Source organism: Megascapheus bottae, chromosome 28 (genome assembly GCF_031878675.1).
Source record: "Megascapheus bottae isolate mThoBot1 chromosome 28, mThoBot2.hap1, whole genome shotgun sequence".
Taxonomy (NCBI): domain Eukaryota; kingdom Metazoa; phylum Chordata; class Mammalia; order Rodentia; family Geomyidae; genus Megascapheus; species Megascapheus bottae.
In genome coordinates this window covers 8604721-8719725 of record NC_143536.1, presented here as the reverse complement: position 1 = coordinate 8719725, position 115005 = coordinate 8604721, and the positions used below count along the sequence as shown (strand labels likewise).

The following is a 115005-nucleotide window of genomic DNA, read 5'->3' as shown; positions in this document are numbered from 1 at the left end:
GAGACTGGGCGTGTGTGTCATGCCATCCCCTTCATAAACCGCAGAGGGCGCTAGACTTCCATGCTGGAAAGCATCCTACCCTGTAGCCCAACCAGAGAGGAAAATTCAGAGACCAAGCTTTTGAGCCTGTTTTCCCTGGATCATACTCACCAGCCAAATGCCATAAAAATCTCTCACTGGAACACATACCTCAAGACATTTTCCCAGGACCAAGAAAATTGCCCAAACTCGGCTCTGGTGCACTCCTGCCTCCTAAGATGTTTGTAAGTGAAGACAACCAGGTTTCAACAAAGCAAAACCCAGAGGTGAGACAAAGAGGCAAATTAAGAGCAAGAAAATAAATAAATGCATAGTCTCCTGTGGCGAGTTGAGGGCACTACCCACAGGACAAACAATTGCAAACTCTGCCTTGGACTTGCTAGGTGATCCCAAATCTGTCTGAATCTGTTTCTTCATCTCCAATGAAGAGATAAGGTAGGTTTCATTCACAGGTGGTTGTTGGGTTTGTACCACTTAAAGCTCAGTCTTACCTGATAGGTAAGGAATGCATTAAAGCAAAAAACTGGCTAGGATGTAAAATTCCTGCCTTGACCTACAGGAGGTTGGACACAACCATGCCTGTCACAATCCCATACTCCCACTCTCCTCCGGAGCACTGCAGTGTACAAAGCTACTCTGTGGTCTCAGGGCCTTTGCACATTCTGTCCTTTCTTGGAGCCTTCTGCTCTCCTATACTCCTTTCTTTGGGCAACTTGTTTTTCATCCTTTCTCTATGCTATTGTTGAGTGTGTGTGTGTGTGTGTCTGTCTGTCTGTCTGTCTGTCTGTCTGTCTGTCTTCGTGTCTCCCCAAGAATCCATATGTTGAAACCTAATTCCCATGAAGAGACGAAAGAGATGTAGGTACGGGAGGCTGAGGCAGGAGAATTGACAATTTGAAGCCAGAAAGTTCTAGGCTATCTTAGGCTATATGGAGAGACACTCCCCCTTTAAAAAAAAAAGAGAGAGAGAGAGAGAGAAAGAAAGAAAGGCCTCAGGGAGAATTTTCACACCTTTTAGCTAACCCAGGCAGTTAATGAGATTTTGCCCTGTCAACTCAGAAAACACAAAAGGAATGGGGACATCACTCAAAAGGTAGAATGCTTGCTTTCTGCAGTCTCCTACAGTACCTTTCATTCATGGGTCATGGAATGAAATGTAGTCATATGTACATACACACGCACACATGATTCAACATCTTGTTACTAAGGAAAAGGTGCAACTAGCTGCGACTGGCAGGAATATTTGAATAACACTTACAAAGTACCTACTGTGTGCCAGAAAGTACAAACATATGAATCACTACCTTCACCGGGAAGGGTTAATGTTCTTGCTGTATGGTCGGGTCAGGATTCATGAAATTAAATCGAAAGGCAGTGACTAGAGGAAATATGAAAATTCCCACACAGATGAGATAAAGGATCCGCTTTCAGAAGGAAATTGATCTTTGGGGTTTGAGACACACTTTGATTCTGAATATATTGAGAGATACTCTGCCAGTCTCACGGTCCACAGCCACAGGCTCAGGGAACCGAGACCACGCCCCTTCCAGTCTCCCTGAGGAATCCAGGAACATGTGGTCAGGCCCAAGTCTCTAGCCCCTCTCTTCCGCCAGTGGAACAGGGTAAGAAAGGCAGAAGGTCTCCAGTGGACTCTGGAAATGGCACCCGTTGCCTTTTACAATGGTGGCTCCTGGCTTTTGCTCTCCTTCTTTTGCCCCTCTCCCTCCTCCCTTTTTCCTCCGCTTCCCCTCTCTTCTCTGCAGACAAGACCTCACTACTTGGAAGTCCAGGCTGACTTCCAACCCTCAATCCTCCTGCCTCAGCCCCCTGAGTACTGAAGATTAAAGCTGTTGCCATACCACCCCTGGCTCGAAATGTTGTCCTTTTTTTTTTTAAACGCAAGATGGATGGCATCTCAGGAAAATAGGTCTCACTGCAAGACTACAGATGGGGTTAGGTGGCCCTGGAGATTCATGTCCTAGGCAAGACCCGAGGAGACTGGATTCTGATATGTCAAAGTCAAGGTTAAGGGGACAATCTTCTCACCAGACTGCAATGCCAGCTACACATTGTTTGGCAGAGGTCTCAGGCCATCTTTACTGCTGCTTCTAAATTTGGGGGTTCAACACTCCGATGAGCCCCAGGGCTGAGTCAATTACCCTACTAGGTTATCACAGCAAACCTACCCAAATCAGAACTCGCGTTGGCAATGGGAAGGCATAAGGTGAAAGCTGGCAGAGCTGCCTGATATTGGACACTGTTCCATCCTCATCACCCAGAGGGCTGGGCCAAGTCAAGAAGGCTCCAGGGACAATGTGTAGGCCCAGGGGTAGGATGGTAGCCTTGAGATGAAGAGCTCAAGGACAGTACCCAGATCCAGAGTTCAAGCCCCATGAACCACCAAAAAAAAAAAAAAAAAAAAAGGCCAGATTTCTTTTTTGGGTAAAGACAATTCTTCAGTAGTTGTCTTTTTTTTTTTTTTTTTATATTTCTCTCACATCTTCAGTCTTAAATATTATGGCTTCAATCTGAAGCTGTGTGTTCTTTTTTTTTTTTTTTAAGTTAGTCATGGAGCTTGAACTCAGGACCTGGGCACTGTCCCTGCGCTCTTTTGTTCTCAGCTAGCTCTCTACCCCTTTGAGCCACAGCACCACTGCAGGTTGTTTTTTTTTTTTTTTTTTTCTATTTATGTGGTACTGGTGAATTGAACCCAGAGGTTCATGCATGCTAGGCAAGTACTCTATCACTAAGCCACATTCCCAGTCCCCACAGTTGGTTATTATTCACAGTACTAGAGATTGATCTCAGAGTCTCTCCCTTGCTAGACTGTCACTCTACCACTTGAGCCATGCCTCTTGTTATTTTGGTTGTTTTGAGACAGAGCCTCAAACTCATAATCCTCTTGCTCAGACTTGTGCTGGGATTAGAGGCACGCACCATGACACCTAGCTTGGTTAGAATGTTTTCCAATGAAAGTTGTTTTTTTTTTGAGGGGGGGAAGAGGATCATGGGGATTGAACTCTGGACCTGGGCGCTGTCCCTAAACTCTTCAGTCCAAGGTTACTGCCCTACCCATGGGCCTTAGCCCCACTTCCCATTTTCTAGTGATTAATTGGAAATATGAGCCTCATAGCTTTGTATTGCCTTGGCTAGCTTTTGCTGGTTAATTGGAGATAAGAATCTCACAGATGTGTCTGGCCAGGTAGATCAAGATCCTTGAGTAGCTAGAATTACAGCTGTAATCCTTTTTTTTTTTTTTTTTTTTTTTTTCCCCCCGGCCAGTCCTGAGCACTGTCCTTGGGTTTTCTCAAGGTGAGCGCTTTACCCTTGAGCCATAGCACCACTTCCAGCTTTTTCTGTGTATGTAGTGCTGAGGAATCGAACCTGGGTCTTCATACATGCTGGGTAAGCACTCTACCACTAGACTAAACTCCCAGCCCCCTGTAATCCATTTGAAAATGATAATGATGTGCTCTCAGTGAAATGTGATACCAGAAACATCTGAAGACTATTTTCTCCTAGTTGACATCCTCTTCCTTTTGTCTCGGTGTTCTGATTCCCCGCCCCACCCCCATCGTCTTCAGAGCCCGGTAGGGGCCTTCAAAGAGGGTGACAAGGAGAAGTCTGAATTCTGCAGGTAGAGCGCAAGACTGACAGCCTGTTCAACCCGCACTCAAATCCACATGGCCAGGGCTTAGGGCAAGTTGTTCTCTGCCTAAACTTGTTTCCTCATTACTCCAATTTTGTTAAGGTTCTTCAGAGTGTCTTGGAGCTAATGTGAGGATTAGATGAGCTAATTTATCATCATCTCAGGGTGCTGATCCATAGTCTTTCCTTCCCCATGTTGGAAGGGAGCAGAAGTCTGGCTGGCCAATCTCCCATACCACTTCTTCCCCTCCCAGCAAAATGTGCTGAGTGGGGAAAACCCTGGGTAGCCTAGCTTCTCTGGAGAGACATGGTAAGGAAAGGAGTGTTTGTTTTTTAATCAAGAGCTTTCTGTGTAGTCCAAGTTGACCTCAAGCCCTCAATCCTCCTGAGTGCTGAGATTACAGGCATGTCACACCATGTCTAGCCAGACTGTTTTGAAGGTCTTACCGTCGTGGGTAAGGTCTCATGGGATGGGTCTGATGGCCCATATCTGTTATCCCAGCACATAGGATGCTATGGGAAGATCAAGAGTTTAAGCCGGGCACGGTGGCTCATGCCTGTAATCCTAGGTACTCAGGAGGCTGAGATCTGAGGAACCCAGTTCAAAGCCAGCCCAGGCACTAAACTCCGTGAGACTCCTATCTCCAGCTAAACCACTAGAAAACGGGAAGTAGTGCTGTGTCTCAAGGGGTAGCCTTGAGCTGAAGTGCTCAGGGACAATGGCCAGGCTCAGAGTTCAAGCCCCACAACAACAAAAAGTGTTTGATGGGAGGCACTTGAAATTCTAGCTACTCTGGAAGCTGAGATCTGAGTATAATGATACAAAGTTAGCCTGGGCAGGAAAGTCTATGAGACTCTTTTGTCCAATTAACCACCAAAATCAAGGACTGTCACTGTCACTCAAATGATAGAGTTCCAGCTTTTTTTTTTTTGCCAGTCCTGGGCATGAGCTCAGGGCCTGAACACTGTCCTTGGATTTTCTCAAGGCTAGGGCTCTACCACTTGAGCCACAGCACCACTTCTGGCTTTTTTTCCTATGTGTATGGTACTGAGGAATTGAATCCAGGTCTTCATGCATGCTAGGCAAGCACTCTACCACTAGACCAAACTCTCGACCCCAGAGTTCCAGCTTTGAACAAAAAGCTGGTTTGTAGGCATGGCTCAGTTGGTAGAGCGCTAACCAATGAGCTAAAGTGTTAGGTATTGAGTTTAAGTCCTGATCTCAGACTAAAAAAAGGTTAAAAAGCCAAGTAAGAGGCCCTGACTTCCTGCACAGTATGGTGGTATACACACACACACACACACACACACACACACACACACACACACACAATCAGGGAGCCAAATCAGGTGTCACTGGCAGCCTATGAAATATTAGGGTTCAGAAAATCTCCAATTTCGAGTTCTCTCCTCACCAGTTGATTTGCTGCCTGTTCTTGGATGATCATGTCTCCTCTCTGGACTCTGAATGCAATGGAGTTCTGGCAAGGTTGTAAGGCCTTCGCAGTATTGGCTTCACACATTGTAATCAGAATACAATCTGATACTCCCAATGCTGGCAGCTACCTGAGTCTTCATGCCTTCTCCATGTGGCCTTAGAGCTCTGCCTGGCTGTGTAACCTTGACTCTTGTACAAATGCAACATACTTCAGTAGAAGGACTAGTTCCTAGCCAGGTGGGGTAGTGCACACCTAGAATCCTAGGACTCAGTAGGCTGCAAATAATTTATTTCTTTTGTTGTTGGTAGTAGTCCTGGGGCATGAACTCAGAGCCTAGGTGCTGTCCCTGGGCTCTTTAGCTCAAGGCTAGCGCTAAATATACCACTTGGAGCCATAGTCCCAGTTGGTTTTCTGGTGGTCAATTGGAGATAAGAGTCTCCTGTCCTAGCTGGCTTTGAACTGCAATCCTCAGGTCTCAGCCTTCAGAGTAGCTAGGGTTACAGGTGTGAGCCACCATCTGCCAGCTTTTACTTTTTTAAATGCTAAATAATATTCCATTGTATACAGATAGCATTTTTTTCTCCCTCCTCTTCCTATTCGCCTTCTCCTCCCTCCCCCTCCCCCTCCCCCTCCTCCTCTTGCTCCTCCTCCTCCTCCTTCTTCTTCTGTACTGGACCCGGGGCTTGAACTCAGGGCCTGGGCTGGTGGGCCATCACTTGAGGCACAATTCTACTTCCAGGGTGGTTAACTAGAAATAAGGTGTGTGTGTCTGTCTGTGTGTGTCAGTACCAGGATTCAAACTCAGGGTCTGGAGCACCCCCTTGTCTTTTTTCTACTTCAGCTGATGTTCAAATAGCTTTGAGTCACAGCTCCACTTGTGATTTTTTTTTTTTTTACTGGTCAATTCAAGAATCTCTTGGATTTGTCTGCCTATGCTGGCTTTAAACCACAATCCTCAGATCTCAGCCACCACAGGAGCTAAGATTACAGGCTTGAGACACCCACTGTGGAACATGAATACGACTGGGTGGGACACCCAGTCACACCCCCTTATTTGAATAAGACCAAAGGGAACAGGAATGATAGATACTCTGTGCAGGTGTGAACATGGGATTCAGACAGGTCCAAACCCAGCCTGCAACTAGCCCAACAGGCTCTGCCAAAGATGGAAGAAGGTTGCCAGAAGCTTCAGAGAAGGATGAAGCCATCCAGTAGAGACAAGCTGAGAAAGGGGTGGAGAAGAGAGAAAACAGGGATTCAAGAAGTTATCAAAGCTAGGTGCTAGTGACTCATGCCTGTAATCCTAGCTACTCAGGAGGCCAAGATTTGAGAATCCAAGTTCAAAACCAGTCTGATAGGAAGGTCTGGGAGATTCTTATATCAAATTAACCACCAGAAAACCAGACTGGAGCTGTGGCTCAACTGGCAAAATGCTAGTCATGAGCAAAGATGCGTAGGGATAGCACCCAGGCCCTGAGTTCAGGCTCCAAGAATGGTACACGTTCACACAAAAAGCCAACAGGAGGGTGAGAGTGAAAGTATTTTTTTTTTGCCAGTTCTGGGACTTGAACTCAGGGCCTGAGCACTGTCCTTGGACCTTCTCAAGGCTAGAGTTCTACCACATGAGCCATAGCACCATTTACCATTTCCAGCTTTTTCTATGTATGTGGTACCAAGGAATCGAACTCAGGTTTTTGTGCATGCTAGGCAAGCACTCTACCACTAGGCCAAAACTCCCAACCTGAGCGTGGCAGTATTTAAGAACTTCAGAAGTGGCAGAGCCCTTCAACCTGCAAACAGCAACTGAAGCACTTGTTCCAGGCCTAGAAAGAGTTCTGCACAGAGCCCACATCCCCACAGAGTCCTCGCAAATTCCCTGCTTGGTGAAGGGCACTCATGGCTGTGCCCATGGTCCCTTTTGTGCTCATGGCTCTTCTGTCCCTACTTAGCACCCGCTCTGTGGCCTGCTATGTTCCAGGTTGACAGTGAGGAAGAAGAAACAAGAGCTAGAGGGGCACAGGGGTGCGAATAAAAATAATTAGTGGACTCAAGGCCAAAGGCCCTCAGTCCTGATTGGCTGAGACAGGAACAAAGGGGTCAGCTGTGATTCCTGGAGCCACAGTTCCATCAGTCCACCTGATCAGGTCAACTCTGTGGCCGGGGCTGGGGGGTGGGGCAGAAGGGGGACCTCATCTTTCGAATGAGCAGAGTGGGGAGGGCACATTGTCCTTTGATGTACTGGTGAGGACCAAAGGTATCTGGGATGTGCTCCTACGTGCCCAGGAATGCCCGGGAACATCCAGGCTCCAGGACGGGGCGTCACCTGTGGCTGACTCATCCCAGTGCCTCCTGCCACCTTGCCACAGCCACACCCCAAAGTCCTTTGGACAAGTTCTGATCACAAGAGCTTGTGTCTGTGGCCACTGGAACATGCCCCAGCCACCCCCCCCTCCTCCTCATGGCATGCCTGCAATGACCAAGGTGATATTTGATGTTCATTTCTGTATCTGCTGATGGGAAAAGGGGCGTGGTCCTTGGGAATGGGCTGGCAGCATTTCTTGGGGGGAGTAGCCTGTGGCCATCCAGAGCATCTGGGACACTGGCTATAGGTGGTGGTCACCTGGCAGTGGCCCCCACAAAACACTCGTGGGCCTTTGTTCTTCCCCTCCCAGAAGTACCTTCTTCGCTGCCTGCTCAGTTTCTCCTTTTGTGCCCCAACCTCATTTACTCCAACCAGACCCATTCCCCTTCCGTGGGGAGCCCCGTTCCCTCCATGCAAAGCCTGGACTCACTGCGCATTTAGCATTTATTTCCTGCTTTTCATCGCATCTTTTAGTCTTTCCTGTCCCAGCTGGCTTTGAACAACAACCTTCAGATCTCAGCCTTCTGAGTAGCTAGGATTACAGGTATGAAGCCACTGGCACCCAGTTCATCCACCTTTTATTATTGCTGGTTTTCAATTTTCTCCTAAAAGGACATGGGTAGAGCTGGGCGCCAGTGGCTCACACCTGTAATCCTCGCTACTCAGGAGGCGGAGATCTGAGGATCACAGTTCAAAGCCAGCCTGGGCTCAAAAGTCCATGAGCCTTTTTTTTTTTTGCCAGTCTTAGTGCTTGAACTCAGGGCCTGAGCTGTTCTTGGAGTTTCTCAAGGCTAGAGCTCTACCACGTGAGCCACAGGACCACTTTGGGCTTTTTTCTATGTATGTGGTACTGAGGAATCAAACCTGAGCTTTATGTATGTGAGGCAAGCACTCTACCACTACCTCAAGCTCCCAGCCCCCATGAGACTCTTGTCTCTATTTAACTGCCAGAAAACTGGAAGTGGTGCTGTGGTTCAAGTGGTAGAGTGCTAGCCTTGAGTTGAAGAGCTCAGAGACCAGAGTTCAAGCCCCACAACTGACAAAGAAAAAACAACCTCTCACAGACTTCCCGGCCCAGGCTGGCTTAGAACCACAATCTTCAGATCTCAGCCTCCTGAGTAGCTAGGATTATGGATATGAACCACCAGTGCCCCGCTCTCCGGCAAGTCATGCAGGGGTTAAGAGATAGGAGGATCTTCTTCAAAGGTATACAAGTGCTCAGTAAGTAGTGATTTTCCTACTACTGGGATTAAATGTTTATTGAGTATCCATTCTGCAAGGCCCTAAGGAGTCAGCAATGAAAAGACAGACACTGTACTAACAGCTGAGGCAAAATGAAGGCACCTGGCCCAGACAGAGCCTGCCAGAAACGTGAGGCGCCCTTCCTTTCTCTCCATGAACACACTAGGACTCCATGACCCCCCAAGGAAACCTGTAGAAAACCTGATGAAGGCTGGCAAGGAGTCCCAGGGAGAACATTTTCAGCTAGGGACAATCTCTGAGCATGATCACTGCATCTTCTCTCCTATATCTTCCACCTACCTGCTCTGACAGGGTCTAAAATTGGGGTGTTGAGACTTTACTTTCCTGGGGCCCAGCCTGTGGCTCACACCTACAGTCATAGTTAGTCTGGCTTTTCTGAGATCAGAAGATCATGGTTCCTAGTCAACCCAGGTAGAAAAAGTCATAAGAGGGCAGGTGTCGGTGGTGCATGTCTGTAACCCCACCTATTCAAGAGGCTGAGATCAGGGGTCGGAGTCTGACTTAGTGGTAGAGTGCTTGCCTAGCATGCACGAAGACCCAGGTTCGATTCCTCCGTACCACATACATAAAAAAAAGCTGGAAATGGTACTGTGGCTCAAGTGGTAGAGCTCTAGCCTTGAGAAGGTCCAAGGACAGTGCTCAGACCCTGAGTTCTCAAGACCTGAGACTGGCAAAAAAGGCATTGGTGGGGGGGCAGGAAGTGGGAGTAAAACATAAGAAGGGGTATCAATGTTCAAGAAGTAATGGACCCACTACCCAATGAATGTAACTGTAACCCCTCTATACATTACCCAGACAAATAAAATACAATTAAAAAAAAGAGTCTGAGATCTGAGGATTGTGATTTGAGTCCATGAGACTTAAGCGGTAATATTTTTTTTTCTGAGATTAATTGGAGATAAGAGTCTCACAGATTTCCTGCCTGGGCTGGCTTTGAACCATAATCCTCAGATCTCAGTCTCCCAAGTAGCTAGGATTATCAGCGTGAACCACCTCGACTGGCCCTCCATTTTTTTTCTCTTTTTTTTCCCCCCCTTTTTTGCCAGTCCTGGGCTTGAGCTCAGGGCCTGAGCACTGTCCTTGGACTTTCTCAAGGCTAGAACTCTACCACTTGAGCCTCAGCACCACTTCCAGCTTTTTTTCTTCTACGTGTGTGGTACCGAGAAATCGAACCCGGGTCTTCGTACATGCTAGGCAAGCACTCTACCACTAAGCCAAACTCCCAGCCCCGCAATATTTTTTTTAAGCCAGAAGTAGAGCTGTGTCTCAAGAGGTAGAGTGCTCCAACCTCGAGCATAGAAAGCTCAGGTCCAGGCCCCTTAGGGACTGTCACAAAAAAAGAAAAAAGAAAAAATGTTAAGAGTTAAAGGGAAGAATGAATGAGAAAAGGACATATCTGAATATCACTTTTATGTTGTTGTAACAAGTATGCCACGTAGAAACAATATAAGGAATGGTGTTGGAAGAGAGGGACTAGATGAGAACTCTCTGTATTTTCCCATCAAATTTTCTGTAAGCTAAAAACTGCTTAAATATTTTAAATACATTTTTTTTTGCCAGTCCTGATGCTGGAACTCTGGGCCCAGGTACTGCCCTGGCTTCTTTTTACTCTACCACTTAAGCCTGGCTTCTTCTGTCTTTTCAATGCTACTAACATACAGGTTTCTCCATCCTGAAGTTTCTCTCTCTCAGAAAAGGAGTTGTGTTGTGTGAGAAAAGTGACCTTTTTTTGTCAAAATGGAAGATTCTTAATGACTTTCCTGCCTTGGCTAGCTTTGAATGGTGATCCTCAGAGCTTAGCCTCCTGAGTACCTAAGGTGACAGGGATAAGCCACGCATTCCATAAACTTTGACCTCTGTCCGAAGCCCTGTGCTGAGGATGTCACCTGTCACAAGCCACAATTCCTCCACACAGGTATTCACACTCTGAGGGAGCAAATGACAAAAAAAAACAGATGCTAGTTCAGGGTACGTAGTGTCCAGAAAAAGAGCCTGGATTACATTCTATACTGTGAAGGTAATGGAGCCAGGTGCCATGGCTCACAGCTATACTCTTAGCTACTCAGGAGGCTGAGATCTGAGGATCCTGGTTCACAATGGAGAGAGGCTTATCTCCAGTGAGCCAGCGAAAAAAGTTAGAAGGGAAGATGTGGCTTAAGTGGTAGATTGCCAGCTGTGAGGGGAAAAAGCTAAGTAAGAGCATGAGTTCAAGCCCTAGTACTAGCAAGCACACACACACACACACACACACACACACACACACACACACACACACACACACACACACACACCCTGTCAACCAAAATGCCTCCTGGGCTTGATCAGAGTTTAGTAGCAAGAGACACCATGGGCCGGCCACTGGGAAGTTGTTAGCAGGTTTCTGAAGACTATGACTGCATAAGCATGTATGTGCAGTGTAGGTGGGGAAAGACAGGAGTGAGCAGTGTGCTGGTGCCAGGTGCGGTGGTGACACACCCCTGTAATTCCAGCAATAAGTTAAAAAGTGGGTGGGAGGGGGAACTGATAGCCACAGAACACTCCTGCAGGAGCCCTGATCTTTGTGTCCCAGTTGTGGGGTGGGGGGGGGATTGGAGGTGGTCAGACCTGAGCCTTTGATCCTCTCATCAAGCAGCCTGGCCTGACCTCGCCACGCTTGGGAGTCTACGCCTGAGGCAGCCAACGCTCCCACTCCTCTTCAGGTTCCCAGGTCTCTTTTGAACAGGCTAGGTGGAAGGAGCCAACCTGTAATTATCCTGGTGATAATTAGAGGCACTTCCATGGCTTTTTTTCAACAAACATTACACAAGCTGTGGCTCTCTCACTTGGAGGAGGGGGGGCCAGGAGGAGAGCCAAGCACCCCTCATGGGGGAAGGGGAGCCGTGTTCCTGCCAAACACACCTGATTCCCAGGCTGAGGCCCAGGTACCATAGATACACCTGGGGCTGTGCCAGCTTGGAGCTGAGCGTTGCTGGCACAGGGACCGAATGTCACTCCCTGAGTGCTACAGGCTAGGCAGCCTGCAGATAAACTGATGGCTTCAGCTTCACTCCATCCTTGCCTTCCCAGGGGCCTGTAACCTGCACAGCTTTCTTTGCTGAGGTGCCTTCTAAGTCTCTTTTTCCATCTCTCTCTGCCATGGGGCTTAAACTCCAGACCTGGGCACTGTCCCTGAGCTCTTTGTGCTCAAGACTAGCATTCTACCACAATGAGCCATGGCACCACAGAAGTCTTTGATCTGGCTTCAAACTTTGATCCTCAGATCTCAGCCTCCTGAGCAGCATGAGCCACGAGAGCCTGGCCTGCCTTCTGAGTCTTGACGACGTTCATGGAACTTACTCAAACTGCTAGTCTCTGGCCCCAGCACTGTCTCCTGGGACCAACCTCCCCACCCCAATGTCTTGCATTCACTGTGGGGTCACAATTCATGATTTCCTGAGAGATAATTTGGGAAGATATGGTGTAGACCAAGGAAAGAAAAGCTTTCTCCTTTTATATTCCAAACATCTTCCTTCCTTCCTTCCTTCCTTCCTTCCTTCCATCCATCCATCCTTTTCTCTCCTACTCCTTCCCCCCTCCTCTCTCTCTCCTCCTAGTCTTGGGGCTTGAACTCAGGGACTGGGCATTGTCCTTGAGCTTTCTCAGGGCTAACGCTTTACCAGTTGAGCCACAGTTCAATTTGCTATGTATGTGATACAAAGGAATCAAACCCAGGGCTTCATACATGCTAGGTAAGTACTCTACTACTAGGCCACACTCCTGGCCCTTTCCTTCCTTCTCTTTCTTCCTTTCTTACTGTCTTTTAGATTTTTCCCTCAAAGCTGGCGCTCTACCACTTGAACTACACCTGTAACTTCCAGCTCTTTCATAGGTAATTGGAGATAAGAGTCTTTACTGATTTCTCTGCCTGGGCTGGCTTTGAATTATGATTGTCAGAGCTCAGTCTCCTCAGGAGTTAGGGATGAACTATAGATGTTGTCTTCCTTCTTATCTTCCAGCACCATTTTTGCGCTGGACAGATTGACCTTCCCATCCGACAAAGGCCTTGATTTTCATTTCTTTGCCATTCAAGTTCCATTCACCCAACACTAAACTTCAACTTGGCTTAATCTTTGGTGACTCACTAGGAACCCAAGCCCAAGTGATTCGCCCAGAGGCACTGCATGTCATTTTTGTTTCATTAGCTACCTGTCCGATCTGTTTTGTTCTTAGCTCCCCAGAGAGGGAGCTTCTGCACTCTCCCAAAGCCACTCCTGTCCATGCCTTTCCCATGGGACCTAAAGGCTCAGTCGTCCTCCTTTGAGATGCAGCATGGCTGCATGTCTTATTCAAGGACACAGTTAACTTTCTGTAATCACATCTGGCAAAATTGTATAAGTTCCAACAAAATGTCAAGAGTTTAGGATGGGCTTGGTGGTCACACCTGGAATTCCAGATACCCTGGATGCAGAGGGAGGAGAATCCTTCAAGGGTTCAAGGTCGGCCCTGGAAATATTAACACCCTTATCTTTCAAATGAAATACAAACAAAAGGGCTAGGAGTAGAGAATTTGCCTAAGAAGGGTGAGGCCTTGAGTTCAATCCCCAGTCCCCCATGCATGCAGGAGCATGCACATGTACACACATTGTTTAGGCCTTCTCATCTGTCCATAATGTCTGGCAGGATTTATGGCTGGATAGATAGTTGAAAGGTGGTATCTGTGAGTGGGATATATTTTGTGGGTGGCTGCTTGATCATATCAGTTGGTCCTTTCCGCAGGTTCTCTGGTGGCTCTGCACAGGAGATACATGGGCCCTGGATGGTCCTGGCACCCAGCAGTGACGGAAGGAGGAAGAGAGCTTGCTTCTAGAGGAAAAATGTACTTGGCTTTCTCATGAAAGCGTTCCTCAAGGGAAACAGGCAAGCAGTAGTTGTATGGGCAATGGCCAACTGATCCATTTGCAGATAGATTCAGGGTGTGGTGTTCTCTGTAAGGCTGGGAAGGCCCTGGGAAACTGGATCAGAGCTAGAGTTTGGCTTCATGTTGGGACAGCTGTAAAGGAAGCAGGGTATGTCAGTTTCAGGTGTGAGCGCTTTGCTCTCTGTGAAGAAGGGGTGGGAACTTCAGGGGATTATACTTACAGTGTCTGTTGCCTGAGAACGTTCCAAAAACAATTCACAAACATAATACTTTGCAGTGAAGCGAGGTCCTTCAAGGTTTGGCCTCAATACACGTGTGTGTATGTCACTGGTCCTGGGCCTTGAACTTAGGGTCTGGGTATTGTCTTTTGCTCAGGGCTAGTGCTCCACCACTTGAGCCACAGCTCCACTTTTGGCTTTTTTTTTTGCCAGTCCTGGACTTTAGTTAAGGGCCTGAGCACTGTCCTTGGACTTTCTCAAGGCTAGAGCTCTACCACTTGAGCCTCAGCACCACTTCCGGCTTTTTGCTATGTATGTGGGATACTGAGGAATTGAACCCAGGTCTTCGTGCATGCTAGGCAAACACTCTACCACTAGGCCAAACTCCCGGCCCTACTTTTTTTTTTTCTTGTAGTATTAGTGGAGGAAAGAGTCTCACAGCCCATCCTGCTCAGACTAGCTTTTTTTTTTTTTTTTTTTTTTTTGCCAGTCCTGGGCTTGAGCTCAGGGCCTGAGCACTGTCCTTGGATTTTCTCAAGTCTTAGCACTCTACCACTTGAGCCTCAGCACCACTTCTGGCTTTTATCTATGTATGTGGTACTGAGGAATCGAACCCGGGTCTTCATGCATGCTAGGCAAGCACTTTAACCACTAGGCCAAACTCCCGGCCCCTCAGACTAGCTTTTAAGCACAATCCTCAGATCTCAGCCTCCTAAGGAGCCATGAATGCTCAGCCAACAATCCACACACAACAATCCACAGCACAAGGTCATTCACCGCAGGCCTGTCCAATCTCTTCTTGAACCTATGTATAGGCCTTAACTTATTAACTTATTCCAGTCTTTTTTTTTTTTTCCTCCTAGTCCTGGTGCTAAAACTCAGGGTCTGGGTGCTGTCTCTGAGCTTTTTTGTGCTGAACGCTAGTGTTGTATCACTTGAGCAACAGTGCCACTGCCAGCTGTTTTGAATGGTTCATGGGAGATGAGAGTCTCACGGAGATTTTTTTTCTGCCCAGACTGGCTTCCAACAGCAGTCCTCAAATCGCAACCTCCTAAATAGCTAGATTACAGGTGTGAGCCACTGGCATCTGGTTCTTATGCCAGTCTTTAACCAGAATACCTTCTGTCTGTCTAGACAGTCTGTCTCTCTCACCAGTGCTGGGGTTTGAACTCAGGGTCTGTGCACTGTCCCTTAGCTTTTTGCTCAAGGCTCTATAGAGTTTGGTTCTGCACAGGTTTCCACTCCCCAGATGCGCAGTTCTTGATCTTGCTGTTCTGTCAGGAGCTCTCTTCTCTACTCTGTGTCTTTGTAGGGCTGTAATATCCCAGCCATTTTTGGGGGGCCCTGAAGCCCCCAACAACAGAATCACCAGCACTCAGTGAACTGATCTAGTAGTCAGTTTAACAGCAGCGCACCTTAGGGCTGATAGGGAGCAGCTCGGATGTGCCGTGGGACTGAGCTTTTAAAGGTAAATACCACACGCAGGTAGTATGACTTCATCTTATGATGCCCACAGTCAATAACCACAAGGATGAAAGCACACACAGGTGGTCATAATCACTTGCAGGTGGTCGAGCTGGTTAAGCATTTTTACGAAACCAAAAACAATCTGGCAGCTAAGCCTGCCAGGTTATGACAGAGCCAGGTCTTTGTCACCTTTTCACGTGTCTGCTCATGTCCCCTCCTCAAGGCCTCCTTGCCATAGTCACTCTGTCTTCATTCCTTTGTGTTATCTTCATAAAACTTAGCAGCCTCTGAAATGATCTCCATGTCTTGGGCTATTGGCTTGGGCGTCAATGTCTCTTCCTTCAAATGTGAGCACCTGGAGGGGGACCCTGAGCTGAATTAGTTGACATGATTGTTGGTTGGTTCTAGGAAGGCAAACCTAGGCTATTTGATTTGGCACTGACCCTGGGCGCAATCAAGTTTAGCTGCTGCACAGAATATTTGCTCAGAGAAGGAAGGAATCGACTTAGGAATGAAGGAATGCAGCGCTCGGGCCGCTGACAGACGGGGTGTGTGATGGTCGAGGACCCGGGGCCAGCTGCAGATGCTTGACTGAAGGCTGACGGCTGGATGGCAGAGGCAGAGAGAGAGGGGGGAGACCGGGGGGGGGGGGAGGGGGAGGGGAGGGGAGGGGCGAGAGCAGGGAGAGAGGGGGACAGAAGAGAGGAGAGAGGGGAAAAAAAAAAACCCCGTGCACTGGGGCTTCTGATTGGCTGCTGCGGGAGGGGGGGCGGCGGCGGCGGGAGGCGGCTCCACAGCCGGCGGCTGTGCCAGCCACAGTTGCCTCGAACCCTGGAGCCGACGTCTCCGGGCAGGGGCCGCGCGCGAGGGGCGGGGCGAGCGTCACGTGACCGTGTTTTGGGCACGTGACCCGCGCGGGGCCTCGCTCGTCCCCCCCCCTCCCGCTGGCCTCCTCCCTCGGCGGGTGTGATCCGAGCGGCCTCGCCTCACCGCCTAGCGCCCCCCTCCGCTCCCGCCGCCGCCGCCGCCGCCGCCGCCGCCGCCCCCGCCCGCGCCCGCCGGCCATGTCCCCCGGCCGCCGCCGCCGCCGCCCGAGCTCGGCGTTCCCGCGGCCCGGCGCGCCCTGAGCGCGGGCCCGTCTTGCCGTTCGCCCGCCCCGGGGCCCCCTTGTTCTCCGCGCCGCCGCCGCCGCCGCCATGTTGGGTTTAGAGCCGCAGCGGAGCCGCCGCCGCCGCCGCGGGTGAGGGAGGCCCGAGAGCGGAGCCCGCCCCGCCCCGGGGCCCAGGGAGCGGGGCCGCCTCGGAGCCCGGCCTCGCCTCGGAGCCCGGCCTCGCCTCGTTCCGCCCGCAGTGCCAGCCAGCGAGCCAGCGAGCCAGCGAGCGCCGGGCCCCGGCCGCGCCTTCCGCTCCTCGGCCTGAGCGAGCCCGCCGCCGCCGCCGCCGCCGCGGGGCCCGGCCCCAGCCTGCCGCGGGGCCCCCGGGAGGCAGCGCCATGGCGGAGCAGACCTACTCGTGGTGAGTGCGGAGCCCCGGGAGGCCGCGGCGGGCGGGGGCGGCCGAGGGACCCCCAGCGGAGGGACCCGCGTCCGGAGAGGGAAGGGGGATGGAGGTGGCGGATGTCATCCAGCCACGGGCGGAGCGGGTGATGGAGGAGGAAGGGGAGCTTGACCCCCCCCCCCCCCGAGAGTGGGATTCCCTGTGGATGGAAAGTTGACTCTGACGAGCACCCCGGAACTGACTTGTGGGGGTGACTCCTGGGGCTGGAGGAATCGGAAGGGTGGAGAGAGGAGGACCAGGGCAAAGGTGGGTCACCGCCGGGCTGGAAGGGCTGGTGAGAACAGGTGATCCGAGGCAGAACTCGTAAGTGGAGGGAGAGGGAGGGAGAGAGTGAGTGGAGGCACTGTTTCCCCCCTTCCCCCTTGGGGGGTGCTGCTCAGCTCCAGGATGGGGAGCTAAAGCAGAGCTGGCAAGGTGGGCAGAGGCCCAGGAGCCAGGCAGGGGAGCCTCCCTGGATCTCCTCGTTCTGGAGGAGGAAGGCATGGCAGAGGTGTGTCTACTCTGTTGCGAAGAATCGAAGTGGCTGGGTGCCCCTGGGCCAGTTACCGAGGTGGAGGATCTGCCAGTTGGGTCTTCTGTGGGACTTGTGAAGTTATTGAGTAGGACCGGAGTGCATACTTGCCGTTCGTGTGATGACAACGTATGTCTCTGAAGGAAGAGTCCGGTGGTGAGGAAAGAGGGATGCAAAGATGCCCGCTTGCTGCGGGGCCAGAAGGACAAAGGTAGTAGAAGAACGTGGACAGAAGAAGTAATAGGAGATGGCAGTGTGGGGGAAATCTGGTTGCAAGCTGGAGTGGTGATTTGAAAATGGTTCATTCTTTGAAGCACATGTGGTTTAGAACACAACTGTAGACTTTCCCTTCTTCGAAAACAGCATCACTGAATGGAAGAGTCATGGCGTTTGAATTTGGAAGAGCTGGTTTGGAAATCCAGCCCCTTCACTGGACCCTGACTGGACTGACTTTGCTTTATAACTGGACAGGATAGTGAGTTCTTCATTCTTTCCCCCTTATCTGTAAAATAAGAGGATTACCTTTATCACAGGTTGAAAGGTGAAACGACTACCTTTCTTTACCAGTACTTGGCAAACCGGAGTGTTGTATTTTACTGTGAAGTGGCAAAATTAAACTCATGTTTATCATAGGGAAACATAAAGGAAATTGGTGATATCTGAAAATGAAGAATGGTTATAAGACAAGAATTCATTGTGTCTTGGCTAGGAAAAAGAGGGATGTTGATGGAAGATTAAGTCACAAGGGAACTTCAGTGATGTCTACACAGTCTCAAATAAAAAATAGCAGTTGTGACTGCAACATGTGTTTTAAAAGGATAAACTAAGGTAAACGTGATGGTTTTGAATAGCTTCTCAATGGCGAACCTGTTCCCCTTGGGTAATTCCCATAGAGCCCTCTGTGAGGACACCCAGCTGAATCCTCACTTTGCTGTTGCTACCATCCTCTATCGAGGGCCTTGAAAAAGTAGGTCAAGAATGGGGGGAAGCCAGTTGCTGGTGGCTCACACCTGTAATCCTAGCTACTCAGGAGGTTGAGCTTTGAGGATCATGGTTCAAAGTCAGCCCAGGCACAAAAGTCGATGAGACTCATTTCCAGTTAATTACTAGAAAATCAGAAGTGGCACTGTGGCTCAAATGGTAGAGCATTGGCCTTGAGCTAAAGAGCCCAGGAGTATCGCCCAGGCCCAGAGTTCCAAGTCCCATGACCCAGTGGTTGAGTGGGACAGCACATCTGTATAATTCCAGATTTACTGGAGGTAGACGCAGAAGGATCTTGGTTCTGAGCCGGCTTGGGGGAAAAGTTAGCAAGAAACAAGTATGCAAGCTACCCAAGAGGCAAGGCCTAGGTTTTGTCAGTATTATGACCCAATCTACCCTCAGGGAAAAATTTTAAAAAGGTAACTAAAAAAGCAAAAGGGGGGGCTGGGAGCATGGCCTAGTGGTAGAGTGCTTGCCTAGCATGCACGAAGACCCGGGTTCGATTCCTCAATACCACATTCACAGAAAAAGCTATAAGTGGTGCTGTGGCTCAAGTGGTAGAGCACTAGCCTTGAGGAATGCCCAAGAACAGTGCTCAGACCCTGACTTCAAGCCCCAGGACTGCCCTCCCCCCCAAAAAAGAGAAAAGGATTGGGGGCATGATTCTAGTTGTAGAGTCCTGCCTAGCAAGCCTGGCTCGCCTGCTCGCGTGCTACCGCGCGCGCTCTGTCTCTCTCTGTGTCTCTCTCTCTCTCTCTCTCTCTCTCTCTCTCTCTCTCTCTCTCTCTCTCTCTCTCTCTCTCTCTCTCTCTCTTTAAAATTTTTAAAGTGTAAATAAAAGTTTCATCAAACTCCTTGATGTAACAACTTTGTGTAACACCTTTGTCCTCCTGGGCACAGCGCTTTTTCTTGCACATAGACTTTGAGTGCATGCTAGTAAATTTTCAGAATGATTCACGTTTTGTTGAGATGCTAAGTATAAGGACCAGTTACAGAAACAAAGACTTTCTGTCTAGCCCATGTACCTATTAAAAGAACATTTTTGATAATTTGGTTTTCTGGTGTTGACTATGAGTAATGCTATTCCTTAGTACAATTTCAGATAAAAACTACTGATAAAATAGTTGGTAGTCCTTAATAAAATTTCAAATAAAAACTACTGATAGTAGTAACACCAGAATCTTCCCCCCCCCCTCCCCAGCGCTGTTTTCCATAGGTTATTTATTTATTTATTTATTTATTTATTTTTGGCCAATCTTGGGCTTGGGTTCAGGGCCTGAGCACTGTCCTTGGACTTTCTCAAGGCTAAAGCTCTACCACTTGAGCCTCAGCACCATTTCCATCTTTTTTCTATGTATGTGGTACCGAGGAATTGAACCCAGGTAGGTATTCGTGCATGCTAGGCAAGCACTCTACCACTAGGCCAAACTCCCCGCCCTCCATAGGTTATTTTTAGGATAGATTCTTGATTCTAGTCAGGGCTTGTATATGAGCTGAGATTTGCCTACTGTGGGACTTCCATGTTGCTGGCATTACAGCATTCACCACTGCATTCAGCCTCCTTTATTAGAGACAGAGTCTTCTCTGACTGACCTGGAGCCCTTCTCCTCCTAGACTCAGCCTCCACATATGCTTGGGATGACAGGCATGCACCATCGCATCTGGCTGTGGACGGAAAGAGATCTTAGGAACTTCTCTGCCTGGGCTGGCCTTGAATTGTATCCTCCTTTTGTCTCACACCTTCTGTTTTAAAGATTATGTCTTTCATCTGAGGCTGTGCGTTCCTTTTTAAACACAGAGTTGGTGATAACATTTGTACACTGGTAGTACTGCAGTTTGAACTCAGGTTTTATGCTTGCTAAGTAGGCACTCTACCACTTAAACTGTGTGGGTTTCCAGACCTTGCCGTTTTCATCATTTTTCAAAGAATCTCTTTTTGCCTGGACTATCTTGGATCTGGATCCTTTTTATTTTTTTTTGTCAGTTGTGGGCCTTGAACTCTGGGCCTGGGCGTTGTCCCAGAGCTCTTCAGCTCAAGGCTAGTGCTCTACCATTTGAGCCACAGCACCACTTTTGGTTTTCTGGTGGTTAATTGGAGTCTCATGGACTTTTGTACCCGGGCTGGCTTTGAACCCTGATCTCAGATCTCAGCCTCCTAAGTAGCTAGGATTACAGGCGTGAGCCACCAGCACTTGGTGACAGTGGTCATTTTCTAAGTCAAACTCTGATAGTATGATGGTAATGGCTTTTTGCTACAGCTGGACTAAAATCCAAATTTCTTAGTGCCATTTTTTAAGGCCTGGGCTTGTGTATGTCTTTGACAGATGACAGATAATAAAATTGGGCAAGACCCAATGAGTTACACAGGGGCAAGACTCTTTCTGTTCTCCAGTGTCTGGCATTATAATAGATGGTTGGTAAAAGTTGGCTGAACAAATGAATGATGATGCCTTTGTTACCTCTCTTAAGATCTGATTTTAGGGTTGTATTCTATTGTGGTAGTGGACTTTATTACAACAGGTATTTGCAAGTAGTGCTGAATTTGAGAATACAGAACTGCTAAACTAATGGAAATCAGTTCTAATTTAGGATTATTGCTCTGTATCATTGTACCTGACATGATCATTCACAATTGTAGCTGCTGGAAGTTTTTCAGAAACTAGTTGAAAACATATGTTTAGGATTATAGACTTGAGAAGATTTGCTTATTATCTTAAAAACATGTTATGCCTATAGTTAAAGTGCTATGATAATGTTGTTTGGGTGATGCGTGATTTAAACCAAAATTAGTCAAAGCTAACACCATGAATTTGTATTTAAATCATTTTTCTTAGTGTTTATTATGAATACTTTAGGGGGGAAGAAAGGGAGTTTGTAAACTTACCATTCCATAATTACCAAGTAGTACTATGAATTTAAATTTATGATGTTGATGTATATCAAATTTCTGTATGATCATTTGCTTTAGTGATGACAAGTGCTACTGAGTTACAAGAACATGTATAGACTATATAATTGTATTTTACTATTATTATTATTGCCAGTCCTGGGCTTGAGCTCAGGGCCTGAACACTTTCCTTGGACTTTCTCAAGGCTAGAGCTATACCACTTGAGCCTCAGCACCATTTCTGGCTTTTTTCTATGTATGTGGTACCAAAGAATCCAACCCACGTCTTTGTGCATGCAAGCACTTTACCACTAGGCCAAATTCCAGTCCTGCATTTTTTAAATTTAATTTTATTGTCAAGATGATATACAGAGGGTTTACAGTTACATACGTAAGGTAGTGAGTATATTTCTTTTCAAGCATTATTGCCCCCTGCATTTTATTTTAATATAATAAACGAAATGAGTTACACAGGGGCAAGACTCTTTCTGTTCTGGTATTTTTCTCCCATGTGGAGCATTATAATAGGTGGTTGGTATAGTTTGACAGAACAAATGAATGATTATGCCTGATAAATAATATTAATTTAATTAATATTAACACTAGTTTTCAGCATTGTGAGTATGTCTGTATATGTACGTGTGTGTGTGTGTGTGTGTGTGTGTGTATGTGTGTATGCCCTGTGCCCTATTCCTAGGGCTTGAAGTCAAGGCCTAAGCATTGGGCTTTCATATTTATGGCTAGCTATCTAGCGCTCTACCAGTTCAGCCAACTTTTTGGTGGTTAATTGTCTTTTGGACTTTTCTTACCTAGCTGCTTCCAACAGTGATCCTCAAATCTCAGCCTCCTAAGTAGTTAGTATTACAGCTGTGAGCCACTAGCACTGGGCGAGTTTTTAGTATTTTTAGCCTTGTTTCATCAAACCATCACATGAAAAAAATCATGGAATGTTTTGAGAAGTGATGGAGTGCTGTTTTCTTTGAGTACTGTTGACATCTTTATTGACATCTTTAATTGAGTATTGTTGACATTTGCAGCCTACCCCCCAAAGTAAAATGTAATTACATTTGTAGGATTGTATAATCTATTTTTTTTTTTTGCCAGTTCTGGGGCTCGAACTCAGGGCTTGGGCAATGTCCTTGAACACTTTTTACTCAAGGTTAACTCTCTGCCATCACTTGAGCCATAATGCCACTTGTGACTTTTTTTGTGTGTGTTGTTCAGGAATCGAACCCAGGGTTTTGTGCATGCTAGGCAAGCATGCTATCACTAGGCCACGCTCCCGGCCTATAATCTATTTTTTGATGTTAGTAGAGTTTAATGGTACCTCCTTAGAAGTTAAAATATTGGCTTTATGTGTTAAATGTGTAAATAAGAAGTGGTTAAAATTTGAGTTTTGGTGGCATGTTTCAAATTTTCAGTGGCATAGGTTCATCTTCTAAAATTCTAACCTTCGAGGTGTTTAAAGGTACTCCAGATGACCAAACTCAGTTACATGTGAAAAATCTAGTTTGTTTGTGTGATAATTCAAATTGTTACCTCCAGTTTTTGTTTTAATGATCACTAAGTCTATGATTTAAAATGTCCCGTTTAGTTAATGTAAGATTAGATTGAAACCAGACACGGATGGGTCATGCCTGTTATCCTAGCTATTCATGAGGCTGAGATCTGAGGATCACAGTTCAAATCCAGCTCAGGTAGGAAAGTTTGTGAGACTCTTATCGCCAGTTAACCACCAGGAAAAAATTAAGGGACCTTACCCAGGCCCTGAGTTCAAGCCTAGGACTAACTACCCCCTTTCCTACCCCAGAAAAAATTTGATTGAACACCTATAATAAAAGTTAAAGTTTGTGGGCCAGGAGCATGGCCTAGTGGTAAAGTACTTGCCTAGCATGCACAAAGCCCTGGATTGGATTCCTTAGTACTACAAACACAGAAAAAGCCGGAAGTGGTGCTGTGGCTCAAAGTGGTAGAGTGCTAACCTTGAGAAAGCTCAAGCCCTGAGTTCACACCCCACAACCGGTTTAAAAAAAAAAGTTTGTAGTTTTTTAAAAGTATTTGACTAGCTGGGCACCATTAGCTCACACCTGTAATCCTAGCTACTCAGGAGATTGAGATCTGAGAATCGTCCAGGTTGGAAGCCTGTCTGGGCAGGAAAATCTGAGACTCTTATTTCCAATAAACTACTAAGAAAAAAACAAGTGACACTGTGGTTCAAGTGGTAGAACTCTAACCTTTAGCACAAACACTAGCTCAAGGGCAACCTTGAGTTCAAGCGCCAGGCCTGACCAGCCAAAACTATTAAACCAGTTTGAATTAGCCAAACAAGAGATCTTATAAAAAAAAAAAAATTCCAGTTCTTGATTTACAGGGTTTAGCCAAAGCTGGTAGGAAAAAATTTAATCATCTCTCTTCTAGTATTGAAGACACAGTAAAGGGCTGTTTGTTTATTTATTAATTTTTAATGTGTTCTAAAAGTGTGTCCTAGTTGTTTTTAGATTGTACATTATAATGAATAGACATGATCACCCAGAAAGCAATCCTTAAATTGACATTTGGAATCATGGGCTGTGGATTACTTCAATTCTGGTTCTGTGTAGGATCAGGAAATTTCTAGTTTGAGAGCAATTTCTCCTCTGGTTAACTGGTCTAGCCTTTTCTTAGTCTTAGTGTTTTTGTTTTACTTCGGATGCTGTTCTTGTCTTCTGTAGCATGTTGGAGGGGCCAGTGAGGTAATGCTTGTAGAAGTGCTCTGTAATTTTTGTTAAGTGCTCAATATAGGCAAGCTATTTACTTTCTACGTTATTTGTTAAGTTTCATTAGGTTATAGGTGATGTCTCATTATAGGAAAGTCCAACCTGCATTTAAACTTTGGAGATGTCCATTTAGTTAAAAATGCCATGTTCAAAGAAAAAGAATAGTTTGCAAGTTTTAATTATTATTGTCTTTGAATGGTCCACAAGGTCAACATCTTTTAGTTACAAGTTTCAAAATCCATCACATTGAAGAAAAGCAAGGAAAATCATAGGTTTTTGGTTTTTTTTAATGTGATAGTTCTGTTTTTGTTTTTTGAAGATAGTTTCCAGTTTACTCAAAGAATAGTGGTGTGGATAAATCTTACCCTAGATTACTTTGTAGTGGCACAGGAAAGTTTTCCATCCTTTTAACATGCCTGAAGAAAGGATATATGTGGCAATTTCTTATCTGCTTCCTTATTCCGTCTAGTCTGTGAGAGACAGGCACACCCACTTCCCTTCTTCCAGTCTGGGCTTCACTCTTAACCTAAATAGGACATGCTCAGTGAAGGTTTTCATTGTTTCTTCAACCTGGTTATACCCATGGCCTTACCTAAGTACAGTGCCTGACCTTGTTTTATTGTGTCTTAATTTTTTCGAGCATTGTCTAGATTGACCTTCAAAACGTGACTAAATCTGTAGACCTTGTCTGACAGCCTAAACTTGAATATGTACATATGCATATGTGTGTGTGCTTGTTCCCCAGTACTGAGGCTTAACCTCAAGGCCCAAGTTCTATCACTTGAGCCACAGCTCCATTTGTGGCTTTTTGCTGATTAATTGGAGATAAGAGTCCTGTGGACTTTCTTTCCTAGCCTGGCTTTAAGCTGTGTTCCTCAGATCTCAGCCTCCTGAGTAGCTAGGATTACAGGTGTGAGCCACTGGCCTATACTTTTATTTATGTCTTTATTTTTATGCTGTCCTTGGTCTTGGTGCTGTCCCAGAGTTTTTATGCCCAAAGCTAGTGTTCTGCCACTTGAGTAACAGTTCCACTTTGGCCTTTTGGTGGTTAATTGGAGATCAGCATCTCACAGGCTTTCCTGCTTGCTTTGAACCATGATCTTCAGATCTCAGAGAAGCTAGGATTACAGGTGTGAGCCATCAGCACCTGCTTATAGCATGTACTTAAAAAGAAATATTCTGCTTATACCTACAGTTCTTCTCTGATGTTATAAGCTTTTAGGCATGTATACTCATTTTTAGAAATACTTGGAGTAATACTGTCAGTAAGCATTAGTTATAAAGAACACATTCTACTTTACCTTTGCTTTTCAATTAGTGCAGACAGTTTTTAGAAATGCTACCTGGCTAGCAAAAGTTAGTTGAAGATTACAGATAAGGTCAGTTACTGAGAGGACAAAGAAGGAAGCACTACTGGGGAAGCTTGGGAAAGTCAAATTGAGAATGGAGTGAGAAGGACTTAACAGTTCAGTCAGAGATAAGTTAATTAGGAAAGTGTAGGGGGCTCAAGAAAATCAAAAGCACAAAAGATGTTCTAGGGGCAAGAGTGTTAAAAGCTGCAGGTTTTCAGCTGCAGCTGAAAGAAAAACCAGGCTACTGAATTTGTAAAGGAAGTCATTATTGAAAGTGCACTAATAAAGATCAGAGTAGTAAAGATGAAAGTCAAATTAGGATGGGTAATGAAGACATAAAGGTCTCCTTTGGGTGCTGACCATTTGTTTGGGAAGATAGATCACAGGGAAACTGGGTACTTGTATAGGCAGCAGAATCTATAAAGGTCTTTTGTTTTTGGTTTTTAAATAAGGAAGTTGTATGTTTGAAGGCATGAAGAAGAAATTGATCCTGGAAAGAGATTTTTTTTAAAAAAAACTGTAGCTTAAATTTAGAGATGTTCATCCTCAATTATTGTGGCTGTTTCAAAGTTGTGAACTTTAAGCTGGTGGGATGCGGTGGCTCACGCCTGTAATCCTAGCTACTCAGGAGGCTGAGATCTGAGGATTGTGATTCAAAGCCAGCCCAGGACTAAGGTCTGGGAGACTCTTATTTCCAATTAACCACTAGAAAACAGGATTAGCGGGGCCAGGAGTTTGGCCTAGTGGTAGAGTGTGGTTGCCCTAGCATGCTCTTAAGACCCTGATTTGAGTCCTCCGTACCACCCACATTGAAAAAGCCAGAAGTGGTGCTATGGCTCAAGTGGCAGAGCCTTGAGCAAAAAGTGTCCAAGGACAGTGCCCAGGCCCTGAGTTCAAGCTCAGGACTGAGGAAAAAAAAAATTAATGCTGTGGCTCAAGGGGTATGGTGGTAGCCTTGAGCTGAATATCAGCTCAGGGACAAGCCCAGGCTCAGGGTTCAAGCCCTGCGATAGACAAAAAGTTATGAACTTAGTGGGAGATATTTAGTGTGTATTAGTCTTTGTTTTTTCTTTTTCTTTTTTTTTGTGCTGGTCTTGGGGTTTGAACTCAGGGTCTGGGTGCTGTCTCTGAGCTATTTTGCTCAAGGCCAGCACTCTCATTTGAGCCACAGCTACACTTTTCTGGCCTTTTCAATGTGTGTGGTACGGAGGACTCAAATCAGGGTCTTAAGAGCATGCTAGGGCAACCACACTCTACCACTAGGCCAAACTCCTGGCCCCACTAATCCTGTTTTCTAGTGGTTAATTGGAAATAAGAGTCTCACAGACCTTAGTGCCTGGGCTGGCTTTGAATCACAATCCTCAGATCTCAGCCTCCTGAGTAGCTAGGATTACAGGCGTGAGCCACCACATCCCAGTTAAGTTCACAACTTTGAAACAGCCACAATAATTAAGGATGAACATCTCTAAATTTAAGCTATAGTTAAAAAAACTCTTTGCAAAATCAGTTTCTTCTCCATGCCTTCAAATATACAACTTCCTTATTTAAAAACCAAAACCAAAAGACCTTTATAGCTTCTTTGGTAATTAATTGGAGGTGATTGTCTCATGGACTTTCTTGCTCCACCTGGCTTTAAACCATTATCTTCCGATCTTCACCCTCCTGAGTAGAATTGCAGGAGTGAGCCACGGGCTCTTTATTTCTTTTGGTCCTCTGTGGTGTGCATGTGCGTTGTGGATGAGTGTGTGAGGGTGACATGTACATGGTCCTGGGCTTGAACTCAGAATCGGGGCATTATCCCTGGGCCTTTTGCTCAAGGCTGGTGTTCTACCACTTGAGCCACAGCTCCACTGACAGCTTTTTGGTGATTAACTGAAAATGAGTCTCAAGATTTTTCTTGCCTAGGCTGGCTTCAAACCACAATCTTTAGATCAGCCTCCTGGGTAGCTAGGATTACAGGCATGATCCACAATGCCCAGCTAGGGGTTTTTGGGGGTTTTTTTTGGTCACTGATTCTGGTTGTATTATGTTTAGATGTTCTGGTTTCTTTTTTTAATGCCTGAGTATGAAGTTCAACCACTCTTAAGTCTGACTTTTTATTCAATACAGCCCTGTAGTCTTGCTCCCCCCCCCCCTTTTTCTTTCTTTCTTTCTCTGTTGATCCTAGTGCTTGAACTTGGGGCTTGGGCACTGTCTGTCTCTGAACCTCTTTGTGCCCAAGGCTAGCGCTCTACCACTTGAGCCACAGTGCCACTTGTGTTTTTTATTTTTCCTGAGGAGTTTGACTTCAAACCACCGTCCTCAGATCTCAAGCCTCCTGAATAGCAAGGATTACAAGCATGAGCCAGATAGCCAGCTTTGCAGTCCTGCTTTCTTTAAAATATTTATTTGATGGCGCCGGGAGTTTGGCCTAGTGGTAGAGTGCTTGCCTTGCATGCCCAAAGACCCGGGTTCGATTCCTCGGTACCACATACATAGAAAAAAAAAAAGCTGGAAGTGGTGCTGAGGCTCAAGTGGTAGAGCTCTAGCCTTGAGGAAGTCCAAGGACAGTGCTCAGGACCTGAGCTGAAGCCCAGGACTGGCAAAAAAAAAAAAAAATATCTATCTATCTATCTATTTATTTGAGGGCTAGGAATGTTGCTTTAGTTGTAGGGTGCTTGCCTAGCATGCATGAAGCCCTAGGTTTGATTCCTCGGTATCACATAAAGAGAAAAAGCCAGAAGTGGCATTGTGGCTCAAGTAGCAGCTTGCTAGCCTTGAGCAAAAGCAGCTCAGGGAATGTGCCCAGGCTCCAGAATTGCCTCCCTGCCCCTCCCCCCCAAAATGGTTACTTGAGCCATAGTAACAGCTGTCTTCCCCAATAATTTAAGATGGTTAGTCTTTCTTCCAAATCTCCATGTAAGTCCTACCTGTCTTTTAGCTTTAATTGTCCTCTTGTTCCAGGACCCTCAAATTGCCAAGGGAGAAATTTAATTAGCCCTTTTATCTGTTCCCATCATAGAGGCTGATTTAAGATTTTCTGACCTTCTATTAAATTAAAACGTCTATCTTCCAACGTGACAGTAAACTTAGTTAAGGGTAGGAGCAAGCCTATTAATTTTATGGTAGAAGGACCTACACGTACTAGGTGCTCAAGATTATTTGTTTATAAACTCAAGGACTTGCGTTCTCACTGGACATTTTTACTCAGGATTGGCACTACCACTTAAGCCATATCTCTACTTTCTCAGATTTATTTAAATGGAAAAATGTTTTAGAGGTGAAATTGATTAAATCTTGAGTTATAGAATAAAATGTCTCCCTAAAATACAATGTCAGGGCACATAGAAAAAAAATGAGTAATACTTAACCTAGCATTTTACTGCTCTTTCAAACAAACACTGCCTCTTCTGTGTTATGTATATTATACAAGTATCTCATTTTGTTCTTTCTTTGAGTTAATGAATTGGTAGCCTCTAAATATTTCAAATATCTATATAAATGTAAATGCATGTACAAGTTTTACTTACAGTTTCAGCCTTCCTTGGTATGAATTTTAGATGCATGTTTACATTTGCATATTTACATTGGATTTTTAAAAATTATATTTAGCAGTTTAATTACATTTAGTCTGTTATTATTTCCATTGCTAACTGGATTTCTTTTTTCTTTCTCTCCCTCTCCCCTCGCTTCCCCTCCCCTCCCCTCGCTTCCCCTCCCCTCCCCTCCTCCTTCCTTCCTTCCTTCCTTCCTTCCTTCCTTCCTTCCGAACTGCGTAACTTGTGGGTAGGGATGGGAGCAGGGGGGTGTGGAGGAATGTGAAAGAAGGGGTGAAAATGCCCAAGAAGCATTGTTCTCATAACCTGCCTTATGAAACTGTATTCCTGTTGTACTGCTCCTTAAAAATAATGATAAACACTGGATACTGGTGGCTCATGCCTGTAATCCTAGTTACTCAGGATCTGAGGCAGTAAAGTCCCCGTGAGACTCTTCCAGTTAATCACTCAAAAAGCAGGAGTGGTGCAGTGGGCTCAAGTGGTAGAGCACTAGCCACTAGCCTTGAGTACAAAGAGGCTCAGGGAAAATACCGAGGCCCTGAGTTCAAGCCCCACAACTGACCTCCCCAAAAATGATTAAAAAAGTATTTTAAAATGTTTGATAATTTTGACAGATAAAATCCTGAAACTCACTCCCTTAAAAAAAAGCATTTCATAGGAAACTTTCTGTGAGATATGTGAAACAAGCTGGAAAGTAGCTTTAAAGCTATTTAATATTTCTACTTTGTTGGCCTCTGGTTCAGAAAATCACATTGCTTGTATTTAAAGCTATATATTATCTTTATAGCCGGGTGCTGGTTGCTCACACCTTCTATCCTAACTACACAGGAGACTGAGACTTAGAGATTCAAACCTAGCCTGGGCAGAAAGACCAAGACTCTTTCCAATTAACCAGCAATATCCCTGGCTGAAGGCATGCATGATTCAGTTGATAGAAGCTGTGGTAAACAAACTCAACATTTAAGTCCTGATACTCGTATCACACACACTTTTTTTTTTAATAATAGAAACTTGTTATCATCTTTTTTCCTGCTTCTAATGTTCCTGTTCCTTTTCAGTAATTTCTTGTCTCTTGTTGAATTAGTATTCAAAAAGAGGAATTTAAAATATCTTGGTTTGATATGTGCATATTTTAAATTTAATAGATGTAGCAGTGCCTCGATCTTAGGTCAGAAGTAAGTAACAACAGCATCTGAAATAAGCATCAAAAAATTGGAGGAGTAGGAGACTATTTTCTTGGCAGTATTTGAGGGAGTACTGGGGTTTGAATTCACGGTCTTAGGCATGCTAGACAAATGCTCTACTACTTGAGCCAAGCCCCGCCCCTTTTGCCTGTTCTTCTTTTTCTTTTTTTCTTTTTTGATAGGTTCTCATGCTTTTAAGCCTGTGTTTGCCTTTTACAGGAGATGTAGTCCTCTCCCTGCACTTTCTACTGCTGAGTTTGTTTTTTTAATTTTTTTTGTCTTCATTTCTTTAAAATATATTTTTTATTGTAATTAATAGAAGGGTTACATGATATTTGCCAGATAAATGGTGCATTAATTCCCACACATTGATACCCTTTCACATGTCATGGTCCCCATTTCCCTTCCCCCCTTCCCCACCCCTCATCTTGTTTTCCCCCGTTCCCTATCCAATTTCAGATAACCAAATTCAAATATATCCAATATTGCTGAGTTTGTTTTTTGAGTTTCGTTCTTGCCAACTTTATTTTTTGGCTTAGATTAGTGTCAACCTGGTAGCTGGGATTATGGGGTTGTACCACCATGCCACTCTTTTTTTTTTTTTTTTTTCCCCGTGGGTCATGGGGCTTGAACTTGGCCTGGGCGCTGTCCTCTCCTTGAGCTCTTCAGCTCAAGGCTACAAACCTACTCTTGAGCCCCACTTCCCATTTCCTAGAGGTTAATTGGAGATAAGAGTCTCAGGGCCTTTTGTGCCCTGGCTGGCTTTGAACCTTGATCCTCAGATCTCACCCTCCTGAGTAGTTAGGATTACAGGCGTGAGCCATCACGCCTGGCTCACCATGCCATTCTTATTTTTGTTTTTGAAGCTTTGCATGTTCCTCCTCCATGACAAAAAAGAAAAAAAACTATAGGCCTCTGGATGATGTATTAAGCTGGTAATTTATGGATACAAAGTTTTAAAGGCTAAATGTTATCAATGAACTTGAGAAAAAGCAATAACAAATAGAAGAAAAGCAATGATTAGCAGACATAATTAGACTGGAGGCAGAGGCAAAGATTAGAATTCCACTAGAGCATCAAGTAGAGACATCAAATGGAAAATAAAGCCAGTTTCTAGAGAATAGGTAACCAGACCAGAGTCATCCTACAGAACAGGCACAAATGACCCTAGACATAATCTGAACATCCAGTTTGTGTTTATTTAGATTTTCCATGTTGATAATGAATTAGCATTTAGTGTGTATGTACATAATTGGTAAGAATTTCTGTGTTGGCTGGTGGGAGCATGGTTCAGCAGTAGAACACCTGCCTAGAAAGTAGTAGGCCTCTCCCTTCCACCCATCCACACAGTGTAGAGTAACAAGTGAGGAATATATCATTGTCATAGGCTGAGTAAGGGAAAGTAGTGTTGTTCAGGTTATTGGGCTGAACTTCTTTGGTAATCACCATTTAATTTATGAAACCTTTTCTGAGTACAGTATAAGAATGCTATCACCGTTGACTTATTGCATATAATGTTACCCCCTCCCCTTCCAAACCAGTGGCTTAATGTAGCTGTTTTTAAGGAGCTACAGATTGCCTGGTGTCCCTCTGCTTCTTGCTTCTTTCTTGCTTCAGAGCCATAAATTGTTTGGAAGGCCTCTGTTTTGAGCCCAGGAGGAATGGGCACCAGCCACCCCAGACAGTGGCAAGAGCACCAGAGGGCAAATGGAAAACAACCTAGGAAACTGGCACATTGCTGTTTGTGCTTCATTCTTTTGGCCAGAGCAAGTCTTATGGCTGAAACCAAAGCCAAGTCCCCTTAAAGTGAGAACTACAGGATCACATCGATGAGTAGTCACGAAGTTGAGGTTCCCTTTTCTTTTTCATAGGCAGCTTCATCTGCTCTAGAGCAAAGCATTTCACATGGGTAGATTTTATGAAGGCCCCTTTCATGTAAGCATTGACTTAAAATTCATATACTGTAACAACTGAGTCACTTAAATTGTACTGTTTAGTGCTTGTATGTTAACAGAATTATACAGCCATTATCACAGTCAATCTGAGTGTTTTCTTCTTCCCCCCAAATACTTAGAGGTATTAGGAGTTCATCCTCATTCCACCTTCTCTCCAGCCCCTGGCAGCCACTTTACTTTCAGTCTTGGCTTTGCCTACTATGTACAAAGAGAGTCTTAACATATATGGTCTTTTGTGTCTGTTGTCTTTCATTTAACATAATGTCTATCCATTCTCCTGGTATACATCAGTGCTTCATTCCTTTTTGTTTTGATGGTACTAGGGTTTGAATTCAGGGCTTTATGCTTGCTGTACAGTACTCTACCACTTGTATTATACCTCCATACCCTATTTTGGGGATAGTATCTGACTTTTTGCTTATATTATCTTGGACCCACACTCTCTCTATTTTATACTTCCTTGTCATAGCTGGGATGACAAGTGCACACCATGGTATCCAAGTTGACCAAGATGGATGGCTTTAAACTGCAATCCTTCCAATCTTCAATCCCATGTAACTAGGATTGTAAGTGGGACCCACCACAACATATATACATATGTACATATGTATAGTGTGTGTGTGTGTGTGTGTGTGTGTGTGTGTGTGTGTGTGTGGAGGGAGAGGGAGAGGGAGAGGGAGAGAGAGAGTGTCTATGTGTGTAAACCAGTCTTAACTTGGCACTCCCAATTAATCCTTCTGTCATAACTTTATACACACTGGGATTACAAGTGTGGCTCGCCATGCCTGGCCTGTTTTGCATTTTTTTTCTTTTTGGGATGGGGTAAAAATTTACCATCATAAGTGTATACCTAGGGTGGGAGTTTGGCCCAGTGGTAGAGTGCTTGCCTAGCATACACGAAGACCCAGGTTCGATTCCTCAGTACCACATAGAAAAAGCTGGAAGTGGTGCTGTGGCTCAAGTGGTAGAGCTCTAACCTTAAGGAAAGGCCCCAGCACTGGAAAAAAAAATAAAAGAATAAGTATACCAAGTTATATTTAATCTACTTATTGCTTGGTAGATATTTGGGTAGTTTCCATCTTTTGGTTATTTTGTGTAATGCTGTTATGAACATTTGTTGTATGTGAATGTTTCTGAGAGTGCATGATTTCATAAATTCTCATGGGTGATTACTTCAGAGTAAAATTGCTGTCTCATAGAATTTCTGTTTTTAACATGTGAGGAATTGCTGAACTGTTTTCCAAAATGACTATCCCATTTTACTTTCTCACTGACATTAGGAGGGTTCTAATTTCTCTATTGCTTCACCAACAGTTGTCCTTGTCTGTGTTTTAATTATAGTGAGCTGAGAGTGGTCTTTCATTGTGGTTTTCTATTTGTTATATTTAATTACTTATATTTAATTAAGGGCTTATAGGGAAAAAGCAGTGGTTTTTAAATTAGATCTATCTGTTTTTAAAAATATAACTCCAAAGTCAAAATGATGGTTTATGTGCCTAAAAAGCTTGCATAAGAAAAAATATTGAATGTATATCTTTTTGCTTACAGCTTTTTCCCCCCCCCATTTAGGCCATCATTTATTTATTTTGTATGCTAAAGTCATTTCAGGGGGGCTGGGAGTGTGGCCTAGTGATAGAGTGCACGAAGCCCTGGATTCAATTCCTTGGTACTACATACACAGAAACAGCCAGAAGTGGTGCTGTAGCTCAAGTGGTAGAGCACTAGCCTTGAGCACAAAGAGGCACTCAGGCCCTGAGTTCAAGCCCCACAGCAACAACAGTAGCAACAACAAGTAGGTGATGCTAATTTTGGTTTTTGTGCTGAAAATGGGTTTTAAACTATTGGTGCTCTATCACTTGAGGCACCTCCATTTCTGGTTTTCAAGTGTTCATTTGGAGATTAATAGAATCTAACAGACTTTCCTGCCCAGGCTGGCTTCAAGCCTTAATCTACAGATCTCAGTCTAGGGTTACAGACATGAGATACTGGCTTCTGGGTGATGTGCTTCTCTTTATGCTTCTGCCTGGGGCTTGTTAGATCTGTGGATTTGTACTTTTCATCAGATGTGTAAAATATTTAACCATTATTTCTACACACATGCACAGACACAAACATACACTTGGCATTTTTACTCTTCTACACCCTTTCCTACACCTTTGTTCATCTATGTACACTAGTTAATAGTGTCCCAAAGATTACCAAGGCTGTGGTTTTGTATTTTTTCAATTCTTCTTGCTATGGATAGTCTGTGTTGGTGTGTTCAGGGATCTTTCCTTCTTCTAAATGTCATCAGTGATTATTCCCACCCACAATGAGATAATATATGTAAATTCCATTTGAGTTTAAAAAAAAAAATCCCCTAGCTGGGCACAGTGGTTCATGCCTGTAATGAAGCTGGAATTTTGAGTATTGCTGTTTGGAGCATTGGCTCCAGTCATCCATCAAAAAGCCAGAAGTAGAGCTGTTTCTCAAGTAGTAGAGCACTAGCCTTAAACAAAAAAGCCCAAGGGCAATACCTAAACCCTGAATTGAAGCCCCAATACTGACAGAAAACAACTTTTACTTTTCTCTTTTCTATCACATTCATTTGAAATCTTTCTAAATTTTGTTTCAGTCTCCTTTTTTCTAATTTCAGCATATCTGCCATGTACAGTCTGAATTTTCTTCCAGATATGACTCCTCTTGATACTTTGTATGCTTGAATATTGTGAATTGTGTATTTTGCATTACTGGTCAACTGGATCTTTGTTACACCTTCCTTAAAAGATGTCCAGCTTTTAGCCAGGCGTGGTGGCTCACTAAAAACCCTCCAATTAATCATTAGGAAATGGGAAGTGGGGCTGTGGCTCAGGGGTAGGGCTGTAGCCTTGAGCTGAAGAGCTCAGGGACAGTGTCCAGGCCCAGAGTTCAAGCCCTATGACCCACAAAAACAAACAACAAAAAAGGATGTCCAGATTTTGTTCGCTACTCTGGAGTCAGTTTTGGGTCTGGTTGGGTCTTGTTAAGGTTTTTATGACTGTAACTAGTAGTGATTGTCTCAGGACTAAAGGGAAAATCTCTCTGCAAATGTGTAGAGGCTGGCTGTCCATGCAGCTCCTTCTCCCAGCATTCATCCTGTGTCACTGTTCTAGCGGCCTCAGATTTCCTCACTTACCAGGATCCTTAGGTTCTCTTTCAGTGTTGTTTTCAGTTCTTTCCAGCTCTCACTTTTTTACTCCTCTTTGCTTCTTTCCTTTTAGAATATTATTATTTCATTTGTTTTTGCCAGTCCTGGGCTTGAGCTCAGGGCCTGAGCACTGTCCTTGGACTTTCTCAAGGCTAGAGCTCTACCACTTGAGCTTCAGCACCACTTCCAGCTTTTTTCTATGTGTGTGGTACCAAGGAATCAAACCCAGATCTTTGTGCATACTAGGCAAGCCCTCTACCACTAGGCCAAACTCCCGGACCCTAGAATATTGCACATTTTAAAAAACTGTTGCTACTACAGCCACAACATCTTTTGGATTTGGATGGGGTTAAGATAGTAAGAGAGGCATCCTGTAACCAGAGGTACTAGATTCCTCTTGGTTTACAAGGGATTGTAAATATATATAAGTCTATATGTGTTCTCTTGATCATGTTGGGGTTTTTAATGTGTTTGTGTATTCTGTTTACATTAAAAGAAGCAAAAATAATTGCTGCTGCCTTGTCTGCAGGAAAAAAAAATAAAAAACTGTTGCTAATAGAAAAAGTAGAATGTTTTAAAAGTTGTAATTCATTTATCATTTTACTGTCTTCTTTGTTTGTGTGTGTTAATACTTGAGCTGGAACTCTGGCCCCTTGCTTGGCTTTTTCATTCACAACACTCGAATTCCCTCACTTGTTTGCTGGTTAGTTAGAAATAGAGTCTCAAGGACTTTTCTGTCTGGGTTGGCTTTGAACTTCAATCCTGTGGCTCTTAGCTTCCTGTTAGCTACTTAACTAGAATTATAAAGTGAACCACCAGTGCCTGGCTTTATTATTCTTTATTGTTGCTCTACTCCTTGAGCCACAGGGACACTTCGGGTTTTCTGGTGGTTAATTGGTGATAAGAGTCTCTTGACTTCAGTGCCTGGGCTGGCTTTGAACTGCAATCCTCAGATCTTAGCCTCCTGAGTAGCTGGGATTACAGGCGTAAGCCACCGTGCCTGGCCCCTTTAAAATTATTCTTAAGCACTTTTTAGAGTAATTAAGTGATTTTGATTATAATTTTTAAACCATTTGAAAGCTTCAGTAACTTTTGTGATTTTTTTTTTTTTTTGCCAGTCCTGGGCTTCAGCTCAGGGCCTGAGCACTGTCCTTGGACTTTCTCAAGGCTAGAGCTCTACCACTTGAGCCTCAGCACCACTTCCAGCTTTTTTTGTATGTATGTGGTACCAAGGAATCGAACCCGGGTCTTTGCGCATGCTAGGCAAGCACTTTAACCACTAAGCCAAACTCCCGGCCCGATTTTTTTTTTTTTAAGTACTATGCTGTGGTTAGTAGCTTGTGGAGGGAATAGTAAAATCCAGTTTACAGAGCTTTTCATTTTCTTAGATGAATATTTGAAATCATATTTGAAATTCTTTTGTTCTACTACACATACATTCCTAATCTTGTTTGTACCTGAGTTGTTTTTAATTACATATATTTATAATATGCTTCTGTATTCATAAGTACTGTGTTGATCTATTATAGTGAATTACAAAGTAATGTTGTATTACAAAGTAAGAACTACTAATAAAATGCTAACTTAATAACTATAGTGATATTTTAAAATAGCTTTGTCATGTGTTTGAGAACCACTTAAGTCAGAGGTTCTCAGTTAGGGTAGTAACTATCCTTTAAGGGACATTTTTAGAATTTGTGAATGTATATTTAGTGATCAAAGAGGGTGATTGTTTGTTTTTGCCAGTCCTGGAGCCTAGACACTGTCCTTAAGCTTTTTCAAGGCAAGCATTCTACCACTTGAGTCACACCATTTCTGGCTTTTTCTGTGTGTATGGTACCAGGGAATTGAACCCAGGGCTGCATGCTAAGTGAGCACTTTGCCACTAGGCCAAACTTCAGCCCAAAGATGGATATTTATTTTTAGTGAGTAGCGAGGTTTACTTCTTGCAGTCTGAGAACAGTGCTGTACAGGAATAAGTATTCTGTCTCATTTGGTGCTTCAAGCTTTACCCAGGTCTGAAATACATTTATATATTTACATATAAACACAAAGTATGTTCTTATACAATGCATTTTATATCAAGAGTTATATTAGCTGGAGTGAATGTCCTCTTATTTACAGACTTAAGAGCTTGATGTTTTGAAAAATATCACATATAGCAATACATACAAAACATCACATACGGGGCTGGGAGTTTGGCCTAGTGGTAGAGTGCTTGCCTAGCATGCACGAAGACCCGGGTTCGGATCCTCGGTACCCCACATACATAGCAAAAAGCTGGAAGTGGTGCTGAGGCTCAAGTAGTAGAGTGCTGGCCTTGAGAAAGTCCAACGACAGTGCTCAAGCCCTGAGCCCAAGCCCAGGACTGGCAAAAAAAAAAAAAAATCACATACATCAATGATATTTTAGTAATCGTTAATCACCTGATTTAATCACAGGTTCATGGAGATTCTTCATGTTAATGCAGATTCTGTACTATAAATACCTTTTTTTTTTTTAGTGTGCTGATGCTTAGGTTTCTTCTTAAATTTTGTTTTATTGTCAGGGTGCTTATGTTTTTATGCATTAAATAACTTAAAGGTTAACTTCGTTTTCTTCATGCTGTTATAGCATTATAATTTTTTTTAGCATTTATATGGATAGTTTATCTACAGTTAATACAAGTTCAGCAATAAAAGGTACTATAAATTTAACTATATCACCCCTCCCCCCCACCAAGTATCTCTTAAAGTGTTTGTGACCAGAATTATTTCAGTTCTTGGAGTATATGTAGGTTTACTGATTTTGTGGAATGGTAACTAAGTCTTAAGTATGAAATTTGTTTTTATGTATACTTTACACATAGTATTTAGAGTTTCATATATATATATTTTTTTTATTTTTTTATTTTTTTGCCAGTCCTAGGGCTTGAACTCAGGGCCTGGATACTTTCCTTGGACACATATTGCTCAAGGCCAGCACTCTGCCATTTGAACCACAGCATCCCTTGTGGCTTTTTCTGTGTATGTACTACTGAGGAATCGAACCCAGGGCTTTGTGCATGCTAGGTGAGCACTTTACCACTAGGCTATGCTCCTGGCCCTCATAATATTCTTAAGTAGTTGTATAGAGTTTCGATTTTACATGTTCATATATGATGTTTTTAATATATATGTGAAACAAAGTTTATATACATTGAAAGATATCGAAAAAAAGTTAGTGTCTCTATCCCAGACACCCCCCCCCACACACACCCCACTCCCACTCACCCCACACACAGGGTAGGCAATCTGGCTTTATACCACTACCATCATTCCTGACCCCTGAATTGATATGATAAGGAATCGGTTTTCTTGTACATGAGTACTTAACAGTGCCAAATTCAACAGAATATGTTTATAGCGAATCAGTGATTTGTTAAAAGAATCTAATGGCAGCATGGTGACAGGATTATCAGAACACGTTTCAGCTCTCAGACAGTAGGGACAAGCATAGTAGCTTCCAGACACTAGCTCTGATGTTGTATGTTTCTGAATACTGCATTTTTTTGTTTAGGTGAGAATAAGTACCAGAAGCAGTTGAGGACCATGAAATGAGTCCAGTAGGAATAAGGAGACATTGGCTTAAAAGTATCTCTTTGGCTAATAAGTTGGCATTATTTCTTGTTCTGTTATGAATGCACACTGCTCTAGTCAGTCCTTCAACAGGCCCACTACACATTCTCACAATGTCATTTATAAGCTCTGTTTTGCAGGGCCAAAAATATCATCTTCTTTGTCACCAAAGTTCCCCCCCATAGTGTTATCTGAGGCACTTTTTTGCAGTGTGAAAATAACAGCAAAAAAACCCCAAGCATTATTTTCACAGTCACCACTTTTTTGCCCATGTTGCAGTGCCAGGCACGATTACACTTCTTGTCAAACTCCTGAGAGAACAAAAAGAAAGAAAACTTAAGGATTTTAATGTTAAACCAGAAATCAAGAGTTTGCCTACTGAAAAAGCTAAAAAGCTATAGCCTACAAGGGCAGAAAGAAGAGGTTAGAATTGCAAATTCTTAGAATGAAAGAATGTTGCCTAGCTCCAAGTCGCCTACATAGTGCATTAATGAAAACATGTTTGCAGTCTGGCTAAGAGGATTGGAAGCTGAGGAGGTCAAAAGCAAAAAGGTCAGCCTCAAAGACTGAACATTTTGTTATATATTGTGGTAATTACACACTTCTTGTTCTCTAATCTTCATTGACAGTAGATGAACAGTTGTGGTTTATGTTCTATGGAAACAACTAAAGTATCCTTCTACAGTACAGTATTAACTATACCAAGTTAAAGAGGTAGAAATTTTGCTCAGTACTTAATCTAAACCCATTCCTCATTCCAAAAATGTTAACTGTACAAACAAAATAGCCAGGTAACAGAATTTAAATTCCAGAGTATAAGAAAATTAAGTACTCTTCCTGTTTTGTTTGGTTTTTAAAGCAGAATCTTTGGCAGAAATGTATCCCTAATTTGCATTTAAATAGCTCTCTTCCCATAAGTCCCAGGTTGTTGAGCTACTTATAGCCTGATCCACAAAGTTAACCAGTTGCTGAAACAACTCAACCATCTCCATTCCCAAAAGATCCTAGGTACTAGATTAATTTTCTATGTTACTTTTAATTTAATTTTATTTTTTGTCAGTGCTGGAACTTGCATTTAGGGCCTGGGCTCTGTCCCTGAGCTCTTTTGCTCAAGGCTAAAGCTCTACCACTTTGAACCACAGCTCCTGCTCCCCTTTTCTGGTGGTTAATTGGCGATGAGTCTTGTGGACTTTTTTTTTTTTTTGCCAGTCCTGGAGCTTGAACTCGGCCTGGGTACTGTCCTTGGCCATTTTCCTCAAGACTAGCACACCTCAAGCCACAGCACCACTTCTGGCCTTTTCTGCGTTATGTAGTACCAAGCGTGCTAGGCAAGCACTTTACCACTAGGCCACACTCTTGGCCCTCTTAGGATTTTGATGCCCAGGCTGCTTTCACCCGCAGTCCTCAGATCTCAGCCTCTTGAGTAACTAGGATTATAGGCTTGAGCCAGGTATTAGCTTCTTCACAAGGTTACCATACAGACAGAGGTAAAAGGTAATCTTAGAAGACAAAAGTGGATTGAGTTAGGCAAAATTTGCCTTCACTTACATTAGATGTAATCCAAAAACATTTGGAATATATTAAGTAGCACACCATCCTTACAAGCTATGGATGCACACACTGCTGTGAGTGAAAAAAGGTATTCATTTCTGTTCCGTCTGAAGTCTTGAATTTCCTGTTCCCACTGGATCCCTCCCATAGCTGAGGTTTTCAGCTTCCTTCCCTTGCTGCAAAGGCAGTTTGAGAAGTTAGCAGTTCTGCCTGCCAGTTTTCTATAAACGGTCATTTACCCAGATCCCAATCACTAATATCATGCATTTTGCCTTCACCACCCATGGAATGAAGGCTGGAAGGTCTCCTGCCTAGGCATAAATGCCTCACTGCTAACACCTTGAAAACAGTGGCTAACGCCTCTGTGTAGGAACCAACACGAGGAGGAGCTGCTAGCTACTCCATTTTCTGGTGGAGATCTGTAATAAAAGCAAAAGAATTGCTGGGTGTAGTGACTCACTCCTATAATTCTAGCTACTCAGGAGGCTGAGATCTGAGGATCAAGGTTCGAAACCAGCCACTGACCTCTAGAAAATGAAAGTGGGGCTTGGCTCAAGGGTACTTGGGTAGCCTTGAGCTGAAGAGCTCAGGGACAGCGCCCAGGCCTAGTTCAAGCCCCATGACCCACAACAACAAAAAAAAAAACAAGCAAAAGAATTTAGAGAGCTGAGGGCCAGGTCTTCTCAAGAAGAAAATTCTTTTGTGTCTGTTCTGGAAATCTAATGTCCAGAGATATCCTGTTCCCCAGCAGTTACTTGACAGGAACCTGTTAGAAATAGCTTTGCATGTTGGCTTAATTAACAGGATATAATTAAAATTCAATGAGTTGTTTTTGTTTTTTTTTTAAACAGGATGTCTTAGTTAAATTGCTCAGGAAAAGGATGCATGTAACTGAAATATAAACAAGGGCTAAGCTACCTGTCCAAAGCAGGAACCCTTCAGAAAAATCAGTCTCTGGAGATGAACAGAAAGGAGGTAAATTACTTTGGTAGAAAATACGATTTGGGGGCTGGGAGTTTGGCCTAGTGGTAGAGTGCTTCCCTAGCAAAGGCTGGAGGTGGTGTTGTGGCTCAAGTGGTAGAACTCTAGCGTTGAGAAAGTTCAAGGACCGTGCTCAAGCCCTGAGTTCAAGCCCCAGAACTGGGGAAAAAAACATAGGATTTTTGGGACCGGGAGAATAGCCTAGTGGTCGAGTGCTATCCTAGCATGCACAAAGCCCTGGGTTCCATTCCTCAGTACCACATACACAGAAAAAGCTGTGGCTCAAGTGGCAATATGTGTCCACGGACAGTGCCCAGACCCTGAGTTCAAGCCCCAGGACTGGCCAAGAGAAAGAGAAAATAAAATAAAATTATTTTCTCACATCCAAGAAAGGAAGGAAGGATCTGGAAGAAGGAACTGCCTTGTGTGGTGCCCTTGTTCCCACCTTGATGTGGACCTTGTCTCTTTGAGAGCTTTAACCCTGCAGTGCCCGGGTGGTCTTGCTGTTGCCTCTTCTGAAATGTCTGCATTTTTTTTTTTTTTTTGTGGGTCATGGGACTTGAACTCTGGATCTGGGTGCTGAGGAAGTGGTGCTGAGGCTCAAAGTGGTAGAGTACTAACCTTGAGTTATACTGTTGCCCTTGGGTCACCACGTGTGTGACCCAGGATGAGGATTCACATTGTACTCCACCTTAGGCCCTCACACCTGCTCAGGAAGTCCACACGCGGACCACGAAGCCTGGTGGTGAAGACTCTGAGTCTGGAAGCAGGGACTGGCTGCACTTGGTCCCCTGGGGGAAGAGCTCAGTAGCTGTGGGCCGATGAGAGCCTGGTGGCCGCCTCTGTGGCCCAGCACTGCCCCCACGGGAAGGCCACGGCTCTAAGCTCTCCCATTCTGAATCTAAAGAGGGAGGGCTGCCCAGCGACTGTTCTTTGAATGACCCCCCTTGAGAATGTGTGAGTACATATCCAGCCGCCACGGCCGCCTCCTGAGATCTTCCTTCTTTCTTCCTGTCTTCCTTCTTTTTCTTCTTTCTTTCTTCCTTCCTTCTTTCTTTCCCCCTCCTTTCCTCCCTACTCCCTCCTTCTCCCTCCTCCCTCTTCCTTCCCCCCTCTTCCTCCTCCTCTTCCCTCCTCCCACCCCCCACCCTCTGGTTTGAACTCAGGGCTTGAGCACTGTCCTTGAACTTTCGCAAGGCTAGCACTCTACCACTTGAGCTACAGCACCACTTTTGTCTTTTTCTGTACATGTGGTACCTAGGAATCGAACTGAGGGCTTTGTGCATACTAGGCAAACACTCCCGGCCCCCATGTCCCTCTTCTTACCCTGACTCCCAGGTCAGGAGAATTGATGAATTTCCATTGAATGGGTATTTCTGCAGCAGGGACAGCCATTTGAGCAAACCTCTGGTGCTATAGTGCCCATGGGGAGAGATCCTGGGCTTGGTTTATCTATCTTGAAATGTTTTTGTTTTGTTTGTTTTTAAAGAAACTCTCTTGTATTTGTGGCTGGAAATGTGGCTTAGTGGTAGAGTGCTTGCCTAGCATGCATGAAGCCCTGGGTTGGATTCCTAGGTACCACATAAATAGGAAAACAAAAACAAACAACCCCTGAAACAAAAAACAAAAACCCTGGAGTGACTGTGGCTCCAAGCTCAGGGACAATGCGCAGGCCCTGAGTTCAAGCCCCAAGACTGGGGGTGTGGGGGGAGAAACCCCCTTGTGTTTCTGTTCCTGCCCTACATCATTGAGGGAGGGACCTAGAGAAAGCAGCCTTGGGATAAAAAGGGCTGAGTTTCTCTCAGAATTAAGGAATTCTCTCCAAGTGAAGATCTTTCAGGCCCTGAGGATCTGATCTAAGGGGAGAAGCTAAGGTGGACTTGGGAGTGCTGTGCTGGGATTGTGCAGGCTCCTAGTCTTTCCTGTGTAGATTTATCTCTAGGGTGGGACTGTCATGCTAAGAAAGCCCTCTCTGGCCAGGCACCAGAACTGGCTTACTCCTTTAATTGTAGCTATTCAGGAGGCTGAGTTCTGAGGATTGGGGTGTGAAGCCAGCTCAGGTAGGAAAGTGTTTGAGACTCTTATCTCCAATAAACTAGTAAGGAAAAAACAGGAAGTGGTGCTGAGGCTCATAGTGGTAGAGTGCTAATCTTGAGTGAAAAAGTTCAGGGACAGTGCCCAGGCCATAAGTTCAAGCCCAGTACCAACTGGCACAAAAATAAATGGAGCTATGCTATACTCAGGTAAGTATAATGCAGTATATGCATGTGTACACCTGTAAATGTGACAGAAAAAATTTAAAGTTACAACTTAAAAGCATGCTAACCATTTTTTCATTAAGGCCAACAACCATACAATTAGTAAATTGCTATAATAGTAAATAAATTGCTAATAAGCAGAGAAGTTTTTTTATGTTTTTTATTGTAATTAATAAAAGGGTTACATGATATTTGCCAGATAGAAGGTGCATTAATTCACATACATTGATACCCTTTCACATGTCTTGGTACCCATTACCCTCTAAGCAGAGAAGTTATAATGTTACTTTTTATAGCTGCTTTGAAAGATCAGTTATAGTCAAGAACACATACCAGTGCTAAGTCTTACTTGAAATGCCTCAGTCCTTGTAGTCACTCTGTTCCCAGAAAATGGAAACATCTTTTGGGCAGCTCACTACTTCATGCAGGTGTTTTTGTGGATGTAGTGTTTTTATGGTTGAGTATGCCAAATATTTTCAAGATGTACACTGTCAGTGATGATATGGATGTTCTGTTCTGAGTCCTGTGATGTGTTGTTATGTCAAAGACCTTGACTGAGTACTTTTTGACTCTTTGGTGTTTTCTCTTGTGTTTAAGAGTTAATGAGGTGTTTTCTCTTGTGCTTAGAGTTAGTGTAGCTCCTTTATTACACTCACACACACACGCACACACACACATGTTATGTATGTATATATGTATACATGGTCTACTCGGTTCTACAGAACTCAAAGCTCTGAAATGGGATCAGCAATTGTGTTTGAACAGATCTTCCAGCTGATTGTGATGCTCTGAGAGCCACTGATATTGAAAATTCATTTTGGATAAACTCTGAAACACTCTGTGTTTTGGTGTGATTCATGAAAATTAAGAGAGATGACAAATTGGTGTTACCAATATATGATTTTTCTCTGCTGTTGTGTTTTTTTTAATTAGCATGCATTTGCTTTACAACGGAGGGAGCTTCTTGTGACATTTTCATGCATTATACAATGTATTCCAATCAATCTTCCCTTTCCCTTATCTCCTTGCCCTCTTTCTAATACAACTTCATCATTGCTCCATTTTCATCAATGCCAGCAATATATTTCAATCATTCAACCTCTTTCTCCCTCCTTGGCCTAACCTCCTCCCACTAGTACAGTACCCCCACACAGACCGTTTCTCTCCTCAGTCCTATATTGGTAAACAGATTTCATTGAGGTTCTTTATGCTGTTCTCATACACAGTTGCAATATATCTTAAAATTATTCACTTTCTTTTTCCCTTCCCTAAGTAGTCCCTTAGTTAGACTTACGTTCTATGTTTATGAATTTTTTTAATGTTTGGTGTTAGGATTTTCTTTGTGACATTTTAATGAGTCAGTGGTTTTCAGTAGGCAGATAAAAATGTCAGTGTGTTTTATTTGTCCAACACAAGAATACTCTACTTGTAGTTGACATATAGTCCAGTAGACTTACAGGTCAGAAATCTTACCACATGCAGTTTCCCTTGTCAGCTTGCTTTCTCAGGAAGAAAGTGGGTGAGCAGATGAGTAGCAGTAAGAAAAAAAAAATGTGTCTTTAGTGGAAAATGTCAATTGCATATAATGGCAAACTTAGAGTTCTCTATACTTGTCAGAACATATAATCTGGAAACCAGGCGTGCATTCTGTAAATCTAAGTACACACTTGAGTCAGAATTGGACTGGTGAATGCTTGCAGTAAAGAAATAGGCCCACAGATTCAAAGGCCCACAGATTCAAATGACTGGGGAAGGAACATTTCTTTTATGAACATAAAAGAAATGAAAATTTCCAAATAAACTTTTTTTTTTTTTTTGCCAGTCCTGGGCTTGGGCTCAGGGCCTGAGCATTGTCTTTGGACTTTCTCAAGGCTTAGCATTCTACCACTAGAGCCTCAGCACCACTTCCAGCTTTTTTCTATGTATGTGGTACTGAGGAATTGAACCTGGGTCTTTGTGCATGCTAGGCAAGCACTCTACCAGTAGGCCAAACTCCTGGCCCCCAAATAACTTTTTGACAGTGCCATAGTTCAAAAAACCTGGGATTTTGACCTTTGTTGTAAAATGAGAGTACTGTATAAAAATGAGTGTGATGATGGGGCGGGAGTTTGGCCTAGTGGTTGAAGTGCTTGCCTAGCATGCGTGAAGACCCAGGTTCGATTCCTTGGTACCACATATATAGAAAAAAGCTGGAAGTGGTGCTAAGGCTCAAGTGGTAGAGCTCTAGCCTTGAGAAAGTCCAAGGACAGTGCTCAGGCCCTGAGCTCAAGCCCAGGACTGGCAAAAAAAAAAAAAATGAGTGTGATGTAGGAAATGAAGATAGCAATGTCCCAATGATTCTAAGATGGAGGAATTCTAGAGTGCCGAAATTGTCAAGTTGTTAGGACATAAGGACTTTCTGTTTGGACAGAACAGAACCACAGGCATTAAGCTTCCTGCTAGCTTAAAATATTCCACTTGAGAGTCTAAGGGAGTCCTGACCTGAGAATATTCTAAAGACTCCTGGTATGGATACTTTTTGGTAGATTATAGTATGGTTTTGTTTAGAAGCCTGGAGGCTTCTAACATTTTCCTGCATTGGAAATAGGAAATGTTTCTTTCATTTTCTGTTTCTCCCTACTTTAACCCTCTTACACTAAAATAAGTCCTTGCTAAAACTTTTTTTGCAAGTCCCAGGGCTTGAGAACCTAGGGCCTGAACACTGTCCTTGGGCTTCTGGCTCCACTTCCATCTTTTTCTATGTATGTGGTACCAAGGAATTGAACCCGTCTTCATGGATGCTAAGCAAGCACTCTACCACTAGGCCCCCCTTGCTAAAACTTTGCAAAAAGGAAGAGCAAATTTAACACTACAAGAAAATAGAAAACCATTTTTATGAAGACCAAATATAGTTGTGTATGGAAAGCAATAAATCTTGCCTTGAAATCAGAAAAAAGAAAATAGAAAACCATAGCGACGCCGAAACTGCATAGCAGTGACGGCTATGAGAGACAGAATATGGTCTGCAGGGCTGTGTGCTCTGGTGTGAATCTTCATACTTTGGTTTACTATGTATGTGCCAGACCAAGATATTAACTATATATATATATATTTAGCAGGCATTTCTAAACTATTTTTTCATTTATAAAATAGGACTGGTAACACTTCATAAGGGTTAAATAGCATACTGTAGGTGGTAAGTATGTTAAAGACATTAATTGGCTTTATAGGTTATGTAATAGGTCGAATCATGTTCTTCAAAGAGATCTACACAAATCTCTGGAACCTATGAATATAATAAAAGAGACTTAGCAGATGTAATTAAGGATCTTTTTTTTTTTTTTTTTTTGTCAGTCGTGAGGCTTGAACTCTGGGCTTGGACACTGTCCTTGAGCTCTTTAGCTCAAGGCTACCCCCCTACCCCTAGTGCCACATCACCACTTCTGGTTTTCTGGTGGTTAATTGAAGCCAGAGAGTCTCACGGACTTTAATATCCAGCTGGCTTTAAACCAAGATCCTTAGATCTCAGCCTTCTAGGTAGCTAGGATTACAAGTGTGAGCCATCAGCCCAGCTAAGGGTCTTGATTCTCCCCTCCATTCCCCTCTTTTCCTTTCCTGCTGGAGATAGGACTCCCAACTCTATCTGATGCTTTCACTCATTGACTAGTGCTCTACCACCTGAAAGCCATGACTCCAACTCCTTAAAGGGCTGAGGACTCTTTCTCACTTCCCTCCCTCCCTCCCTCCCTCCCTCCCTCCCTCCCTCCCTCCCTCCCTCCTTCCCTCCTTCCCTCCTTCCCTCTTTCCCTCTTTCCCTCCTTCCCTCCCTCTCTTCCTCCTTCCTTCCTTTCTTTTTCTTTTTTGAATTAAGGATCCTGAGACATGGAAATTATCCAAGATTGTTTAGGTGGGCCAGATATATAGAAGAGTGAGGCAAGAGATAGTAGGTTTGACAATGGAAGTAAGAGGTTGGAGCAGACTGTGGTGGTGTTGGTGGGCCTCTAAAAGCTGAAAAAGGTAAGGAACTAACTCTGTAAGGCTCATTTCAGATTTATGACCTCCAATACTAAAGAAAGTTAAGTTGTATTATCTCTTTTAACCCTCCTCCTGTTCCCTCCCTCTTATACACACATATATACACACTTTACAATCTTAAATTGGAAACTTTATACTATGTTGCTTACCCCCCCCCCAAAAAAAAAGAAAAGGTGCTTTTGTTTGTTTGGTGTGTGTGTGTGTGTGTGTGTGTGTGTGTGTGTGTGTGTGATGGGCCTGGGCACTGTCCCTGTTTTCTAGAGGTTAATTGGAGTAAGAGTCTCAGGTCCTTTTGTGCCAGTATTGGCCTTGAACCTCAGTTCTCAGCCTCCTGAGTAGCTAGGATTACAGGTGTGAGCCACTGCAACCCGGCAAGGAAGGTTTCTTTGAAATCCAATCAGTCTATTGTCAAAAGACCCATGGAATAGCAGCAGCATTTGTGATGTTTCTTTTACCTTTAGTAGTTTCTTGATAGTTAGGAAACTATCCTATCAGGTATCTAAAGGTTTTTAGAAATTGCTACCAATTGTAGGAAATGACCTTTGATCTTTAGAAGACTGACCTAGATTCCTTTTAGAGCACTGAGAAAGCTTTTTAGTACCATGGATGATTCCATCTCTGGTAACTTTATCAGAGAGAATAGAAAGTATCAAAGTATTGTAAATTTAGTTTGTTTTCATTTTATTAATATGAAAGTATTTACATGGTAACGAAATTCATATTGAGCCCTGGATCCTGAAAGATGGTAGATAAGATTAAGACATTGAAGGTCATTGTTTAAAGAATTTTTCCATTGCTATTTGCTTGCTTTTCTTAAACTCCAGATATAATAAGATCTGCCAGAAAAGAGGTAATTTAAAGCATCTGTGGAAAAAAAGTTTTTTCCTTATAACCTTCTGGGTTTAAGTATGACTCTTGGAGATGGAGCAATCAGGATGGTAATGAAATTATAAACTTGACTTTATTCTTAAGTGTGTAGGTTAGTTACACAAATCTATAAAATATACACAGTTAAAATAATATAGTTCTAAAAGAACACTTGTTAAACCAGCTTGCTTTGGCCAGGGACAGCAAATAAATTAATTAAAATAAAGGCTTGTCATTCTGTTAATGGTACTACTAGTCTCAGAATCAGTAGTGAGCCAGGTGGCTCATGCCTCTAATCTTAACTCATTCAGATGGCTAAGATCTAAGGACTATGGTTCAAAGCCAGCCCTGGCAGGAAAATCCATAAGACTTTCATCTCCAGTTAACCACCAAAAAGCCAGGTGGAGCTGTGGCTCAAACGTTAGAGCATTAGTTTTAAGCAAAAACAACAACAACCAAAAACCTCACAGTGCCCCACCATGAGTTCAAGCCTTAGGACTAGTGCACACACACACAAAAAGACTAATTCTCCCTCCACATTGCTTCCTCCCATAATGAAGCATTTCATGTTGAGGAAGAGGTGAGAATAGTGACTCAAACCTTTCCCTCAGCTTGCTCCAGGACTTAGGATCAAATGACTGAGGTTTGCCTGTTTGTCATAGACACCTTGTCTTTTTTTTTTTTTTCCCTTGAACTGGAACTGTCCCTGAGCTGCTTTTTCTTAAGGTTGGCACTCGACCACTCGAGCCACAGTGCCACTTCAGGCTTTTTCTGTTTATGTGGAACTGAGGGCTTTTTGCATGCTAGGCAAGTGCTCTACCCACTAAGCCACATTCCCAGCCCATCTTGACATTTTTATCCTGATCCTGGAATATTAGCAAATAGCTACTGGCGAAAATAAGATTAGGCCTTGGAGGCCAGGAGTTTGGCCTAGTGGTAGAGTGCTTGCCTAGCATGCATGGAGGCCCGGGTTCAATTCCTCGGTACCATATACATAGAAAAAAGCCGGAAGTGGCGCTAAGCTCAAGTGGTAGAGCTCTAGCCTTGAGAAAGTCCAAGGACAGTGCTCAGGCCCTGAGCTTAAGCCCAGGACTGGCCAAAAAAAAAAAAAAAAAAATTAGGCCTTGGAGGAATTTTACTTGCGGTGCTGGTCAGAGCAGTTTAGAGATATTCTCTGTCAAGCAGTGCTGCTTTTATCTGTCACTTGTACCTTGCAGCACTTTCTCAGTGCCAGTGGTAGTGATGAACAAAAAACTGGATTAAAAGTTTTAAAAAGTAGGCATAGTGGCTCAGGCCAGTAATCCTGGCTGCTCAGGAGTCTTGAGATCCTGAGGATTGAGGTTCAAAGCCACCCCTGGGGGTGGGAGTTTGGCCAAGTGAGTGTTTGCCTAGTATGCACAAAGACCTGGGTTCAATTCCTTGGTACCAGATACACAGAAAAAGCCATAAGTTGTGCTGTGACTCAAGTGGTAGAGCACAAGCCTTGAGGAAAGCCCAAGGACAGTGCTCAGGCCCTGAGTTCAAGCCTCAGGACTGGCAAAAACAAAAAAAGCCACTCCTGGCACAAAATTCCACTTAACTACCAGAAAACCGGAAATGGCACTATAGTTCAAAGTGGTAGAGCATTTGCCTTGAGCTGAAGAGCTTAGGACAGCACCCAGGCCCAGAGTTCGACCAACAACAGACCAAACAATAACCAAAAACCTTAAGAAAATGCCATGTCTTTTTGTCACTATTGAACTGCATACTAAAATTAAAATTGCTCTTGGCTGTGCACGGTGGCTCCAGCCTGTAATCCTAGCTACTTGGGAAGCAGAGAGCAGGGTTTAAGGTTTGAGGCCAGCCTGGGAAGAAGAGCAAAGAAGTTCATGAGACTCTGTCTTAACCAGTGGCCGGGTGTGGTGGAGCATACCTGTAGCCTATCGCAGGCAGTGAAAATAGGAGTGTGGTTTTGGTCCAGGTCAGCCTGGGCACAAAATAAACTCAGAAAGGCTGACTGGAGTTGTAGCCCTGAATTCAAATCCTAGTACTTCCTTTCCCAAAGGACCTAATCCATATTTCCAGTCTCCCCAGAAGAAATAACTGGTCCTCTTCCCTTCCTTCCCTCCCTCTTTCCCTTCCTCTTTCCCTCCCTCCCTTCAGCAATGTTTGGCTTTAAAATCTTAGGCTCTCACATTTGCTAGTTAGGCATTCCACCACTTGATCCATACCTCCCAACCATTTTTTTTTTTTTACTGTGGTTATTTTTTGTTAGGTGATAGGTGTTTTCTGTTTGGTTGTTTTTCTGCCAGAACTGGGGCTTGAACTCGGGGCCTGAGCACTGTCGTTGGGCTATCTGAAGGCTAGAGCTCTACCACTTGAGCCACAGCCCCATTTCTGGCTTTTTTCTATGCATGTGGTACCAAGGAATTGAACCCAGGTCTTCGTGCATGCTAGGCAAAGTCACAGCCCGTGATAAGTTTTTTTGCTTGGACTGTGCACAGACTGTGGATCTTGTAACTGGGAAGGAGCCGTGGTGGCCCTGCCTAGTTTGTTTGGTGAGATATAGGGCTCTTGTTAACTCATTGCACTGGCTTCACAGATACACTTGATCTGCACCTCCCAAGTAGCTAGAATTGCAGGTATGAGCTATTAGACTCACATCTCCACCCCCCCCATGCGCGTGCATGCGTTTGTGTGTGTTGAAATCAGTGTTTACACATACCTTTTAGTTTATTTTGTTGAAATTCCCTTAATGTCTGGTTCTGTGCATAGAGAAGCTTGAGGCTATTGGTGAAGTTTAGTAACATAAAACTTCATTTATTTGTGTTGAGTAAGTCAGAATGCTATTTTACTTCTTGAGCCTGGGGGGAAATGTTAAAAGTCCATTGAGATTTAAGTTATAATAAGCACACCCCTTAATTACTGCGCAGGCTTAACCACAGAGCTTGCTGTCACAACCTAATACCCCAGCAGAAGGCCCGAAGAAGCCTCCAACTTCCTCCCCACCAACTCTCTTGGATTTTCTATTCCTGCCCTCTGCCTGGCAAACCAAAACATGGATCCCTTCCAAGAGCTTCTGTGAAGCCTGTTTAGAAACTTGGTCAATGGCTTGGCTAAATGCTCTAAGCTCTGCTGTTTACATTCTATTTTACCAGCTTTCTCCAAGCCTGTTTGAAAAAAAAAATCCTTAAAGGAAAACTTGTTATTTTTCTTGAAAGCTTTGTTATTGTTTTAAGGAATTTATCTATCTGTTGCAAATTTTAAAAGGTCCAGCCAGGCCTGGAGTGTAGCCTACTCATAGAATGCTCTCCTACCATACATGAAGACCAGGGTTCGATTCCTCAGTACCACATACACAGAAAAAGCTTGAAGTGGCACTGTGGCTCAAGTGGCAGAGTACTAGCCTTGGGCAAAAGTGTCCAAAGACAGTGCTCAGGCCCTGAATTCAAGCCCCAGGACTGGCAAAAAAAAAAAAAAAAAGGAAAAAAAATACTGCAGCCAAGTGCTGGTGCCTGTAGGAAAATCCATGAGACTCTATCTCCACATAACCACAAGTCCCATGACAAAAAAAATAAGTCATTAAACAGGGCTGGGAGTTTGGCCTAGTGGCAGCGTGCTTGCCTAGCATGCACTTCTTATACAGTGTCTTAAATGAATTTTGAAATCAGAAAATTCCATAGATCCATGTCCATCCTCCATTCAGTTGTTCAATTACCTAAACTATCTACTGTGTTCTTGCTGTATACCAGACACTAGTTGTGCTGTCATGGACCTCACCTGCTGGTGAGGTGGAGAGCGTAATAAATCTTGGGGCTTGAACTCAAGACATGGGCACTGTCCCTGAGCTCTTCAGCTCAAAGCTAATACTCTACCATTTTGAGCCATAGCACCACTTCCAGTTTTCTGGTGGTTCATCGGAGGTAAGATTGTCACGGACTTTGTGCCTGGGCTGGCTTTGAACCTCAGTCCTCAGATCTCAGCCTCCTGAGTAGCTAGAACTGTAGGCATAAGCCATTGGCACCCAGCTAGATCTTGCCTTTTTTTCTCTTTTTCCTCTCCTTCCTTCCCTCTCTCCCTCTCTTCCATAGTGCTGAGAATTAAACTCAGAGCTTTATATTTGTCAGGTACCACTTGAGGTACCAGTCCTTTTTTGCTTTGGCCATTAGGGTGACATATCTGGGCCAGATTGAGCCATAATCCTATGTACTCTTACTGGTCATTGTAGACGTGAAACTGCACCTAGATTTTTTTTTTTTTTTTTTTTTTTTTGGCCAGTCCTGGGCTTGAATTCAGGACCTGAACATTGTCCTTGGGCTTTCTCAAGGCTAGAGCTCTACCACTTGAGCCACAGCACCATTTCTGTCTTTTTTTTTTTTTTCTATGTATCTGGTACTGAGGAATTGATCTTGTAGTTTCATTCCTGGGAAAATACTAAGGAAGGCTCATGCCACTACTCTAGGCTATAAATTAGTCTATTTTAAATCCGTGTGTGTGTGTGTGTGTGTGTGTGTGTGTGTGCGTGCGTGTGTGCGTGCGTGTGTGTGTGCACGCGCGCGCGCACAGTGTACATGCAAATGCACATGTTTTCAGTTCTCTTGATTTTATCCTGGAGAATTGCTGGGTCATGATAGTTCTATGTTTAACATTTTGAGGAACCGCCAGACTGTTTACCAAAATGACTGCATTATTTTACAGTCTGCCTTACTGTTTCTTAAATAACATAACTGTTGCCTAGTTCTAGTCCAATGACTAGACTATGTTGGGATTATACTCTGAAAATATCATTTAGTCACAGAGCTAGGGGTTTTAATATGGTTTGTCCCACCTCTGGCTATTTAAAGAGAAGGGCTCTTTAAAGTTGAAGACGTGGCTGAGGGCTGTTTAGGAGGCAGAGAATTCTGGGATGTCAGTTCAGATCCAGCCTGAACAGAAAAGATGAGACCCCCTTCTCAGGAGGAGATGGAATGCACCTATTATCTCAGCTACTGAAAACCTAACATAGGTGGATCTCTCCCTGTCTTAAAAGTAAGGATTGGTGGTATGGCTCAGCAGTAAGATTGCCAGATGAGCAGGTACCAGGCCTCGAGTACTGTCCCTCTAAAAAAATTAAAGATAAACTAAAACCACTTGAGTGTGCCAACCTCCTTGTGTGCATTGGTAGTAGTACTAATTCTCATTTCACATTTGCTTTTTGATGGCTACAATAGTTTTTGTAAGTTGAATATTTACATGCAAATAACAACAAAAGCCTCAAGGCTTAGTGAAGCTTGTCTAGTACAGTTACTGAAAAGACCCAGTAAGTCAGTTTTAGGCAACAACTGCTATCTCTACTCCATCGAGTACAGTTACCTGATGTCTTAAACAGTAGTCTCAGAATCACATTGTACTGGCCTTGAGTGATGCACTGTAGGCTGTGTGCTTATCTTTGATCAGTGTTAGGATAAGTTACAATGACACTTCTGTAATCTGGCCAGGAAAACCTAAATGTTTTCATTACATTGAATCCAGCCATCTGGTAACCTAGTGATATCCTTCAGGAAATCCTTTTTCTAGCTTTTCTTGAGGCTCCTTGATGTGTCTACACCTTTTTATTCCTAAGTACTTTTTTTGGCAATTTTTTTTTTTTGTTGTTGTTGTTGCTTGAACTCAACTCTGGGCTTGAGCCTTGTTCCTGAGCTCTTCAGCTCAAGGCTACCACCCTACTCCATGAGCCACAGCATCACTTCCAGTTTTCTGCTGGTTAATTGGAGATAAGAGTCTCATGGGCTTTAGTGCCCAGGCTGGCTTTGAACCTTGATCCTCAAATCTCAGCCTCCCGAGTAGCTAGGATTACAGGCTTTGAGCTACCACAGTCAGCTTAAAGTTTTGTTTGTTTTTGTTAGTTTTTTAAAGATGTTTTCTTTACTAATTAAAATGCTACCTTCCAGGCTAGGATTGTAGCCTAGTGGTAGAGTGCTTGTCTGGCATGCATGAAGCCCTGGGTTAGATCCCTTCATACCCTATATACAGAAAAAGCCAGAAGTAGTGCTGTGGCTCAAGTGGTTCAAGCCCAAGACTAGCAAAAAATTTTAAAAAAATAAAATTTATATTATATATACTTTTGTTCACCTAGGAGAAAGAAAACAAAAGTATTCGCTTGGGCTGGGAGTTTAGCCTAGTGGTAGAGTACTTGCCTAGCATGCATGAAGACCCAGGTTCAATTCCTCAGTATCACATACATAGAAAAAACCAGAAGGGGTCCCATGCTCAAGTGGTAGAGCTCTACCCTTGAGAAAGCCCAAGGACTGTGCTGAGGCCATGAGTTCAAGCCCCAGGACTGGCTAAAAAAAAAAAAGTATGCTTCCTCTAAGATAAATCAGTTTCCAATAGTGTAAAAATGAAGAGCAAAACCAGAATCTGCATTAAGAGGATTTTCTACTTTGTTTTGTTTCCAACAATAAGAATATGCTATATTTATGGTCTCTGTGTTTGAGTTTTAACTTTAAAGACATGCTTGTCACATTTTAGAATGTTTTATTTATTTCTTTAAGAATGTTCTATTTTTGTTCAGTGATAGCCCTTTGATTGGTTTATGAAAAGGCTGGGTTTTTAGTGCAATCTGGATTTTGTTTGAAGCAGCATTTCTACCTGCCGCTTCCAGCTAATTCTAACAAGTAAGAGGGCAAAGGAGTAATTAAGGAGACCTGAAGCATTCTCCTTGGGACATCAGTAGAAGAACACAGATAGATATTAAGTGGGTTTCCACTTACCATGTGTACATTATGAAATATCTAGTTTGGCAGTTTCCCTTTTCTTTTTTCTTTTGCCAGTCCTGGGCTTGAGCTCAGGGCCTGAGCACTGTCCTTGGACTTTCTCAAGGCTAGAGCTCTACCACTTGAGCCTCAGCACCACTTCTGGCTTTTTTTTCCTATATGTGGTACCGAGGAATCGAACCTGGGTCTTCATGCATGCTAGGCAAGCACTTTAACCACTAGGCCAAACTCCTGGCCCCCGGCAGTTTCCCTTTTATACCTGTTATTTTTTTTTCCATACTGCATAACAGACAACCTCAAAATCTCAGTGAATTATTACCAGTAATTACTTCACTTTAGAGTCTGCAGGTGGGTGCAGTTCTTCTAATCTCAACTAGGCCACTTTCGGCTTTAAACTTGGGCCAGGTTTGAAGTCTGTTTCATAAGTTCTTATTCTGGAGCTTAGGTTAAGAAGCAGTGGTGTCCTGGGCATATGGCCACACATTCTTCTCCTATTGAATCACAGAAGAACCACAGGGGCGAGGAGAAACATGCAGTGTCTACGGAGGCTTTCTCTTGGAGCTGGTACACTGATATTTCCGTCACATTTTACTAGTCCAAGTCAGCCATGCCGCCAAACCCAGCACTGTTCCATGACAGAGGGCATTGCAAGTTCACCCAGCAGTGAACAGTGCTGCTTCATACTTCTCATAAGGAAAGGAATGAAGGATTGGGAACGATATTACTTAGGGATCTGCACTTTTGTTGGGATAAATTATGCTATTTATGGTACATAAAACTGTGAGAGCCAAGCACTGGTGGCTTATGCCTATAATCCTAGCTACTCAGGAGGCTGAGATCTGAGGATCACAGTTCAGGGGCCGGGAGTTTGGCCTAGTGGTTAAAGTGCTTGCCTAGCATGCATGAAGACTGGGTTCAATTCCTCAGTACCACATACATAGAAAAAAGCCGGAAGTGGTGCTGAGGCTCAAGTGGTAGAGCTCTAGCCTTGAGAAAGTCCAAGGACAGTGCTCAGGCCCTGAGCTCAAGCTCCAGGACTGGCAAAAAAAATAAAAAAAAGAGTGACCAGTCAAGATGTAACATAAACTGACATATTGAGCAGGATCACAGTTCAAAGCCAGCCTAGTCACTAAAGTCCATGAGACTCTTATCTCCAGTTAACCAGCAGAAAACCAGAAGTGGCACTTTGGCTCAAAGTGGTAGAGCAGTAGCCTTGAGCCTCACTTTTTTTTTAATTTTCTTTCTCTTTCTTTCTTAATTTCTTTCTTTCTTTCTTTCTTTCTTTCTTTCTTTCTTTCTTTCTTTCTTTCTTTCTTTCTTTCTTTCTTTCTCTTAATTTATTTATTGCCAGTTCTGGGGCTTGAATCCAGGGCCTGAGCACTGTCCTTGGACCTTCTCAAGGCTAGAGCTCTACCACTCCAGCCTCAGCACCACTTCCGACTTTTTTCTATGTACGTGGTACCAAGGAATCGAACCTGGGTCTTTGTGCATGCTCGGCAAGCATTCTACCACTAGGCCAAACTCCCGGCTCCAAGCCTCATTTTTTTTTAAAGATTGAAATCATGTTGTGGTCAAGTCTTACATTATCAACTGTTATCTCCTAGTGCTCTCTCTCTCTCCCTCCCTCTCTCTTCCTCTGTGGGTCATGGGGCTTGAACTCAGCATGAGCTTCTTCAGCTCAAGGCTACTGTACTACCTGTGGGCCTGGGCATTGTCCTTGATCTTTTCAGCTCAAGTCTACCACCCTACCCTTGAGCCAAGCCCCATTTCCCATTTTCTAGAGGTTAATTGGAGATAAGAGTCTCAGGTCCTTTTGTGCCCAGGCTGGCTTTGAACCTTGATTCTCAGATCTCAGCCTTCTGAGTAACTAGGATTACAGTTGTGAACCACTGCGCCTGGCTCCCCATTCTTTCTCTACAATAGGTTTTGTCTTTTAAATCTAGAAACTAGAAACCAGGGACAAGCGTGAAGCATTTAAAATTCCATTTAGAAACATCTTGGTGGAGCCGGGAGTTTGGCCTAGTGGTAGGGTGCTTACCTAGCATGCATGAAGACCAGGGTTCGATTCCTCTGTACTACATACAGAGAAAAAAACCAAAAGTGGTGCTGTGGCACAAGTGATAGAGCTCTACACTTGAGAAAGCCCAAAGACAGTGATCAGGCCCTTAGTTCTCAAGCCCAGGACTGGCAAAAGGAAAAAAAAATTACACAAAAATCTAATATCTTCTCTCGAGTCACATGTGAGAACTGGGAATTATTTTGGCCCAGTCATGCTGGACTGCCCATTGCTCATAGGTTTATGGTGAGGCAGAAGCATGGTGAAAGAACATGGAAGAACATTAGGTTGACTCTGCCCCTCATTTTTTTACAACCTCTCAATAATGCCAGCAAATCATAAATCCTATCAATGGATCTGTTCACTGATTAGGTTGACTGTGGACTAAGCCTTCAAAACATCTAACCTTTTACAGGATACGTCATGTGCAAATCGTAACAGGTCAAATATTTGCTGAGTTCAATCCAGCATTTCTATGTTCCCTGCAAAAAGAAGGGAGAAAAGGGGCACACTTGAATTTAAGAAGCCTTGATGCGGTCTTGTACCACACTCCTGTGCCACCTTGGTATTAGAACTTAGTTCTCTATCTGCATGTAGCTACAGGGAGAAGTTGGAAATGTAAGGGAGCCAGAGTAAGGGTTAGTGCTGGAGCACTTGCCTAGCATGCATGAGGCCCTGGGCTCATCTACAGTGCTCCTTACTCCCTCAAAAAATAAAAAATAAATTGGGATTAGGAAAGAAGCAAACAAGTTTATAATCTCTACCAGGTTATACTTTTTGTTGTTGTTTTAACCCTTATAAAAACAACAGGTTGTTGTATTGTGGCTATATAATGAGTATTCAGCAAATGATAAGTAGATAGGTTACATAATAAATTGTGATAGTTGAAGTTATCTGCTGACTTGTAGGAATCTCGGTCCTACAGAGTTACTGAATATATATATTATATATATAAGTCATTGATACATGATTCTCATGATCAATAATACCCAGGAAAAACATAGGCAATTAAAAATGTTTTATTTTTGAAATGTATCTAAGTATGTATTTGAAAGAACTCAGATTTGACCATTATGTATTTTACCCAAATAAAGACGATGTAAATGAACCATTATTTTAGTACCATTGGAAAGAAAAATGCAGCTGGGTATGGTCACTCACACCTGTAATCCTAGCTACTCAGGAGGCCTAGGCAATAAAGTCCTTGAGACTCTTACCTCCAAATAACCACCAGAAGACCAGAAGTGGCACTGTGGCTCAAGGGGTAGGGTGGTAGCCTTGAGCTGAAGCGCTCAAGGACAATGCCCAGGCCCAGAGTTCAAGTCCCACGACTGACAAAAAAATGTTGCAAACTGGCCAGGTACCAGTGGCTCATACCTGTAATTAGCTACTCAGGAGGCTGAGATCAACGCAGACAGGAAAGTCCATGAGACTCTTTATGATTCTAGTTAACTTCCAGATAAACAGAAGTGGAGATAGTATGGCTCAAGGAGGTAGAGCTCTGACAATGCCCAGGTCCTGGGTTCAAGTCCCACAGCTGATCAAAAAAAAATGCTGCCTGTTGCAAAGTACACTTGAGAATAAAGTAGAATGTGATAGGTCACATAGTTTTCTGTTGCTAATGCCAGTTTCACATAAAACAGTTCTGTTGCAAGGCAAGTTGCCAGAGTTAAGTTATCAACCAACTCTAAAGATTCCCAGTGGGCCTGTGGTATTTGCAGAACAAATGGTTGTTTGAAGTGGCTATTAAGATGTGAGGAATGGTTCACCTCTTCTTCATTTTCCCAGACTAGCTATTTCTTGTGCTCCTAAAATAGCAAGGACTTGAGCACATGGTTCCAGATTTCCATAGTACTAAGTTAGAAAGACCACACAGATTCTACTCCTATGCAGCAAATACTTAGGTGAGGAATAGGAATAATGACTTTGAATTTCATGAAGAGACTTTTTATTTTAATTTTTATTATTATAAAATAATAAAGGTGATGTATACAGGAGTTGGCAGTTATATAAGTGAAGTTAAAAAGTGCATATCTTTTTGGAAAGTGTCACCACAGAAGAGACTTTTAAGAAGAGAAAAAGAAGATACTTTGCAGTTGAGGAATTTAAAGCAAGAGACCATTTTCTCTTAAGATTTTGTACTGATTTGTTCAACTTGTTTTGTTATGAGATCAGCAATAGAGTGGGTCAAGGATTAGGTCCTAAACTTTTTTGGCTGAATTCTTTTTTTAAAAAAATATATTTTTATTAATAACTATTGTTGATACCTTATATTCATAAATTAAGATTAATTTATAAATTACCTTGATCACAGGTGTATGTGCATGGGAAAAGATGTGGTTATGGCTCACAATTACCCACAATGTCACATATGTTTGAATCTGTCCAGTTAGCCCTCTTTATTTAGCATAACACATTTGAGATTCATTCAAATAGTGATTTGTATCTTTTTGTTGCTAAGCATATTATTTCATAAAAGTTTCACCACGATCCAGTGACTCATACCTATAATCCCAGCTACTCAGGAAGTTGAGATCTGAGGATTTCAATTGGAATGCAGCCAGGGCAGGAAAATCCATATGACCCTTATCTCCAGTTAACTACCACACTGCCTGAAGTGAAGCTGTGCCTCAAGTACTAGAGTGCCAGCCTTGAGCAAAAAAGCTAAACAACAGCACCCAGGCTCTGAGTTTAAACCCTAGGACTAGCACAAAAGAGAAAAGGAGGGAAGAAAAGAAAGAAAGGGAAAAATCAGCATTCTGTAAGCTAGCCATTTCTTCCTTAGAATTTTGCTCACACAGTTTTCTCTCTCCTCTTTGGTTATCATTAATCTTCTCTGTTTTTTTGTTTTGTTTTGTTTTTTGAGAGTGGCCCAGTCCTGGGACTTGAACTCAGGGCCTGAGCACTATCCTAGGGCTTTCTCAAGGCTGCAGCTCTACCACTGGAGCTTCAGCACCACTTCTGGCTTTTTCTATGTTTGTGGTACTGAGGAATCCTAATCTTTGTGCATGCTAGCAAGCACTCTACCACTAAGCCAAACTCCCAGCCCCAATCTTCCCCTCTCTAAATACTTTTATTTCTCTTGACTCCAGAGCAACATACTATTCTTGTACTCTTCAATATATTCTTCTAATGGCCTTTCACTCTGCTGTTACATTTCATTCCTGTGGTCTAGTGCTAGGCTTCTCAGGAAACTAAACTCAGTATGTCCATTTTCTCTTCATCCATAATTTTGTTGACAGTGTTTTAGGAAATCACTGTAACCTAGCTTAACCAGACCAGATGACCTACTCTCAAGCATCATGCTCTTCTGCTTATATTGAGAGATGTTGTGGCATAATAGAAGTATGGACCTTTGAAGTCATAAAGGTTCCATTTACATTGCTTCTTTATAACAGGGTCTTAGATCTTGCTGCACATGTATTTAATTTAATTCTCTTTGTGTTTTCCCAGAATAATCACTTAGCTCTTAGCCCTCCAAGTAATAGTCTCTAAATTTCATTGTGCCAATGTCTCAGAAACAATGAAACCAAGCCAGTTCAGTGGCTTAAGCCTGCAAACTTATCTATATAGGAGAGAGATCTGAGGATGGTAGTTTGAAAACAGCACAGGCAAAAAGCAGTTAAAGATATGGAACAATGGCTATGTGCAGTGAGACTCACTTATTATCCCTGCTATTGGAGAAGTACAGTGGCTGGAGCAGTGGCATGTGCCTGTCATGTCCAGCAACCCAAGAAAGACAGACTTGGCTGGCCTGGACATTGAGAAACTAGTGGAAAAAAGGGGGTAGAGGCATGGCTTAGCTTGTGGCCTTGAGTTCTATCCAAAGGATGGGAAGGAGGGAGGAAAATGTTGAGCTCTTTAAGTAGAAATACTTTTCTGCCCAAGAAGGAACCCAGTCCTGACTCTAGAGAGTCAAGGCTTTGGGATGTGAAGTTTGAAGAGGGAAAGTGGAAAGTGTTTTAAAGTCAAGTCAGCAGAATGACACAGTTCCATATTACAGAGAAATAGTGATTGGAGGTTACTGGTGCAGATGCTTTTTGGTCTTGTTGATTACAAAAATAATGGGCCATGGGCTAGGTGAAGTAGAGAGAGGATGGGTGTCCAGGGAATTCCGCCTCTAGTTGTAGCTTCCTGCTATGTTTTGGTACATTAAGAAATCCCAAATCGGAATTTAAGTGCTCGGGTGTTCTCTGCTATCAGCAGGCCTGGCCTGATGCTGGTTAGGGTGTGTTGTAACCCCTAGAGAAAAGTGGATACCTACCCCCACTTTATTCCCTGTCCACTTGTCAGCAGATTCTGTTATTGCAAAGTGGCTTGTAAATGAAGTCTTAATAATCTAGGTTTGTAATCTAGGCTTTACCACCTAAATGGCCTAGATTGTCGTAAGAGTCCTGGTTGATCTCCTTGATTCCAGTCTCTTCTTTTCCTTTTGCCTACACTATTTCTATGTGACTAATTTTCAAAAAATACTGTGTTGCTTAATATTTCGTGCCAATCCCTGGGGGAAAAAAGGAGCGTTTTCAGCTGAAGTTAAAACTCAAGAAGAGGGGGCCAGGAGTTTGGCCTAGTGGTTAAAATGCTTGCCTAGCATGCATGAAGACCCGGGTTCAATTCCTCGGTACCACATACATAGAAAAAAGCCGGAAGTGGTGCTGCGGCTCAAGTGGTAGAGCTCTAGCTTTGAGAAAATCCAAGGACAGTGCTCAGGCCCTGAGCTCAAGCCCAGGACTGGCAAAAAAAAAAAAAAAAAACTCAAGAAGAGCAGTCACTGGTGGGTCATGTCTGTAAATCCTAGCTACTCGGGAGACTTAAGATCAGCCAGCACAGGAAAGTCCATGAGACTCTTATCTCCAGTTATAAATACAACAGACTCTCAGGTATTTATTTACAGAAGCTACTTTGAGTTTGCTTCTGGGAGTCTGCTTTTCCTTCTTAGCAGAGAATTGGGTTTATGACTTTAGAACCTTTCAGATTTCTTCTTCCATCCTCTTTTTCCTATTCCAGAACAAACTCTCTTATTGGCACGCTTAGATGCTATTTAATAGTTTATGGCATACAGGAAATATTTTGCCCAAACACTCAGGCCTGTTCTATTGCTAAGTCAGTTTTCTGAGTGAGGACTGGTTTTGTCTCCACTTCTCACTGTAGTGCAGTCATTTTTTTTTCAGACTTTATATTAGCTGGTTTGTTTAAATATATATATATATATTTTTTTTGCCAGTCCTGGGCTTGAGCTCAGGGCCTGAGCACTGTCCTTGGACTTTCTCAAGGTTAGAGCTCTACCACTTGAGCCTCAGCACCACTTGCAGCTTTTTTCTATGTATGGGGTACCGAGGAATCGAACTCAGGTCTTCGTGCATGCTAGGCAAGCACTTTAACCACTAGGCCAAACTCCCGGCCCTGTTTAAATACTTTTATTTCTTTTTTCTGAGATCAGACTTGAGCTAGGTATCTGACACTTGCTTTCATTCATTGGCTGGGCGTTGTACCACCTCTGAGGAACTTCCAACCCTTATTACATATTTTTTAATTTAACAAAACTTTTTTTGGAGGGATGTAACAAATTAAAAGTTTGTGGCTGGGCACTAGTGGCTCATCCCTAGAATCGTAGCTACTCAGGAGGAGTAGCTGAGGATCATGGTTCAAAGCCAATCAGGGCAGGAATGTTTATGAGACTCATCTCCACTTAACGACCAGAAAACTGTAAGTGGCTCAAAGTGGTAGAGCAAAAGAGCTCAAAGACGGTGTTGAGACCCTGAGTTCAAGTCCCATGACCAACAACAAAAAAATCTTTTTAAGTTTGTGAAAATTACTCTTGAATCACACTAGCCTTTAAGCTTGAGTCTGAAAATTGCTTGGAACCACACTACCCTTTAAGCTTGAGTCTAAGATTCCATCTGCTACTAAATAGAATAATTATCCCATAAATTTTAGGTTGTATTATGTAGTGAAGAACATGTCATGGAAGAAGGATAAGGGGTGTTTTTCACTCTTCAGAGCTTTTTTGGTTTTTTTCCAGTTCACCTGCAGTTGAGCTTTGAGTATTTCTAGAAATGTGTTATGGTAGCTTCTACCATAAATGTGAAGCTGCCTTGTCAAGAGTGAGAGAAGAGTTTGTCTCTTTCCTATGTGAAAGGCAATGCCCAGTACCGGAGAGTAACACTTATTTGTGAGCAGCAGTTAGTGCTCAGTCAGGCTCTCAGCAGATCTGATTAAATGGCTTAAAAAAAATCCAAATATACATAAAAGTGTCAGGAATCCAGGTACTTTTTTTTCCCCCCTTAGTCCTTAGGCTTGAATTCACAACCTGGGCCCTGTCCTTGAACACTTTTGCTAAAAGCTAGCTCTCTGCCACTAGAACCACAGCGCCACTTCCAGCCTTTTCTCTTTATATGGTGCTGAGGCATCGAACCCGGAGCTTCATGCATGGTAAGCAAGCACTCTACCACTAGACCACACTCCCAGCATGCCCCCTCTCCCAGTTCATTTTTGGAAATGGTATTGCCCCAGCTGATCTCGTGCCACAACCTCTAGAGTGCTGCCATTACAGGCCTGCAACAACAAACTGGGTTTGATGTTAGTACTCCAGAATTTATGAAAACAATTGCCTTTAAATTGGGCAAGTATATTGTATGGCATACAAATTTTCAACTTGCCTTTTTCTGTAACAGCTTTCCATGCCATCCCCTTACATTTCTTCATAGTAGTGAATTATACAAAACTCAGTGACTAGTAAAATGAGTAAGACAGGTTGGTCCATCTCACTGTTTTCATTTTTAAAACTGAGGATAATAGTGTAAACATACCACAGTACTTGTCATACTCCTCAATAAAAAGTATTACTACTTAAAAGAGCAGGTATCAGCCAATATAGATAGTAACTGAAGACACAAAAGTGGGCAGGACCTTCAGAGACAAGGTATTGAGTACGGAGGTGAAGGACACCCATGACAGAGCCCTGATGGACAGGAGACCTGACAAGATGAGCAGCCAGAGAAAGGTGAAGAGAAGTAGAGTTAGCTCAAGGCTAATTGTACCATTTGGGCTACAGCTTGACTTGTGCTGCTTGTTGGTTAATTGAAGATAAGAGTCTTAAAGACTTTCCTGCCCCGGCTGGATTCCAGCTGAGATCCCTAGATCTCAACGTGCTGAGGAACTAGGATTACATGCTGGAGCCACTGGTACTTGGCTCTACAGTTCTTGGAAGGTGATATTGAATCTTTATCATGGAGTCACAGCACCTAGCAGTTCTCAGTAAAGATCATGGAACAGTCCCCCGAATCATGCTAGTTGGAGTACCAGACATTAGATACTGTAAGATGCTGGGGAGATCTGTTTCTTGTGTTTTTTTTAGTGTAAATTTGAGGTGACAAGTATGTGCAGGCAGGGATCCTAGGGCATTGGCTAAGCTTTGCTGAAATTCAGTCTTCCATGGAAATTCCCCTTATTCTGGGATTCAGGAGTTACTTCTTTTCAACTTCGTTTATCATGGTAACAGTCATGGAAGCACTGGGACTTAAATACTTTGGCTCCTTTCCACTTGTTCACAAAATGAGATGGATGGTTAGGAGAGTTGAGTTCCCAGAAAGTATCTGAAGGTCACCCATGGGATCGGTTTTTGTAGGCCACTGGGATTGTATGGATGCTTCCCAGACTTCGTCTAGAATCATCTCTAAACCTACTCCCAGCACTGAGTTGAGGGAATCCTTACTCTTCTTGTGAGATTCATATGGCAAAAATGTGTTAAACCACAGATTTTTATTGCAGTGTTTTTTAATGCCTTTAAGATTTTTTGTTTTTGCAAGTCCTGGGGCTTGAACTCTGGGCCTGGGTACTGTTCCCGAGCTTCCTTTGCTCACAGACTTGCCTGCCTGGGCTGGCTTTGAACTGTGATCCTCAGATCTCAGCCTCTCCTGAATAGCTAGTATTGAAAGTATGAGCCACCAGTGCCAGACTCCCTTTAAGCTTTATAATTTTTATTATAATATATATGTTCATTTAAAAATTATTAAATTAGGGCCAGGAGCATGGTCTAATGGTTAGAGTGCTTGCCTAGCATGCATGAAACCCTGGGTTGAATTCCTCAGTACCACATACACAGAAAAAGCCAAAAGTAGTGCTGTGACTCAAGTAGTAGAGTACTAACCTTTTGGACAGTGCCCAGGCCCTGAGTCAAAGACTCAGGACTGACCATACATATACACAGGTGTGTGTGTGTGTGTGTGTGTGTGTATAAAATCATAAGTGGCATAAAGTACATTTATTTGTACTTGTTATACTTATCATTGCTATACATTTCCAGATCCTTTTCATCATCCCAAACAGAAGCTGAACACATCAAACAATAACTCTTTACCCCCCTTCTTCCTGTTCTTCCTATTCCTATGAATTTGTCTATTCTCAGTCCTTTGTTTAAGTGAAATATATAATATCTGTCATTTTGCATCTGGTTTATTTCACTTAGCATAGTTTTCAAAATTCACTCATTTGTGTAGGAATTTTTTTCCTTTTTAAGTCTGAATAATAGTCACTTGTATTTATACCACCTGTGTTTATCCATTCATCCGTAAGTGGGCATGTGGCTGCTTTTTACCATGAGCTCTCGTGAATACTACTTTTGTGAAAATTAGTGTACAGTGTATGTTTGAGTCTTTATTCTCAGTTCTCTAGGAGCATATACCCAGACACTATTACATTTTATGATCAGCATGTTAACACAAATGTTTACAGCAATCTCTATCTCCTAGTCTCTTCCCCCCCACTTGTCTTCTCCTCCCCCTCTTTCCTTTAACTAGGGTTGAACCTAAAGGCTTTGTACTTGCTAGCCAGGCATTCTACCACTGAACCATGCCTCCAGCCCTTTTTAAACTTGCTTTTGAGATAGGATCTCACTTCTTCTCCAAGTACATGTCTGGACTTCGATTCTAATTTTCACTTGCCATTGTAACTGCGATGTCCTACAGACTTTTCTGCCTAGGCTAGCCCACAACTATAGCCTTTCTGATTTCAGCCTTCCGCATAGCTAGAATAACAGTTGTACATGTGGCTATTGGTTGCGAAAGGGATAGCTTGAACTTTCCTGCCTAAGTAAGCCTAGAACCTGTGATCTTCCCAACCTCAGTCTCCCAAGTAGCTCCCAGCACCTAACAGTTTCTCACAAGTTTTATGTGGTGATTGTTTTGTTGTATAGATTTTTTGGTGGTTCTTTTTTTGTTTTTTGTTTTTTTGTGTGCTAAAACTGGGGCTTCAGTCCTCTAATGCTTGCTCAGCATTTCATTCCCAACTGAGTCTGTAGTACTGAAACCACACCTTTACATCTGCTTTTTTTGCTAGTTATTTGGAGGTAAGAGTCTTCACAGACTTAGCTGCCTAGGCTAGTTTTAAACTTCAATCCTCAAATCTCAGCTTCCTTAGTAGCTGGGATTATAGGCATGAGCCACCAGTGACTGGCTAAATTTTCATAAGTGTGTGTGTGTGTGTGTGTGTGTGTGTGTGTGTTGCTAGTACTGGGGCTTGAACTCAGGCCTCAGCTCCTATTCCATCTTTTTGTGTGTGTGTGTGTGTGTGTGTGTGTGTGTGTGTGTGTGTGTGTGTGTGTTGCTAGTACTGGGGCTTGAACTCAGGCCACAACTCCTATTCCATCTTTTTGGTGGTTAATTGGAGATAAGAGTATCTCACTTTTCTGATCCTGATCTGATCCTCAGATCTCAGCCTCTTGAATAGCTAGGATTATAGGTGGGATCCACTGGTACCTGGCAAATTTTTATAAGTTTTTAGGAAAATGTATTTGATCAAATTCTGAAGCAGTCTTGGATAGTGATTCAAAAGCTGCATTATAGGTTGTGTACGTGGCTTAATTGGTAAAGTGCTTTGTTGGCAAGCTCAAGGCCCCAGGTTCAGTCCCTGCATGAGCATGTGCTTGCTTATTCACATGGCTGTGTGCCTCTCCCTCTCCCCCCGCACTATACTATTATTTTTTCTGTAAAAAAAAAAAACAAACCCACTATATTCCTGCTTATATTACCTACTTTGTCTAAAGAACCAATTGCTTAATTTCCCCCATGCCTTATAAATGGGTCTGTTTCCATCAATATTTGGCTTCTAGTGACTGAACAGGAGTCAGTTATGTTGTTGGATGTATTCTCAAATCATGATAAAAATGCACATGCTTTTGAAACTGTGATCTAAGGACTGAGAATCTTTCATAGGAAAAGGTACTGTATTGCCACAGAAACCTTTTATGTGGGACCTCTTTCTGTTTCACCACTCTGTAAATTCATTCTTTTTGCAGGCTATAAAATATATCTGAAAATGAAAGTGATTCTATTTCACCTTTATTGATGTGGAGAGTAATAAATACTTTTCTTTTCTGTGAATTTACCCAATTAGCAGTATCTTTTGATAGAAATTTTTTTCATTATATTAGTCTTGGTAAAACATAGCTGTTCACATACAGTGCTTTTTTAAAAAGTTATTTTCATAAAATATTTGGTGCTAATGGAAGCATTAGAAAAGTTTAAGAAAAAATGTTATACTAATGAAGGGGTGTTCAAAAAAGCCCACCCCCTCTTCCTAGTGTTGTTGAGGGCTGACGTTCCCCACACACTTCTGCGTGAAGTAGGAGATGGGGCCTTCTGGCCCAGGAGGCTCCAGGCTCACAAGAACCACCCTTGTGAAGGCAACACGCCCTAGCCACTGGGGGTAACTCTGCTCCCTAGACGGCTCAGCCCACATTATAAAGCTGGGTGGCTCTCAGTGTTCATGACTCTGGGAGCCATCAGATACTCAGTTTAGCTGCTGAAATGTTACCGCAGCTCTAGATGATGATATATAGGAGTGAAAGTGACCATGTCTGTTGGAATAGCAGTAGGCCATACTTTGCCTACTCATGGTCTGTAGCAACCCATAGCATTTCCCATAGCACGCTATCTCTGTTAATAGCACCACATCCTGCCACCCTCTGTGAGGTATTCTTACCAGACTATAACTTCTTAAGTCGTCTGCCTTATTTACTTTTTTTTACTTTCAGTGTATGTGATTAATGCTTTTTGTTTTATTTGATAAGCTACCTCTTAAGCCTAGAATACAGCCATGCAATGCTTAAGAGCAGATAGGTGTTGTGAGAAATGTGTTGGGGGGGTGGGGCGCGCTGGAATGTAGCTCAGTGGCCAAGCGCTTGCCTAGCAAATGCAACATTAAAAAAAAAAAGACAAAAGAAATGTGTTGTGCATTTGTGTCATTGTGCAGGCTGATCAAAAATCAGAGGCTTTATTTAAAATCTGCAGGGTTTATTAGCCCCCATCATATGTGCTATCCATCTTTGATAGAAATGTCACCACACAGCATATCATGTTTCATACTTGGTTTTTCCTTGAAAATATGGAAGAGAATTATTGTGTCCCTTAAATAATTTTTAAGATTAAAATGCAAATTTTTATCCCAATGTGTTCTCATGAAGGAAACAGTCTAGCATGGCTGCCTTTTGGTGTTTTGTGGTTCCGTGTATGTGGTAGGCATGTAGGGAGGTACTTTTGCAGTCTGTGTAGCCCATGGCTTATGGGCAAAGGTGTAAGGCAACAGTTCTCAAAGTATGGCCTGTTCTCAAAAAGTGGCCCTTACAGTCAAACTTCTCAGAGTTTCTCAACGTGGCCTTTTTCTCCTGGGCAAAGGCAGTGGTGAGAGAAGCAAGTACTGCCGAGCCACCTGAGGGAAGACAGTGGCACAGACGACTTGTGATCGTGCCATTCGTCCTGAAGCAGCATGTGGGCTCGTTCGTTGGCTTCTGCTGTTTTAAGGCCGCTTTTGCTTAAAGTGTTCTTGACAAAGCAGATGAGTTTGTCTCTATTTTTTTTCTTTTTTAAAATCATCAAGGTCACTGGGGCCGGGAGTTTGGCCTAGTGGTTAAAGTGCTTGCCTAGCATGCACGAACACCCGGGTTCGATTCCTTGGTACCACATACATAGACAAAAGCCGGAAATGGTGCTGAGGCTCAAGTGGTAGAGTGCTAGTCTTGAGAAAGTCCAAGGACAGGGCTCAGGCCCTGAGCTTAAGCCCAGGACTGACAAAAAAAAAAAAAAAAATCATCAAGGTCACTTTATTTAAGGCAGAGCTAGGAAAGTCTATACCCTTTCATCCGATTCTTCCTACCATTCAGTCCTGTCCCAAGTAAAGCACTGGAGCCTACTGGAAAGGCTGAGGAGGGGCCCACAGGAAGATGGCAGGGTTTATAGCTATCTTCTCTGGTCCTTAGAGAGCTGAGAGAAGGCAACCAGTAAGTCTGTACTATTTAACACATTTTTTTTGCGGGTGGGTCAGTTGTGGGGCTTGATCTCGGTGCCTGAGCACTGTCCTTGGCCTTTCTCAAGTTCTAGTGCTCTACCGCTTTGAGCCACAGCACCACTTCTAATTTTGTGGTAAATTGGAGCTAAGAGACATATGGACTTTAATGCCTGGGTTGGCTTTGAACCATGAGCCTCAGATCTCAGCCTCCTGGGTAACTAGGATTATAGGCATGAGCCACTTGGTGCCTGCCTGAGTGCTCAGCTTTTAATGTAGTGTTTTTAAAGGTTGCTAAAAGTCTCCTCTGTTGCAATTGTCCATCTGGACTAGATAAGTTGTTTTTCTGCATGAGTTCGCCACTCAGTATATGGCACTACATAGAATATAGAAGCAGATATGATTCTAGCTATTCATGCCATTAAAAAGCTTGCTAAGTCCGGAACCAGTAGCTCATGCCTGTAATCTGAGCTATTCAGGAGGCCAAGACCTGAGATTGTGATTCAGAGCCAGCCCAGACAGAAAAGTCCCCATGAGATTTATCTCCAGTTAACTACTCAAAAACCAGAAGTGGAGCTGTGGCTTAAAGTGGTAGAGTGCTAGTTTTGGAAAAAAGAGCCCAGGAACAGTGCTTAGACCCTGGCCCTGATTTCAAGACCCATGACCAACCCCTGCCCCCCCCCCCAAAAAAAAGAAGCTTGCCAAAACATCAGAGAATTCGTTTTTAACTTTTCTGATAAAATACATATTACAAACTCCCTCTCTTAATGTACAAACACAGAGGGCTTCAATTTTAAGAGCATAAATATTCTCACAACCAGAAAGTTTGGGAAGTGCTAGTCCAGTGCAGTGTCTGTACAGGATTGGACTAGTAGTGGTTTGGCTTGTTGAGTGAACAAGAATGCTTTCATTGTATAGTTTGGAGACAAGACACCTTGAACACATTACAGAACAGTGCTTTCTGTGTCTCAGTTTGGCTTGGTTTTTAGCAGGATATGTATTATAGCACTTGCTGACATTTCTGCTAGAAATAGGTATTTGACTGTATAAAGTGTGGTTTTAGAGGCTGGGAGTTTGGCCTAGTGGTTAAAGTGCTTGCCTAGCATGCATGAAGACCCGGGTTCGATTCCTCGGTACCACATATATAGAAAAAAGCCGGAAGTGGTGCTGAGGCTCAAGTGGTAGAGCTCTAGCCTTGAGAAAGTCCAAGGACAGTGCTCAGGCCCTGAGCTCAAGCCCAGGACTGGCAAATAAATAAATAAATAAATAAATAAATAAATAAATAAATAAATAAATAGTGGTTTTAAATTTTGAGGATGTAGAATATAGCTTTCGATATGGAAGAAATTTTTTGTAATTTTTTGACTTTTTCTATTTTAGGTAAAGATTTGAGGAAGATATAAAGAATTGATAGTTTTTGTAATAACCATATAAAATTATGGACTCAACACCTGAGCTATATGCATATAGCACTTGGCAAAGTCGAAGTCTGGTTAACATACATTTGGCTGGCCTGATTTTTGGCATGTCTTAAATGTATATTTTGTTTCTTTCTGTACTTGGAGAAAATAGTTCCTGCCAGGCACAGTGTCTCATGCCTGTAATCCTAGAACCCTAACTACTCAGGAGGCTGAGATCTGAGGATCGTAGTTCAAAGCCAGCCCGGGCACTAAAGAACCTGAGACTCTTATCTCCAGTTAATCACTAGGAAATGGGGCTGTGGCTCAGGGGTGGGCATAGTAGGTAGCCTTGAGCTGAAGAGCTCTGGGAGAGTGCCCAGGCCCCAGGGGTGGGTAGGGTGGTAGCCTTGGGCTGAAGAGCTCAGGGACAGGTCCAGAGTCCAGGCCCCATGACCCACCCACCCCCCAAAAAATAGTTCCCATCTTTAATGTCCATCCAGAGTCTGTGGGAAAAGATAGCTCAATAGGAGGGGGGCATGATAAACGGCATACTTGTGTTGATTTGGTAGAACCTGAAATATAAGATAAAGAGACTATTAAATAATTTTGTCGGCCATGCCAGACACTGGTGATATGTAAAGTCCTAGCTACTCAGGAGTTTAAGACCTGAGGTTCTTGATGGTTCTTGATTTGAAACCAGCCTGAGCAGGAAAGTTCATGACATTCTTACCTCCAAAAACTGGAAATGGCACTGTGGCTTAACGTGGTAGAGCACCAGTCTTGAGCAAAAAGATTGCAGGGACAACTCCAAAGCCCCAAATTCAATCCCCAGGACCAGCAAAAAAGAAAAAGGAAAAAAAAAAGAATGGAAAGTGTGAAGGATACAAGATTTCCAAGACTGAAGCCATAGCAGAGATCCAAAGAAATCCAGAAAGGAGAAGTGGAGGAGTTGAGGATAGGAAATTATAAGATTGGCTGAGGGACATGTGTGGAAAATAAGAGAAATGCGTGGCAAAAATGTACATTGTCTATTCAGTAGACATTTTGTGGAAAATAGCTATGTAACTTAAGGGCAAGGACTGGAAGGAAAACTGGGGGAAGGGAAGGAAAGAACAACATTGTCCCCCCAAAAAATGTACTTATTACCTGACTTACGAAATGGTAACCCCTCTGTAAACCACTTTTGTAATATACAAAAAATTATATTTTAAAAAAGGGCAGGGCCTAATGGTATCTTAGGCTTGCCTAGCATGCACAAAGCCCTGGGTTCCATTCCTTGCTACCACATACACAGAAAAAGATGGAAGTAGTGCTGTGGCTCAAGTGGCAGAGCACTAGTCTTAAGAAAGACCAAGGACAGTGCTCAGGCCCTGAGCTCAAGCCCCAGGAGTGGGAGGGGGGAAAAAAAAGCCAGATAGCTTCATAAGTAGCTAGGAGTACAGATGTGAGGATCATGGTTCGAAGTCAGCCTAGGTAGGAAAGTTTATGTGACTCTAATCTCCAGCTTACCACAAGAAGCTGAAAGTAAAGCTGTGGCTCAAGTGGTAAAGCACTAGCCTTGAGCAAAATAGGCTCAAGGATAGCACCAGCCCTGAGTTCAAGCCCAAGGACTGGTATCAAAAAACAAAAAAAAGCTGATGGGGGGGATTAAAGAATTCATCCCACCCAAAACAAAAAGCATGGGCAGAATATTTGGAGAGGAAGAGCGATGACTCACTTTAGACCTGCTGGACCACGTGGAGGCCCTCAGTGACAGAAAACTCGAAGTGGAGTTCAGGAGGGAGCTCTCAGGTTTACCTTAATTGTGACTAAAGCCAGCAAAAATCACCGTTGGTGATTGCAGCATAAATGGAGACATGTTTGATCACAAAGACTTTTTTGTTTTTTTTTTTTGTTGTTGTTGTTGTTTTTTTGTCAGTCCTGGGCTTGAGCTCAGGGCCTGAGCACTGTCCTTGGACTTTCTCAAGGCTCAAGCTCTACCACTTGAGCCTCAGCACCACTTCCAGCTTTTTGATATGTATGTGGTACCGAGGAATCAAACCCGGGTCTTCATGCATGCTAGCAAGCACTCTACCACTAGGCCAAACTCCTGGCCCCACGTAAACATTTTGCCAGTGGAATTGATTTGGTAAAAATGTGAATACTTTTGGGTTGATTTTTTTTGGGGGGGGGGGAATAAATGCTGTAAAAGTAACTATTAACCTTTTCATTTAACCTTATGCTATGCCAGCAAACCTCATTTTAGTTATGTAACTTCTCCAAGAAGTAGATTCTGAGTTCCACAAGGATGTGCTACATGTGCTTAACTCATTTCCTCTTGTTTCTCTAGGGCCTATTCCCTGGTGGATTCCAGTCAAGTGTCTACATTCCTGATATCCATCCTCCTTATCGTCTATGGTAGTTTCAGGTAAGGGTTCTCTAAAAGGATTGAGTTCTGTTGCAGCTGAAGAAAGCATTGCTCTGAAAATATTGGCACCAGAGCTGAGAATGTGGCTTTAGTGGTGGAATGCTTGCTTAGCATGCATGAAGCCCTAGATTCCATTCCTCAGTACCCCACAAACAGAAAAAGCCAGACGTAATGCTGTGGCTCAAGAGGTAGAGTGCTAGACTTGAGCACAGAGAGGCTCAGGGACAGAGCCCAGGTCCTGAGTTCAAGCTCCGGGAGAGAGGGAGGGAGGGAGGGAGATTTTGTATTTTGTAAAGAGAAATAGGACTTTGGTACAGAATTGTTCTAGTATTGTTCTTGAGTTGACTGTTGGTAATCTTATTTTAGTTTTGCTTATTAGCACAAACATGCAAAAGTTAATTGCTTAAAATTCTGATCTGAAAATAATGACTCCCTTAGGAACACTCATCAATTGGGAAGGGAAGTTAGGGAGAGAGTTCCTGACAACCATTCTAACTCTAACTCTCCAAGGGAACAACAACAACCACCAAAAAAAAAAAAAAAAATGGAGGCGGTGCTGGTGCCTCACACCTGTAACCTGTAATCCTCACTATTGGAGGCTGAGATTTGAGCATCAAGGTTCAAAGGTTAGAGCTCTACCCTTGAGGAAAGCCCAAGGACAGTGCTCAGGCCTGACTCAAGACCCACAACTGGCAACAAATAATAATATAATTTCAACTTTCAATATTCTTAAATTTTAAAAGTCTAGGGGCTAAGGGCATGGCTCACGTGAGTGCCACACAGTGAGCAAAGGCAACAGACACCAAGTACAAGTCTTGGTCTCAGATAAACAAAAAGAAAGTTGTTCTGGTGAATGAGAACTGTGCTTGGTGTTAAGAACATAGACTTGCAGACCCCTGTAAAGAGAATATAACATGGTTTCATAGCTTTTCATTGGTGGGAGTTCAGTGTTTGTTGGATAACTGTGTCACCTTTCAATGGAAGCTGATGGCATTGCATGAAAACGTTTCATAGCTTTTCATTGGTGGGAGTTCAGTGTTTGTTGGATAACTGTGTCACCTTTCAATGGAAGCTGATGGCATTGCATGAAAACGTTTCAGCAAAAACCATTTGACCGAAATTGTAGGTATACAGCCGATGACCAGCTTGCCGTAGAAGTATGGCCTGAGGTTATAGCAAATAAGACAGTGAATAGGCTGTTAATTCTTCCACTGGTTTTTCCTGACTGCTGATCTCTAGGTAAATATGGCAGAGTTCAGACATGCATGCTGCTGCCAACTGAATACAACCCATTGTATTAACCGTACTTATGGCACATTCCAAGTTTTGTTTGTTTTATTGGCACTGGGGTTTGAACTAAGGACCTCACACTTAGCTGAGCAGGTACTCTACTACTGAGCCACACCTCCAGCCTTCGTTGTTGTTGGTGGTGGTGATGGTGGTGATCATGGACTTAAACTCTAGGACTGGGCGTTATCCCTGAGTCCTTCAGCTCTAGGCTACCACCCTACCCTTTGAGCCACAGCACCACTTCCAGTTTTATAGTGGTTAACTAGAGATAAGAGTCTCATGGACTTAGTGCCCAGGCTGGCTTTGAACCAAGATCCTCAAAACTCAGCCTCCCGAGTAGCTAGGATTTCAGGCGTGAGCCGCCACGCCCGACCCCAATTTAAAAAAAAATTCTTTGCTGGTCCTGGGGCTTGAACTCAATGGTTGGGCACTGTCCTTGGGCATTCTCAAGCTAGTGCTCCACCACTTGAGCCACAGCACCACGTCTAGCTTTTTCTGTGTATGTGGTACTGAGGAATCAAACCCAGAGCTTTGTACATGCTAGGAAAGCACTCTACCACTAGGTAGAGTGCTTCCCCCACATCTCTCTCTCTCCCTCCCTTCCCCCCTCCCCTCCCCTGTCTTGAGTTTAGGGTTTGGACACTGTCCCTGAGCTTTCTCCCCTCCTCCCACAAGGCTAACATTCTATGGCTTGTGCCACAGCTCTACTTCCAGCTTTTTGGGGGTAGTTTATTGGAGAGTCCAGACCAGTCTAGTATATTAAAAAACGAGTGATTGATTGATTTCTTTCTTTGCCAGTCCTGGGGCTTAAACTCAGGGCCCGTGCACTGTCCTTGGACACTTTTTGCTCAAGGCTAGTGCTCTGCCACTTAAGCCACAGCACTACTTCTGACTTTTTCTGAGTATGTGGTTCCACGGAATCAAACCCAGGGCTTCGTGCTTGCTAGGTCAGCACTCTACCACTAGGCTAGGCTGGCCCCTGAGTGACTGATTTCTAAATAAGGGATGTACCTAGTCTGGGGATATGATAGAGCACTAGTCTAGCATTCCTGAGGCCTCGAGTTTGATCCCCACTAAAAAAGATTAGATGGAGGGACAAGCAGATGGACAGACAGACAGAATAAATTTCTGTGTACCTAAGTTAATTTTAGCCTAAGAAAAAATATAACCAGATATCGATAGCCAAAATAATATCTAAGAGACCCAGGGAATGTTAGACTAGTTCCTGATGGAGAGGTGTACCAAATGTGAAATGCACATTGGGACACCTAAAACTCCAGGTAGTAGAATACCCAGTCAAATCTCATTCTTTTTGACACTAACTTGTTTGTCCCATTTTAAGAGTAAAGGTTGTCTGGGCGCAGTGGCTCACGGTTGTAATCCTAGCTACTCAGGAGCCTGAGATCTGAGGATCAAGGTTCAAAGCCCAAAGCCAGCCTGGGCACAAAAAGACCTGAGACTCTTATCTCCAGTTAACCTCTAGAAAATGGGAAGTGGGGCTCAGTTCAAAGGTACAGCAGTAGCCTTGAGCTGAAGAGCTCAGGGATAGCGCCCAGGCCAAGTTCAAGCCCCATGACCCACCAAAAAAAAAAAAGAGTAAAAGGTTGCACATCAAATACCTATGGCAGTACTGAGGATTGAACTAAGGAGTCTCAAAGCTTGCAAGGCTGCATTCTTCTGATGATCTCATACCCCTCCAGTCCTGGTCTTAACATTTCCTTATAATAAGCCATTCATCTAAAAATATCAACAGATAACTCAAGAATTATTGTGTAGCTTCTTTGGGGGGGGTGTTATTTGGGGCTTGAACTCAGAGCTTTGTGTTTGTTAAGCAGGTACTCTTCCACTTGAGCCACACCTCTATCCCTCTTTGCTTTTTTCTGAGCTAGCTAGCCTGGGCTAACTTTCCAAACTAAGATCCAGTGTCTGCTGCCTGAGAAGATGGGGTGGAGATGTGAACCATCAGCACCTGGCAGTGCAATTACTTTCTGTGAGAAAAGATAGGAAACCATGTTTGTGGCATGCTACTGAATGGAAAATTACTTTGTGAGCTGGGTGTAGTGGCTCATTCCTGAAATCCTAGCTACTTAGGAGGCTATGATCTTAGGATCGTGGTTCAAAGCCAGCCCAGGCACTAAAGAATGAGAGACTTTTTTTTGGGGGGGGGGGAGCAGACCTAGGCTTGAGCTCAGGGCCTGAGCACTGTCCTTAGACTTTCTCAAGGCTAGAGCTCTACCACTTGAGCCTCAGCACCACTTCTGGCTTTTTTTCTATGCATGTGGTACCGAAGAATCAAACCCGGGTCTTCATGCATGCTAGGCAAGCACTGTACACTAGGCCAAACTTCGTGCCCAGAACGAGAGACTCTTATCTGGAAAACAGAAAGTGGTGCTGTGGTTCAAAGGGTAGGGTGGTAGCCTTGAGCTGAAGAGCTTAGGGACAGCGCTCAGGCCCAGAGTTCAGGTCCCACAACTGCCAAAATAATAATAATAATAATTTGCAACATGATCCTGTTTTAAATCTTATTTCTTGAGTCTCTGAAAAATGAAGATTCTGGGGAGAGGATTTTACTGTTTTCTACAATTATGAGTTTTTTGTTTCGTTTTGAGGTTGGTTTGATTTTGGTGGACCTGCAGCATGAACCCAGGGCTTCATGCTTATTAAATTGGCAATCTACCATTTGAGCCAAACCTTCAGCTCAGTTCTTGTTTTTTTGGGGTTTTTTTTGGCAGTCCTGGGCTTGAGCTCAGGGCCTGAGCACTGTCCTTGGACTTTCTCAAGGCTAGAGCTCTACCACTTGAGCCTCAGCACCACTTCCGGCTTTTTTCTATGTATGTGGTACCGAGGAATCGAACCCGGGTCTTCATGCATGCTAGGCAAGCACTTTAACCACTAGGCCAAACTCCCGGCCCTCAGTTCTTGTTTTTAATTCTCTTTTTTTCTTCCTTTTTTTCTTTCTTTCTTTCTTTCTTTCTTTCTTTCTTTCTTTCTTTCTCTTTCTCTCTTTTCTCTCTTTCTTTCTCTCTCTCTTTTCTTTCTCTCTCCTTCCTTCCTTCCTTCCTTCCTTCCTTCCTTCCTTCCTTCCTTCCTTCCTTCCTTTTTTTCTTTCTTTCTCTTTGCCAGTCCTGGGGCTTGAACTCAGGGACACTGTCCTTGGGCTTTCCTCAAAGCTAGTGCACTACCACTTGAGCCACAGCACCACTTTCCTTTTTTTGGTGTTTAATTGGAGATAAGAGTCTCATGAACTTTCATGCCTGTGCTGGCTTTAAACTGAAATCCTCAGATCGCAGCCTCCTGCGTAGCTAGGATTACAGGCGTGAGCCACCAGCACCCAGCTACTTGTTTATTATACTTAAGGCCTCATGTCTCTTTTCTCCTTTGTAAATTGTGTATGTGTGAAATCCAAAGGTGCTTTGTTACCACTGTAGTTCCTAGACCTGTTCAGAATGGAGAAGAGATTGTGTTGCTGATTAAAATGGAGCGCAGAGAAAGCAGTGCTCATCAGCAGTGCTAGAGATTCAGTTGGCATACCCTTTCTGAAGCAGTTGTGTGCTGTAGAGAAGGCTCTGTGTGTGTGTCCTTTGACCCAACCCACATTCCTCCTTCCAGGCTTTTATCATAAGGAAGTAATTACAGATGTGCCTAGATATATAGCTGGAAGATGTGCTGGGACTGGAATGCGTCCATCTGCAGACAGGAAAGCTCTTGAACTGATACACCAGAAGGGCTATAGAGGGGTTTTTTTGTTTCTTTGTTTTTTGTTGTTTGATTTTTTTTTTCCCCCAGAGTCTGGGCACTGTCCTTAGACATTGTTTGCTCAAGGCTAGCGCTCTACCAGTTCCAGCTTCTTCTGTGTATGTGGTACCAAGGAATTGAACCCAGGGTTTTGTGTATACTAGGCAAGCACTCTACCACTAGGCTACGCTGCCTGCATGGAGGGCATTTTTTTTTTTTAGTGTGGTAATAAGAACTTGTTCATAGATCAAAAGGGATCTTTCTTTCCCAGTGTTAGCAATCTAAAATGCTTTCTCATTACTTCTCTGACTTACTTCTTTCATCAGCAAAACTAAAACCTATAAATTTTTTTTCCACAGGTCTCTTAATATGGACTTTGAAAATCAAGATAAGGAGAAGGACAGTAACAGTTCTTCTGGGTCTTTCAATGGCAGCAGCACCAATAACAGTAAGAATTTTTATTACATCAGTTAACTTTGCTCCTGTAGCTCTTGATTCTTTCCATACTCCAGTTAATAAGTTACTGGGTTCGAGGTTCTGTGTTTGATATAACAATAAAATTTGAGGTCTATAAATCTGTTACATTTTCATGCTCTGGATCTGAACTACTTGATTTCTTACATACAAAAAGTCAAGTCTAAAAGCTTGCTGCTGAGGATTTGTTTCTCATTTATCAATTGGTAGATTACCAATTGTTTATGACTTTACTTAAAGACACCAGTGAAGCCAGGTGCTGGTAGCTCGAGCCTGTAATCCTAGCTTCTCAGGAGGTGTTGAGCTCTGAGGATTGTAGTTTGAAGGGCAGGAAAGTCACACACACACACACACACACACACACACACACACACACACAGATGGACAGACTTCTGCAAGGCTGAAGTTGATAATTTTGTGTTGATTACAAGTTCATTCCATGAAGGGAATGAGTGCAGAGTGCTAGGCAATACTTAGGTTCGAGGCCAAGTCTTGCTAAGCAGAGCCATGCCTTTTAGCTTTGTTATTCAAAGATTTTGTTTGTTTTTTGTGGGCTGTGGGGCTTGGACTCTGAGCCTGGGCGTTGTCCCTGAGCTCTTCAGCTCAAGACTACTCATCCTACCCCTTGAGCCACAGTGTCACTTCCAGTTTTCTGGTGGTTAATTGGAGATGGGTCTCATGGACTTTAGTGCTAGAGCTGGCTTTGAACCTTGATCCTCGTATTTCACCTGAATAGCTAGGATTACAGGCTTGAGCTACCATACCTATCGTCAAAGATTTTTTTGTGTGTGTGTGCCAGTCCTGGGACTTAGACTTAGGGCCGGACACTGTTCTTGGGCTTTCCTCAAGGCTAGCGCTCTACCACTTGTGCCATAGCACCAGTTCCGGCTTTTTCTGTGTATGTGGTACCAAGGAATTGAACCCCGGGTTTTGTGCATGCTAGGCAAGCACTCTACCACTAGGCCACACTCCTGGTCCAAAGATTGTTTTTAAGGTAGTCTCTCTTCTTGTCCAGGCACATGCTTAAACTGTGATTCACCTGTTTCAGGCCTCCAGTAGTTACTGCGGTGACTAGCACATACTACCATGTCCAGATTCTGTCTGTGGAGATGGAGCCTTATGGACTTTCCTGCCTGGACTGGCCTGGAACCACAATTTTCTAGATCTCAGCCTCCTACATAGTCAGGATTACAGGTTTGAGCTGCCGGCACTGAGTCATTCAGTGACTCGTAAAGAGAGCTAATTGAAGTACTTATAAAACTAAGCACTATGAGTAGCTCCCCTAATAGTTAATGCCTGAAACTGACTGCTTTTTGCCAGGCAAGCACTCTACCATTTGAGTCATGATGCCAGCTTGTTTGCTTTCATTATTTTTCAAATAGGCTCTTAGTTTTTTGCCCTGGCTAACTTTGATCCTGATCCTCCCAATTCAGCCTCCTGAGTAACTAGAATGCCCTGCTGAATACCTTGTTTTTGTTTTAAATAGAACTGTATTACATAGCAAATATTCAGCAGACTTATTCCGAATAGCTAAAAAATATAAACAGCCCATTGGCCCATAAAATACCTTTAGATGGTTTATCCATACAATGGGATAGAATTGAGCATTATGAAGAATGAAACACTGACACATGCTGCACTACAGATGTGCCTCAAAGTATTATGGTAAGTGAAAGAAGCCAGACACTGCACACTGTGACTCCATTTATATGACCTTCCCAAAACAACAGCTATATTGAGACAAAAGGTAAATTCATGGCTACCTGGAACAAAAGAAAGAAATTAGCTAAAGATGAGGGTTCTTATAAGGCAATCAAATTGTTCAAAAATTAGATTATGGCCATGGTTTCAGTTTGTAAGCTTAGAAAAATATCATTGAGTTATATACTTAAAATATTAGTTAATATACTTAGAATTGAGTTATATACTTAAAATTTTATGTTACATGAATTATACCTCTGGAATTATAGAAAAAGTATGGTGCTTATTATGGAAGAGTCAAGTTAGAAATGAGTCATATTGGGGCTGGGAGTGTACCCTAGTGGTAAAGTACGTGCCTAGCATGCTCAAAGCCCTGGGTTACCACATACACAGAAGAAGCCAGAATTGGTGCTGTGGCTCGAGTGGAGAGCTAGCTTCAAGCAAAAGTGCTCAAGGACAGTGTTCAGGCCTGGAGTTCAAGCCCCAGGACTGGCAAAGAAAGAAAGAACTAAAATGAGTCTTGTCAAGTGCTGGTGGCTGTTGTCTGTATTCTTAGCTACTAAAGAGTCTGAGATCCAGAGGTTCAAAAAACCCTGATAAAAAGCTAGGCTAACAGCATAGTTCACAAGTAGTAGAATACCAGCTGAACAGACATGAGGCCCTGAGTTCAAACCCCCATATTACAATTTAAACCATAATGAAATAGCATTACACATCTGCCAGAATAAGTAAAATTAAAAACCCCAACTACACGAGGTATTAATAGTTACTAACAAGAAAGAACCTTTTTACATACAACTGAGTGTACATTGACATGATCACTCTCAAACAATTGAGCATTATATGCTAAACACATTTGAGTCCAGCAGCCTTGCTCCTAGTTACCTACCCCAAATACAGTCATAAACGAAGCACACACAGCACAAGCAAATCGGCATTATCTCTAATTGCCAGAACTTGGAAACAACCCTGAGTAAGCTAGATAAATTTCATACTGATACAGTAAAACTTAGTTCCTAACAAATGGATGATTTTTATAATAAAAGAAGCCAGACACTGAGACTATGTACTCCACATATACTCACAGTATACATGAAGTTCAAAACCAGGCACAAAAAGCTGGGGAAGGGTGACTCACACCTGTAATCCTATCTGCTCAGGACGCTGAGATGTCGAGATCACGGTTTGAAATCAGTCTGGGAAGGAGAGTCCATGAAGCTCTTTATCTCTAATTAAAACCAAAAGCTTGAAATATGGTTGTGGCTCAAGTGGTAGAACAAAAAAAAGCCAAAAAACAAGAAACACTAAGGGACAGAGACAAGGCCCTGAGTTCAACCACAGGACTGGGAGCATGTGTGTACACACACACACACACACACACACACAGAAAACAAAGGCACATATATTCCATTGTCTACCATCTTGAGTTCTTTACTGAGCTATGAAGATTGCTGGATATGTATGGGTGGAATTCTCTTCATTAGCAGAGAAAATACACTTGATACTGTGATGTCCATTATATCTGGAAATTGCTTTTTGTGATTTTTTTTGTTGCTAAGTACTGGGGTTTGAACTCTGGTCCTTGAACTTGCTACAAGGCAGTTATCCTACCACTTGAGCTACTCCTCTGGCCTGAAAATCACTTTTTTGGGGGTCAGTTGTGAGGCTTGAACTCTGGGCCTAGGCGCTGTCCCTGAGCTCTTCAGCTCAAGGCTACTGCCCTACCCCTTGAGCCACAGCCCCACTTCCAGTTTTCTAGAGGTTAATTGGAAATAAGAGTCTCATGGTCGTTAGTTCCCCAAGCTGGCTTTGAACCCCAGATCCTCAGATCTCAGCCTCCTGAGTGGCTAAGATTACAGGTGTGAGCCACCTCACCCAGCTTAAAAATTACTTTTCTGTTGTTGTTGTTCCAGATGCTGTTCCCCTTATTCAAGATTAGCACTCTATCCTTTGAGCTAAAACCATGTCCAGTTTTCTGATTAATTGGAAATAAGGCTTCGCAGACTTTGCTACCCAGGCTGGCTTTGAACCATGATCCTCACATCTCAGCCTCCTGAGCTAGGCTTACAGGCATGAACTGCCAGTACTCAGCCTAAAATTACATTCATTCCCTCCTATTGCTTAATTTATAATAAAGGTTTGGTAAATATTTAAGCAAAGGGTAAAAAGTCAGTTTAAAGAAATCATTGCTGTGGGGCTGGGAATTTGGCCTAGTGGTAGAGTACTTGCCAAGCATGCACAAAGACCCAGGCTTGATTCCTCAGTACCACATACACAGGGGGAAAAAAAAAGCCAAAAGTTGGTGCTGTAGCTCAAGTGATAAAACGCAGCCTTGAGGAAAGCCCAAGGATAGTGCTTAGGCCCTGAATTCAAGTCCCAGGACTGCCCCCCCAAAAAATAATCATAATAATCATTGTTGAGGCCAGGAGCGTGGCCTAGTGGTAGAGTGCTTGCCTAGCATGCATGAAACCTTGGGTTTGATTCCTCAGTACCACATACACAGAAAAGGCTGAAAGTGGGGCTGTGGCTCAAGTCGTAGAGCACTAGCCTTGAGAAAGCACAAGGAACATTGCTCAGTCCCTGAATTCAAGCCTCAGGATTGGCAAAAAAAAAAAAAAAATCATTATTTCATAACCAGATACATATTATCTGTGTTCATAGAATACTAAAAAATGTTACTATGTATAACTTCTCACTACCACCATGTTTTTTTATTTTATCTTTGCTTTAAAGATAATGCAGTTGGATTTTCTTGGTTCTTCCTGGCTTCATCTGCTCTGTTCAGCTTCACTCTACTTTGTTTTGTCAGTCGTTGGAGTTTAGCTAAAAGTTCTCATCAGTTAATGGCTTCCCCTGTAGGGCAGCCACTTGTGGCCCTATAGGAAATGCAGTACTGAACCAGTGTGTGTTAGGTGTCATATATTGTCCCTACCTAACGGAGCTCTACCCCCCTCCCCCCCTCCCTCTCCCGCCCCATCTCCCTCCCCCTCCCTTTCCCTGTCTCCCTCTCCCTCCCTCCCTCCTTCTCCCTCTCTCCCCCTGTCTCCCTCTCCCCCTATCTCCCTGTCTCCCTCTCCCTCCCTCCCTCCCTCCCTTCCTTTCCCTCCCCCTCTCCCCCTCTCCCTCTTTCTTCCTTTCCCTCTTCCTCCCCCCCTCCCCCCCCACCAACATTGCCTCCACTTCAAAGTCTGTGTGTTCTTGCTAAATATTCTAGGAAGGATCTTCGTATTCTGTTTTGCATTTTGGTTACACACTAAAAGATTATTATACATATCTTATATAAGCTAGTCACTATATAGTGTTTTACCAGATTTTTTTTTTTTTTTGGCCAGTCCTGGAGCTTGAACTCAGTCAGGGCCTGAGCACTGTCCTTGGATTTTTCTCAAGGCTAGAACTCTACCACTTGAGCCTCAGTACCACTTCTGGCTTTTTCTAAGTATGTGGCACCAGGGAATCGAACCTGGGTCTTTGTGCATGCTAGGCAAGCACTCTACCACTAGGCCAAACTCCCGGCCAGATTTATGTATTTCTTTTAAGAGTTTCATATCCCTACCAATGATCCTTTATTTTAGAAAACATTATTTTTCTAAGGCCCTGGCACCTGCACTTATAGTTCTTTGAACTGTTGTAAAACACCTAAGTGTATTAAAAACAAACAAACAAAAAACCCCTTAGATATGGCCTAGTAGCAGAATGCTTGCCTAAACTGGAGAGGGCTTGAGTTCCACTTCCAATATCAACAGAAGGAGGAGATTTAATAAGCTGGCCCCACCCCAGCTTATTTTTTTAATACTCTCAAGGTGGTTCCAACAAGCAGCCAAAATTTGAGGGCCACTCTGTGAAACCCCACTCTATCTCAAGACCTTACTCCACTTATTTCCTATTTAGGTCCCTTAAAACGCTCTCAGATTTCTTTTTTTTTTTTTTTTTTTTTTGGTTTGCTATTGTGGCTATGACTTACTTGCTCTTCTTTCCCACTAAAGTGGACTTAAGTATATTGAATCGACAGAGTAACTATTATAGTCAGTTTAAACTACCACTTCTTGATCTATGCCCAAAACCACAAGTGCACTCAAATAGACTAGCCTGAGTTTTTATTTCTCAGTATTTTCGATTTGGGTATATAGTTGTTGTGTTTTCTGGTGTTTTGTATCCTGCCGTCTAGGTTAGCATTCTGCATTCAACTAGTAATTGTTGGGTATTTACTGTAGTGAAGCCCGTGAAGAGAGGTAGGAGCTCGTATTCTCACGGAGTATCTAGGGCCTTGATAATCCATACATCACATTTTGTTTTGTTTTTGCGCTATATTGGGGCTCGAACTGAGGTTCTCTCTCTCACTCAGCTTTCTCTCAGTCATGACTGCTGCTCTACCATTTGAGCCACACCTCTAGTTGCAGCTTTATGTGTGTCTATTTGTGCTTGCATGCATGTGTATGTGTGCATGTACATACTGGTACTGGAGCTTGTTCAAGGGCAGTGTTCTACCACTTGGACCATACCTCTTCTTGATTTTTTGCTGGTGGGTTTGAGAAACGAATCTCTCAAACTTTTCTACCTGGGCTGGCTTCAAACTGATTCTCAGATCTCCACCTCCTAAATAGCTAAGAGTACATGTGTGAGCCCCAACATCTGGAATTAGTTCCAGCCTTTTGCTGGTGACTTACAAATAAGAGTCTTACAGATTTGTCTACTCAAGTTTTGCCCAACCCATCTGCATTTTTATGTGCATGGGCACAGTGTTATGTAATTGATTGTTAACATGTCTCATTTCCTTTCTTTCAGGTATCCAAACCATTGACTCTACCCAGGCTCTTTTCCTTCCCATTGGGGCATCTGTCTCTCTTCTAGTAATGTTCTTCTTCTTTGATTCAGTTCAAGTAGTTTTTACAATATGTACAGCAGGTAAGTTTCTCTCATTTTAGCCTACTAAGAAATGCTATATGTATACATATATTTTTTTTTTAATCAAAAAGATGGTGTTTACCATGTGCTAGTACCCAGGCCTGTAATCCTAATCACTCCAGAGACTGAAACTTGAGGATTACAGTTCAGATCCAGCCCAGACAGACAAATCCCAAGAGAAACTCTTATCTCCAGTTAGTCATCAAAAAAGCTAGAAGTGGGGCTGGGAGTTTGGCCTAGTAGTAGAGTGTTAGCTTAGCATGCACGAAGACCCAGGTTCAATTCTGCAGTACCACATCCATAGGAAAAGCCAGAAATGGTGCTGTAGTTCAAGTGGTAGAACGCTAGCTTTGAGAAAGCCCAAGGCTAGCACTCAGGCCCTGAGTTCAAGCCCCAGGACTGGCAAAAACAAAAAAACAAAACAAAAACCTAGAAGTGAGCCTGTGCCAGTGGCTCATGCCTGTAATCTTAGCCTCCTACTCAAGAGGCTAAAATCTGAGGATCGTAGTTCAAAGCCAGCCTGGGCACAAAAGTCCTTGAGACTCTTAATCTCCAGTTAACCATCAGAACACTGGAAGTGATAGTGTGCTAGCCTTGAGCTAAAGAGCTCAGGGACAGCGCCCAGGCTTAGAGTTCAAGCCCCACAACTGAGCTAGAAGTGGAGGAGTGGTCCAAGTGTTAGAGTGCCAAGCTTCAGCAAAAAAAGCCAAATGAGAGAGCATGAGACCCTGAGGTGAAGCTCTGGTACTGGTATTTTTTTTATTAATTTTTAACTTAATTTTTAGTTTCAAAAATTAAGATGTGTACATCATGCCATACAAGTTATTTGTAAATCTGGCTCCTTTCCCACCCATCTCTTCCTGTCAGAAGACACCAAGGAAGAATGCTCATGCACTTATGATAACTACACTCCTTAAGTTACCAGGTGGTCCAATTTGGGATAGTTGGTCTCTGGCTGCTTCTACCAAAGTCTTTTTTTTTTTTTTTTTTTTTTGGCCAGTCCTGGGGCTAGAATTCAGGGTCTGAGCACTGTCCTTGAGCTTTCTCAAGGCTATAGCTCCACCACTTGAGCCAGAGCATCACTTCTAGCTTTTTCTTTGTATGTGATACTGAGGAACCCAGTTCTTCCTGCATGCTAGGCAAACACTCCACCACTAGGCCAAACTCCCAGCCCTTCAACCAATGTCTTTCAAGATAGCTGAATTACTTTGAGCTATCAATATTTCTGCCAACTTCCTGATCACTAACAAAATGCCATAAGATACGTTAGGTGATTTTCCCCTGGTCCCTTACTCATCTTTTCTTGTTGAGTTAGGAAAAGTGAGAAAATCTGCCCATGTGTCTGCCTTCTTCAACTTGAAAAGCTTGTCTGTGCCATAGTAAAAAAAAAAAAAAATCTTCCAGTAATATAGGTGTTAAATGGGTGAGGCCCTTAGTTCCCCAAAACCAACACGTACACACATGTGCATGCACATTCTCTAGTTGTTTCTGCTTGTCAGGTAAGGTATTTTGAAAATACATTCTATAAGTTATGCCATTTCTTGTATAACTGATTAAAAAATAAAAACATTAACCATACATTCTCTTTCTCTAGTTCTTGCAACAATAGCCTTTGCTTTTCTTCTTCTCCCGATGTGCCAGTATTTAACAAGACCCTGTTCACCTCAGAACAAGTAAGGACCTGCGACTTTGCTCTAAGTTATAAACGTGTGGTTTTCTCTCATTTGTTGTAGTGTCACTACTGAGTGTCAACACTAAGTTTCTGGTGTTGGCTAGAACACACAATGCAAAGAGCTTCAGAAGGGAGATAATTATTTTTAACACTGGCAGATTGTGCTTCCTTTTTTACCTTTCATGGCAGAGGAAATAAACGTTAGGAAGTGTAGGGGTCACTGCAGTGTGCTTCCTGCTTGGATTATGAGAAGGCAAAACAGTTTTCAAGGAAGCAAAGATTTCTCTTCTTTCCTGGTGACATAATGGGATAGTGGTTCCATTCACTCTGTTGTCTGTGGTGACCTAGTTCTGTCAGCAACTCTGGTTTACCACCAGTAAGCTCATCTCAGTTCCTGAAGCCGCTGCTCCATGGAGTCCAGGGTTGTGCTTACGGGAGGTTTGCACTGGAATCAGTCACCAGTGCCGCCTGGTTTTCCCTAGAATTGATAGGCTTGCAAATATGTCATTCCTGCTAAATGAGTTGAATCATTTACCTTTCTTCATTTTTGTTTTTCTTGTACTATTTGTCTCAAGTGATTTTGTGACTTTGAAATACACATGTGGGTAATTTGATCTAAAAAGATTTTCAGATGGGACCCGTGGTCGTGTAACCCTGGGTTTTTCGTAGGTTACCCCAGAGTGGCATGGATCTTTGGTATTTCCAGGTTTAGGAATTGCTTACCGTTCCAATCCCGCCAGCATGAACTCTGATCTTGGAGACGTGGGAGAAAGGCTGGGTTTTGACGCTGTTTTTCACACACACTGCTGTTTTTCAGGATTTCCTTTGGCTGCTGCGGACGCTTCACCGCTGCTGAGTTGCTCTCGTTCTCCCTGTCTGTCATGCTGGTCCTCATCTGGGTTCTCACTGGCCATTGGCTTCTCATGGATGGTAAGTAGTGTGTGGGATCGCAGGGGGTTTTTCACAGTGCTCACGAGCATCAGTGAGAGTTGTTCCGGGGGCTTCATTTTGACATGGTGCTGTGTGTCTACAACGCACCCTGTAACCCTTCACCACTCCCCACCCACCCAGGCAGTGCATTTCCATACTGTGCATGTGGGAACATTCTCTTTGCCTCTTCTGCTCCCAGTCCTTAGTTAGAAATATGGTCTAGATACAGATTCTGTAGTTTTCCTCCAGTTTTATAGATGCTTATTCAGAGTTGTACAGCATTTTTATCCCGTCCTCACCTCGGGGCATCTGCCAGTGTTCTGTCTCTATGGACTTCGCTTTTGTGGTCTTTCCTGTCTGACTTCTTTCAGTGTCACAATCTGCAATGCCTCCTTTTTAAAACTGAATACTACACACTAAAATATATCTTCTACATCTGTTGCATAATACTGTGTAGCATACTCCTTTTTAAATAGTGACATAAACATCTGTATATAAAGGTGTTAGGTAGAGCATGCTCTTCTCTAATGGCTCCAGGGCATTTCCTCATGAATCTGTCTTTGATGGTTGTAACCCTGATGTAAATGTTACTCTAATACTTCTTTGTAGCTGTCAAGATATTTGTTTGGTGGGGGTAATCCAACACAGATATCTTGCACATGCTCAGTTCGTGTTCTACCTCTGAGCTACATCCTCAGTCTAGATATCAAATTCGTGAAACCAAGGGATTTTGTACTTAGTTTTTAATGTAGCAGTCCTAAAGGTTACATATTAGTTTGGCATTTGTGCTTCCTGTATAGCGGATGAGAATTTTCCTTTGTTGGTCATGATGGAATAATGACAGTGATGGCTCAGATCTGTCCAGTGCTTTGTTAGGCATTTGCTGTGAATTACATTTGAAGTAGAAACATTATATTCCCGTGTTATAGAACCTCTGTTTATACTCTTTCCAAAAATCTCCTATCGCTCTTTATTTTCTTGAGAGCCTACCCTTTTCCTCAGTTCTCTTTCTTAATTTCACAAAACATGTAATTGTTCCCACAGGGTCCTCACTGCTTTTCTTCTCTTCTGGTGGATTAGAGGGGATAGTTAGAATACATAGGCCATCAACTATATAATTTGCAATATTGTCAAAAAATTAGTGTCACAGCCCGGCATGGTGGCTCACACCTGTAATCCTGGCTACTCAGGAGGTTGATATCTGAGGATCTCAGTTCAAAGCCAGCTGGGGCACTAAAGTCTGTGTGACTGGTTATCTCCAGTTAACCACTAGAAAACCAGAAGTGGCACTGAGGCTCAAGGGGTAGGGTGGTAGCCTTGGTTGCCAGAGGTCAGCCCAGACCTACTGAGGGTACCACTGCTGCCCAGGAAAATAACTAAGTTACTTATGTGATAGATGCAAGCCACAGCACAGGATGCTGTGCTCTCTCTGGTGACAGTAAGTGTGCTGGATAGAATTCAGTGCATAATAGTTGGGGGGTTTACAAGGAAGGGATATTTATATGTATGTAGAAAAACATTTGGCTGGGAATGTGGCTTAGTGATAGCATGCATGAAGCCTTGGGTTCTACTTACTGCCACATAAACAGAAAAGGCTGGAATTAGCGTTGTGGCTCAAGTGGTGCCTTAGGCACTAAGAGGCTCAGGTTCAAGCCCCAGGACTGGCCAAAAAAAAAAAAAAAATTGCAGCAAAATGCTAGCGGCTCATGCCTACAATCTGCGTAGCTGAAGAGATCTGAGGATCAGGGCCCAAAGCCAGCCCAGACAGCAAAGTCAGAATCATCTCCATTTACACACAAAATCCTAGGCCCCAGAGTTCAAGTCCCTTCACCAGCACAAAAGAAAAAGAGACCATTTAAACTTTATAGAGAACTGGGATTACAGATGTGGTTAGGTTTAGCCTAGTGATAGACAACTCTAGAGGGTCTATACTACAGAAGTAGAGCCACAGAGGTAGCTACAAGCATGGCGTATGTGTGTCGCTAGAACAAAGTCTGGTGGACGGAAGAGCATGTTGCTACAGGAGGTTGCTCTTTGGACTAAATTGACTAACCAGGGCAATGCGTTCCTGGCACAGCAGCCGCTTCCCCCAGGCCCCTCAGGTCCAGCTGGACTGACAGGACTGTCACTAGCTGGTCTGAGGACCGGGAAAGGGAGCATTACAAACATACCGAGTTTCCAGGCCTGGTGTCTACACACCTGATGCAGCTTGGCCGTTTCCTCCCCAGCTCTGGCCATGGGTCTGTGTGTCGCCATGATCGCCTTTGTTCGCCTGCCAAGCCTCAAGGTCTCCTGCTTGCTTCTCTCAGGGCTTCTCATCTATGATGTATTTTGGGTGAGTGTCCATACCCGGGCTGCTGGCTTGCTCCCTTGTTCTGGGATGCGGGGCAGCTGTGATGCGGTGGTGGGGTGGGGTATTGACATTGAAAATCCCAGTCCGTCCCCGTTAAACCACCGCTCTCCACCTTGGCAGGTGTTTTTCTCAGCCTACATCTTCAACAGCAATGTCATGGTGAAGGTGGCGACGCAGCCGGCTGACAATCCCCTCGATGTTCTGTCCCGGAAGCTCCACCTGGGACCCAATGTTGGGCGAGACGTGCCCCGCCTGTCTCTGCCTGGAAAATTGGTCTTCCCGAGGTAGGGCTTACTTACTGGGCCTCGCCCCTAATGGGAGCATGCCTTCCTGCTTCTCCCTTGGGCGTCAGTCTGTCTGATCCAGTGGACTGAGTTTCTGCTTCCTGCCCACCTGATGCAGTGAGGACAGGAAAAGGTGACTTTTTAGTGTCACACAATACCCCGACTCCACTTTGCACTTGTGCTCTTTTTAATTGACTGGAAGTAGCCAGTTAGCTCACGCCCATAACCGTAGCTATCAAGAGGCTGAGACTCCCAGTTCAAAGTTAGCTGGGCAGCAAAGCCCATGAGACTCATCTCCAATAAACTAGCAGAAAAGTCAGAAATAGACGTATGGGGGACTGGGAGGTTGGCCTAATGGTAGAGTGCTTGCCTAGTATGCACTAAGTCCTAAGTTTAAGTCCTCAGTACCACATCCATAGAAAAAAACCAGAAGTGGTAGCTCAAATGGTAGAGCTCTAGCCACCTTGAAAAAGCCCCAGAACAGTGCTCAGGCCCTGAGTTCAAGACCCAGGACTGGCAGAAAAAGAGGTGTGGATCAAGTCATAGACCACTAGCCTTGAACACATAAGCTCAGGGACAGCACCCAGGCCCAGAATTTAAGCCCCAGGACTACTGGCAAAAAATAACTTTTTTTTTTTTTTCTTCCTGTCCTGGGTCTTAGACTTAGAGTCTGAGCACTGTCCTTAGGCATTTTCAAGGTTGGCGCTCTACCTCTTGAGCCACAGCACCACTTCTGGCTTTTTGGCTTTTTTCTATGTATGTGATACCGAGGAATTGAACCCAGGTCTTCATGCATGCTAGGCAAGCATTCTACCACTAGGCCAAACTCCCGGCCCTGGACATTCTTTGGTTTTTTGTTTTGTTTTGTTTTTTTTAAAAAAAGGTTCTTATGGTAGGAGTGGCTAATACCTGTGGCCCTAGAAACTGCTCAGGACGTGAGTCAGAGGGTTAAGAGTTTGTAGCCAGCCAGCCAGGGCATACAATCTACAAGATTCAAGTACCAGCTGTGAGCAAAAACAAAACCAAAGAGCATAAGGCTTGAGTTCAAGCCCCGATAAACTCTCTCTCATTCTCTCTCACACACACACACGTTCTCTTGGTAAACTTACACTGTTCTGATAAAACTACCACTTAACCAGGCACCAGTGTCTCACACCTATAATCCTAGCTATTCAGGAGGCTGAAATTTGAGTATCAGACTTCTGGGTACAGAAGTCCGGGAGACACTGACCTCCAGTGAACCACCAGAAAACTGGAGGTGGTGCTGTGGTTCAAAATAGTAGAGCGCTAGCCTTGAGCTGAAGAGCTGGACAGCGTCCCGGCCCAGAGCTCAAGCCCCATGACTGACCATTGGTGGTAACTCAACCTTGTGAAATGAATGCTCTGTTTTAATGCTCTCTGATAGCTAAGTATTCATTTGCAGCATGAATGGGACTTGGGCATAGGGGTATGCACCTGTAACCCCATTCCCTCCCAGGGGGAAGGGAGGAAGCCTGAGTCAGAGGCCAGCAAGGGCAGGGTTAATGAAACCTTATCTTATCTGAATGGTGGGCAGAAATCTGGGCTGTTTAAACAAAGGGCTGGGGGCACAACTCAAATAGTAGAATACTGTGCAGGGCCCAGACTTAACCGTGGGACTGGGGAAAGAACAAGTGATTTACAAACCCTCGCTTGCCTGGTGTTTCCAGGGGCGGTGGCTCTGCAGCTCCCTCAGCGCGCATGCAGGCGCTGTGGACTTGTGCTGCTCCTGAAAACTTAGGGTTCAGCCAGGCAAGGCGGTACACTCCCTAACCCGGACCTCACGTGTTGCCAGGGCGATGGTGACTTGGGGGCCAGCCTGGGCTGCATAGTGAGTCCTTGTGTTAAAACAGTAGAGATTTCCATGTGCCGTTCAGGTAAGTTCTTTGACCTCTTCAATGCGGGCACACCCCACCACGGTGGAAGCTGCTCGTCCAACATGGCGGCTCTGCATTGCAGCTCCACAGGCAGCCACTTCTCTATGCTGGGCATTGGGGACATTGTGATGCCCGGGCTCCTGCTGTGCTTTGTCCTCCGCTACGACAACTACAAAAAGCAAGCCAGTGGTGACTCTTGCGGCCCCTCTGGCCCGGCCAACATCTCTGGGCGCATGCAGAAGGTCTCCTACTTCCACTGCACCCTCATCGGCTACTTCGTAGGTAAGAGGCAGTATGCCTGGCCCAAAAGGTGCCACCGGCTCGGTGCCCACAGCTGCACTACATGCCTGCACGTCACCGAATGTACTGCGGCAATCCTCAGATTTCAGGGATGCCTATTAGTTTGCTGCCGTAGGAGACCTTTACCTTCCTTCGCTCCAGCGCGTCTGTCACCTCTGACTCCCCAGGGGTGCTCCTCCAGCTAGCTCACCTACAGGCAGACAGGAGACTGTTGTTACTAGGCTAGGAGGGGAGAGGCACGAACCCCTTCCCCAGCACAGCCCTGTACACACCGCTTTTCAGCCCAGGACCCTGAGGGTCCAGGCAAGCGTGTTACCCCATCGGCACACTCAGGGACTTGGAGAAGCAGCGCAGAGCTGGAACCTAAGCCTTCATGTCAGGTCACACACCGTAGGAAAGCAGGGCCAGGCCTGGACCGCAGGCAGCCAGGGTGCCGCTCACTCAGTGCCACTGTCTCTGCTCCTAGGTCTGCTCACTGCTACCGTGGCGTCTCGCATCCACCGGGCTGCCCAGCCTGCCCTCCTCTACCTGGTGCCGTTCACCCTACTGCCGCTGCTCACCATGGCCTACTTAAAGGTACTGGGGAAGCAGTGGCTCCCCTCCGCCGTTCACCTCTGGCCCTGAGCTCTTCCTCTCAGTGGCGCTTCATGCGCTAAACTGGCAAAACTCTCAGAACTCAGAGCCTAGGGTCAGATGCCTGTGCACTCATGACCTGTGCTCTAAAATGTCCAGATTTGTCTTGAAGCAGTGTTGTAGGGCCAGGCCAGGTGGCATGTGTCTCTATCCCCACTCTGGAGACTGAGGCGACTTAGGGTCAAGGCCGCAACTTAGGGCTAAGGTACCTTCCTGGCATTTCCAAGGCCCTGGCTTCCACTCCATTGTCACACACACTGCCATTCCCCTAGTGCGAGCAGAGTTCAGTGAGGCCCCATTTTCCTCCCCAGTCCCAAGAGAAAAGCAGTGCCCGGTTACTACTTAGTTTCCCCCCCCCCCCCAGTCCTGGGGCTTGAACTGGGCACCTGGGCACTGACTGCCCATGGACTTTCTCAAGGCTAGCTCTACCACTGGAGCCACAACACTACTTTTGGCTTTTTCCTGTATGTGATACCTCGGAATTGAACCCAGGGCTTCGTGCATGGTAGGCAAGCATTCTACCACTAGGCTGTGCTCCCAGCCCCACTGAACAGCTTTTTAAGCCCTGTGGAATAAATGAAAGATTTACTTAGGGTACCGAGGCGACCCAGGACTTCATGAGAGTTAGAGTGTGCAGTCTTCCATTTCACAGCCCCAAGGAGCTTTTCTCCTGGCTGTAACCCCGCCCCGTCCCTTCTCTCCCAGGGTGACTTGCGGCGGATGTGGTCTGAGCCTTTCCACTCCAAGTCCAGCAGCTCCCGGTTCCTGGAGGTATGATGGATCCTTGGACGTGACCACCGTGGCGTCGTCATCCTTTCCTCACCTCATGGTTTTGTTTCCTCTCGAAGCCAGCCGGGTACGGAGGCGTCCCTGCCCGGGACTGCCGTGTGCCTGGCGCACTGAAGGAGCCGCTCGCAGGAGCGCCTGCCGCGCCGCCTCCATTTTCACGGATCTGCAGACTGTAACCTTGCGGGACATGGAGCTGTGACTCTAAACGTTTCGGACGGCAAGGCGTCGTTCTGGAACTGTGGAACACTACAAGGATCAGACACATTAGCAAGCCGAGGTTTTTCAGTGACCCTCCAGAACTGGGGGACCAGCTTCCTAGGGGACTCAGCTTCCGAGAGCCAAGACGGAAGCTCTTCTGTCTGAAATTCTTGCCTTTTTTGGATTAATTAAATATTTCCTGTGGTGTGAAGTGACTTATTAAATCCACAGACCTTGTGACTTGTTACAACACATACATAAGGATTTGTTATAACACGCTCAAGTCTGCCCCACCCCGTGTTGACAGAACAAGGGCACGGTTTTTATACAAACGTACGGATACACACACTTACACGCGCGCGTAGATGTATACGAGTCAACAGAAGACAGCCTGCCGGGACCACACCATTGGAGACAGGCTGCTGCAGTTCTGAGCATGTAGAGCAGCCCGTGGCCTCCCCGTCCGAGCGGCGTCTCCCCACGAGCAAGCGAGTGACTGCGGTCCCTGCACACACACACACACACACCCCGACTGGTGGACTCGTGGCTGCAGTGAACTCATACTCACTTTGATCAGTGTAGCAAACTAGGGATGAAAAGTTGGAACTTTTTGGCCCTTTTCTTTTTACAGCTTCTCCCCTGCAGGATTTTTCGTAGTTTCTTCTTGAGCCAATGCATGTATGATAGCGGCCAGGCGTCATTGTGCTTTCTGATCATAGTCATGTACTTCCTGTAAATACATTTTTCTATTTTATATTTTTTTGTAATTTTTTTGGCATTTTGTTTCATTGGTGTGCTGTATTTTCCATGCCCTCACTCCTTTATGAAAAAAAAAAAAAAGGAAAAAAGCAACAATCCTGTCCTTGCTGTTGTGATTGTAGCCTTGCATTCCCTGTGGTCCTGGCAGGGTTGGGCAGATGTCACTGCTCCTGGCTGGGTGCCCGTGGCTCTGCCTGTCTCTACTCTTAGATATGTAGGAGGCTTGAGATTTGAGGAAAGTTTGTGAGACTCATATCCAGTTAACCACCAAAAAGCTGCAGTTCAAGTGGTAGAGCACCAGCCCCTAAGCAAATAAACTTAGCACCCAAGCCTGAGTTAATTCCCAGGATCAAGAGCACACACACATATACAAGGTCACTTCACCTTTGAGACTGGCACCAAATTCCAGGACTTGGGGAAAGCCCAGATGGGCTTATCCCTGCAGACCCCGGGCCTGAGCTGAGGCCTCTGCTAGCAGGCTTATTTGCCCACCTTAGAGCAGCCCCCACTGAGAAGAAGGTAGTAGCTATACTTAAGAAGCAGAAAGAGGACCCGGGAGTTTAGCCTAGCATGCACGAAGAGCCAGGTTCGATTCCTCAGTACCACATACATAGAAAAATACAGAAGTGGCACTGTGGCTCAAGTGATAGAGCTCTAGCCTTGAGAAAAGAGGCAGAGAGGAATGTAGGATTGTCTCGGCATTCCTGACAGCAGGGTTGAGAGAGGGCCTGGGTATCGCTGCATGTCAGTCTCCAGCGTCAAAGCCTTGAAACTTCATTCCCAAAACGGAAGTCGAGGCAGGTGGCTAAACAGGATGGAGCTGCGGGCACTTGAGCCAAACTTGGGGGAAAGACAGAGCAAGCTCTGTAGGTAGAAATAATGCTGGAGTTATTTAAAATTCTGTCTTCATAAATTAAATACCAGTTGCAGCGGCTCCTGCCTATAATCCCAGCTACTCAGGAAACAAATAGAACGACCATGGTTCAAGGGCAGCTGAGAAAAACGACCCAAGAGCCCATCTGAAAAAAGGCCTACTCTGAAGGTTGAGGGGAAGGCCCTTTCCTGTCCACCTGTGCAAAACAGAAGCTGCTTGCTTTGTTCTCGGGTTCCAAGCAGCCCCAGCCTCCCGCCGATGGCCGCACTGGACAAGGAGCCAGCAAGCTGCAATTGCCAACAGTGAAATTTTTGGGAAAAGAAAAATGGCTGACAACAAGCGTCAACCTCACCAGGAGAGCTGGCACTCAAGTCTAGCCAACCTTAGTCACGAACTCGAGCCTCTTCCTGCTGGAAGGGACAGGCCACGTGAGACTAAACCAGAAAGAATATCCATGCCTATGCAATTTATGTACTGCCTTCTGTCTGCAAGGCTGTCAACTTGAATTCTAGTAAGTTCCAGTGAGTTTCCTGTGCAGGTGAACCTGTACCAAAACCAGCATCTTTCCCTGCCTTTACCACTTCAGCCAGGCTGGCCCACTCCGCCTTCCCCTTGGCGTTCAAGGCTGGCTTCAGAGCCTTTGCCATGCCCATGCTTAGACTGTGGCCAGCAGAGCCCGTAGTCAAAGTTCACCCACCGTCCTGCTCCCACCACGCTGAGTGTGTGTCAGTCGGGTTTTGCTAGTGGACATGGTGGCGTGGTGCCACAGAAACCGCCGAGGCAGGGTCATGGTTGGAAGCCAGCTAGGACAGGAAAGCCCAAGAGACTCATCTCCAAGTAACTGGCAAAAAGCTGCACATGGAGCTGTGCCTCAAGCAGTAGAGCACTAGCCTTGAGCAAAAAATCTAAAGGAGAGTGCCCATGCCCTGCATTCAAACCCCAGGACTGGCACGAAAAAAGAAAATTCAAGTAGCAAGCTCAGGCAGCTCGTGGTTTCTTTGACTCCTAGTCCATTTCTCTGCTAAGTTACAAGACTGCCCCAGGATTAGAGCCTGCGGGCATCAGGCCTTCACCTGTGAGGAGCGGGTGCCCACTAGATGGTGGAGAGGGGGCAGCTGCCGCTGTGTTCCAGCCCAGGCTTGCCAGTGCCAGTCCCTCAGCCTTGCCAAGAGATTGCAGCCTTTTAAGGCTCCTTGCCCCTTCCACCCTGGTTCTCAAGGCTGTGGCCGGCAGCACAGCTGGGTGTGGGCTCCTCACCACACCAGTTGATGACCTTGTTCCACGTGCACACCAGGGAGAGCAGGATCCCGGCTCAGAAGGCACAGGGCGCAGGGGATGAGCGGCGGAGCCCACCCCGCGCCCTCCACAGCCACCAGGCCCTCCCTTCCCTGACCTGTCCCCAGCCCCGCCCTGCGGAGAGATGGTGATGGCGTCCGTGCTTGCTAGGCAGATGTTCTACCACTTAGGTCATGCCCCCAGCCCTTTTTACTTTTGTGTTCTGAGTGCCTATACTGGGGATTAAACTCAAGGCCTGGGCATCGTCCCTTGGCTTTTTCTCTCAAGGTTGGAACAGCGCCACCTCTGGCTTTTTCTGTGTATGTGGTACCAAGGAATCGAACCCAGGTCTTCGTGCATGCTAGGTAAAAGCACTCTACCTCTAGGCCAAATTCCAGGCCCCCGCAGTGTCACTTGTAGCTTTTTCTGTGTATGTGGTACTGCGGAATTGAACCCAGAGTTTTGTGCCTGCTCGGTGAGCACTCTACCACTAGGCTACACTCCTGGCCTTAAAAACATTTTTTTTCCAGTGGTGGAACTTGAACTCAGGGCTTGTGCTCAAGGCCAGCCTCTACCACTACCTCCAGTTTCTGGTGGTTCATAGGAGAGGAGTCTCACGGGCTTTCCTGCGTGGGCTGGCTTTCAATCATGATCCTCAGAACTCACTTCTGAGGAGCCGGGATGACGGGCGTGAGCTACCAGCCCCCGGCTTCCCGGTGTTTCCTTCTAGATTACAGCTTCAGCGCTTCTGCTTGGGGCTGTGTGAGGTTAGGTTGACCTCACCCTAGCCCGCGTGGGCATCCAGTGTCTTGGCCCCTGTGCACTATCCAGCCTCTGACATCCTTAGCCTTCTGTGTAGAGTCAGCATTCCTTCCCGCTGCATCACTCAGCGTGGCCTCCAACTGGGATCCTCTAGCCTCAGCCTCCTGAGGAGCGCATGCCAGCACAACCTGCCAAACCCACCCAGCCACTGAGTCATTTATTTGTGGTGGTGCTGGGTGGAGCCCAGAGCCTGGCACATGCCAGGCAACTGCTCTACCCCTGAGCCGCCGCCCTGGGCCCTCGGCTACCCCTGTTCTTATCTCTTCGCACAGATGGTCGCTGGCAGGGCTGGCTTGCCGTTTTCCTGAGCCCATTTTTAGCTTTCATTGTTCTAGCTTTTCTGAGTAGATCATAGTATTGAGAGAATCTTGATGGAGCTCTAGCCTTGAGAAAAGTCCAAGGACAGTGCTCAGGCCCTGAACTTGAGCAAAAAGTCCCCAAGGACAGTGCCTAAGCCCTGAGTTCAAGCCAAAAAAAAAAATTGTTTTTAACCACTCAATTAGAAACTGTATAGATTTTGTTTCTGTGACAGCACTGAAGCTTCAACTCAGTCCTGGACACTGCATTTTCACTCAAGGCTACCTGGCTCAAGGATAAACCTTCACAACACTAAGGTATGGACTAGCAGAGGCAGTACAGTAGGATCGCCTGGGCTCCATCGCAGCACCCCCCCCCCCCCGAATAGGCCCATGGCAAAAGGCAACTTCAATACGACTGTATCAAGTGAAGTATCAGAGCCATCAGATTCACAGGGAGAGCCTGGTAGTTGCCCAGGGCTGGAGGAAGGCGAGAAGGGGCAGTGTCATGGGCACTTCCTTCTAGAAATGGATGCAGGGAGGTTGCACAGCAGTGTGAATGGACCTAATGCCTTCCAGCTGCACGCTTGACACCGCACAGCTAGTATGATGTTACACAAGTGTTACAACCAAGGGATGTATGCCTGTAATCTTAGGCACATAGGAGGCTGAGGTAGGAACTTGGAGTGTTCGAGACCAATCTGGATCCCACAGACATATCCTGTATGGAGAAAAAAGGGGGAAAAAACACAAACATCCAGGGGCCAGGAGCATTTGGCCGAGTGGTAGAGTGCTCAACCAGCATGCACGAAGCCCTGCCTTCCATTTCTTGATACCACATGCACAGAAAAGGCTGGAAGGGGTGCTGTGGATCAAGGGTAGAGTGCTAGCCCTGAGAAAGCTCAGACACACTGAGATCAGGCCCCAGGACAGGAAGGAAGACAGGAAGGAAGGAAGGAAGGAAGGAAGGAAGGAAGGAAGGAAGGAAGGGAGGGAGGGAGGGAGGGAGGGAGGGAGGAAGACAGGGAGGGAGGGAGAGAGGGAGGGAGGAGGAAAAAGTAAACCATCCAGGAGTAGTGGCTCCGGCCTGTGATCTTAGCTACTTGAGAGGCAGAGATGAGCGGATCACTGAAAGCAGTGATCCAGTGGTGAGGGGGTACACACTTGCTATTCCAGCACAATGGCGCCCTCTAGCGGCCCATTCCTGTCATCTGCACTGACAAGCCCAGGCCTTTGAGGACATCAAGAGAAATCTTACAGCAAAAATAAATAGGCTAGAAGCATAGCTCAAGTGGTAAAGTGCCCCAGTTCAGTCCCTAGTACCACTAAAAAAATATATGTAGATTAAACAGAATAAGAAGCAAGGCATGGTGGTTCACAACTGTAATCCTAGCTACTCAGGAGGTAGAGATCAGAATTGAAGTTTAAAGCTAACCTAGACAAAAAGACCCCGTCTCCAACCAAAAAACAGGATGTGGTGGTCCATCTGTGTTCTCAGCTACGAGGGAGACTATAGATGGAGGGTCATGTTCCAAGGCTAGCCAGGGCAAAACTCCAGACCCTATCTGAAAGGTAAAGTAAAAAGGGCTTGGGCCGGGAGTTTGGCCTAGTGGTAGAGTGCTTGCCTAGCATGCACAGAGGCCCAGGTTCAATTCCTTGGTACCATATACATAGAAAAAAGCCGGAAGTGGTGCTGAGGCTCAAGTGGTAGAGCTCTAGCCTTGAGAAAGTCCAAGGACAGTGCTCAGGCCCTGAGCTCAAGCCCAGGACTGGCAAAAAAAAAAAGGGGGGGGGCTGAGGGTGTGGTTCAAGTGGTAGACTGCCTGACTAGCAAATGAGGCCAAAACCTATTGTTATTGTTATTATATTAATAATAATAATAATGTCTAGACTAGCTTGCTCACAACAAGGCACTCCTCTCCAGTCCCAGAAAACTCATGGGTAGTGGGTGGGTATGGGAGGGATGAGCTTTTCAGTAGATTGGCTATTGAGGAGGGGTGGTGGGAGAGAGGGCAGAATTGGGGTGTGGCTCGGTTCTCAAGAAAATCTACCGTGGCTGAGGTGTCTCAGTCTGGTTATCCTAATTCTGATCTCACTGTCCCCCTCGGGGACAACCTCTCCCACTCTTTAGACCCCGTGGGAGCCTCACATTCTTGCCAGTCACTGACACCCTTGGGGGAAGATGCGTTCACCAGCAAAACTTAGCCATGGGAGCCCACACAGGCTGTGTGCGGTGAGCCAGAATTGATGTTCACCAACAGCCCACCAACGCTGGTCCACGAAGATGAGCAGAGCAAAGCACACAGCCACGACCTCGCAGAGCCAAGTGCAAACACTCCATTTGGAAAAACAAAATAGCAGAACACGTGAGTGGAAGAAAGAACATAATAGGGATGACGAGTAAAGGAGAAAATAATAAAATAAACCATCCAAGTTGAGACTCTCCCAGGAGGCTTTGGGAAACAGATAGGACAAAGACAGGAAATAGAAAAGATAGACTACCAGAAAGAGTGGACATAAAAATAAGTCAGGCCCCAGTGGCTCACGCTTGTAATCCTAGCTACTCAGGAAGCTGACATTTGAGGACTGTGGTTCAAGGCCAGCCAGAAAGACAAATCTGAGAAACCATTATCTCCTGTTATGTCCATTTAACCAGCAAAAAAACCACAAGTGGAGGTATGGCTCAAGTGACAGTGTACCAGTGTTCAGTTGAAAAAGCCAAGCAAGAGTGTAAGACCCTGAGTTAAAGCCCCAGTACCAGCACACATGTACAATACAATAGTGTCTTGAAAGGAAAAAATAGACCAAAGGAGAAAATAAAGAATACTATACAATTAACAAACAATGAAAAAAAAAAAAGACTACACCCTTGGCAAACCTCCAGGCATGTCCTGGAAAAGATTCAAGGCTATCTAGAGATAAAGGGCAGATTATGACTTAAAGAAAAAAGCAAGATTGGCCCGGAGTTTGGCCTAGTGGTAGTAGAGTGCTTGCCTAGCATGCACAAAGACCGGGGTTCGAGTCCTCGGTACCACATACATAGAAAAAGCTGGAAATGGTGCTGTGGCTCAAGTGGTAGAGCTCTAGTCTTGAGAAAGCCCAAGGATAGTGCTCAGGCCCTGAGTTCAAGCCCCAGGACTGGCAAAAAATAAAAAAAAGCTGAGCAAGAGCAGGAGATTAAGAGTTCAAGCCCCAGTAAGACAAAATAAAACACAAATCTATTCACACACATGTGCTTTTCCATCTGGGAGCCTCGACATTGCACTTTCAAGCAAAAAAGTCCACAAGACTCCATCTCTAACTGTCGACAAAGTTGGACCGAAGACATGGCCGCAGAGATGAAGCTGAGTAAGCCAGCCCAGATTATCAGGTGGACCCAGAGTTCCGGCCCCATAATATATCCACAAAATAAAAATAATAATAATAATAATAATAATAATAATAATAATAATAATAATGAAAGTCAAGCATCGGACCCATACACAGCACCTACTGCCTGGTATTGCCCAAATGCAGGGAGCAAGCCCAGTAGCAGGTGGGTGTGGAAAGTGGAGAGGATTTGACAGAACTTAGGTAAAACTGCAAGTGAATGCTTGAGAACAGCATAAGAGTCATTTTAATGCACTGATGTGCAAAAACGTAAAAGTGGAAAAAAAGAAACCATGGAGCATTGGTCGCATGGGAGGTTAGAGGTGAGAGCTTTGTGGATACAAAGGAAAGATCTGAAGTATGACCCTAAGCCAACTCCAAGAAGGCAACCACAGAACATATTTGAAACTTTTGCAGAATAGAAAATTTCTAAAATATGTGTGTGTGCGCGCACAGGTGTTGAACCTAGAACTCAGGGCCTAGGGGCTATTCCTGTGCTTTTGTGCTCTACTACTTGAGCCACAGCACCATGTCCAGCTTTTTCTGAGTAGTGTATTGGAGATAAGAGGCTCACAGACTTTTCTGCCCAGGCTGACTTTGAACCACAATCCTCAGATCCCAGCCTCCTGAGTAGCTGGGATTACAGGTGTGAGACACCGTGCCCAGCTTAGGTATTTAAAGACATAGAAGCACTATCTTTGCTTCAGAGAGAGAACAGGAGCCTTCCTTATCTCAAGGATAAGCATTTGTTGTATGGCAGTATGCATTCTTACCTAGAATAAATGCCCAAAATATACAGGAACTCAGAAAAGTGTAACAGCAGGAGTAATTAGAGCAAAGATAAAATACCTATCTTGGCGTGTCTGTGTGTCTGTGTGTGTGTGTGTGTGTGTGTGTGTGTGCGCGCCCCTTGAGCCTCAACGACACTTCCAGTTTTCTAGTGGTTAATTGGAGAGAAGAGTATCACGGACTTTAGGGCCCAGGCTGGCTTTGAACCACAATCCTCAGATCTCAGCCTCCTTAGTAGCTAGGATTACAGGTGTGAGCCACCGTGCCCAGCTCTTGACATAATTTTGAAGTCAGACCCCCTTTACTATATAAATACTCCTCACAGCCAAGGAGCTACGTCTCTCTCTCTCTCCATTTGAGAGCGCCCATACTCTTACACTGTGCCCCTGCCTTTCTCTTTGTCTGATTGCTCAGTAAGTTTTCTATCATTATAACTTACCTAGAAATTCTTATTCTGCAATCAAAGTCAAGGATCCTAAATACAGAGTCTCTACTTTTAGAGGGAAATGTCACAAACCCTCACCTGCATCTGGTGACAAAATCACCAAAACATCAGAGCCTAATGAGGACGGAAAACACAAAACTGCCAGCCTGCCACACGGGTGGCACCACCACAGCCAGATCTAGTGGTCTGAGGAGCAGGGGCAGGGTGTGCACACGTGACTTTGCAACCAACCACACCTGGCCCCAGCGCGGGCCCCAAATCACAAGTCATTAAGGCAACCCTTAACACCTGGGTGAAGTGACGGACTCCAGTTTACCGAGGCTCAGTTTCCCGCATGACTCTGTCCTGTGGCTCGAGGTCCTTGCTGAAGGACACACACTGGACAAGTTGGGACTGTGGGACAGGTGCAGAGAGACACAGGGATAGAGTTCAAGATGTATTGTAAATGAGGAGGGGCGCCAGCAAACAGGCCGAAGCCAAGGGCTGGGGTGGGAGGTAACTGCTGGCTCAGCACAGCCCTTCAAGCGCCCAGTGCCCAGGCTGGACCCTGGCTGTGGCCTCCGGAGCCTGCCCTTTGCCCCAGGCCTGGCCAGTCCTGAGCGAGGAGAGTCCAGCTGGGCACCGCGTGGCTCCAGCTGTCCTTCAACCCCTAGACACCTCAGTGGACAGCAAGATGGGCCCCAGGCCCTCAGATGGGGCATTGGGTGAGGGCAGCTGGGTCCCCTCCCTTGTTCCTCTCTGAACCTCCCCCACGCCCCTCCCCTGCCACCTGGAGGACTGTGTTCCCCAACAGGCCCCTGGGGAAAAGCGCAGGAGTCCCCGGCACAGCCCTGGGCTGGAGGAAGCACCTCGGAGGGCGTCCCCTGTCCCCCAGGCTGCTTCTGAGAAATGGGCCCCCCTCGCCCACCCTGCCGCTGCACCGCCGGCTCCCAGCTGGATGCTTACCTGGAGCCAGGAGAAGAGCGCACACAAGCTGTCCCGATGGAGGGAGTGGGTGGGGCGGGAACACGTGACGACCAGTGAAGACACCTCGTGCCCGCCCTGCCCCCCCAGCCACCTGAGGGAATCAGGACCTCGGCCCTTTCCAGAAAGGTCATCTGTACTCCCTGCGGCCCTGCCTGTCCCCCTGCCCTCCGTCTGCGTGGGCTGCCACGCGTGACCCCCACACAGTGATGGCTCCTCCGCGGGACCTTCCCACACTCACCCCAGAGCCCACCATTCCCAACTCTTCTAGCAGCTTCCCTCGGGCCACTGGCCTGCAGGCCAACGCTCGGGTATGCAGCCCAGCCAGGCCACTGGGCAGCGGGGCCGGGCACCCAGGCTCTGCTCCAGACCTGCTGGCACTCACCCGGGCTGCTGCTCCTCCTCCTGCTGAGCCTCCCCAGGCGGGACGCCGCATACGCGAGGGTGGGGCTGTTCACCAGGACTCGGGGGAGAGGGCAAGGCACAGGTGTGCTTTATTGTGACCCAAGACCACAGCTGCCCTCCACTGACCTTTACAGGCGCCCCTCACCCGCCCTCAGTCTTCCCCACACCACGACCCCAGGGCCTAGACACAACTTTTGCCACAGGGACCTGGTCGTTCTGCCAGCTGGGGAGACCCCTGCCCCCCTGGGCCTCCCCTCAGGAGCAGGCCCGGAGTCACCTCCCCCACAGCCCTGCCTCCAGGCCCAGGGCACTTGAGAAAATGAGGCACGGCTGGTGACGCGTGAAGAGGTAGAGCCCAGAACGGGAGCCTCCACGACGGGTCTCCTCCCTGGACACACCCCCACTGGCCTTGAGGGGCAGCCTGCCCCAGCAGCTGAGCAGGCGGCAGGAGTCAAGGTGAGGGCCCGGTGGCGGGGCCTCCCCGCGGTGCCGGCGCTCAGCTGTGCAGGCTCAGCTCCGGTAGCTCCGGAGCAGGTGGCCGGCAATCACCAGCCTCTGGATTTCACTGGTGCCCTCGTAGATCTCGGTGATGCGGGCGTCGCGGTAGTGCCGCTCAGCTGGCATCTCGGTCACGTACCCCATGCCACCGAGGATCTGGATAGCCTGAGTTGGACAGCAGGGTCTCAGAAGACCCCCACCCCCGGGGCAGGACCAGCCTCGGGACAGGCCAGCTGCAGGCCCATGCTCACCTGGTGACTGATGGCAGTCGCAGCCTCCGATGCAGCCAGCTTGGCCATGGCCGACTCCTAACCCCAGAGATGGCAGCATGAGTGCCTCGGGGCCACACTCCCAGCCCAGAACCCGCAGGAGCCGCAGACCCACAGGTCTACCCGGGCAGGGACCGCCTGACCCCTCGAGCCCCTCGGCCCACAGGCACCTTGGTGAAAGGCTTCTTGTTATCCTTCAACATGGCAGCGCGCCAGGTCAGCAGCCGGGCACTCTCCAGGGCCAGTGCCATGTCCGCCAGCTTGAACTGCAACAACCCGGCCCACCACTCAGCAGAAAGGAGGGGCACACAGAGGCACAGGTGCCCACCTGTCCCCTCCTTACCTGGATGCCTTGGAGCTTCGTGATGGGCGCCCCGAAGGCACTGCGGCTCTCGGCGTAGTTCACAGCACAATCAAGGGCGGCCTGGGCGATGCCCAAGGCCTGGGAGGCAATGCCAATGCGGCCCATATCCAGGGTTTGCTGCGGGGACCCGCGGGTCAGTGGCTGCAGGCCGGGACCCACGGCCTGCCCCGGGGTGCCACCCCTTGCTGGACTCACCATGGCTATCTTGAAACCCATGCCAGGCTCTCCCAGCAGGTTCTCCTTGGGGATGCGACAGTCCTCAAAGATGAGGTTGGCTGTGGAGGAGGCCCGGATGCCTAGCTTGTCTTCCTTCTTCCCCAGCGTGAGCCCAGGCGTTGGCATGGGAACCAGGAAAGCGCTGATGCCCTGGAAGGCCCGAGAGGTGTAGTGATTCGAGGCTGCTGTGGGGCCTCCCTCCTCCCTGGGTGCTGCCATGTAGGTGCGTGCGTGCGTGTGTGTGTGTGTGTGTGTGTGTGTGTGCGCGCGCGCGCGCACATGCGCGCATGTGCAGATTCCTGGGTGGGGTAGTTCTGGTGGAGCTGAGGTTCCACCTAGAAATGGACCCAGCTGGCCCACTCTCCCGGCCACACCTTGTTCTTCAAGGACTTGTCGGTGCTGGCAAAGACCACCGTGGCCGAGGCCTCCCAGGAGTTGGTGATCCAGGCTTTGGTGCCGTTCAAGACCCACGAGTCACCATCTTCCCGGGCTATGGTGGAAGCCGCTCCCGCATCGCTGCCATTTCCTGCCCCACACACAGAGTCAGGACCCGAACACCCGCCGCCCCCAGCAGATGGGCGCAAAGACCACACAACTACAAGAGCTGCAGGCCCTGTGAGTTCCCAGGGCCTCAAGGACTGGCCTGGAGGGTGAGGCATTTTCAAGCTGGATGACCCCAAGGCCACCGGCCCAGGTCCAGGCAGGCAGTGGCATTCTCCCCGCAGGCTGGGCGGCCCAGCCTGCACCACCTCAGGGTGTCTTCCCCTGGGGCACCCAGACTCCAAGGCGAGAAGGGTGCCCTGGCCCTGTGGTACCTGGTTCACTGAGGGCAAAGCAGCCAATTTTGTCTCCAGTGGTGAAAGGGGAAATCCACTTCCGCTTCTGTTCCGCGGAGCCAAACTTGAGGATGGGCCCCAAGTACAGGGACTGGAGGGGGTGGAGGGGAGCGGTTGGAAGTCCACGGAGGGCTGCAGGGGCGATGGGGACCCCCCCCACCACGGCATCCCAGGGCCCGGTGGCTCACGTTGTTGACACTCATGATGACGCCCGTGGAGGCACAGCCCCGGCTGATCTCCTCCATGGCAATGGAGTAGGCCAGGTAGTCGAGGCCCGCACCGCCGAGCTCCTCAGGGACGTCCATGGCCAGCAGCCCGAGCTCGCCCATCTTCTTCACCTGCCCCGAGAGAGGCGGTCACGCCTGAATCATGGACTCCGTGACCGCTTTGCAGGATCAGCTGCTGGAAGCAGGCAATTACCATGCTCTCAGCCCCACCAGGGATTCAATTCCCAGCGTCTTGGGCCAGAGTTTGGCCTAGTGGTAGAGTGCTTGCCTCACATGCACAAAGACCCAGGTTCGATTCCTTGGTATCAGACAGAAAAAGCTGGAAGTGGTGTCATGGCTCAAGTATCTTGAGGGCTAGCCTTGAGCAAAAGAGCTCAGGGATTGTGCCCAGGTCCCAAGTTCAGCCCCATAATGGACAAAAAATTAAAAAAAAAGAGTTTGGCCAAGAGGTAGAGTGCTTGCCTAGCGTGCACGAAGACCCGGGTTCAATTTCTCAGTACCACATACATAGAAAAAGCCGAAAGTCCTGTGGTGGCTTAAGTGGTAGAGTTCTAGCCTTGAGAAAACCCAAGGACACTGCTCAGGCCCTGAGTTCAAGCCCCAGGACTAGCAAAAGAGAAAGAGAGAGAGAGAGACTTCCTTGGAGTTGTCTGGTAGGCTGGCTTCAAACCATAATCCTCAGTTCTCAGCCTCCACAGTAGTTAGGATTATAGACCTGAGCCACCATCCTTAGTCAACATCCTTCTCCTCCTCCTCCTCCTCCTCCTCCTCCTCCTCCTCCTCCTCCTCCTCCTCCTCCTCTGTCATGGGGCTTGACCTCTGGGTCTGGGCATTGTCCCTGAGCTCTTCAGCTCAAGGCTACCACCTTGATCGGAGCTCCATGCCCCTTCCCTGGCAGTGCACAGAGGACAGAGGCAGCCAGGCAGCAGAGGCCTCACGACAGTTCCTTCAGGACAGCCGTGTTTACTCCACTCCAGGTTTCTGTGAGTACCATGCATGTGCCTGGGCGAGCAGTCGTGTCAGTGTGCGTCCTTTCCACAGCAGGCCCGGGAGGGGCCGCAGCGTGTTACTGTGTTACAAGCTCAGCTTTGACACAAAGGTGGCTTGGGACAAAGCAGCTCCCAGCCACACTCAGGTCTACCCCAGGAAGACACATGATTGCTGGATCACATTCTACTAGGTGTTAAAAACACACTGGTTGGGGGCCAGGAGTTTGGCCTAGTGGTAGAGTGCTTGCCTAGCACGAAGACCCAGGTTCTTTTCCTCGGTACCACATACCTAGAAAAGGCTGGAAGCAGTGCTGTGGTTAGACTGCTAGCCTTAAGAAAGCCCAAGGACACTGGTCAGGCCCTGAGTTCAAGCTCCAGAACTGGCTTAAAAAAAATAGGTTGGGCCAGGTGCCCAGCAGCCCATGTCTGTAATCCTAACTACTCAGGAGACTGAGATCTGAGGATCAAGGTTCAAAGCCAGCCTAGGCAGGAAAGTCCAAGACTCTTATCTCCATTCAATCAAAATGCCAGAAGTAAAGCTGTGGCTCAAGTGGTAGAGCACTAGCTTCGAGTACAAAAGCTCAGGGACAGCACCCAAGCCATAAATGCAAGCCCCAAGGCAACAAACTGCAATGAAAGTTGCAGAGCCAGTCACTGAAACAGAAACTGGCACTGGCTTTCCTCCTGATTTTTCATTCCCCTCCCTGGAAGTTCTACTCCCCTTGTACTACTGCTGCTTTTGGGGGAACAAGAAATTCTTCAGGGAAGATCAGGAACTCCTGAAGTGGCCACTACAGAACCCTGTGTCTGGCTGCTCCATTAGCAAGAAACCTCACCACTCCCTGTTTCTTCAGCTGCAAATGAGGCAATAAAGGAGCCCCATGGCGTTATTCTGAAATTAAATGAGTTAAATACATGTTTATGGACATGGAAAACAAACCTCTAGACGTTACCTACTGATGGTATTACCATTAGGATGTGGGGTTTGTTTTCATTTTGGCAGCACTGGGGATGGAATTCTGGCCTTGCGTGTGCCAGGCAAGCATTCTCCAGTGGACCCACACTTTGGCCTCTACAGTTTTTCCTTTTTTTTGTGGGTCTTGGGGCTTGAACTCGGTCTGAGTGCTGTCCCCAGCTCTTCAGCTCAAGGCTACCACCCTACCCTTGAGCCAAATCCCACTTCCCATTTTCTAGAGGTTAATTGGATCTAAAGAGTCTCAGGTCCTTTTGTGCCAGCCTGGCTTGGAACCTTGATCCTCAGATCTCAGCCTCCTGAGTAGCTAGGATTACAGGAGTGAGCCACTGTGCCCAGCTTAGCCTCTACAATTTTCATTTTTGGTACCAGTACCAAGGATTGAACTGAGAGTCTTACACCCACTGAGCTTTTTCACTCAAGGCAAGTGCTCTACCACTTGAGCCACAGTTCAACTTCCAGCTTTTTGGTGGTTAATTGAACATAAAAATGTCTTGCCAGGGGGCCGGGAGTTTGGCCTAGTGGTAGAGTGCTTGCCTAGCATGCACAAAGACCTGGAAAAAGAAAAAGCAAGCAGACCTAATCCTCAGCTAAAAGAAGCCCTAGCATGTCACTCCCATTCTTTTTCTTTTTTTTTTTTCCTTTCTTTTTGTCTGTTGTGGGGCTTGAACTCTGGGCATGGGCGCTGTCCCTGAGCTCTTCAGCTCAAGGCTAGTTAGTACTCTACCACTTTGAGCCACAGTGCCATTTCTAGTTTTCTGGTGGATAACTGGAGGTAAGAGTCTCACAGACTTTTGTGCCAAGGCTGGCTTTGAACCTTGATCCTCAGATCTCAGCCTCCTGAGTAGCTAGGGTTATAGGCGTGAGCCACTGGCCCTTTAATTTTCTCAACTGTGAATGACCATAGTACCAACCAGGTGCCCCATGACCCACTCACCTACCCCCCCACCCCCGCAAAAAAAAATGGATAATGGTCCAACAGCTACCATTCAGGCATTGAGCATTTAGTGCACGTTATTTCACTTAATCCTATAATCATCCCAGGAAGCAAAAGGATCACATTAAGTAGGGATTAAATAAGATGACTCATGTCCAGTGTCTACTAGTGGTCCAACTGGTTTTGGACCCTCTCTAATGCTACTTGCACACTCAGCCTGAGTTTCTGGAGTCTTCCCACAGTTCAGGGAGATGCTTAATGCATCAACCACACAGTCATTAAGCTGGTAAGAGTGGCCTTCAAGGGGCCAGAAGCTTGGCCTAGTGGTAGAGTACTTGCCTAGCATACACAAAGCTCTGGGTTCAAGTACTTGGTACCATATACACAGAAAAAGCTGGAAGTGGTGTTGTGGCTCAAGTGGTAGAACTCTAGCCTTAAGAAAGACCAAAGACAGTGCCTAGTACCGGCAAAAAAAAAAAAAAAAAGAGTTGCCTCAGGCTTGCAACACATGTCCAGGAGAACACAGAAGCAAGGAAGGTTGGAGATGTGGCTCAGGCAGTAAAGTGCCTGCCTGGCAAGTGTGATGCCCCAAAGTTCCAATCCCGGTATGAAAGGAAAAATAGAAGGAAGGGAGAGAGGGAGGAGGAAAGGAGAAAACACTAGAAATGTTTGTCCTTGTACAAATGCTTGATTTGAGGTGTTACTGGGCTGGTACAATGACCAGCCATCTTACTAGATCAGTGAATACAACAGAAACATCTTAAACATGGCATTGCAGATGGGCTGAATATAATAAATTGAAGCATGATGGAAGAGCTGTGGGTGGGAATCTCAGAGTTTTGGAGAAAACAGACCTGGGTTCAAGTCCTTACTCTGGAGCTGATGAGTTCCATGTCTTTGGTGCATTATGTAATAGCTTGTAGATTTCCTCAACCACTGAGTTTCATCAAAGGTCTAACAGGGACATCGGGGACAGGTATTCAGAATGAGATAACCCCTCGGTGTGTAGCATGCTTTACCAGCTGTAACTAGTTCTATAAGCATGCAGCCTGGCTCGTGGTAAGCATGTCAACAGTCCATCATACGCTGTTACTGTTCTAGAAGTCAAATCTTGCCTCAAGGCCTAGTGGTGGACAAAGGAAACCTCTACGAAATATTTTCAGGGTTCCAGGCTTTGCTTTGGGGTTCCCTGATTGGGGTCTTGGTGCCTCATGGTCACTACTCAATGCATGAACAGGCAGTGTGATGGGCTGCTGAGCAGGCGGGCTTTCACCTGGGCCTTGGGGAAGAGATGCTCCCGGTCTAGCTGGGCTGCAATGGGAATCAGCTCCTTCTCAGCAAAGTCACGGCATGTCTGACGCAACATCTGGTGTGTCTCAGGCAGCTCCACTGACTGGTAGATAGTGTGTAACCTCCGCCAGTCCCGACGACGGACAGCTGTGGACAAGAAGGGCAAGGAGACTGGAATCATTAATAATACTACTAATAAGAATAAGAATCGCTAAGCGTGCTGGCTCACCCCTGTAATCCTAGCTACTAAAGAGGCTGAGATCTGAGGTCAAGGTTCAAAGCCAGCCTGGGCACAAAAGGACCTGAGACTCTTATCTCCAATTAACCTCTAGAAAACAGGGAAGTGGGGCTTGGCTCAAGAGTAGGGTGGTAGCCTTGAGCTGAAGAGCTCAGGGACAGCACCCAGGCCGAGTTCAAGCCCCTGACCCACCAAAAAAAAAAAAAAAAAAAGAATCAGGATCCAGGGGCTGGGAATGTGGCTTAGTAGTGGTAGAGTGCTTGGCATGCATGAAGCCTCAGTGTGATTCCCCAGTACTCTATAAACAGAAAAATCCAGAAGCAGTGTTGTGACTCAAGTGGTAGAGTGCTACCCGTCAGAAATCCCAAAGACAGTGCTCAGGCCCTGAGTTCAAGCTTCAGGATGGTGGGGAGGAGCCCTCCCCCCCGGGGTGGGGGGAGAGAAGCTATTGATATCCAGTAAGGAAAGGCCAGGGATATTGCTATACATCCTATCATACACAGGCTGCTCCGTCACCAAAAGTTGTGCACCCAGGTCGGGTACAGTAAGTGACCCATGTTTGTATTCCTAGCTATTCAGGAGATTGAGGCAAGAGGATCAAACCCAGAAGTACCAGGCCAATAGAATGAGTTCCAGGTTCATAGAATGAGACTATATAACCTTTTAGTGAGGTCAGTAGTCCAGGCTAACTGAATGTTTACTATGACCTCCACTTTACTGCTTCTAACTTTGTATACACACTGGACGGCAATAGCCCTTGGCTCCTGGGAGAGGGAGGATCAAAGACACAGTAAAAGCAGCAGTTAGTACTGTTCTAGGCCAAGGGTTCCCTGATTCTTCCTACTCAGGGTGGGGAGGATCAGTGAGCCACAGAAGCCTTGGAGGCACATGCCACTGTAGTTACAGCTGGAAACAAAAGACAAATCAAAATCGCTACTGTATTAAATAACCAGTTATTAAATAATCCACAGGCTAGGTGTGGGGGGCCAAATCTAACCTCCCAGATACTCTGAATGTGGAGTCAGGAGGACTGGTGTCAAAGCCTCAGGCGAAGCTAGCAAGACCTTACATAAATAAATAAAATAAATAAAGCTGGGAAGCCTGAGCCAAGTTGGCTTCAGGCTTTGGGGTTTAATCCCCACTACTGATAAAAAAATAATAATAACAAAAGACAAAAAATCTCCCAGGCCAACGTTCTGAAGCACCTGTTACATCCCGGGCAATGGCTGTATTGTACGCGACCTGGAATGTCAGCCACAACCTTCTGACCAGCAGTCTTAGGCCACTGTGACCGTTTTTTTTGCACTTGGGACAACTGAGGCTGAACTTGTGGGCCAAGGTCACAGATCTCAGTCAAAGTTCAACACTGGGCCTGGCTCGGGAAGTAGCTTGCGGTGGGGGGACAGGCGGGGAGGGTGCAGCTGCAGCCGCACCTGCAGGGCTGGAGGCGGGGGGCCCGTGGGGGTAGCGGTGGGGGCCGCGGGCCCTGAAGGCCCAGGCCCTGGACAGGGACCGGGGACAGGCGATCTGGGGCAAAGGCCGCGCGCGCTCCGAGGGGTGTCGCTGGCCCGGCCGCCCTGGCTGGGGCGGGACCGGCCTCCCCGCCCGCCAGGCTCCGTGGTGCGCAGCCTGAGCGCACTCACCTCCGTAGAGGGGGCTCCGGGCCCGGGCCAGTAACGTGGCGGCCATGGATGACGGAGGACGCCGCGAGCTTTACACCTCCCGCAGCCAGCAAGCGGGTTCCGGACTGAGTGGGCGGGGTCGGGAGGGAGGGGCGGGGCCTGAGGCAACGGCGGTCGCCACGCCCCGTGGTGGGCGGGGCTCAGACCGCGGGGAGATGGGTCTAGGAGGTTGGCGGGGTGGTGGTCCCAGCTGCTGTGAGAGAGGGATCGCCGTAGCCCAGGGACTCTGCGACTGTCTGGTGAGACTCCACCTCAAAAAGAAGAAAAAGGAGCAATGAACGCACACACACCACCTGAATTACATACATCTTTCTTACGCTTACGACGCTTCCTCCAAGGGCCTTTCTCTGTGGCCCGAAGAGCTCTAAGACCTGCCCCTGTCCACTCCTTTGCCCAGGCCCACAGGTGCCTGGCTATCTTTGCTTCAGAGACCCAAGACTGGTAGTTTTTCTCTAGGATCTCTAGCTTGTTCCTGACGCAGGGCCTTTGCAGTCACTTCCTTAACCTGGAATCTCCTCTTCATTCAGGGATCCCCTGCCAGTGTTTCTCTCTCGGGTCTCTCCATCCATGCCAGGGCTTTGTCTTGCTCTGTGGTCAGCATTTAGGTTCATTGGAAGGGTCCCTTCCCCAGAGTGTGGGAAAGTGAGGTGTTGCTGCACCTCCTCTGTGTGTCTTCCAACTGGGGGGCTACTGCCACCTAATGCTGTGGAATTTGACCTCTCCCATCCTCTGGATGCCTTCACCTAGCAACTTGCCCTGAGGGTCTGCACACGTGTGAGACTGGCATCAATGCTCGCCCAACACCACCTATCTTCCAGCTACTTTTCTTCCTTTACCCCAGCCAGACCCCTGTACCCACCGCTGACTCCACCAAAATCATAGTCCTCTAAGACCTACCTCTATTTCTTAGAGACCAATCAAAAGTTGTAAAGCCCTTAACATGTTACTGGAGTTTGCATGCAGAAGGGAGTTTTGAATGAAACTGTCAGCTGGAAAATGGGTGGAATTTTAATTAGGTTAGCCATCTCTCCTCACCCCCCAAGCTGGTCCTAGGACTTCAACTCTGGGCTAGGATGCTGACTCTAAGCTTTTTTTTTGCTCAAGGCTAGTGCACTACTACTTGAGCTAAGGCTCCATTTCCAGCTTCATCCTAGTTAATAAGAGTGTCCTCCTACATGTACCTGCCTGGGCTAGCTTTGAACCATGATCCTCAAATTCTAGTCCCCTGAGTAGCTAGCATCACAGGCATGACCCACCAGTGCCTGGCTTGGACTGGTTATTTTTGATAGGGTCTCATTTCCTTCCCAAGTACATGCCTGGACCAAGATCTGCCTATTTTGGACTTCCTGTCACAATTGCAATGACAGAAGCATGACACTGGTTTCTTTTTGTTAAGAGTATCATGGAATTTTCTGGCCTGGAACTGCCAACTTTCTGATCTCAGCCTCCCACAAGCTAGAATGGCAGGTGAGCACCACCACACCCTACTACTGAGAGGTTTTGTGCTTTTCTGCTCAGGCTGACCTCCAGACCTGCATTCCTCCTGTTCTTGGCTTCCCAAGCAGCTAGGATTACAGATCAGAGCCAGCAGTGCTTCCTTTTTTTTTTCTGATAGAGTCTCACTGTACTTCAATTTATGATCCTCCTGACTCAGTCTCCGGAGTGTCAGGCAGTGTGCTAAACCACAACTGACTCCAGAATGTACTGTGTGTGCACAAGTGCACATGGGCACATGGGGCTTGAACTCAGGGCCTGGGTGTTTTGGTTGTTGTTTTCCCTCAAGGGTAGTGCTCTACCACTTGAGCCATAGATCCATCTCTGGCTTTGGTAGTTAGTTGGAAGTATTAGTCCTTCCTGGGCTGGTTTTGAACTGCAATCCTCAGATCTCAGCCTCCTGAGATTACAGGCCTGAATCACTAGCACCTTGTTAGAACCCAAACTTTACTCTTAAGGTAAATTTTACTGTTGAGTAT

General features: G+C 45.3%; 2 protein-coding genes across 4 annotated transcripts; one reads left to right on the top strand and one right to left on the bottom strand.

Moving 5' to 3' along the window:
- The first annotated feature begins 16560 nt into the window (after nucleotides 1–16560).
- Nucleotides 16561–95371, top strand: Sppl3 (signal peptide peptidase like 3). Of its 3 annotated transcripts, XM_090320280.1 has the most exons (12): nucleotides 38139–38267; nucleotides 41216–41339; nucleotides 73283–73360; nucleotides 78745–78833; nucleotides 85343–85462; nucleotides 87057–87135; nucleotides 87952–88064; nucleotides 90293–90399; nucleotides 90538–90701; nucleotides 92679–92878; nucleotides 93363–93472; nucleotides 94235–95371. In XM_090320280.1, the coding sequence occupies exons 4-12, from the start codon at nucleotides 78755–78757 to the stop codon at nucleotides 94304–94306; spliced, it is 1044 nt and encodes a 347-aa protein (XP_090176406.1). In that variant the 5' UTR covers nucleotides 38139–38267; nucleotides 41216–41339; nucleotides 73283–73360; nucleotides 78745–78754; the 3' UTR covers nucleotides 94307–95371. The 3 variants fall into 3 exon arrangements, with proteins under 3 accessions (XP_090176407.1, XP_090176406.1, XP_090176405.1); XM_090320281.1 differs by lacking the exons at nucleotides 38139–38267; nucleotides 41216–41339 and adding an exon at nucleotides 16561–16847; XM_090320279.1 differs by lacking the exons at nucleotides 38139–38267; nucleotides 41216–41339 and adding an exon at nucleotides 72937–73081.
- A 9207-nt stretch (nucleotides 95372–104578) lies between these two features.
- Nucleotides 104579–113039, bottom strand: Acads (acyl-CoA dehydrogenase short chain). Its single transcript, XM_090320067.1, has 10 exons — nucleotides 112784–113039; nucleotides 111096–111259; nucleotides 106885–107034; nucleotides 106676–106787; nucleotides 106235–106386; nucleotides 105840–106010; nucleotides 105624–105761; nucleotides 105451–105546; nucleotides 105263–105319; nucleotides 104579–105176 (listed from the first exon to the last, which is right to left on the bottom strand). The coding sequence occupies exons 1-10, from the start codon at nucleotides 113037–113039 to the stop codon at nucleotides 105024–105026; spliced, it is 1449 nt and encodes a 482-aa protein (XP_090176193.1). The 3' UTR covers nucleotides 104579–105023.
- Nucleotides 113040–115005: the final 1966 nt, after the last annotated feature.

Coding starts and splice junctions, on each gene's coding strand:
- Sppl3 (XM_090320279.1), top strand. CDS start 72,969: ATGTATGTGGTACCGAGGAATCAAACCCGGGTCTTCATGCATGCTAGC. Junction 78,834..85,342: donor TGGCAGCAGCACCAATAACA/GTAAGAATTTTT, acceptor CCTTTCTTTCAG/GTATCCAAACCATTGACTCT. Junction 87,136..87,951: donor CCCTGTTCACCTCAGAACAA/GTAAGGACCTGC, acceptor GCTGTTTTTCAG/GATTTCCTTTGGCTGCTGCG.
- Acads (XM_090320067.1), bottom strand. CDS start 113,039: ATGGCCGCCACGTTACTGGCCCGGGCCCGGAGCCCCCTCTACGGAGGT. Junction 111,260..112,783: donor CCCCGCCTCCAGCCCTGCAG/GTGCGGCTGCAG, acceptor TCTTGTCCACAG/CTGTCCGTCGTCGGGACTGG. Junction 105,320..105,450: donor ACAAGAAGCCTTTCACCAAG/GTGCCTGTGGGC, acceptor CTCTGGGGTTAG/GAGTCGGCCATGGCCAAGCT.